Genomic DNA, 144,179 nt, shown 5'->3' with positions numbered 1-144,179 from the left:
AATAAAAACTATATACAGGGTGTAACTGCTAGTGCATATATTTTTATGTATGGAACCTTAATATGTACATAAGTCAGTGTGCTGGTTGTTTTTCTATGCATAGAACAGTCTTACAGCATAAACGTCACATAATTTACTACCTGATGTTTTCCGCAAGGTCATAAGTGCGTCACTAAGTGGGCAACCCTGTCAATATAGACTAACAAGTTTGCGACCACAGGTCTTCAGTTCAATACCTGACCTGCTGCCCAGGAGGAAATAAGTATTAATGACTTGCTCTTGCTTTACCTACTTGGAGGTGCAACTAAAGCTAAAAACATACAGCTTGTAACAGCTCCAATTATTAATCTGCAAATGACATAAACACTGCTCAGTACAATCCTCAGTCGGCAATAGAACTATCTGCAATTATACCCATTACACCCTCGTATGTTTATAATAATATAAATTTCTTTTATTGTTACAAAGACAAGTGCAGTAGGAATTTATGTAGTACAGCCTAATAAACAAAAAATATGTAGTACATATGGACTTTTCATGCGCAGTACATATATATATATAGAATTAATGCTTAAGAAACCCTTAATTTACGTCTGTCTGAACAAACCTACCCATTTATGAGCAGCGAAGTCATGCACTTTTACCAGGACAGTTACTGATACTGGTCGCTTTCATCTTGACCTTCATTGCAAGGCAATACCTAAACTTGTACCGAGCGGGGTGGCGCAGTGGTTAGACACTGGACTCGCATTCGGGAGGACGACGGTTCAATCCCGCGTCCGGCCATCCTGATTTAGGTTTTCCGTGATTTCCCTAAATCACTCCAGGCAAATGCCGGGATGGTTCCTCTGAAAGGGCACGGCCGACTTCCTTCCCAATCCTTCCCTAATCCGATGAGACCGATGACCACGCTGTCTGGTCTCCTTCCCCAAACCAACCAACCAACCAACCTAAACTTGTAAATGCTTCAGAAGCAGCTGGCAAATTTTTATCTTCATTTTCTGGACAATTAGTTAATGAGACGCTAGTGGTGTCAGCTTTACTACTGACGAGGTTTACAATTTTGCTGTCTTGCATGATTTTATGCTCTGGATTTGCATCGTCGATACTAAATCATTCTTCGTCGTGTTCTTCGTCACATTCATGGCAGTTGAGTTCGTTCAGCATATTGAGCATTTCAGACATATCATTCTGTTCGTCATTTTCAATTAGACTTTGAGAAGTTTTCGCCATACCCAAAATTTTATTCAAGACCTTAGCGGCGGGGGGAGGGGCGGGCGGGGTGTGGTGTGTGTGTGTGTGGGGGGGGGGGGGGGGGTTGGTTGCGGGCGACATGCGCGAACGAATGACAACAGTTCGGTTAAGTGGCCGTTCGGTTGACCGAAGTTTGGATAAACCACACTCTATTAGAATCCGTGCAAAATACCATGGCCGGTAGACGTGCTGTTGGCATGGTAGGCGTGGGGAGAGCGGTAATGGTGGGGGTTACGGGCAGACGTTGTAGGGGAAGTGCTTAGCACTAGAGGGGAAGTGCCATTCTAGACGGAAGCTCACGTTTCTTGCAAATATTAAGTGGAGGCCCTCCACACCCACCCACAAGTTAAGCAGATCAAAAGCTATCTCACGAATAGAACTTTCTCTGTCAAAGTAGAAACCGCCACCACACCAAAAGCCATATTCGTGCTGGAGTGCCACAGGGATCGGTCCTAGGGCCTGTTTTGTACAATCTGTACACTGCGGACACACGAGTGGCCCCCCTGGTGCACACAGCACAGTCTGCAGATGACACAGCCTTTTACACACGAAATGCAAACAATGATCTGGTCATCCGTAGGCTACAAAGGGTTTTAGATGACGCAGAAAAATGGACTTGTCGTTGGCGCATTATCATCAACTCTGAAAAGACACAGGCTATGCTGATAACCCGAAGGCTCAGAAGGCGTGGACCTCCTCAATGGTCTCCTTTCCACCTTCACCTAACCGGAACCCAACTCCCCTGGTGCAGAACTGTACCTTGGCATAACCTTGGACCCTCGTCTTATGTGGAAACCCACATAGACGAGGTCCACAGGAAGGTCTGTGCCAGAATGTCCATCCTATACCCAGTCCTCAACTCAACCAGCTCCCTTCCCTGCTCTGTGGGTGTGAATGTATATCAGACCCTGATACGGCCAGTAATGGTGTATGCATGCCCTGTCTGGGGATATGCTGCGAAGCAGCACCTGGACAAACCCCAGAGGCTGCAGAACCGCACCCTCAGGGGGGCACTACGTCAACCCCTCGGATTTCCTACTAATGATCTGCACGCTGCAGCTGAAATCCGACTCCTAAAAAAGCGTTTCCAAGATCTGGCAAGGGCCTTCTAAGAAAGTTCTTCCATGTCAGGAAGCGTCCTAATCCACTCCCTAGGTCGGTATATAATGGTAAGACAGAGATTTAGGAACCAGGTTTTAAATTGTAAGACATTTCCTGGGGCAGATGTGGATTCTGACCACAATATATTGGTTATGAACTGCAGATTAAAACTGAAGAAACTGCAAAAAGGTGGGAATTTAAGGAGATGGGACCTGGATAAACTGAAAGAACCAGATGTTATAGAGAGTTCCAGGGATAGCATAAGGGAACAATTGACAGGAATGGGGGAAAGAAATACAGTAGAAGAAGAATGGGTAGCTCTGAGGGATGAAGTAGTGAAGGCAGCAGAGGATCAAGTAGGTAAAAAGACGAGGGCTAATAGAAAACCTTGGGTAACAGAAGAAATATTGAATTTAATTGATGAAAGGAGAAAATATAAAAATGCAGTAAATGAAGCAGGCAAAAAGGAATACAAACGTCTCAAAAATGAGATCGACAGGAAGTGCAAAATGGCTAAGCAAGGATGGCTAGAGGACAAATGTAAGGATGTAGAGGCTTGTCTCACTAGGGGTAAGATAGATACTGCCTACAGGAAAATTAAAGAGACCTTTGGAGAGAAGAGAACCACTTGTATGAATATCAAGAGCTCAGATGGCAACCCAGTTCTAAGCAAAGAAGGGAAGGCAGAAAGGTGGAAGGAGTATATAGAGGGTTTATACAACGGCGATGTACTTGAGGACAATATTATGGAAATGGAAGAGGATGTAGATGAAGACGAAATGGAAGATACTGCGTGAAGAGTTTGATAGAGCACTGAAAGACCTGAGTCGAAACAAGGCCCCGGGAGTAGACAACATTCCATTTGAACTACTGATGGCCTCGGGAGAGCCAGTCATGAAAAAACTCTACCATCTGGTGAGCACGATGTATGAGACAGGCGAAATACCCTCAGACTTCAAGAAGAATATAATAATTCCAATCCCAAAGAAAGCAGGTGTTGACAGATGTGAAAATTACCGAACTATCAGTTTAATAAGTCACAGCTGCAAAATACTAACGCGAATTCTTTACAGACGAAAGGAAAAACTGGTAGAAGCCGACCTCGGGGAAGATCAGTTTGGATTCCGTAGAAATGTTGGAACACGTGAGGCAATACTGACCTTACGACTTATCTTAGAAGAAAGATTAAGGAAAGGCAAACCTACGTTTCTAGCATTTGTAGACTTAGAGAAAGCCTTTGACAATGTTAACTGGAATACTCTCTTTCAAATTCTGAAGGTGGCAGGGGTAAAATACAGGGAGCGAAAGGCTATTTACAGTTTGTACAGAAACCAGATGGCAGTTATAAGAGTCGAGGGGCATAAAAGGGAAGCAGTGGTTGGGAAAGGAGTGAGACAGGGTTGTAGCCTATCCCCGATGTTATTCAATCTGTATATTGAGCAAGCAGTAAAGGAAACAAAAGAAAAATTCGGAGTAGGTATTAAAATTCATGGAGAAGAAATAAAAACTTTGAGGTTCGCCGATGACATTGTAATTCTGTCAGAGACAGCAAAGGACTTGGAAGAGCAGTTGAACGGAATGGACAGTGTCTTGAAAGGAGGATATACGATGAACATCAACAAAAGCAAAACGAGGATAATGGAATGTAGTCAAATTAAGTCGGGTGATGCTGAGGGAATTAGATTAGGAAATGAGACACTTAAAGTAGTAAAGGAGTTTTGCTATTTAGGGAGTAAAATAACCGATGATGGTCGAAGTAGAGAGGATATAAAATGTAGACTGGCAGTGGCAAGGAAAGCGTTTCTCAAGAAGAGGAATTTGTTAACATCGAGTATAGATTTAAGTGTCAGAAAGTCGTTTCTGAAAGTATTTGTATGGAGTGTAGCCATGTATGGAAGTGAAACATGGACGATAACTAGTTTGGACAAGAAGAGAATAGAAGCTTTCGAAATGTGGTGCTACAGAAGAATGCTGAAGATAAGGTGGGTAGATCACGTAACTAATGAGGAGGTATTGAATAGGATTGGGGAGAAGAGAAGTTTGTGGCACAACTTGACTAGAAGAAGGGATCGGTTGGTAGGACATGTTTTGAGGCATCAAGGGATCACAAATTTAGCATTGGAGGGCAGTGTGGAGGGTAAAAATCGTAGAGGGAGACCAAGAGATGAATACACTAAGCAGATTCAGAAGGATGTAGGTTGCAGTAGATACTGGGAGATTAAGAAGCTTGCACAGGATAGAGTAGCATGGAGAGCTGTATCAAACCAGTCTCAGGACTGAAGACCACAACAACAACAACAACAGGTCGGTATGACATGTCCCGTGGCAAGCACAAAGGCCCAATGACTATCTTCGACGACTAAGTCGAAGAGAAAATCCCTCTATCCAATTCCTGATCCTCCTCCCTCCCCCATAATATCAACCCCAGGCAAGTACCAGACACACACAGAGCAATCATCACATCATGCAGACACCCAAAAATCACATAAATAAACACACACACAAGTACAAAGTGGAGTAAAAGCCACAAGGCTACAAACTCCCCCACACACTTCCTCAAAGAGGGGAAAGTATTAGATGAGAGTGAAAGCCACACCCACACTTGCACGGTGACAATTGTCACCTCTGCTTTGGTTGGTATGAAAAAGGAATTCCGCTGAAAACGCAGCGATTTATTTTCGCTTGGGTTGTTAACTGTTTGCAACTGTCAGAGAAGCGTCATGAGTGGTGGATTTTGAGAAAAATCTACACATTCCTCTTTTTGTCATGTTAAAATTTGCTTCTTTTGTCAAAACACTACGGAGTTTACAAAATGTCACCTCACTAACATATTGTGCAGACAGAATTGCGAGAAAATTCTGGAACAATGGTTTATTAAGTTTACTAAGTGGGGAACTGAAGAAAGATAATGCCAGTAATTTACAAAAAAGCACATCCTTGGTAAAAAATAAATTACGCTGTTCCCAAACCCATAGAATTTCTTATTTCATCAGCTGTCAAAGACCCTTAAAAACTAATTTTTTCGTTAAAAATGTCTGTAGTTCGTGGAATAACATGAGAGATACTGAAGTTTTGCAGCAACATATCAAGTAACATGCACCAAACACAAAATCATAGTGACCCATATTTTTCAATGCAAACTTTTTCGAATTTCTCGTAATGTCTGTAATAACTATGACAATTAACGAAATGATGGTCTATCATCATGAACCTGACATATAAAGCTGTAAGTAACGTAAAACCGAATTTTTTTTTACTGAATAGTTTACGTAAAATCGTTTGAGAAAGATTGCAGAGCGTGCGCCTCGATTTTGTCATCACCGATCGGCGGAAAAGTAGCAAACGTTGTCGGCCTCCCCTTCTGAACAAACGAATGAACTCGCCCAACGCATTGGACGAAAACTGGTCACTACGCATCGGCCACCGTATCCTGCGTGGACTGTACCTTCTGCAATTTGCATGAAAGTGCTGTGAGATTAAGCAGACAGTTGGATGCACTTCAATAACTTTTTTTATTTCCAACGCATTTCGAATTTCCATCACTTTCAAAGGCTACAAAACACGACATCCACACGACGCATAATCGATGGCATCACGACGGTGCAAGCAGATTCACTGATCCAGCGCCATCGCTCAATAAAATATCAGACCTCCCGAGCAGTATGGGACTGGAACCACCTACGCAGCAACTCGCCAAAACTGTATCAGAAGAAATGGAAATATGTTACATTTCACCATTGGTATGAGACATAATGCAATGACTAGGAAATGGCTTTCTAGCTACCAATGTTATGTCAGCCATATAAAATTAATCATTAGATACATTGTATCACATCATCATTCTCAATCACTGCCATGGGAAAAGTTTGGAAACCAAGTGGACTTACCCGTTCGGTGGCGGTGGATATGTGGCACACGTTGCATTTTGTTTTGTTTACAACTACAATTTTCATCGTTACGCCGTATAAAACAGTTTCATCAGTAAACATGACAATCACTTTACAATGTTTTACAAAAGGTATTTCTTTACAAAACAATGTGTGGCAGATCTTTTTAGTGGTCGGAATTAATATATTGGAAGAACGTGCTGTTTGGCGCTGGGGCCAACTGTGTATTAACAAACAATTTTTGTTGCATCTTACAGCATATAAATTACCAGCATGAGTAAAAGTTCACAAATATCATTTTTATAAGAATCAACAAAGTCTAAAAATACCATCTGAGGCATGTAGCTTTCACTTACGAGGAACAGATGACGCCCTTGCGCTGGTATTTCCACGAATGGGAGCAAATGCATCTCTATACAGGAAAATCAAACAATTTGAGAGGTGCAGTCTTGGAACCTCATACATTAATTCCATCAATAATATACGGCAACCGTCACAACCACAAGCTGTGATTGTAGCAAGACAAACGAAAAAGAAATGTTTGTTAACAGGCAGTTGGCCCCAGCGCCAATCAGAGCATTCTTCCAATATATTAACTTCGATCACTAAAAAAGATCTGTTACACATTGTTTTGTGAAGAAATATCTTTTGCAAAACACTGATAATGATTTTCATGTTTACTGACGAAACTGTTTCATACGATGTAAGATAAAATTGTGGCTGTAAACAAAACAAAATGCAGCGTGTACCACATATCTGCCGCCATCTAGCGGTTTAGTCCACTTGTTTTTCTAAACTTTCCCTGGGTAGTAGTTGCATTTGTATCGTGATTGAGAATGTTGACGCGATACATTGTATATAATGAGCAATTTTATATGAGTGACATAACACTGGTGAACTAGAAAGCCATATTCTAGTCGTTGTACTATGTCTCTTACCAATGATGAAACGTAACACATTTCCATATCTTTTGATACCAGTTTTGTGTTGTATTTTGTAGCCTTTGAAAGTGACGGAAAGTCGAAACGCGAAAGGTGTTTTTGGAAATGAAAAAAGTGTCGTTAAGACAGAAGAAAAGTTATTAAAGTTCTTGTATCTTCGTACCAGTCTAGAGCCAGTGTCTTCAAGAACTGACAGAGCATATTTTGCAGGCATGGCAAGAAATCTTTCAATATTATATTTGGAGGCTGTTTACTTCCCCGTTACAACGAATACATGAGTATAATCGTACCCTTGCAAATAACATTTCATACTGAAGTTGATAATGGACTTAAGTTCCGAAAGGAGTAAAAGTTTAATCGTTTAATATCCATCATGTGGCTGCACAAAGTTTGATAAGTATCAGACGGCGCTTAATGGGGTAACACATTCTACTTTCCATAGAGTATTTCAGAGATCTGCAAGCCATGCCTCCAGTTCTCGCTTTAACCTGTCTTTATAGCTTTGCCTTCTCGCTCTGGGTTCTCTGCCAGAAGCTTTTCCATAAGAAAGAAAACTGAAGAATGGAGACATCTTCCTTTCTGAAATAATGTAAGCTTCTTCCTACATGAAGATATTTTTTCGTAAAATAAGATTTTGTTCTTTTATAAAATAAATAATTATTTTACGCAGGAAGCGACCTACATTATTTCAGGAAGGAAGAATGCTTTATTCTTCTTTCATATAGGTCCTTCATAAGATAATTTTCTTTCTTCCTCCAAAGCGTAGCCTCATCTTGTAACAATGAAAACGCCTTCTCAGTACGTGCTGTCTCAGAGGCGTAGAATTCTCATGAATAATCGGGTATCGAATAGATCAAGTCAAGACAAACAGCCGATCTGCCTGCAGATAACCTCTTCTGGCTGCTTTTGCTCCGGAGGTGAGGAAAAATGAAATGAAGTACATGATTGCGTTCTGATTGCCTAACGAACGGCGAAAACATGAAAAGACGGTCTAAAGCATATGAATAAATTATCGTAAAGGAAAACAGGCACGCACTCTACGACTCTAGGTTACTACTGGGATAATGTTGTTGTAGTGGACTTTAGTCTGCAGACTTGTTTGATGCAGCTCCCTACGCTAATCTACCACGTGCAAGCTTCTCCATTGTTATACTACCACTGCAACCTACTTCCACGTCAATCTTCTTACTGTATTCAAGCTTTAGTCTGTCTTTACAGCTTTTATTCTCCGCACTTCCCTCCATTTCAAAATTGATGGTTCCTTTATGTCTCAGAAAATATCGTACCAATAGATTCCTTCTTTTAGTGAAGTTGTGTCGTAACTGTCTTTTTTCCTCAATTCGATTCAGTACCTTCTCATTAGTTATTCCTACCACCTAATCTTCTTGTCTGTACTGTTTATCGCCCACCTTTCACTTCCCCGATAAGGCTACACGTCAGAAAATCCCTTCAGAAAAAACTTCCTAGGACTTAAATTTGTATTCGATATTAACAAATTTATCTTCTTCAGAAACGCTTTTCCTCCTGCTGTTAGTCTGCATTTTAAATTCTTGCTACTTCTCTATGTTGGTCAAATAGCATTACCCTTCTTTTACTTCTATTAATGTTCATCTTACAACCTCTTTACAAGACGCTATCAATTCCGTTCAGTGATTCTTCTAAGTCCTTTGCTGCCTCTGACAGGATTACAGTGTCGTCAGAAAACCTCAAAATTTTTGTTTCTTCTCTCTGAACCTTAATTCTCTTTTCAAATTTCTCTTTGGTTTCCTTTACTGTTTGCTCATTGTAAATATGTGTAGAAGGTTTCCTAAGTTCAGTTAAGCAGAACATCCGTGCATTTCGCACTTACATAAGCTATCGCCAGCCGATGTGGCCGTGCGGTTAAAGGCGCTTCAGTCTGGAACCGCGTGACCGCTACGGTCGCAGGTTCGAATCCTGCCTCGGGCATGGATGTGTGTGATGTCCTTAGGTTAGTTAGGTTTAATTAGTTCTAAGTTCTAGGCGACTGATGACCTCAGAAGTTAAGTCGCATAGTGCTCAGAGCCATTTGAACCTTTTTGAACATAAGCTATCTTCCGGATTTTTCGTTGTGTGAAACTTCGTTTGCCAGACACGTCTGATTCAGAATCGTATATTCCAATATTTGACTGTCAATGTAGTTCTGAGTCACTCTTTCATTTATTGTATCAAGACTTGTGTGTGTGACGTGATATATAGCGTATTTTAGAACATTTGCGAGTGCCACACAAAATTCCCTGTATCGTGAATCGTAAACTTAATATCTGCTTTTTAAAAACTTTTCACAACAGTATCCTAATTTCCCTACTTTCATTGTGTAATTACACCAAGCAAGGAACATTCCTGAGAATTTTCTGACGCTCACGGATGTTGTGCGCAACGCATTTCGTAGTAAACTGTGAGCTACACCGGTGTATTCCGCAAATTCTGGCAGCAACGTTTTGTCAGAAAATCATTTATTCCTTATTACAGCGTACGTATTTGTGTGATTTATGCAACATTTCAAATTTTTCTGCTCATCGACCTGTCTCTTCTATGTCGGTGTGTACAGTCTTACGATCGTGGCATAAATTTAACGGTTACGAATTCAACCTCTGAGTTACAACATTCTGTCAAACGCCTATTATAGCTATCGTATCGTCATCCATTCAGTTTCCCATTTCAACAGTAGTTAATATTGTCGATATTTCTCTGATGTTAACACTTTTTAAGACATTATTAGTGAGCATAATCTTGAAAAAAAGTTCGCGAAAGATGCTACCTTCGAGAAATCTCTAATTTTTATGCGAGGTTTTTCATCCGTTATTTACACAAACTAGTTTCTTTTGCATTGTAGCTTCTATCTTAAAGAGAACTAGCAATATTTTTAGCTTACTATATACTGAAATTACAACAATATCAACGAGGGCAATTTAAAATTAGTTGCTTAGTGTCGAGATATTGCACCCGTCAGAATGGGGCCCCACCGTGAATGCTGAGTACCCGGACACCTGGCTGAAAATGACTTATAAGTTCGTGGCACCCACCATCGGTAATGCTGGAATTCAATATGGTATTGGTCCATCCTTAGCCTTGATGACAGCTTCCACTCTCGCAGGCATACGTTCAATCCGGTGCTGGAAGGTTTCTTGGGGAATGGTAGCTCATTCTTCATGGAGTGCTGCACTGAGGAAAGGTCAATGTCGGTCGGTCGGTGAGGCCTGGCACGAAGTCGGCGATCCAAAACATCGCAAAGGTGTTCTATAGGATTCACGTCAGGACTCTGTGCAGGCCAGTCCGTTACAGGGATGTTATTGTCGTGTAACCACTCCGCCACAGGCCGTGCATTATGAACAGTTGCTCGATCGTCTTGAAAAGTGCAATCGCCATCTCCGAATTGCTGTTCAACAGTGGGAAGCAAGAAGGTGCTTAAAACATCAATGTATGACTGTGCTGTGATAGTGCCACGCAAAAGAACAAGATGTCTGGCGTGAGGTCAGTCGCTTGACGGCGCGTTTCGGCGCGGGCCCGCCCGTTGCCGGCGCGCCGTTAAGGCACGGAAGCTCGCACTGGGGCGTATCGCTTTCAGTCGAGCGTTCCGCGGCAGTCCTCACTCGGGGAAGTGATGCGTCTCTTATAGCTTCTCCTTCCCAAGTGGCTCTTTCCGCCTTCCCGTGGTGCCAGACATTAAGCTCGGCATTTTGCCTTGCGACAAAAGGGAGAGCTGCGACCCAACCCGATGCGAAAGCGAAGGGTGCGTGGCACAGGGGGAGCTGTGTCGAGGGACCGAACATTTGTCCCTTCTGTTCGCAGGGCCCAGAACAACAGGTGCTCTGCATGCCGGCGACCTCGTTTGTCGGCGTGGGATCGCGGCGCGGGTCGGCAAGGGTGCTTCGCCGCGCCCCTGGGTAACCGGGGCGTGTTCTGCCAAACCCAGGAGGTGGTGACATCGCCTGGGCCAGGTTAGATGGGTCCAGACCACCTGAGTAGGAGTGGGTCCATGGCCGAGAGGTGGAAACTCGGGCAAGTAGGCGTACATCCGCCTCTCTGGAGTGCGGGGTGCACTTGCCGAGGAGCGTCGCGTGAAATCGTCGATGACGGGGCCACCGAGGGGGACCAATGCGCTGGCAACGGCGCGTTGCAGCTCGGGAGTGCCCTTGATCTAGGGGCGAGGTCGGTGGGCGAGCTGCAGCAGTTCCCCCCCCCCCCCCCCCCCCCCATGCTAGAGGAGCCGGTCCGGGGCAAGAGACGGGCTCCCACATCTTTTTATCACTCGTTACCTATGATGGCTGAAACCGAAGCGAGTGATACGAGTGCGCCTTTACGGGCTTCTATGATGTCTGCTCCCTCACCACAGGACGGGATGGGACAGGCAGACGATGAGAGCGTCGTGCAGAGACATACAAGAATAACTATGCTCTTAGAGCAAAACGTTAAAAATGCGAAAATTAGTCAAGCGGCTCTTAATACAATTAAAAATGAGCTATCGGCCTGGGCCATAGCTCATGCGAGACTGGAAGGCCGCGTTATGGAGTTACAAAAGGAAAATGAAAGGTTAAGAAAACAACCCACTAAGACTTGGGCGGCTGTGGCTGCACAGGCGCCAACTAAACAAATTTCAACAAAAGACACCATTGAAAAAGTTGTTAAACGGTCAGACACGGCAGTCTTCTTGAGGACCCTGCCTGGCCAAGATACTAGCGTAAAGAGAATACAAGAGCTGTTAACAACAACGATAGACCCAGTCAAGGACAAAATTAAAATTAAAAAGGTCAAACCCAGCAGAAATTCTGTAATTGTGGAAGTTGCCAGTGAGGAGGATAAAGAGAAACTTCTAAATAATCAAAAATTAAACGCAGTTGTAAAGTGTGAACCACCTAGAAAGAGAAACCCACTAATAATACTGTGTGATGTACCCACGGTTATGACGAATGAGGAGCTACATGAGACAATCAGATCACAAAATTTCCATGATGTGGATGAACAAGAATTCAAAAACTCTTTCAAGTTGAAATTTAAAACAGGGCCTCGTGGTACACCACGTGGCCGAGGTCTCTGCGCAATTATGGAAAAGAATAAGATCAATGGGCAGACTATATGTAGGCTTTCACGCCATTAACACCAGGGACTATATCGTGGTACCTCGTTGCCATAACTGTGGCGACCTGGACCACATTCTGAGGCACTGCACCAGGGGGTCGGCTTGCTCCAGGTGCGGTGAGAGTGGTCACAACCGCAAGGAATGTAAAACAACAGGTGTCTGCATTCCGTGTAAAAATCGTGGGAAGAAATCCTGTGGTGCCACGGGACGGAATTGCCCCACTTACCGGATGCTAGAACAACGTCTCATTTCAAGAATCGACTATGGCTGAGCAGAGCTCAGCTAACAGGATGCTTAAACACAAGTCCCCGAGTAAAAGAAGGAGGGATGCTGTGAGGGCTAATATATTTAAGGAATTTTTAAGGTCGCTTTCGGGCACCTTAAAAATTACGACAGTCGAGAAAGGAATTCAAACAGATCCCTTTATGGTGGACAGATGCATTCAAACTGATTCTCCGGACAGGAACACAGCTCCCCCTTCCCTAAACCGGGGAGAAAGGCCGAATAAAAATCTTCAACGGCAGAAGCATCCTGTAGTGGTGGCGGCCTCCCTGGCCCCTACTCACGAAACTAAACAAACTAAACAACCACTCCAAGAAAGTACAGTTACTAGCACCAGCGCAAACCCAACTGTGGCAGATACCCCAGTAATCAGGCTACCGCATGTAGATCCGATTAGGGTGTATCCCAACATTGAATTCACAATGCAACTGGCGAGATTGGAGCAGCCGGCTATCCTGACCACTGCCTTACGACATGTGGTCCGGGTAGGACATGAGGATGGAAGAAAGGTCACCTTCTCGGTAATGGAGGCTGTGGATAGAATACAATTAAAGTCAGTGAACCTTCCCACCGACTTCGGAGCCCTGCGAGACTTACTCAAGAAAGTGTTTGACAGACGTGGGGAGAAATTTGACTTAAATGACATCTACACTCAATCAGTCCTAGCTCATGGTCGAATCGCATTTGATTGGAGCAAGACTTGGTCTGACGATAGAATGCACACTTACTTCCCATAATGACAAAATTAACTGTTGGACAACTAAACACGCATAACAGCAGACTTGTGATGCAGGAGCTCCGAAGAGAGGTGGAGGAGAAGAGGCTTGACGTACTCTGCTTGCAGGAGCCGTACTCTCAAGCTGGGAAACTTTCATTTGCAGCCGCCACATGGCAAATAGCTAGTAGTGGGGAAGCCCCCAAAGCGGCAATTGTCATCACAAACCAGTCTCTACGTGTAACAACACTTGCACAATTTTCCATCAGTCACTGCAATGTCGTGGAGGTACAGGCTCCCATGGGAATTATAACCTTTATAAATATGTATTTTCAATACGGAGACAACATTGAACAACATCTGGATCACCTAACCAGAGTACCAGAGTAGCCACGGCGTTGCGGGGACGCAAACTGGTTATAACAGCCGATATAAATGCAAAATCCCCCCCTGTGGTACAGTGGCACAAGAGATGAAAATGGCGAAAAAGTGGAGGATATGATTATGGCTTTCAAACTTGTGGTTGCAAATACACCTGGCAACCCTCCCACTTATGCAGCGGGAGGGGGGCGCGGCACCAATATAGATGTAACGTTAGTTACACCAAATACTGCCAACATCATTCAGAATTGGGAAGTCAGAGAGAACGCTACAACAAGCGACCATAATCTCATAATGTTCAGCCTAGGAAATGGAGGCTGTCACTGGGCCGCAGGGTGGGAGTTGCAACTGAACTTCAAGAGAGCTGACTGGGAGAGATTAGTGAGAGAGTGCGACATTCCTCCATTGCCAGAAGTTGACGCACAACAAGACCTGGACATAGACAAGCGGGCCGTAGAACTGGTAGGCGCAGTTACCAGAGCGGTTAAGGCAGCTGTTCCAACCAGGAGGAGGGCCATGGCGGCCTCCCCGTCACCATGGTCAGCTGAACTTGAGGAAATGCGTCAGTCTGTCAGAAGGCTGAGGAGGCACTACCAGCGCAGTGTCGTCTGGTGGGAAAAGCAAAGATGGTTACTGCTATACCGGGAGGCAAAAGACAAATTTCAAAAAGAACTGAAAGAAGTCAGGATACGCAGTTGGGAAACATTTGTGCTGGACCAGCTGGCCTTGGATCCATGGGGAATACCTTACAAACTAGTAAGGGAAAAGATCCGATCCCCAATGATGCTATCAACGGTCAGGCGCGGGGATGGGATGACGGAGTCCTGGCAGGAGACTGCTGAGGTCCTTCTCCGGTCCCTGCTCCCTGATGACGATGAGGCCAGCGACACGGAGGGCCAGTCCCAGTTACGAAATCAAGATCTGGATAGAATAGCTAACAACAGGGTAGTCTACCCCTACTCTGAAGAGGAGGTGGCTGGTCACATTAAAGCACTAAAAACAGGAAAAGCCCCCGGCCCAGACGGCATTGTGGCGGAGGTGGTGCAGTTCCTGGCACCTCAACTGGTGGCACCACTAACCCAGTTGTACAATGAATGCCTAAGACAGGAAAAATTCCCGAAAATCTGGAAAGAGGCAGACGTTGTAATAATCAAAAAGGGACCCAACAAGGACCCAGCGGATGGCAAGTCCTATAGGCCGATTTGCCTATTGAACATCCTTGGGAAATTATTTGAAAAACTGCTAGCTGACAGACTGACTGCACACCGAGTGCTGTGTGGAATGAGTGGCAGGCAGTTCGGCTTCAGGCCGGGGCGATCGGCAACTGATGCGATCGCTCTGGCGGCTGAGGTCTGCGACTCTACCCCATACAAGTACGTTGTTGGCATCATGGTTGATGTTAGTGGCGCCTTTGACAACCTGTGGTGACCTTCGCTCTTCTCCTGCTTGCGGGAGAAGGAGTGTCCAGGGTCGTTATATGGTTGCCTGAGGAGCTATTGTGAAGGGCGGGAGGTCTGGCTATCATCCCCTAGCGGTAGAGTAGGAAAATCTATAATTAAGGGATGTCCCCAGGGCTCCGTCTTAGGTCCCCTGTTCTGGGACATCCATATGGAACCGCTTTTAGATAGTTTGGAACAGCGTGAAGAAGTGCTAGAGGTGATAGCCTACGCGGATGACCTCCTTCTGCTGGTCGGCGGCCGGAGCCGCGAGGACATCGAGCCTAAAATAGACAGAGCAATGACCAAATTACAACTGTGGTGCACAAATACCAAGATGACGATCTCACCGACAAAATCGACGTACTTATTACTGTAGGGACAGCTGGTGAGGAACCCTACAGTCAGAACCGGAGGCTCACCAGTTATAAGACGACAAGAGACTCGCTACCTGGGCGTCATCATCGATGAAAGGTGGAACTTTGGAAGGCACATTGAGTCCGTAACCCAAAAAGCATTACAATTATTAAACAACCTTACCTCAATAGGCCATAAACGATTTCATCTTCCACCACACCTAATCAAGTTGTACCATAACAGCATATTAACGTCAGTAGTGGGTTACGGATCGGGAGTCTGGGCACATAGGCTCACGAGGGTGGTGCCTGCCATGGTAGTGAGAAGAGTACAAAGAAACATGCTTTTAAGATCCATAGGGGCGTACAGAACATCTCCAGGAAGTGCACTTTTAATAATAATGGGGCTCTGTCCTTTAGATATAAAAATTCGAGAACAAGCAGCATGGTATTGGGTCAAGAAGGGGAACAACGCGAAAATAGAGAACATCCTGGGAACACTGGTAAGGGACAAGGGAGAAATACGTAGAAGGGGCGAGGACTTATGGCTGCAGTCTTGGGAAATAGAAGAAACTGGCAGGAGAACCTTCGGGTTCTTGCCAAATGTAAAAGAAAGGCTAGGGATGAAGTACTTCGAGCCAACGCGGGGTCTAATACATTTTCTCACCGGTCATGGGCCCTACCCGACATACTTGTGTCGGTTTGGGAAAAAGGCTACACCCGAGTGTGACTGTGGTGCTTCCTAGGGTACTCCCGACCATGTGGTTTACGAGTGCCCCCTTTTCGATGATGTAGCAATGACACAAAGACAACAGCTTCCACATAATAACACATATGACTTATTAAGACACGAAGGAACTTTTGAAACTCTAAACAAACTGGCAAACGAGGTGTCACGAAAAGTACTGACGGCATACTTGAGTGACTTTCACGATTAACGACATATACCAAATGTGTCCCATTACGGGATACTTGAGGGTCTTTCATGATTAACGACATTTACCGAATGCGTCCAATTACCCTCATCCTATACCGCCTGTGCGTGGACAGGTCGACTTTTCAGTTGCAATCCGCCACGTGCAGGACTAGGGGGATCAGGGTACACTAATGAAGACTAAAGCACCGGAACTGATGTAGGTTAGTATAGTAGTTGTAGCTTTAGATATAGATATTAAGTTAGGAACCTGCAGCGACAAACAATGTTGGCCAGCCCAGTGTCAGGGGCACGCTCATCGGGATTAGCTCGATGAGCAGGGCCTAAAGCAGTAGGTTTATATCTATGCTGACACTCCTGTAACGCTGCAGGCAGTTAGGAATTAACAAGTAGGAAGATACTAACAATTAGCAAGTAGAATAGAATAATAGCTGTAGTCTGCCTATTATCCTGTAGTATCCTGTCTGTAGCTTACAATAATTAACATAGTACCATATAATAATAAATAGAAATAGATGCTGAATATCTAATATTGTAGAATAGTTATGACCCACTAATCCCTAAGGTGGTGGGTTCCTTTGTATAAATATTGATGTTGAATAAAGAATTAAAAAAAAAGAACAAGATGTGCAAAAACACGACCATATCATAACACCACCGCCTCCGAATTTTACTGTTGGCACTACTCACGCTGGCAGATGACGTTCACCAGGCATTCGCCATACCCACGCCCTTCCATCGGATCGCCACATTGTGTACCGTGATTCGTCACTCCATACTACGTTTTTCCACTGTTCAGTCATCGAATGTTTACGCTCTTTACACCAAGTGAGGCGTCGTTTGGCATTTACCGGCGTGATGTGTGGCTTAAGAGCAGCCACCCGCCCATGAAATCCAAGTTCTTACCTCCCGCCTAATTGTCATAGTACTTGCAGCGGATCCTGACGCAGTTTGGAACTCCTGTGTGATGGTCTAGATAGATGTCTGCCTATTACACATTACGACCCTCTTCAACTGCTGGCGGTCTCTGTCAGTGAACAGACGAGGCCGGCCTGTACGCTTTTGTGCTGTACGTGTCCCTTCACATGTCCACTTAACTATCACATCGGGAACAGTGGACCAAGTGCTGTTTAGTAGTGTGGAAATCTCGCGTACAGACGTATGACACAATTAACACCCAATCATCTGACCACGTTCGAAGTCCGTGAGTTCTGCGAAGCGCCCCATTCTGCTCTCTCACGATGTCTATTGACTACTGAGATCGCTGATATGGAGTACCTGGCAGTAGGTGGCAGCACAATGCACCAGATATGAAAAAGGTATGTTTTTGGTGTGTCCAGATACTTTTGATCGCATAGTGTGCTTCGAAACGGTATGTTGGGCAAACTGCCGAGAGGTACCAAAGGTACGCCACGTACTATAATTTCCAACTGATACTGTCTTCTCTGCAGAATCTACCACCGCTCCTCAACTTGACTGGGAGTGGGGTCTCAGTCGTAGGCCTCGAGGCACTCTAGAGGTGAGGCATGGACCAGGGAGAATGCAGAGTATTATACCCATCCCCCTAAGCAACAAGTTCGACGTGTTGTCTGCAGCTGAAAGTGAAACAAACTGTATCAAATGGAAGCAACCACAGGAGGATAGGAGTTTCATCGTTGGCAGTTCTAATGTATGACGAATGATGGTATCTCTTTCCGGAAATGACAGTAAGGGATAGGAAGGAGCACCCTGTACACTCTATTGTGTAATTGCCTGGAGACTATTCCTGCAGCCATTGAGTGAACAAGGTGAAATCGTCTCCAGATTGCGGAGCACGTTGGAACGGACGGTGCCTGTCGTCTGATGACTGACGTCGTATTTGGATCATTCCAGCGACTGGCAGGGAGGGTTGAGCAGACCAGCGTTGCTCACGGACGAAGCTCACAGTTTGCAGCATTGTCTCCAGAACTTATTGGGAACCTCTAGATCAAGACGAGTAGGAGGCTTAAATCAGAGATTTCGAAAATTCTGTGACAAGCTATGCTGTGACTTTCTGGACTTGCGCCGTAGTGATGCGTCTCACTAAATGAACAAGGCGCACCGCACGTCAGAGATTGCTATCCAGGTGGCTGACGGTGCGTTGGGTGCACACAAGGGCTTTTTAAGTGACACTCTGTACATTCCAGATCATGATAGCTATAGGGGACCTCAAAGTATTAAGGTCAGACTGAAAGAAATGGCCGCTCCAGGAATGAAATTATTAAAATCCTGAAGCATTAACAAAAATCGCCAACTGTTTATAGCAGTCCTAAAGAGTAGTGGAGCTCATGTAATACCAGGTACAGAAAAATGTCTGCAACCCAAAATAGACAGCAGCGATATTTTTGGGTTCAATTTAAATGTGTATCGGAAGGATAGGTTAATGGGAAATGAAGGTGGTGCATTTGTTGCAGTGGATAAGAAAGCAAAATCAATCGAGGAAGATTTTAAAGATGCGTGTGCGAGTGTTCCGGCAAAAACTCAGTGTCAATGGTGCAAATAAATTAGTAACTGTAATTGTAACATGCGACCATCGGACTCACCCCTAGGTGTAACCGAAAACTTTGGGGAAACCTCAGTTCGCTAGAAGGAATATTTCCATATCATACTATCATCGTTACAGGAGTCCTTAATCAACAGTCTTCTGGGAAAATTATAGTTTTGTAAAAGACGGGAGTGAAAAGACATCGCCGGCCGGGGTGGCCGAGAGGTTCTAGGCGCTACAGTCAGGAACCGCGCTACCGCTAAGGTAGCAGGTTTGAATCCTGCCTCGGGCATGTATGTGTGTGATGTCCTTAGGTTAGTTAGGTTTAAGTAGTTCTAAGTTCTAGGGGACTGATGACATTAGAAGTTAAGTCCCATAGTGCTCAGAGCCATTTGAACCATTTTTTGAAAAGACATCTGCGAAACGTTACTAAACGCCTTATCTGAAAACTACTTCGGACAGGTAGTTTGAGAGCCCACTCGTTATAGTAATATATTACACCTAATGGCAGCACAGAGCTGACCTTCGAAGACATCCATATTGAAACCGGTATAAGTGATCATTGAGCAGTTGTGGCAACAATGGTTAATAAAATACAAACGGCAGCACAACAAGGACGAATATTTATATAGTTGGCAATTTGTAAAAAGTGGCACTCCTGTCACATGTCGAAGAGGAACTCAAAACATGTACCTACGGGTAGAACATGTATTAGACCTTTGGCTCAAGTTGAAAAGAATATTTGACCACACACTGTATAGATATTTACCTAGTAGAAAAGTTCACTAAGGGAGTGACCTTCCGTGCTATACAGTCACTGTAAAGAAGCTGCTAAAGAAACAGGCTTCTGCATAATAGGTATAAAAGAGAACATAGGTCCGTGGAAGGAGAGATGCTGAATTAACCGCGATTGGTTGCAAAGAGGGCAACGAGTGAAGCCCTCAATGACTACTGTAGAAAAATCTTATGTAAAGATCTCTCACAAAACCCACAGGAATTCTGGTCATATACGCCGACGGAAAAAAGTCGCAAAACCGAGGAGTTGTGCGACATATACGAAAGTTGGTACGCGTGTTTCTACATGAGAAAGGTTATTTGTATTCAAATTTGCGCCAGTAGAATAAGAGTGGCACTAGTTGCACCACTATGAGGAGGCAAGTCAGGCTTGCTTTAAATACATGCTCTAACGGTCGTAAATATTAGTTACCTTTGAGACTGGAGCGGTGAGTTGATGCCCTTGTTGTTGTTGTTGTGGTCTTCAGCCCTGAGACTGGTTTGATGCAGCTCTCCATGCTACTCTATCCTGTGCAAGCTGCTTCATCTCCCAGTACCTACTGCAACCTACATCCTTCTGAATCTGTTTAGTGTATTCATCTCTTGGTCTCCCTCTACGATTTTTACCCTCCACGCTGCCCTCCAATACTAAATTGGTGATTCCTCGATGTCTCAGAACATGTCCTACCAACCAATCCCTTCTTCTAGTCAAGTTGTGCCACAAGCTGCTCTTCTCCCCAATTCTATTCAATACCTCCTCATTAGTTATGTGATCAACCCATCTAATCTTCAGCATTCTTCTGTAGCACCACATTTCGAAAGCTTCTATTCTCTTCTTGTCTAAGCTATTTATCGTCCACGTTTCACTTCCATACATGGCTATACTCCATACAAATACTTTCAGAAACGACTTCCTGACACTTAAATCAATACTCGATGTTAACAAATTGCTCTTCTTAAGAAACGCTTTCCTTGCCATTGCCAGTCTACATTTGATATCCTCTTTACTTCGACCATCATCAGTTATTTTGCTCCCCAAATAGCAAAACTCCTTTACTACTTTAAGTGTGTCATTTCCTTATCCAATTCCCTCAGCATCACCCGACTTAATTCGACTACATTCCATTATCCTCGTTTTGCTTTTGTTGATGTTCATCTTATACCCTCCTTTCAAGACACTGTCCATTCCATTCAACTGCTCTTCCAAGTCCTTTGCTGTCTCTGACAGAATTACAATGTCATCGGCGAACATCAAAGTTTTTATTTCTTCTCCATGGATTTTAATACCTACTCCGAACTTTTCTTTTGTTTCCTTTATTGCTTGCTCAATATACAGATTGAATAACATCGGGGATAGGCTACAACCCTGTCTCACTTCCTTCCCAACCACTGCTTCCCTTTCATACCCCTCGACTCTTATAACTGCCATCTGCTTCCTGTACAAATTGTAAATAGCCTTTCGCTCTCTGTATTTTATCCCTGCCACCTTCAGAATTTGAAAGAGAGTATTCCAATCAACATTGTCAAAAGCTTTCTCTAACAAGGGAATGGTCAGACTTGTCATGTCGAAACCTGTGTTGCTTTTTTTACCACTGTGAGTTAACATTGCAAGAAGTCTGTATGCAGAATTTTAGCTGCTGACATGACCTGGAAGTCTGTAAACAATTTTATGAAGTAAGACATTATTGTCGCATGGTTTCCACGCTTATAACTGCCTCTTGTACAACCCTGACCTCTCTCGCTACGTTATACCAACGCCATCTAGGGACAAGGTGGCGTTAGCTACGCGCCGCTCTCTTGCCACAGCGGTGAGAGAGCTGATTCCCCCAGTGAAAGCGATCGTATGATAGTTAAACATTCGTTGACAAATATGGCTGATATGTTATCTACGACATTCTTTCCAAATAGCTATGAAATAGACACAAATAAATATACGGTTTAGAACACGTCCAAATTTTATGTCTTGTAATTACTGCAAAAATGCGAAACATTGATACATTGTTCAAAACATAGGTTTTTTGTGCACCAAGAACATACAAGTAAAGACGACATATGACAGCCCTGCGAATCACAGACGTTGTTAGATGTCCGTAGACAAAACTGGGCTGGTGTTAGGAATGAATCAGGCCTAATATCAGCATATTTCGAGGAGTGCCACGCATATTTAATCAAATTCTGAAATCGTGGGGAGGAAAATTGCTAATGTACTACTGATTGCAGCTTGAGAATATTGTCACGGCGATAGACAGGAAATTGCAGTGATCAGCACACAATAATTTTCTCTGTTAGTTTTCTGTAAAATGCCTTCCACTGGCGGAAAAATTCTCTGTCTACAGGTTGAATTACGTTGGTCGTGCCGGGTGGAATCTGAAGCATCTCTACTTCTTTGTCAGGGTGGGCTCGAAATACAGCTTTTAATGAATCAGACCTTTTATGACCTGACCACGAATCTAGGAGAAGAGATTTGTTCCCGCAGAACGGAAAAAAATCATGACGCATGAAAAGTGTAACGTTTTCATTTCCATTTTTCCAGACTTCGATGCGTCTACCACAAGATTGTTTGTGTAGAACATTGTTCTTTTGACACGTGGTCCAAAACGTCCAGTTGGTTCTTGAAGACACACATAAATTTTAGGCAGCAATGAACCATCCAGACTAATTATGGTCATTATAGTGTATGAATGGGTGAGTGCAGTCGTGGACTGTGCAATCGCCTTAATATGTTTTTCCCGTTTGAATGACAGTGTTCTTTTCGCATGCATTTCTTTTTGAAAACCTGACTGATCTGCATTGTACACGTATGATTCACTAAAACTAGCGATCTTATTTTTTGTATTCGTAAGAAAAGCTTATATCATTTCGATTTGTGTCACTTCATTTTCCGACCTGTTTCTCGATACAAATTTTGTTATTTTTCTTGCCACAATTTTATGTGATCTTTTGAAGCGACTAATCCAACTTTGAGAAGCTGTAAATTCTTTAGCGCCTATCGCGTTGGCAATCTCTAACGCCCAGTCACTCAAAGTTGTATTGCTCACACCAAATTACTGTTGTCTGGCATCGGTAAATAACTCAAAAAGTCGCGCAGTTATCTCCGTCGCAATTTCCAGTCGACTATTACGTCGTCGAGCGACTTGCTTTTTCCATCTATACAATTCACGTTCAGAACGGACAAAGCGATACTTATTTTGAACAGTACTGACACGTAGGCGTTTCTTACCACTTTCGTTCAACCAATACGTCACCGCTTTTTCTTTGTCTGATAAGGTAATTGTAGTTGCTGGTGTTACTTTCGGAGATAATTGATGATGGTACGCGGCACTATCACTCGAAGAGTCTTCACGAGTGCTACTTTCGTCGGTGTCTTCGCCGTCTGTATAGTCACAATTTGCAATATCGAGTGTTCCAGTTGTATCTAGCCACATGTCTACGCCCTTTACATGCTCGTCTAGAAGTTTAACAACCATGTCGCACAACACATAGTCTTCACGCGTGTTTTCTGTTGATTGCTTCATTTGGCGTCTGTGGTATATCTCTATGGCAAGCAGCAAAACATTTACAGGGTTCGCCATCACTTGTGAGGGGAGATTGAATGTTCACCGTAAAGTGGCTTGCGGAGTATAGATGAACATGTACAGAACATCTTTCATATCTCTAACCAGTTTCAGGACGGTATGTTTCGAAATACGTACCAGAAATTAAAAGGACGTGCATACCACAGAAAAGAATATTCGTTCCCCCTTTCCACCAAAACCTTGCAGCGATATTCCTCTTTAGTGAACGCCGCGGTAAGACGGCCGCTCTTCCCGACCATGCGCACAACGCTCGCGACTCGCCATTTCCAGGGGTGGCCAGCCGTCACTGCAAGCGCCAAGCAGGAAACACAGCCATGTTCGTGATTTTTTTTTTTTTAGGGACTTCCAGTTCATGTCAGCAGCTACAATTTTGCAAACGGACCTTTTGCACAGTTAAATAACAGTGCTAAAAAAATCAATACATGTTTCGGCATGACAAGTCTGACCATTCCCTTGTAAGTCTACAAATGCTAGAAACGTAGGGTTGCCTTTCCTTAATCTTTCTTCTAAGATAAGTCGTAGGGTCAGTATTGCCTCACGTGTTCCAACATTTCTACGGAATCCATACTGATCTTCCCCGAGGTCGGCTTCTATCAGTTTTTCCATTCGTCTGTAAAGAATTCGCGTTAGTATTTTGCAGCTGTGACTTATTAAACTGATAGTTCGGTAATTTTCACATCTGTCAACACCTGCTTTCTTTGGGATTGGTATTATTATAAAAATGCCCTTAACGCGACAAAAACGCCATTATCAAGTCCTCACTGAGTTCGAACGATGTCGTTTAATGGGACTACGTGGGGCTACATGTTCCTTCTGCGACATTTCAGAAAGACTTGGCAGGAATGTAGCCACGATACACGACTGCTGGCAGCGGAGGACACGAGAATCTACGGTCGCAAGAACACTGGGTTACGGACGACCACGTGGCAACCACAACGCCGCACGACCTGGCGCAGGCGCGTGTCGCGTCCCAGTCGCGTCGCGTCGCAATTTGCGCGGTCCCATTTGAACCTGTGAAGTTATAAAAACGCGCGCTGCGCTGCGGCGCGCCACACGCACTATTCGCGTCTCAAATTTACGCCTAGCCTAGGGACGACCTTCGTGTTCGACGTGGAACTCTGGCGCATATATTGCATCTGCAGCAGCAATATGAGCAGCAGTTGGCACCGTAGTGACACAACGAACCGTTAAAAATCGATTACTTCAAGTGCAGCTCCCAACCAGATGCCCTACAGCGTGCATTCCATTGACAGCAAGCAAACCACCACCATTGGCGACATAGTGGTGTCGAGCGAGAGCTCTTGGATGGCAGGATAGAGGTCTACTGTGTTTTCTGATGAAAGCTGGTTCTGCCTAGGTGACCGTGTATTGGTTAGAAGGAGGCCAATTGAGGGCTTCCAGCTAACCTGTCTAAGTGCTAGACACACTGGACCTACACCTGGAGTTGTGGTCTGGAATGCCACTACAGCAGGAGCACTCTCGTGCTTAACCCACGGACCCCGACTGCAAATTTGTACATCAGTCTGATGATGCGATCTGTTGTGCTGCCATTCATGAACAGCATTCCAGGGAGTGTTTTCCAACTGGGTGACGCTCGTCATACTGCTGTTGTAACCCAGCATACTCTACAGGGAGTCGACATATTTCCTTAGCGTGCTCGATCATCTGATTTGTCTCCAATGGAGCACATATGGAACATCATCGGACTACAACTCCAGCGTTATCCATAACCAGCATTAACAGTCCTTTTATTGACCGACCAAGTGCAACAGGCATGGAATTTCATCCCACAAACTGCCATAGGGCATCTGTGCAACACAATGCATGCGCGTTTGTAGGCTTGCATTCAACATTTGGCGGTTACACCGGTCCTTAATCTATCAGCATTTCACATTTGCAATGACTTATCTCGCGCTTACATTAACCTGAGATCTTGTAATGTTACTTACTTGCTTATGTTCCCCAGACAAACGTATTTGCGAAATTTCGTTGCTCTAGATTAATTATTTTTGGGTGTTGGATTTTTTTACCGTCAGTTATAAAAGCTGTCAGTGGCACTAAAGGTATTGTCCATACACTCATGGACGACACAGGAACTGAAAGTGAGGTTAGCAAAGCAAAAGCAAAAATACTCAATTTCGTTTTTAAATGTTCTTTTACTAAGGACGATACAGATGAACCTGAAGCATTCTCCGCTACTTCCTCTCGTACTTTACGTTAATTTGATCTGGGATATTTTAACGCCAACCGCAACAACGTACCATAAACCAACTGCCTCTTTCAGGGAGCAGGAGTGTAATCGGAGGGGGTGGGGGGGGAGGGAAGGGGGCCTGGCTCTATCGAGTAATAGATTCACCAGTTGGCTCTGCGTCTTCGAAGTCCAACCGCACATGCTCGATCTGTTAAACATACCTGTTTCTGGCACGTTGTGTTCGACCATATGATTTGGTAACGAACTGTCCTACTATAACAACGCTCGGACGGACAGTTTTGTACGCGGGTAAACGAATAACAGACAAATCTGGTAAAATCTTTATGCGAGTATCCTCCAGTTTTTAGATGTACATTAGTTACATCAGTTGCACAAAGTTACAAATGATTTTATTAATATTCACGAAGCTCCCTTGTGCACCGACACTGCCGATGCTCAAGAAAAAGTTACTCGCGCACGAACTTTCGCTACTATGCTGGCACAAACCTGCTACGCTTTCCGGGATATGACCGTTGCTACTGCTACGCGGGACTTCAAACCACAATGTCAGGATGGTTACAAAGACACTGGAAATTAATAACCCGATATTCTCCAAGAGAGAAAAAGTGTAAACTAACCTCACTGTCGCAAGCAAGTGGTCATCAGCGATGAGAAAACCTTCAGCAGCGATGGTAAAATCACAACACTGATATGAAAGCACTGAAATCGTCAAAGCATCTACTTACTGAAATGAGTTGGAGTGATGGCATCTCGCCTGGCATAAGCTTTGTGTATTATCTATTATCATCTGAGTATGCTGTCACGAATCAACATATTCTTTGTCAACACCAAATAAATTCACTGCCTACACACCTCTACTCGATCAAACATTGTCAAATTAATATGAGGAAAAACAAAGTTTATTAGGCCAGAACTGTGGAGATGACACTCCCGCATGTCCGAGCTCTTCCAAGACCAACTGTGTTCTCCTCTAACAACGGAATGTTGCCACGATTGCTATCTGACCTGGAAGTCAGTAATGTCACCCTATCCAATTTAAGAATTATTATAGCTTATAATATTATGATAACTTACATCGATTACTCCACTGGAGACACTCTCAGGACAATACCTGATAGAATTTCTCCTACCTCCTCACTATGACAATGCATAAGTTGATCACGAACTGTTTTTCCTCTTCCCTTCTGCTCTCCCTGAGGCTTCCACCATGTCGTACCAAATGGGAGTCTGTTTCTGCCAACTGCAAAGTATTCTTGGTTAGACCACGATTTGTATCACTCCGCTAGCCTTCAAAACTCCACGACACCATACTCTGAGATCCTGTAGCGTTCACTTTCGTTTTTGTGGCCATCTCCCCCCTATTCCACGACAATGATGGTCCGCGTCCGTTCCTAGCTTGCGTGAATTCGGATCATTAACCTAAATTAAAATATCTCCTGATTCTTCGCTTGAAACATGATGTAGTTATCACCAAACTCTCTTTGATAAAATTTTACATACATGTACATATGATTTCACCTGATTATTTCTCTGCTTCATTATTTTAATGTACTTATTACCGAGGAGTGCAGTGAGTGTCTGGAGGAATAGCGTAACACTGCAACGTCTCATTCTGCTCCAATTTACTCTCCGACCACTTAAAAGATGAGCGATATAGATATTAGTGTCAATGGCATGGAGAAACAGCAAAAGTTAAACAAGGCCAAGGGTCGAATGGGATTACTGTCAGACTCTATAAACAGAATTTCGAACTGAGCTAGATCACATAATACACTGTAGATCCCATGGAAATGAAACAAAATAAAGTAAAATAACTGTTCCCAGTGATGGAAAAAAGCACAGTCTATATATGTCTACAACAAAGGTAACAGAAGTGACCCACAAAGCTAAAGTTCAATCTCATTGACGTATATCTGTTGTAGAATCCAGGAAAATATTTCGAGCTCGGATATAATGAGTTATATCTCTAACTGATTCATCTCCACCTTTCTAATCAGCATGGATTCCGAAAACACTGATCCTGCGAAACCCAGCTTACCCTTTTCTCAAACGACCTCATAAAAGCCATGAATCGAGGAAATCAGGTAGACATAGCGTATCTTGATTTATGGAAGCATTTTGCTCAGTACCACCCGAGCATATACACACATCAAAAAAAGTTTTGCATCACCCCAGCTCCCAGAACTCCTGAAGATAGACGTTGACCGTGGATATTGTATCACAGATACAGTCCCTTTGACTGTTCAGAGATGTCACTAAACCCACCCAAAGATGTAAACAACCATGCATGAGTAGCGCCTATTAGACGGATGGGGTCCGACAGCCGATCAGTGCCAGTCATTCCACCAGGAAAGAGGTACACGTCTCGTGCTGTCTGTAGTTCAACAACGCCTATACGGTCAATACCGCGGTTCGATCGCGTTCGCATTGTTACTTTGTGCCAGGAAAGGCTCTCAACGAGTGAAATATCCAGGAGTCTCGGAGTGAACCAAAGCAATGTTGTTCGGACACGGAGGAGTTACAGAGAGACAGCAACTGTCGATGACATGCCTCGCTCAGGCCGCCCAAGGGCTACTAACGTAGTGGATGACCGCTACCTACGGATTATGGCTCGGAGGAATCCTGACAGCAACGCCATCATGTTCAGTAATGCTTTTCATTCAACCACAGGACGTCGTGTTACGACTCAAACTGTGAGCAATAGGCTGCATGGTGCGCAACTTCACTTCCGACGTCCATGGCGAGGTCCATCTTTGCAACTACGACACCATGCAGCGCGATACAGATGGGCCCAAGAACATGCCGAATGGACCGCTCAGGATTGGCATAACGTTCTCTTCACCGGTGAATGTCACGTATGCCTTCAACCAGACAATCGTCGGAGACGTGTCTGGAAGCAACCCGGTCAGGCTGAACGCCTTAGACACACTGTCCAGCAAGGTGGAGGCTGACTCTGACCACTATTGGACACATATCCATGCCGGAGGCAGGATTCGAACCTGCCGCCGTAGCGGTCGCGCGGTTCCAGACTGAAATGCTTAGAACTGCTCGGCCACATCGGCCGGCCAAGGTGGAGGTTCCCTGCTTTTTTCGGGTGGCATTATGTGGGGCCGACGTACGCCGCTGATGGTCGTGGAGGGCGCCGTAACGGCTGTACGATACGTGAATGCCATCATCAGAACGATAGTGCAACCATATCGGCAGCATATTGGCGAGGCATTCGTCTTCATGGACGACAATTCGCGCCCCCATCGTGCACATCTTGTGAATGACTTCCTTCAGCATGACATAGCTTGACTAGAGTGGCCAGCATGATCTCCGTACATGAACCCTATCGAACATGCCTGGGATAGATTGAAAAGGGCTGTTTATGGACAACGTGACCCACCGAGCACTCTGGGGGATCTACACCGTATCGCTATTGAGGAGTGGGGCAACTTGGACCAACAGTGCGTTGATGAACTTGTTGATAGTATGCCACGACGAATACAGTCATGCATAAATGCAAGAGGACGTGCTACTGGGTATTATACACTCCTGCAAATGGAAAAAAGAACACATTGACACCGGTGTGTCAGACCCACCATACTTGCTCCGGACACTGCGAGAGGGCTGTACAAGCAATGATCACACGCACGGCACAGCGGACACACCAGGAACCGCGGTGTTGGCCGTCGAATGGCGCTAGCTGCGCAGCATTTGTGCACCGCCGCCGTCAGTGTCAGCCAGTTTGCCGTGGCATACGGAGCTCCATCGCAGTCTTTAACACTGGTAGCATGCCGCGACAGCGTGGACGTGAACCGTATGTGCAGTTGACGGACTTTGAGCGAGGGCGTATAGTGGGCATGCGGGGGGCCGGGTGGACGTACCTCCGAATTGCTCAACACGTGGGGCGTGAGGTCTCCACAGTACATCGATGTTGTCGCCAGTGGTCGGCGGAAGGTGCACGTGCCCGTCGACCTGGGACCGGACCGCAGCGACGCACGGATGCACGCCAAGACCGTAGGATCCTACGCAGTGCCGTAGGGGACCGCACCGCCACTTCCCAGCAAATTAGGGACACTGTTGCTCCTGGGGTATCGGCGAGGACCATTCGCAACCGTCTCCATGAAGCTGGGCTACGGTCCCGCACACCGTTAGGCCGTCTTCCGCTCACGCCCCAACATCGTGCAGCCCGCCTCCAGTGGTGTCGCGACAGGCGTGAATGGAGGGACGAATGGAGACGTGTCGTCTTCAGCGATGAGAGTCGCTTCTGCCTTGGTGCCAATGATGGTCGTATGTGTGTTTGGCGCCGTGCAGGTGAGCGCCACAATCAGGACTGCATACGACCGAGGTACACAGGGCCAACACCCGGCATCATGGTGTGGGGAGCGATCTCCTACACTGGCCGTACACCACTGGTGATCGTCGAGGGGACACTGAATAGTGCACGGTACATCCAAACCGTCATCGAACCCATCGTCCTACCATTCCTAGACCGGCAAGGGAACTTGCTGTTCCAACAGGACAATGCACGTCCGCATGTATCCCGTGCCACCCAACGTGCTCTAGAAGGTGTAAGTCAACTACCCTGGCCAGCAAGATCTCCGGATCTGTCCCCCATTGAGCATGTTTGGGACTGGATGAAGCGTCGTCTCACGCGGTCTGCACGTCCAGCACGAACGCTGGTCCAACTGAGGCGCCAGGTGGAAATGGCATGGCAAGCCGTTTCACAGGACTACATCCAGCATCTCTACGATCGTCTCCACGGGAGAATAGCAGCCTGCATTGCTGCGAAAGGTGGATATACACTGTACTAGTGCCGACATTGTGCATGCTCTGTTGCCTGTGTATATGTGCCTGTGGTTCTGTCAGTGTGATCATGTGATGTATCTGACCCCATGAATGTGTCAATAAAGTTTCCCCTTCCTGGGACAATGAATTCACGGTGTTCTTATTTCAATTTCCAGGAGTGTAGATACCAGTGTGTACAGCAATCTGTACCACCACCTCTGAAGGTCTCGCTGTATGGTGGTACAACATGCAATGTGTGGTTTTCATGAGCAATAAAAAGGGCGGAAATGATGTTTATGTTGATCTCTATTCCAGTTTTCTGTACAGGTTCCGGAAATCTGGGAACCGAGGTGATACAAAAATTTTATTATGAGTGTATTAACAAAAGGAAGATTGTACAGCCTGTAATGGTTATAAGTGCAGATTTTTTTATTGGTGACTGAGTATATTTTACTGAACAACATTACATCAGTATTTACTTCATTTGCCGACTCATGATTGTAGCTATTAGTAGTAAGCGAAACCGTTAGCCTACACTGACTGGCATAGTCTGTTTAGTGATGCAGTTACGACACAGCAAAAAACAACAGACACTAAATTATGTGACTTGTTTTTGGGAAGACAGCTCGACGCAGAGAAAAAACAACCAAAACACTAATGTGTTTACATATTAAGGTATTATATACAAAAATATCTGCACTCACACCCCTTACACCATGTGTGGGGTGTCAGATAAAATTTTATTACTGTGTCGAGGATTTAGTGGTAGGCAAGACGCAGCATATTGTCTTGAATGGAGAGTCATCAACAGAAGTAGAAGTAACCTCAGGTGTTCTCCACGCAAGTGTGTTGGAACCACTGTTGTTCACGTTTTATATTAATGACCTGGCACACAATATTAATAGCAAACTTTGAATTTTCGCACATGGTACAGTTATCTACGAAGTACTGCTCTCTGAAGAAAGCTTCGCAAATATTCAGTCAGGTCTTGATATCATTTAAAAGAGAAGCAAAGGTTGGTATCTTGTTTTATATTATTACTCACTTTTCAGATTGAAAAAAATAGTATCCTAAGACTAGAAAGTAAGTGATTCACAATTAGAATATCAGCTCAGAAGAAAACTTGAGCGTAACAATTTGTAGGGATGTGAAATGGAACTGTCATGTAGCCCAATCATAGGTAAGGCACGATACTGGGAAAATACAGTCACTCTACAAAGGCGACTGATTACATATCACTTGTACGTCCCATCTTAGAATATAGCTCATGTTTGTGGGAATCATACCACATAGGGCTAACAGGGGATACTGAACATGTACAAAGAAGGGTGACCAATGATCACAGGTTTGTCTGGCTCACAGGAAAGCTTCATGGAAATGTGCAAAAATCTGAACTGGACAACTCTTGAAGAAAGAGGCAAATTATTCCACGTAAGCTTGCCTAAAAATTTCAAGAATTGGTATTAAGTGAAGAATTTAAAGATATTTTCAGGGCAAAGACTGATTACAGCGCGCAAAGAGGCATTAAAGCATTTATTCTTTCCACGCTCCAAGACCATGGAACAAAATTTAGACTCAACTTACATTTACCAAGAAAGAATAAACATAAGATCCAAAATAGCAATTTCTACCAAGGAGTAAGACGGTATAACAAATTTCCTTAGGAGAGCAAGAAATTATAATTACGAACTTATTTAAAAATTCATTTAAAAAGTGCCTCTTGTGTGATACATTCTATAAGTTGAAGCATTACTTAGATAACACAGAGTATGGGTTTTTATAAAAAAAATGTAAGACAATTAAATAATAATAACGACAATAAAACATCCAGCATTCCGCAGAACAGTTTCAAATTATATTTTGATTCCTTTTTTTTTCTTTTCTGGAACAGCTTACTCCAAACTCTATGCAATGTGTAATACTAAGATCTCTTTCTGAGCTCAACACCTCACTGTTTATAGAAGGATGCTGGCTCAGTTTTTCTCGCTAACAAATGGGAAGGTTGGTCCACAAAATGGTCCTGATTTCAGCTGATGTGTGTGTAGAGTTATTAAACATTTCATGTATAGTGTGTGCAGCGACTGGGAGTGAGAAATGAATAAACAGTGTATCGCAGCCTTTTAAATAATTAAATAATTTATTTATGAAACTTTAATGTATTCTACGGATAAACCAAATGAGGCAGCACTGTTCTAGGCGGAACGGTCTTTTATTCGGGAGGGTGGAGGCTCCAGTCTTCATCCAGCAAATGGCGGGATGATTCCTACTATAAGGCCACGGCCGACTATCTGTCCAATCCTCGTCATACTAGGCCTGTACTTACTCAAACTTATGTACAAGTGATTACTGTATTTGTTTTTTGCTCATTAACTGTAATACCAAGACATGTCAAATATTCTTTTAAAAGAGATCTACAAATGAATTAGATACTACTACTATTACTACAAGAATGGAACTAGAAGTAGCACCACCAAGCTAAGTACTCTCTGCCTTTTACTCCACAGTGGTTTACAGAGTGTAGATGTAGATGTAGACTGAATAACATGAGGGATAGGATACAACCTTGTCTCACTGCTTTCTCAGCTAGTCCTACCCTTTCACTGATATAACTGCAATCTGATATCTGTACAAGTTTTCAATAGCAATTGGCACGCTGTGTTTTACTCCTGCTACCTCCAGTATTTCAGATAGTATCTAAGGCTTTCTTTAACTATACAACTGCTATAAACTTAGGTTTGTTTTCCTTTAGCCCATCTTCTACGATTCGTAAGATCAGTATTGCTTCAAGTGTTCCTACTTTTTTTCTGGAACCCATACCGATCTTCTCTGAGGTCGGCCTGCCAGTTTTTCCATTCTCCCGTAAAAATTCACGTTACTATTTTGCAAACAGGACATATTAAATTGATGGATCAGTTATATTCGCAACTGTCAGCAACCGTCTTCTTTGGAATGGAAATTATTACATTCTTCTTGAAATGTGAGGGTATTTCGCCTGTCTCGTAGGTCTATATCTTCCACACCTGGCTAATGGCACTCCCAAGGATCTTAACTATTTTGGGACAATGTCGTCTACTCCAGGGGACTTGTTCCAACTGAGGTCTTCCAGTGTTCTGTCAAATTACTCTCGCAGTATCGTACCTCGCTTCTCGTCTACTTCCTCATCCCTCTCTATAACATTGCCTTCAAGTTCATTTCGCTTGTATACGCCTTCTATATATTCCTTTCACAGTCCAGCTTCCTCTTCTTTGCTTCGTAATGGCTTATCATCTGAGCTCTTGATATACATAAAGTTGCTTCTCTCTTCTCCTAAAGTTTTTTAGTTTTTCCATAGGCGACATCCATCTTTTCCCTAGTCATACTTGCTTTTACATTCTTGCATTTATTCTGTAACCTATCCTACTGGAAATCTGCACTTTCTGTCAATCTCATTTGTTAGACCTCTATATTCTCTTTCAACTGTTTCACATTTATATTTTCTCCTTTCGTGAATTGTATTCATTACCTCCTGTGTTATCCAAAGATTTCTACTTGTCCTTGTCTTTTTCCCTAGTTGATCCTCTGGTGCCTTTACTATTTCATTTCTCAAGCGCATTTATTTTTCTTATGTTGTGTTCCTTATCTCTGTTTGAGTCAATCTTTACCTAATGTTCCCTCTGAAACTCTTCCCTTCCGTTTCTTTCTGTCTACCCAGGTCCCATCTCCTTGATTTCCCATCTTTCTGCAGTTTTAATCTGGAGTTCATAACCAATCAATTATGGCCACAGTCCACATATGCCCCTGGGAAAGTTTTGCAGTTTAAAGGCTAATACAGAAACCTTTATCTTTCCTTTATATAATCTACCTGAACACTTCCATTGTCTCTTGGCCTCATACATACAACATTCTTTCGATATTCTTAAACCGAGTGTTAGCAATGATTAAATTGTGCGTCGTGCAAGATTTCATCAAGTGGCTTACCCTTTTCTTCCTTTCATCCAGTCCATGGTTCAAATGGCTCTGAGCACTATGGAACTTAACTTCTGAGGTCATCAGTGCCCTAGAACTTAGAACTACTGAAACCTAACTAACCTAAGGACATCACACACATCCATGCCCGAGGCAGGATTCGAACCTGCGACCGTAGCGGTCACGCAGTTCCAGACTGAAGCGCCTAGAACCGCTCGGCCACCCTGGCCGGCTCCAGTCCATGTTTTGCTGCTACAATGCCATCTCATTCTTTTCCCAAATTCCATTCTCCTGTCACAACTGAATTTTCGTCTGCCTCAGTATCTGAATAATTTATTTTGTCGTAAGTTTTTTTCAGTCTCTTCATCATTTGTGGAGTTGGTAGGCATATAAACTTGTCTGTAGTGGTGGATCAAGTCATCGGCATACAGTTTGGTTACTGTAATGACTGTTCATAGCAGCTAACCCAAGTTCCTATTTCCTTATCCATTATTAGACCCACTCCTGCATTACTCCTGTTTGATTTTGTTTTCATAACACTGACCAGAGGCCCTGTTCTTTCTGCCACCACACTTCACTAATTCTCACTGTATCTAACTTCAAAATGTCCATTTCCGTTTTTAAATTCCCTAACCTACCTATTCCCACTGAAATATCTAATATTCCACACTCCAACTCATAGAATGCTAGTTAAGTTTCTTCTGTTGACAACATCCTCCTGAGTAGTTCCCGCCTGGAGAGCCACACGTGGATCTATTTTTCTTCCGACGTATTTTACCTGTATGTGAGTCGACGTAAACTTACTCCTGTCGGTTGCACTGGGCTGAGCGCAGCTGCTTCGCGCGCCTGCCTCAGCCGATAACGTGACTCGATATTGTACACGTTTCTGTGTCAACGCCACATTGTTGCCACAGCTCTGTAGATAGCCACTGTTTTCACCTCAGCCGTTAGCTCTTTTTAGTTGAAAGCTGGCTACAACGCTGTTAGCTGCCAGGGAACTTATTATGCCGTTTGACGATAAGAGGTTTCCGTCGCCATTAAGCCATACAATGGCATGCCCTGGGGAAAGATAACAACCGTGGTTTCCCTTACTTTCAAGGTTCTTAAGCCAAGTGTTAGCAGTAATTAAGATGCGCTCTGTGCAAGGTTTTACCAAGTGGTTTCACGTTCCATTTCTTTCATCCAGTGCCACGTTGTCTAATGTAATCAGGCCAAATCAGCCAATCTGCAACTACTGAAAAAGCCGCTGCTCCTCTCCAGAAACCATAGGAAGTCTGACTTCTCCACAGATATGCCTTCGTTGTGGTCGCATCACGGAACGGCTGTCTGTATTGATTAAGGCCATCCCATCTAGGCAAGGTCCGTGACTCATGAGGGGGGGGGGGGGGGGGGGGACCAGGATATTACTAAGTGACTATCCGTTTGGAAATGTTTCTCAGAATTTAGTGATCGTATAAAAAAATAAAAATAAAAAAAAACTTGCCCATAAGACACCAGTATACGAAATTGTGTTTCGCAGATGGATGATTTCCACTTGATTATATAAGCGAAAGTTTTGTGATGATGATGAAGCCCCATACTCCGAGGAGCGTAGGGAACGATGCGTGAGACCCGCACCGCCGACTAGGCAAGGTCGTAGAGGAGGTGGTTAGCCATTGCCTTCCTCTGACCGTAATGGGGATGAATGATGATAATGTAGACAACACAACAACACCCAGTCATCTCGAGGCAGGTAAAATTCCTGAGCCCGCCGGGAATCGAACCCGGAACCCTGTGCGCGGGAAGCGCGGACGCTACCGCAAGTTTTATGAAGCTACATAAATGAACAGAACAGTGAGATTTAAGTTACCAGCTACAGGCCGATCCACACGCTACAATTTCTCTGCGCAGATATCTGTGTAAATGTCACTGCATAATTACACATCTCGAGTGATCCCACGACGCTGTTGCTGTCTATTGCCGACCCGTCATTTGTTAGTCAAACGAGAGAACTTTCAGTGTCAAGCGGCAACACTCTCGCAAATTCTATTTTATACTAGCAAACAGTTTAGCACACCGATTCAATGCACTGGTGCAGTAACCAAAAGTGACGTTTACATAATTTCGAGTGAAATACAAAAAACTCACCAGAAATTGGAAAATTTTATTAACTGTATCTGTCTTTTTCCAACCATTATGATGAGGCCAGCAACACACCGTAACAATTTGTTACATAACCAAACAAAGATTAATTATGATGTTTATTGAATTAAAGTGGATTTATCTCGCTCTTCCTCCAACCAGGTTTTTTTGTTGAATGTGTTGAAAAAAAAAAAAAAAAGACGGAGAATACCCTAATAAGATTCTTACGTCGGGAAGGTTAGTAGGAAGTTCGTTGTGCTTCTCCTTCACATGAACTTTATGTAGCAACCGTAGCAGTTCTCCACAGACCACCTCATCACAAAATTTCACGTCTGAGGTTGGCACATACTTGTTGGCAAGCTTCATGACATCTTAATAGTTCTCAGACTTAACTGGCAGAGTCAACCTTATAAAGTTTTTCCTCAGGAAAAATCTGTATGATTGAAACTTTCTTAATGACGAAATAAAGATAGTCAAGCTCTGACAGTGGTTCATTACAGTAAATGACATGCTTATGTGCAGTGGCGTACTCCAAGAACACGTGATTTGAAAACACTGTTGATGTTAGACCGAAAGATTTTTTTTCTGGAATAAGAAGTTGATAAATAGATCTTCCGTAACATCAACCACTGTGAACTTCTTAGATGTATTTTACAAGTTCAGAGTATGACTACTGTTGGGTGCAATGATAAACCAAGCCCTGGACATGTCTGGTTCTCTCCCCGAACACTCAGCGTCCATAAGTCTATAACCTATATTATTCCGAATTGGTCCCAAGGATAGGTCTCATTCTTGCACCACATGACAGAGCTATTTTCGAACGGTGCAATGGTAATAAAACCTCATTTTCGGCCAAAAGTGGACGTACCGGTATCTGGTTAATGCAAAAACGGCTACTGTTCATACTGAAGGAAGTTTCTTCAGCGGTGAGTGTTCAAAACTGCAGATGCATTTTCAGAGGCGCAAAGAACCGGCTAAATGATGAGGCAGTTGTCGCACACAACTTTATTTCGAAAGTTATATAGTGATCCTGAAGACTGGAGATGGGTTGGGTTGGGTTGATTTTGGGGGGAGGAGACCAAACTGCAAGGTCATCGGTCTCATAGGATTAGGGAAGGATGGAGGAAGGAGGTCGGCCGTGCCTTTTTAAAGGAACCATCCCGGCATTTGCTTGAGGCGATTTAGGGAAATCACGGAAAATCTAAATTAGGACGGCCGGACGCGGGATTGCACCGTCATCCTCCCGAATGCGAGGAAGAGTGGAGAATTTATTTTTGAATCGAGATATAAACAAACAGTTATTTACCTGAGGTCGTAACTATTCGCTCTATGCGACGAAAAAATTGTATGAGGAAAACTAACTCACCTCAAGAGAGAGTGACAGTGGCGTTACGATTTCTGGCGACAGGAAGAAATTGTAAAGGTTTGGAGTTTTCGATTGAATTGTCCAAGTAAGCACTGAGGGAAATTACACCGAACACTTGCAAAGCTATATACACTGTTCTGATGAAGTATTTCGTGAGGGCAATTAAAGTACTTCAAATCGCATAGTTAACGGTAAACAGTCTGCATTGAATTTATTTTTTATTACCTATTATCTGTCTGCCGGTAGGCCAGCTAGTCTCGTTTCCTTTAGCAAAGAATCATAAGCAACTGCCTTCTTATTCCGATCGCGGTATTTCATATTCTTTAATTTTTCGTACAAACATTTGTGAGTCCTATACATCTCAATTGATCATGCAACGAGCTCTCTAGGACACTGATGCACATAGCCCATTTTAGAATTCGGTGTGCACGCAAAGACCAGAAACACTAAACTGAGCAAACAGATGATTCAGTCATCTTTCGTGCGTCACTTTTGGGGCAATCTCTTGTTCACAGAAAGATTTGTCTGCGCGGATGCGATCTGCACCCATAGAAGAGAGGAACTTAGCTCAGACTTAAGACTCTAGTTTCGAGGTTTGTGTCCGTCTAATATTCGCTTAGCTTTGTGGTCTGCAATTCTATGACGGGTGTGCGCAGATGTTGTACCCAGACAAATCGTAGCGTGTGGACAAGCCTTGCATTCGAGTGTAATTTCAAGCGCAGAAGTTTTAGGATGAAGCTGTTCACAGCTGACAAGGTCATCCTTCTCACTGTTCCGATGTTGGCAACACTGAAGGCGGCAGGTTGGTGGGGGAAGACGTTTAAATATTAACTGCTTTGAAGCCCTCAGTCACGTGCGTCTGCGTTTGCATCGGTGCAGTGCCACTATCGGAGTAGCGGTTGCATTTGCCGGGCGGATGGATAAATACATAGGACGTGTTGCTGTGGTCACAGGTGCTAGTGCGGGAATAGGAGCAGCCATAACACAGACTCTGCTTCGGCATGGGCTGACTGTTGTAGGACTCGCTAGGAGGGTTGACAGGGTCAAGGTAAGCCGCTTGTGTTTAGAGTGAGCAGTTAACTCTCGTCCAGTTTTTCTGCGTTTCTTTCGGCTGCTAGACCTCCCCCCCCCCCCCCCCCCCTCTCTCTCTCTCTCTCTCTCTCTCTCTCTCTCTCTCTCTCTCTCTCTCTCTCTCTCTCTGTGTGTGTGTGTGTGTGTGTGTGTGTGTGTGTGTGTGTGTGTGTGTGTGTGTAATTAAGACGCAATATTTTTTTTGCGGTACTTCTATTATTAATTCGAGATAACGTCAAAATTTTTACGTTCATTAAGTAATAGAATAGGAAAATTCTATGGCACTGTTGCCGTACTTAGCAAATTCATAACGAGAATATGCTTCAATCGGATGTTTTGTGGGTCTTCTCAGATTCTTTCATCATTCGTCCATGCAATGCCACCATGACGGAGATCCTAAGGGATGTGGATCAAGAACAATGAAACGCTAGCCAATACAAATATGTTTGATTCCTTTTTCAAAAAGGAAGCTTGAGAATTGTACGAGCAGCTTGATGCTTGATGGAATTTAGATTATGCGTGCTTGTGCAAGCGTTAAATCGCGTGCATGATTGAGCGTGTGCACCAACAGTAGGGAGGTTTGTGCAAGCATGAGTCAGCACTTGGACGTAATTTATGTTTGGTCCTGTTAATTTACATTCTGTACAAAAGTTGCACTGTACCTTAGGACAAATCGAAGAATGCAACATCACATGGAGGGAAAGAGAAGCAAAAACAATTTCTGTAGGGTCTCTCTTGCGAATAGTTATATGGGAATAATATTTTGATTTCCTGAACAACTCTTTACTACACCTATCACTAACCTCAATTGTTTTTGTAACACAAGCGAACAGGCTGCCACAGCCATTGCATCGGCGTGTGGGCTCGAAAATTTCTGGTAAACCGTCTGAGTCTCTTGCAGGAAGTTGTGAGTGGGCAGGAGGGGCGAGGAATTTGTGTATGCATGCGGAAGACCATTGTGCACGCATGCGTAAGCTACCGTGAAGTGTTTCGGCCACAGCCACCATCAGAGTGTGTAAGATCAAGAGTATAACAAATGAGAAGTAGTATTTCTACAAGTATTGCGGTAATACTTATGTAGGATAAAACGAAAGTATTTAAATTCTCTATATTCTACCGGTATATGTAAGTCAGTTCTCATAATTAAGAAATTAAAATAACGAGATAGACAATTATGTTCACTAGTTACAATGCTGCGGACTCTAATAATGATTTTGTCATTTATATACAATATAATTCTATGTGACAGATCCAGCCACTGCAGACTACTTCTGCGAAGTCACATTATGACTAGTGCTACTCACACTGCGAACTATTTATGGAATACCGAAAAAATAGATTGTCAGATTGCAAACACTTTGCTACAACAGTGATCCCCACCTCACTCCACGGAACTTTTTCTCATCAACTGTGCCAGGAGACAGTCTTAAGACACAGGATTCTCATTTGAGAGAGCTGTTCAGATCACTGTTCGACCATTCAGATTTAGGTTTGCCGCTGATTTTCAAAATCGGGTAAGATGAATGCTGGCACGGTTCCTTTCAAATGACAAGGCCGACTTCCTACCCTTACCCTCCCCAAGAGTTTGTGCTCCGTTTCTTATGATCTCGTCGTTGACAGGATGTTACACCCTAATCTCCTTTCCATCAGTGTAACTATATTGGGTGAAAGAAAGCCCTGTTAGCTGTGTTGTCAGCTGTCTCTATATTGGAAAAGTTAAAACCCAGCTAACATAGACATTATTCTTAACCAAAATTTACAACCCTGACTCCAAATATTATGATGTGCTCTGTGGGGTATCAAATTTCTCTTTAGAGGGGGGGGGGGGGGGGGGAAATCAAGCAAACCCATTTACTGATTTCGTCTTTCAGCATAACCGTTAAGAATACATACATACCGATAGTGAGGGAATGTGTGTTAGGTACCCAACGCTATGTTGTTTAACAGAGAGAAACATTGAAAACGATTTCGCTGCTTCAGTTTTTGAAGAGACATCACTTAATCTATGAAGACACTGGTCCTACTTTGTTTTGAGGCCATTTACGAAAAGGAGTTCATATTTACTGTAGACTGCAATAGCAATTCGCCAGAGAGAAACCCTTTGTTATTAGTATTGTTTTACAAACACTGTGCATCACATCTTAATGAAAAAAGAAAAACATAATTAGTTTGAATAAGAAGGCATTTAGTTTGTTTTTATTTAGACTAAAATTTTTAGATACAATTTACAAATTTAGTTTCCCTTTCGACAGTTTGGGATGCAAATTCTTTCATGACATCCATAAGATTAATTTTTCCAGCTCTATCTTGATGAACATGGAGGAGTAAATGGGTATCAACTGAGTCATTGTTGATCTCAGGCAAGGCGCTGCATGACCTCTGAGTATGTTGACGATATTGGAACTGTAAAAATCAGAATGATGAGGCGAATAACTTCCTGAAAGAGTTCTTTAACCCTACCAGGTTCAGCAATAAGTTTTCTTCCAATAGAGGGTACATTAAGTGGTCGTATATAAGTTATAATGGTTCACTGTATTTCGAGCTGTGCATAAGCCTGTCCAGGTTAAAGTCTGTTGTATGTACTCCAAGCAATTCTTCCAATCGTCGTGTAGATGAAGTATGTGTTTGGGAGGACATAAATATCTGTTAAAGTGGGGATAGTCGCTTTAGATCCTGTTGGCTGAGCCTTCGATCAGTCTCATTGAGAAGGAGATCAAGAATTTCAAACAAATATTTCCTAAATTTTCGTTCTTAAGACAATTCTTTGGGAACAGGCAGTGTTTCTGTGTGTTGCATTTTCTCTGGTATTTTTCTTGGCTGTGAGATATTTGGGTCTTTCATATTTAGTTTTTTAGAATAATCTTTGGATTTCGCTAACAGCATATGAAATGCTTCCGTAGTCCTAAGATTTGCAAGAGCTACTTTTAGAACCTCTACAGAATGTTTCACTCCAGCTGCATTAAAATTTGGATTCTATAGGGAATTGGCCAGTTCCTCACACAGTCCAAACACTTCAGCTGCTAGTGTTATATAAGAAATAGTTTCAAACTTTTCGAGTCGCTTCGCAGAGCCCCGCAGGACTGGCCTTTCGTCTCTATCTGAGCTCGGTACATTCAACATTTCGGTCACACTTTTCTGGACCCGCTCATAGTTTTCCCTGAAACGTATCAAATATTTTACTCTTGCAGCCCATCGGTTAGGACACATTGGAATCATTTTGGGTTTGGATTCGTCTCATGGTAGCACATCATCTGCATACACGTTTCTCCTTTTTGCGGATTCCAGAATTATATTTGAGACATCATTCACAGTTACCAGTATATCGCACAATGGATAAGTTTCTTGAAACTTCCTTTAGTGCCAGATCCACACAATTACTGCTACAGTGGATGTAACAACTCTTTGGCTGGTCTTGAAGAATGATTTCAACACCTTTTTACCGCCCAGACATATCAGCTGCACCATCGAAATAGTGGGTGGCTAGAAACTGAATTTCTAGTGTCAGTCTTCGAAGCATGTCTTCAATGGCAGTTGCCAGCGTTTGCGTCTGTGAGTCCGACGGTTTATATAAACATAGAAAAAGTTCTTTTATTTCGAGCGTCTCAGGGTCAACATAACGCACACAGTGGACTGCTCCTGGCCAGCCATGTCCGTTGTTGAATCTGCCGTAATTCCGTGAAATTGGGATTTTTTTATTTGCTGCGCAATTTCACGCTGGATCATGTGAGCCATTTCCAATACTTCGTTTCGTATCACTGGCGCCAACAAAGTGTCACGGTATTTCTGCCATATCTTTAGTTCTGGCACATCATTCTTCCTCTCATCGAGAAGTGTCATGAGTTTTCCAGAAACCGTTTCATGACCTCTCAGTGCGTTTCCTGTTCGACCCAGGAACCTAGTGAACTGATAATTACTAGTAATGCGGTTCTAGCTTTCTCCTGATCGGCCAGCAGATGTCACGCGACTTGGGCAACCACAGGTGCGCTATTTTCACGTTGGTGAAGAATTGCAAGAAACTCTCGACGAAAGAGACTCTTCTCGTGTATCTTGATCTTTTCTGTAGTTTTTTCCAGTTACAGAAACTGTTTTTTTAAAAAGAAAATCGGTCTGTTTCTGTGGTGTTCTATTGTTTATTAAGCGGATGAACCGAATGGAGTTACAGCAGAAAACACTGCCACTCTTTTCTTCGTAATGTAGCCACGGATAAGCCACAAACCATTCCGATTTACAAGATCTTCCATTCCTTCGTGGAAAATTATGCTTCTCAGCTAGATGAAATTTTGCTTCAAAAACAGGTGTACTTTAAGTAGAGGCCATTGTATTTTCCTGTGAGAATGGGGTGCTGCATGTTTTGACAGTCCTATGCCACAACTTTTATGTCCATCGCCTCTAACTGAAATCGGTAAGGGTAAAAACGTTAAACGTGACGTATCTCCCACATATCACACTAACATAAAAATAGCTTTCAACAAGCAAAGTACTGTATGTTAATGGTGAGCACATAGTATAATAGCACAAGCATTGGAAGAGACACTCATAGCTGACCATAGAATATTTAGCAGTATCAGTATTGTAAATGTTTTAGTCTAGTATTACTACAATCAGATTGAGAGTGGCCACTGTCATGGGTAACGCTAATACAAACTATCTGAGATTTTTTAGTGCTACTACCGCCTCCAGAAAAATTCTTGATGTATTTTTGTGACATTGTGCAGTATGACACCTAAAATAACAAAATAGTAATAATCGTATACAAATGTCATGACCCATGGATCGATGTGCACATAAAAAGGAACGAGAAGTTAGATACTGAAATTTAAAAATGAAATGACGCTGCAACTCACTAATTGTATGTGTCTCAACTAAAAGGAATCACTGTAAACATTATTGAACATCTATGTAGTGAATTACAAAAGAGTGTGCAAATCAGAAAAATTTATGCTATGGTCGTCGGTCCCTAAGCTTACACACTACTTAATCTAACTTACTCTAACTTATACGCTGAAATGAAATGTCGTGTGACGAGGGCCTCCCGTCGGGTAGACCGTTCGCCTGGTGCAAGTCTTTCGATTTGACGCCACTTCGGCGACTTGCGCGTCGATGGGGATGAAATGATGATGATTAGGACAACACAACACCCAGTCCCTGAGCGGAGAAAATCTCCGACCCAGCCGGGAATGGAACCCGGGCCCTTTGGATTGACAGTCTGTCGCGCTAACCACTCAGCCACCAGGGGCGGACACTTATACGCTAAGGACGACACACATAGCCATGCCCGAGGGAGGACTCTAACCTCCGACGGGGGAGCCGCGCGCATGCAAATCACACCCTAAAGCAATACTGCACTGTAAATGGAAGAACTTTAACATCAGACGTACTAACTTCCACAATTCGTACCAAATCGATTGCGACTGATCTTTCATCAGAAGGAAACTCACGTGGTAAGTACAACATTTTCAGCTGTAAAGATAATGTATACTACCATGTTTGTTCAGTGATGAACTGCCGTGTAAAGCACTGTGGTTTTGTATTTATTTGACTTTCAACTTTCACTTGTTAAATGTCCGCCCCCGGTAGCTGAGTGGTGCCAGCACGGTAGTTATGCGTGTTCGGTCAGAGGGTTATCTGCCTGTAATAAAAAAACTAATAAAAAACTGAGTCAACGGCTCAACACTGAAAGTGAACGGGCGTCATGGGACATCCGCACCGAACAAATTGAGAAAAAAAGTGGTCAGCGCGACAGAATGTTAATCCTAAGGGCGTGGGTTCGATTCCCGGCTGGGTCGGAGATTTTCTCCGCTCAGGGACTGGTTGTTGTGTTCTAATCATCATTTCATCCCCATCGACGCGCAAGTCGCCGAAGTGGCGTCAAATCGAAACACACCCGGCGAACGGTCTGCCCGGCGGGAGGCCCTAGTCACACGCTTGTTAAATCAGTGTAAGTAAATTGAACAATTGCTGAAGATATTGTTTCAGTATCTGGAATTATGTGTACTGACTTGTCACGCTGCACTCTGCATGGTATGCAGAAACTTACCAAGTGCGGCATATCACCAACTCATACAAACCTGAAAGATGCAGCTTTTCCACCACGACAGAAAATTAGTTCGGTACGTTAGCCTCAGTTAATACGCTGCAATACTTGATTTAAAGTGCACAAAACGTGAAATAGCCGGTAGGGTCATTCTTCACTGCAAATTCCTCAACTTACGTTCAATGAGTTATGTTAATTCATTTATAAACATCGTAAAAATTATGACTAATAACGAAAAGGTAGCCACTTCACTGCCACACACGAATGTTCGTCAGTAATACATCAATTTTTTTTATGGAATCACGTGAGAAACGTTGCATAGCGAAAAGAAAAACCCCACGCAAATCCAAAAACGGTGTTTTCTTAATTTCTGGGTGCAAACAGTAAAACGTTTTCCGAACAAACTACTTTCAGAAAAGGATTAGCTTTCCCTCGTTTATATAAAACAATGATCCATGTGACTGAACCTTCGGATTCCGCTTCGGGTCTTTTGTGTTCCACGACGAGAAAGTTTTCCCACAAACAGTCCGCAACAGTAATACAGCGTCTATGAGCTAGGGATAACGATTTGCGATAATAAGTCTGGATAATAAATCGGTGCTTATTAGACTTCGGGATAAAATTATCTGTAATGCCATAACAATCTGAGGGCTGTTTTTAGCATGGAAGACATCATCTAAGCAATAACTCCATGACTGAGTGCATTGCTTAACAACCACTGCAGGGTCTTCTATGAGAAATGTGGCCCCTAAACAAAGCAGCGTGTGTCAAGTCATAAATGTATTATGTATTCCTATGATACATAAGTGGGGGATATTTGTAACTAGTGAAATTAATTAAAATTTTGGTACTGAAGTGACCATAGGGGTGCGTGTCCATGAGCTATGAACTTCATAAGAACTTGCTATATAGCAATGTTTCGGAACATAAGTCTCACTTTTCTGATCCTGCAACAGCAGTGGACTTTCTGTTGCCATGGAGTAAAAGGATGATAGTCCACTGTCATGATGCCTAATTTCAGGCCATGCTGCAATGGGTTATGGACAGATTTTCTTGCAATACTGCATCCAGCTCAAACGCATGCGTCCAAATACTAGTTTTCTTGCCATGTACAAGAACTACTCAATCTTAGTTCTCGATATGATGTTAAATGTACTGTTTGCGCCTTTCTGTACGACTTTAACTTGTATTGTTACATACTGATTATCGACATCTTTGTTGATTGAACGTCTACTTGCCTTGTTGTAGAGGTAGTGAATGCTTATTCGCCTTGAATCCTTGGGGCTGGCCTGTTTGCCACTGATACAGATAGTCAAGTGAGTTTTGAGTTTTCCAGTGTAGATCCAGACACTGTTTTCTTGCTTTTGCATTGAGATTTGGTGCCCCCTGTTAACTCAAACATTTCCACTGTATCGAAAATAACTAACATCTTCTTGCAAATACTTTCGGGTATGCCATAGCTCTCCCCTCCCCTTCCCATAAGTGTCATTGAGAACTGTGGGAATATAATTACATTTACCGTTTGGGCATTGTTGGCTGATGTTGCCATTTTCGTTGGGACCACACATGGCTTCTTCTGCGTGACCGCCAGACTAAATTGATCAAAAAAAGTTTTGGACCACCTGCACATCTGCGAACGTAAGTGGACTTAGATTCAAGGGGAACCGAACAGTAAGTACTGAGGGTGGTGGCAATACTTGTTTTGAACAGTATATACGAGGTGCGAAAGTAATGAGACTGATTTTCTTTGCAAGATGTGACAACCCTACAGGCTTGCGTAGGCACAATCTTTGACCTTGGTCTATAAGCTGCTTCTAGTCCAAGTGGCACATTGATGCAACTGCTCAGTTATGAGTTGTGCTGTAATAAGTTAACACGTGTTTATGTCTCTCCTCACGGAAATGGATCCGCATAATATTTCCTAATGGCAACATGATTTATTCGCTGGCTCTGCCTGTTGATCAAATAAAACTCCAAGTGAATTTGGGGATGAGGAAGGGGTGTGTGTGTGTGTGTGTGTGTGTGTGTGTGTGTGTGTGTGTGTGTGTGTGTATGTGTATGGGGGGGGGGGGGCGACAGAAACCGTATCTCGCCCTCCCCCCTCCCCAGAGTCTGAATTGGGCGGCGGCGACCATTCTCCGGTTGATACGCTGTTGTATGTGCCATTTTATTAGGTTTTTGGAATAACTACAGCTTTGAAATTTTCTACATGTCTGCTGGCGACCTGTCAGGATTTTTGAATATTCCAAAACCTAGAGAGGAGCACACAGTTTGTAAGTAGGTTATTTTTGCTTGTAGTGTTGTGGCTGTGAATTACAGATGATTTATTCATGTTTATTGTTGACAACAAATGCAATGTGGAATAAATTTACTGGCATGTAGTATAGCAAAGTAAAGGTCTTCCAGGAATCATACCTAACACGATTGTCAACTTTTATATAATATGATTATGTAAAATTCGTTTGACATTATCTGCATTTCCATACATGAATTTTGTATAGGTCAGTAGGCTACTCGATGAATGAATCTATGCGAAGATTGCTATCAACACTCCTCTCAGCAGTTTGATTTGATAATATAAACACAAGCAGAATAAACAAGTATGTTTTATGAGGATGTGTGTGTGTGTGTGTGTGTGTGTGTGTGTGTGTGTGTGTGTGTGTGTGTGTGTGTTCCCAATCAGGAATATCTGGCGTTCATTTATTATGTCAGCTCTAAGCTACCAGATAGCAGCTCATTTGAGAATCGGACTTCAGTAATCATTCTCACTTATCCTATTTTATAAATTTCAGAAATCCTAATAATCTATTATGTACTGGTAGAAATGCCCAAGCCTTTAGTATTTAATTCAATAAACTTTTTTGTGCCTGAGCAGTTAGGTTAGATTGCAGCTCTCACAGGTCCTGGGCTTGAACCATGGCCTCACCAGGGGATTCGCATCGAAAAACTGAAATTGAGCGCCTCGGCCTCATCAGTAGCTTTTATTTGCAGAAATTAATATAGTTTTTGAAGTCTGTGTACGTAACAGGACATGTTGTTGTCAGGGCACCCATTGATGTGGCGTGCCAAGTGATTCACCAAGTGGCGTGGCAGGTACATGGCAGTGGTCTAGCATGCATCTGACTTGATGTGAATAAAAGCGATCTGGCAGGTGTTGCGGTTTTAGTCAGCTTAATGTCAGTCAACAAAGCTGAGGGTTGGATGATTCAATCAGTAGAGCATTACCCTTGAGAAGTAATCTTCTAAGCTCCACTTCCGGTCTGGCACACAGTTTTAATGTCAAGATTGCACACTTCTCTGGAGTGTGACTGATTGTTTTTTCCATGAGAATTAATCTGGTAAGCATGCGGGAGAGCTTCTGTGAAGTTAGGAAAGAAGAGAAGTATTGGCAGAAGTAAAGCTGGCAGGACGTGCTGAGGTTTGTGCACGGATTACTGTACGCACCTTATGTTCCCCTATGGTATAGTGCGCGCAAAATGCCGTGGCCTCTGCTTTCGTTAGCATCTAAAAAGAATTCCGCCGAAAATGCTGAGATTTTCCCCTGCCCTATTAACCATTTGTAACTTTGAGAGAAGCGTCGTGAGTGGCGAATTTTGAGTAAGACCTAAACATTTGTCTGGTTGCAATGTCAAAATTTGCTTGTTCTGCCAAAACACAGCGGATTTTATGTTGTCTCACCTCTCTAACATGTCGTTAGATTAGATTAGTTTTTCGTTCCATAGATCCGTGTTCAGGAGATCTTCGTGGATGTGGAAAATGTCTTTTTTTTTCTTAGCTGAAATAACAATACTAGTAGTATGAGTATATACAATACATCATTTGTTTCTATTAAAAAATTCGTCAATGGAGTAGAAGTTGGCCACTAGTAAGTCTTTCAGGCTCCTTTTAAACTGATCTTTATTTGTAACTAAATTTTTTGTTTGCTGGCAAATTATTGAAGATGAGTGTTCCTGAGTAGTGGACCCCATTTTGAACTAAAATAAGTGCTTTTAAGTCCTTGTGCAGATTATTTTTGTTCCTGGTATTGCATGCATGAACTGAGCTGTTTGTTGGAAAGAGATATATTATTTAGGACAAATTTCATTAAGGAGTAAATATACTGAGAGGCAGAAGTTAGTATACCCAGTTATTTGAAGAGGTTTTTGAAGGAAGTCTGTGAATTTACTCCACAAATAATACGTATTACACGCTTTTGGACTCTGAAAATATTTGTTTGACTTGAAGAGTTTCCCCAAAATATTATAACATATGACATTATGGAATGAAAGTAGGCAAAGTATGCAACCTTTTTCATTTTTATGTCGCCTATGTCTGCTAACAAATTGCAAATACAGATGTTAAGGCGTTTCTGCAGTTCTATGGTGTGCTCCTCCCAACTGACTTCATTATCAAGTTGTAATCCCAGGAATTTAAGACTGTCAACCTCTTTTATCTGCTCTCCTTTATACTTTATGCGTATGCTGGGTGAAAACCTTTTACAGGTTCTGAATTGCATATAGTGACTCTTTTCGAAGTTTAATGTCAGTGAGTTGGTTTTAAACCATTTATTAATATCCATTAAAATATCATTAGCAGATCTTTATAGAACTACACTAGACATACTATTTATTGCAACACTTGTGTCATCTGCAAACAAAACGAACTCTGCTTCTGGCAGTGTAACTGATGAGAAATCATTAATGTACACAAGAAAAAACAATGGCCCTTAGATGGATCCTTGTGGGGCACCACATGTAAGTTCTTCCCATTATGATGATGACTGATGACTTAATTCACTAGTCCCTTGCACTGACACATCTTGTTTCCTGTTAGCGAGGTCTGAATTGAACGATTTTGCAGCACTGCCCGTGAAACCATAGAATTCTAATTTATTTAAAAAGATGTTGTGGTTGACACAATCAAATGCCTTTGACAAATCACAGAAAATACCTGCTGCTCGTAATTTGTTATTTAATAAATTAAGTACATTTTAACTGTAGGTGTAAATAGCCTTCTCGATATCAGAACCTTTCAGAAATCCAAACTGTGTTCTTGATAATATGTTATTTGTGGTCAGATGGTTGACAAGCTGCCTGTACATTACTTTTTCTAAAATTTTTGAGAATGCTGGCAAAAGTGAAATCGGTCTGTGTAGACACAATTGCGAGAAAATTCTGAAGCAGTGCTTTATTAAGTTTATTACGTGAGGAACTGAGAGAAAGTAAAGTCAGTAGCTTATGAAAAAGTACATCCTCGGTACAAAAAACGTATAATGTATTCCCGTATGTTGTTCCAGAACCCATAGCATTTCTCGTTTCACCAGCTATCGATAGCCCTTAAAAATTACATTCTTTCACCGAAAAGGTCTGTAGCTACTGGAATAATGGAGCTTTGCATAATAACGATATAGTGGAATACCCTATTTGCGTGCTATCGATTGCCAAAATATCATTTCGATATCTGAAACCGTTTATGAAATATGAGGAATATTACGGATATTTCACTCTGGCTTTATTGCTGGCGCGGTGCGATCGCAAATGAGTGTGCTACATCCAATCAGTTTTCTCGAGATTGGTGACAGATGTCATGTCTAAAGAAAAATTCCATAAGTTACCTAAATTTCATACACAACAGTATATCATGTAATATGCACCAAACGCAAAATTCTAGCGACCTCTATTTTTCGTTGCACACTTTTCCGAATTTAGCGAAGTGTCTTGCACGCAAATATCACACTAACGTTGACCATTAACAAAATGATAGTCGCATCATCATGAACCTGACATACAGCTATAAGTAAAGCAAAATTGAAATTCTTTTACTGAATAGTTTCTGTGAAATCGTTTGAGAAAGATTGCAGGGTGCGCGCTGCGCATCTCCATTCTTCCATCGCTGACCAGCCGAAAGTTGGAAAACACTCGGCCTCCCATACCGAACAAACGAATGAACTCGCCCTGCTCAGTGGACGAAAACTGGTCACTGGGCATCGGTCACTGTGTCCTGCATTCGCTGTACCCTAGGCTGAGGCTGACGTGGTCAGTAGAGCATTATACTGAATATGCAAGTGTGTCCATGTGGAGAGCTTGTGCCCTGCACAATAGACTATCGAGTGAGGTGGCACAGTGCTTAGCACACAACACTCGCATTCAGGAGGACGATAGTTCAAACACGAGTCCCCCCCCTGCGGGTTCGGGGGTTAGAATAGGCCCGCGGTATTCCTGCCTGTCGTAAGAGGCGACTAAAAGGAGTCTCAAATGTTTCGGCCTTATGTGATGGTCCCCTCTCGGGTTTGACCTCCATCTTTCTAAATTATTCCGAAGAGCGAGCCAATTGGGGAAGGGCGCCTTACGTGGTGCACTGTATCCGTCGTGCATTGAGACCTTTAGCCGGCTTTTTCGTCGTTGCAGTGGTGTCCCGCTCGTTTTCCATCTCTTGGGCGAGGATACGTCCCTGGGTGCGATTCCCACGCTGCACTCTGCAGTGTTTCTTTTAACTGCGACGACGACCTTGGACAGTTTTGCACCTAAGATCCAGCACGGTAGCCAGTCCGTTGTGGTGGGGCCGCCATGTACCTTCTTGGTTGTAGCCCCCTGACAACACAGGGATCGCTCTACTGATGCCTGCGCCGTTAACTCCCCACGTATGCCAAGGAGTAGATGCCCGTCTCCCTGGGGCATCAGGACTCCCGGCAATGGACATCCTGCCAGGTGGCTATTGCTGCGGCTGGGTGGCGCCTGTGGGGAGGGCCCTTGGTCGGAGTAGGTGGCATCAGGGCGGATGACCCGCAATGAAGCGTGGTACATCATCTCTCGCTGGCGGCCAGCCGCCAGCAGTCTCTAAGCGTTCTCGGGCTCAATTTAATGCTGAAAAGTACAATCCGAAAACGTTCCCCTCTCTGGCCACGCCGTGGGAGGAGCGTAAGTCTCAGGATGGAGGTAAGTTATTCGCCCCGATTCTTAGTTTGTACGAGAGCTGATGGGGAGTCTTTTCTCTCCACAAAGCCTCAGTTCTTCGTCGAGCATTTAGAGGACAAGTTTGGGGAGGTGGAGGGCTTGTCAAAAATGCGCTCTGGATCGGTCCTGATCCAAACGGCATCCTCTGCCCAGTCACGACGGTTGCTTGCTTGTGACAAGTTGGGGATGTTGCTGTTACGATCACGCCGCATAAGAGTTTAAATATGGTTCAGGGAGTTATTTACCATAAGGACCTTCTTTTGCAGTCTGACGACGAGCTGCGCGCCAACTTAGAGCGCAGGGGTGTACATTTCGTCCGGCGCGTTCATCGGGGTCCGAAGGAAAATCAAATAGCTACCGGTGCCTTCATCTTGGCCTTCGAGGGTGATACGTTACCGGAAAAGGTCAAGGTGATGGTCTACCGATGTGACGTCAGGCCCTATATCCCTCCCCTGATGCGGTGCTTCAAGTGCTGGAAGTTCGGCCATATGTCTTCCCGCTGCGCTTCCAGCCTCACATGTCGAGATTGCGGACGCCCGTCTCATCCCGATACTCCATGTGCCCCGCCTCCCATCTGTGTCAACTGCGGGGAGCACCATTCACCTTGCTCGCCTGACTGCAATGTCTTTCAGAAAGAGCGCAAAATCATGGAATATAAGACCCTGGACCGGCTGACCTATACTGAGGCCAAAAGGAAATATGACAGACTCCATCCTGTGAGAATGACATCTTCTTATGCAGCTGCTACGACAACTGTGCTAGCCCCATCAGTTTTGAGACTTCCAGCCAGCTCGATAAGCAGTAAGACTCCTCCTGCCCCCTTGCCCGTGGGGGGCTCTACCCAACCGGTTGCTCCTGCACCACCTACCTCAGGAGCAACCTCCTCCAACCTGTCGGGGACGTCCGTCCCCACTTCTCAGCCGGAGAAGCGTCTAACTACTTCGGCTACTCTCGCCCGTAAGAGTTCCCTTGGGACCCTCCCTTCCCAGGGTTCCACCAGCGGGAAGGATGACGGCCGCCAGTGGCATAAGTCCTCACCAGCGGCCAGGCGTAGGGCTTCACGATCCTCCTCTGTCCCGGAGACTGAATCGGTGAAGCCTTCCCAGCCGGTGCAACCCAAGGTTCAGCGAGAGAAGTCCAAGAGAAAGACCTCTAAGGCCAAAGAACTTGCGGTGGCACCAACCCCACCGCACCTTTCGCGCTCTGCGTCTGAGGCTGAAGTCGAGATTCTAGCGTCCGCTGAGGACCTTGATCTCGCTGGTCCCTCAGACGCCACGGATGCCTCTCGTACGGGTACTGAATCGGTGGCAGTGATTGAACAAGCGGCGTAAATTGCCTTCCCAGTCCTTTCACGCCTTTCTCAGCCATGGACAATATCATCCTCCAGTGGAACTGCGGCGGTTTTTTCCACCATCTAGCTGAGCTCCAACAACTTATCAGCCTTCACCCTTTCTTCTGCATTGCTCTTCAGGAAACTTGGTTTCCAGCAATGCGAACCCCCGCCCTCCGTGGCTATCGGGGTTATTATAAGAACCGGGCAGCATATGAAAGGGTGTCGGGTGGCGTCTGCCTCTATGTCCTTCACACTCTGCACAGCGAGTCTGTCCCTCTCTAAACACCTTTAGAGGCTGTCGCTGTTCGGGTGTGGATGCCACAGGCTGTTACCGTCTGCAGCATGTCCACCGGATGGTGATGTCTCGCAGCATGTCCTGGCTGCGCTGATAGCCCAATTGCCGCCGCCTTTCTTGCTATTGGGCGACTTCAACGCCCATAACCCTCTGTGGGGTAGGACAGTGGCAACAGGTCGAGGCGCCATCGTTGAGCATTTATTGTCGCAGCTCGATCTCTCGATTTTAAATGATGGTGCCTTCACACACTTCAGTGTGGCGCATGGCACATACTCCGCCATTGACCTTTCTATCTGTAGCCCTAGCCTCTTACCGTCTGTCCAATGGAGTGTGCATGACGACCTGTGTGGTAGTGACCACTTTCCGATCTTTCTGTCACTACCACAGCGTCACTCTTCTGGGCGCCCTAGCAGATGGGCTATGAATAAGGCTGACTGGGACTTGTTCTCCTCCACTGCCGCTCTTGAGTCTCTCTCTAATGACGACATTGATGCGGTGGTTGAATCGGTCACCACCGGCATCGTTACTGCCGCCGAATCTGCCATTCCCCGATCTTCTGGGTCCCCTCGGCGGAAGGCTGTGCCTTGGTGGTCGCCTGAGATCGCTGAAGCGATTAAAGATCGCCGGCGGGCGCTCCAGCGTCACAAGCGACATCCCTCCTTAGACCACCTTATCGCCTTCAAACGGCTGCGTGCGCGGGCCCGCCTCCTTATCCGCCAAGGCAAGGAGGAGTGCTGGGAGCGGTATGTGTCCACCATTGGCCTGCATGTCACTCCTTCGCAGGTCTGGGCCAAGATTCGACGCGTCTACGGCTATCGGGCCCCTGCCAGCTTCCCTGCGCTCTCACTGAATGGAGCAGTCTGTACTGACTCCGACGTCATTGCCAATCGCTTAGCAGAGCATTTTGCTCCATTAAAGAGCGGATGGAACGTCGGAGCCTTTCGTTTCGCACCAACCACCCAGAATCTTACAATGCTCCATTCAGTGAGTGGGAATTTCGCAGTGCCCTAGCTGCTTGCCCTGATACCGCTCATGGGCCAGATGGCATCCACTGTCAGATGCTGAAACACCTTTCAGTGGACTGCCAGCGGCGCCTTCTCGATCTTTACAACCGTCTTTGGGTCGAGGGGGTGTTTCCGTCGCAATGGCGGGAAGGCCTTGTCATCCCCTTTTTGAAACCTGGAAAGACCCCTCTGGAGGTGGACAGCTACCGCCCCATTAGCCTCACAAACGTTCTTTGTAAGCTTCTCGAACGGATGGTGAGCCGGCACTTGAATTGGGTACTGGAGTCTCGGGGCCTTCTGGCTCCGTCTCAGGGTGGGTTCCGGAAAGGCCGCTCCGCCGCCGACAATCTGGTGAGCCTGGAGTCGGCCATCCGTACTGCCTTTGCCCGCTGTCAGCACCTGATCGCTGTCTTTTTCGACATGCGGAAGGCGTACGATACGACATGGCGTCATCAAATCCTTTCTACGCTTCATGGATGGGGTCTTCGGGGCCCTCTGCCGCTCTTTATCCGCAATTTCCTGTCGTATCATACCTTCCGCGTGCAAGTCTCAGCCTCCTATAGTTCCACCCACGTCCAGGAGAACGGTGTGCCACAGGGTTCTGTTTTAAGTGTCTGCCTGTTTTTAATAGCCATTAACGGGCTCGCTGCGGCCGTGGGAACCTCTGTCTCTGCTTCCCTGTATGCTGACGACTTCTGCCTTTATTACAGCTCTACTGGCATTGTAACTGTTGAACGTCAGCTACAGGGCGCTATCCGTAAGGCGCAGTCTTGGGCTGTAGCGCATGGGTTTCAGTTTTCGGCAGCCAAGACCCGTGTTATGCATTTCTGCTGGCGCCGAACAGTCCATCCTGAGCCGCGGCTTTATCTTGCCGACGAACTCCTTGCTGTGGTGGAGACCCACAGGTTTTTGGGGGTGGTTTTCGATGTCCGGTTGACTTGGCTGCCTCATATCCGGCAGCTTAAACAGGCGTGTTGGCGGCATCTCAACGCTCTGAGATGTTTGAGCCACACCCGCTGGGGCGCCGACCGCTCTACCCTGTTGTGGCTCTACCAGGCGTTAATCCAGTCCCGTCTGGATTATGGGAGCCTGGCTTATGGCTCAGCATCCCCATCTGCGTTACGGGTGCTGGACCCAATTCTCCACAGCGGGATACGCCTTGCCACTGGTGCTTTCCGCACCAGCCCTGTGGACAGCGTACTAGTGGAGGCAGGTGTACCTCCACTGCGGTTCCGGCGCCGACGTTTGCTGGCCGCTTATGCTGCCCATGTTCTAAGCTTGCCCGGGCATCCAAATTATCGTGTCCTTTTCCCGCAGTCAGTCGTCCATCTACCAGACTGTCGGCCCCGGTCGGGTTGTCCGATCGCCGTACGTGTCAAGGAGCTTCTCTGCAGGCTTGGGTTTTCCCTGTTCCACCTCCTTTCCGGGCGCCTCTGCGTACACCCCCGTGGTGTGTTCCTCGCCCTTGCCTTCGGCTCGACTTGGCACATGGCTCGAAGGACTCGGTCCCTCCAGAGGCCTTCCGCCGCCGCTTTTATTCCATCCTGGCCACGTATCAGGGCTCTGGAACTGTTTACACCGACGGTTCGATGGTTGCTGGTCGTGTCGGGTATGCGCTAACTCTAGGGGGCCATTCCGAACAACGGTCCTTGGCGGCTGGTTGCAGCGTTTACACTGCTGAGCTAGTCGCCATCTTTCGAGCCCTAGAGTATATCCGCTCCTGCTCAGGTGAGTCCTTCGTTATCTGTAGCGATTCCCTGAGCGGTTTACGAGCTCTCGACCAGTGTTTTCCTCGTTCTCGTCTGGTGATGGCTATCTATGAGTCCCTGCATACTCTTGCGCGTTGCGGCCGCTCTGTGGTCTTTGTGTGGACCCCCGGTCATGTCGGTATCCCGGGCAATGAACATGTTGACCGCCTGGCGAAAGAGGCCTCGAGTAAACCATCTCTGGATGTTGGCCCCCCAGAGGCTGATTTGCGGGCAGTCCTCCGCCGAAAAGTTTTTGCGCTTTGGGACGCTGAATGGCGCGATCGGATTACACCCAATAAACTCCGTGCCATTAAGGAGACGACGACTGTGTGGCGGTCCTCCATGCGAGCCAACCGCAGGGACTCAGTTGTCCTTTGTCGGCTCCGCATTGGCCACTCCTGGCTAACACACAGTTATTTACTGCGCCGGGAGGACCCTCCTGTATGTCGCTGCGGGGCAGCTTTGACGGTGGCCCACATTTTGTTGGCCTGCCCCCTTTTAGCTGTGGTCAGGCAGACATTTGCGCTGCCTGATACGCTCCCTGCCGTTTTATCTGATGACCCTGTTATGGCTGCCTTAGTTTTACGTTTTATTAGGGCAGGGAGTTTTTATTCTTTAATCTGAGTGTTTGTTTTATTTTATTGTTTTGTGTTGATTCTGGCCTTTTGCCTATGATTTTAAACTGATCTTTTAATGTGTTTCTAAGTGGTTGGCTTTTCCTTTTTTATTTCTATGGTCGGCCAACCACTGTCACACTCTGTGTGGTTTTAGTTCGTTTTGTCTTGTCTTTGTCTCAGTTTCTCTTGTTCTGTATCGTCTGTGATCTATTCTGTTCCTCGTTTTTATTCTCTGTGGGTGTTCTTTGTATGTAGCAGTCTGGTCCCTTTCATCCCCCAAACCAACCAACCAAACACGAGTCCAGCCATCCCTATTGCGGTTTTCCGTGATTTCCCTAAATAATTTCAGGGAAATGCTGACATTGTTCCTGTGAAAATACACCGCAGATTCCATTCCCCATCCTTCCCAAATCTGTACTTGTGCTCCATTTCTGATGACCTCATTGTCGATGGGAAATTGCATTAATCTCGTCCTCCTCCTCCTCCTCCTCCTCCACAACCTCCAAAATAGACTGTTCGGCGATAGTGTTATGGCCATGTAATTTTTAGATGAGTGTGGTGAAGATAGCGATACTGCAATTTTGCTTTGAGCAGTAAGCAAATAACCAGAGCCACTTCCTCACCCCTCCTCAAACCCAGAACCTCCCACAGAAGAACCACAAAGGTGCCCCATTTGTGACAGGATACTTTCCGGGACTGGATCAGACTCTGAATGTGGCTCTCCAGCAGGGATAAGACTTCCTCAAATCCTGCCCTGAAATGAGATCGATCCTTCATGAAATCCTCCCCACTCCACCAAGAGTGTCTTTCCGCCGTCCACCTAACCTTCGTAACCTCTTAGTTCATCCCTATGAAATCCCCAAACCACCTTCCCTACCCTCTGGCTCCTACCCTTGTAACCGCCCCCGGTGTAAAACCTGTCCCATGCACCCTCCCAACACCACCTACTCCAGTCCTGTAACCTGGAAGGTGTACACGATCAAAGGCAGAGCCACGTGTGACAGCATCCACGTGATTTACCAACTGACCTGCCTACACTGTGACGCATTCTATGTGGGAATGACCAGCAACAAACTGTCCATTCGCATGAATGGACACAGGCAGACAGTGTTTGTTGGTAATGAGGATCACCCTGTGGCTAAACATGCCATGGTGCACGGCCAGCACATCTTGGCACAGTGTTACGCCGTCCGGGTTATCTGGATACTTCCCACTAACACCAACCTATCCGAACTCCGGAGATGGGAACTTGCCCTTCAATATATCCTCTCTTCCCGTTATCCACCAGGCCTCAATCTCTGCTAATTTAAAGTTGCCGCCACTCATACCTCACCTGTCATTCAACAACATCTTTGCCTCTGCACTTCCGCCTCGACTAACATCTCTGCCCAAACTCTTTGCCTTTGAATGTGTGTGTGTGTGTGTGTGTGTGTACCCGTCCTTTTTTCCCCCTAAGGTAAGTCTTTCCGCTCCCGGGATTGGAATGACTCCTTACCCTCTCCCTTAAAACCCACATCCTTTCGTCTTTCCCTCTTTCCTGACGAAGCAGCTGCTGGTTGCGAAAGCTAGAATTTTGTGTGTATGTTTGTGTGTCTATCGACCTGCCAGCACTTTCTTTTGGTAAGTCACATCATCTTTGTTTTTAGTTTAATTTGATTGGAAGAAATAAACACTGAGATAAGTAATGTAAGGGTTGGGTTGATGTACACAGCATATCATAGTCTCCATTGCTATAATTATTTCTCTTATGCTCCAGTGATAATTATGTTATCAAAGAACATATCTGTGGCAATGTTTGAAGCTATTTTTGTGCAGTAATACCCTACACCCTGTCTGGGAATATTGACTGTTCTGTCGATAATTAAAGCAAAAGTAGTGAAGTATACTATCAACAAAGTAAGGAATAAATACACACACCACAAAAAGTTTTGCATCACCTTAGTTCTGAGAGTTCTGAAACCTGTACAGAAAATTGGAATAGAGATCAACATAAACATCATTTCCACCGTTTTTATTGCTCATGAAAACAACACATTGAATGTTGTTCCATCATATAGCGAAACCTTCAGAGGTGGTGGTCCAGATTGCTGTACACAGCAGTACCTCTAATACCCAGTAGCACGTGCTCTTGCATTGATGCATGGCTGTATTCGTCGTGGCATACTATCCCCAAGTTCATCAAGGCACTGTTGGTCCAGTGTCCCATTCCTCATTGGCGATTCAGCGTAGATCCCTCAGAGTGGTTGGTGGGTCACATCGTCCATAAACAGCACTTTTCAATCTATCCCAGGCATGTTCAATAGAGTTCATGTCTGGAGAACATTCTAGCCACTCCAGTTGAATGTTGTCATTATCCTGAAGGAAGCACATCTGCAAGATGTGCATGATGGGGGTGCAAATTGTCATCCATGAAGACGAATGGCTTGCCAACATGCTGCCGATAATGATTGCGCTATCAGTTGGAGGATGGCATTCACGTATCGTACAGCCATTACAGTGCATTCCATGACCACCAGCAGTGTAAGTTGGCCCCACATAATGCCATCCCAAACCAGTAGGAACCTCTATTTTGCTGGACTGTGTCTAAGGCATTCAGCCTGACTGTGTTGCCTCCAAACATGTCTCCGACAATTGTCTGGTTGAAGGCATATGCAACACTCATCGGTGAAGAGAATATGATGCCAACCCTGAGCAGTACTTTTGGCATGTTGTTGGACCCATTTGTACTGCGCTGCATGGTGTCGTAGTTGCAAAGGAGGACCTCACCTTGGACATCTGGAGTGAAGTTGCACATCATTCAGTCTATTGCGCACGGTTTGAGTCATAACACGACATCCTGTGGCTGCTTGAAAAGCATTATTGAACATGGTGGTGTTGCTGTCAGGGTTCCTCTGAGCTATGACCGAGTGGTCATCCACAGCAGTAGGAGCCCTTGGGCAGCCTGAGTGAGGCATGTCATCGACAGTTCCTGTCTCTCTGTATCTCCTCCACATCTGAACAACATTGCTTTAGTTCACTCTGAGACACCTGGACATTTCCCCTGTTGAGACCCCTTCCTTGCACAAAGTAACAGTGTGGGCATGATTGAACCATGGTATTGACTGTCTAGGCACAGTTGAACTACATTTAACACGAGCCGTTTACCTCCTTCCAGGCGGGATGTCTGGAACTGATTGACTGACGGACCCCCTCTAATAGGCACTGCTCATGCATGATTGTTTACGTCTCTGGGTGGTTTTAGTGACATCTCTATACAGTCAAAGGGACTGTCTGTGACACAATATCCACAGTCAACGTCTGTCTTCAGGAGTTCTGGGAACCAGGGTGATGCGAAACTTGTTTTGATGTGTGTCGGTTGCTACCCACTGTAAAGATAGCATGTTGAGTTGCAGACAGGTGCAATGAAATAACACTTACACACTAGCTTTCAGCGAAAGCCTTAATCAGCAAAGGAAACACACACACATTCTTAACTCATCATATTTACAGTGAGTAGCAATCTATCTTTTCCTTACATTGTTGATGTTCCAGCATGAAGTCTCCATTTTTTTGCAGTATACAAGCAGATATTGAAGTATAAAATTAGATAATTTTGACCAGAGGTGCTATTAAGGAGACAACTATTGCCTGAAGGGTCCCAGAGCTTAGTGATAGGTTCTGTTCTGGAACCTGCACCAGTAAGGCAGCTGCTCTTTACCTTTATTGGTGTTGTTGGGAGATTAGCAGTCACTGCAACTCCTAACTGTCTCACCTGGAGATTACAAGCACCTGCCTGTTGAAACATTGTGCAGTTTCTACGGCAGCTTCTGATACTACACATGAGGACCTTCCAAAAAGATTACCATGTTGGGTTAAGTCCAAAAGAGTAGGAGGCAACTACTTTCAACACTACGTAACCCCTACAATTTCTATGTCATCATGAGGTTAGCAGTACATAAATTTTAACTCTAAAAGTATTAGGCTATATATGAGAAAGTGAGCTTTTGGGCCATAATGTCTTTCAACATGTTAATTAATATCAGACCACAGTAGAAAAATAGATTTTCTGCAGCAAGATAAATAAAATCCACTATGGCATACCTGAGTGAGTGAGCCCTACTGTGTTAAAAATTTATAAGAAAAGTATGCAGATGATGAAATCATTCCATATCGACAGATGTGTACCGTATTTACTCGAATCTAACCCGCACCTGAAAAATGACTCGAAATAAAGGAAAAAAAAATCCCTAATCTAAGCGGCACCTGAAATTTGAGACTCGAAATTCAAGAGGAGAGAGAAGTTTTAGGCCGCACCTCCAAATCGAATCAAAGTTGCTCCATTGTAATATGAGACACAATTTAGGTTGAATGAATGACGATACAGCTGTAGTAGTTTGGTTAGAGTCGTAAGCTTAGCAGTTAAGCTTTACCAGGTAGCCATTGCTGTGTGTCAGGCACTCCGTCCGTATTTATATGGGTACCCTTCCTTTTTCACGTGATTAGTCTGGTTTGAATCTATTGCTTATTTTGCTTCGATCTGATAAGTGCCGTATTCTTTGTTATAGGTGTTTACGTCACTCTAAGATGAAAATGCATTACTGTACTGTGTCATGCATTGTTTGTCGCATTCTGATAGTGCGTGTTTACGGTCTGTCGCCGCTCGCAGCATGGCTTGCTTGCTTTTGTGCGCGCTACTGCCACTAACAATAAAAAAAAGAGAGGAATCGTCTAATTAGCGAAACAGTGGCAAGGGACTACTATTTGTTGTTACTTACACTGCTGCTTTCTTTGATAATGATCAACAAGAACCAAATAATAGACAGTGTATGATAGAACATGTATTGAATGAGAGTTAGGCGAAAGTTTTTCTCCGTTTGAAAATCTTTGCGGCCGCTTCTTTAGTACATCAAATTCTGCACAGAAATTAGTCATCTTAGATTTGAAAATCTAATCAGCTGCCGTGCTTCACTTGTGACTGTCTCACTTAATACAAATATAAACATGACACGATATGTATATTCTTCCACGTTTGCTGTTGCCTCACACTAGTTTCGTAGTTTATTAGGCAGGCAGGATTTAAATGAGATAGCAGCAAACACGAAAGAAAACATGGCAAAATGTTTATATTCGTATTCTTCTTATGGTGAAGAGAATACTGCATGTGACTAACAATTCATACAAGTTCCTATTAGCAACCATCTCTTGTCACAGGTAGGAAAAATTTCAGAATGTAGAGTTGGCCATATTGACAAACATCCCAAACAGTCTTGCCAGTCGGATTTTTGTAGTACATTGAAATTCTGCTACATTCGAAGATGAACAGTACGGAGTTTGTATTTACTTCATTGGATAATGTATGAAAATGCAGTGGTCGAAACTCGGGGCGGAGAAAAAAGCTCGTCTTCCACCTTTTTTTTTTAAATTTATTTACTGACGCATAGGTTTTGGCGCCAGTATTTATCTTTGTGCCTACAAACCATGCCTGTGTAGCGCTACATATATTCGACGGCAGTTCGTTGTGGCGACACCTACCAACATTTTTCACAATTTCTGCTTGCTTTGCACTCGATTCTAAGCCACAGGCGGTTTTTTGGATTACAAAAACCGGAAAAAAGTGCAGCTTAAATTCGAGTAAATATGGTACATGCTGGAAGAAATGCATATTCTCACAAAGGCACATTAAGTCACATTTTTTCTTTGTTCTACAGGCAGTATGAGTAGATTAGATTCCAGGACTGCCTTTTAAATACGTCTGCAAAAATTTATCAGTTGACTTGATGTTTCAAGGTCACAATGTGCTTCATATGTGGGAATGGGCTGAATCAAGGGGATGACAAATCTGTTGAAATTCAGACTTTACCTGCAGCTAAGGGCTAAAGCACCAGTACCACCCAGATTTTATGGCTTCCCTAAGGTGCACAAGGAAGGGGTTCATCTGCGTCCAATAGTCAGCAGTATTGACGCAGCCACCTACCTCACTGCTCAACACCTTAAGGAGATGCTCTCACCATATGTGGGGAAGTGTGCCCATCACATTCGCAACTCAAGAGGATTTATAGAACATTTCAAGCAGCTATAGATCTCCGACTCTGACATTATGGTCAGTTTCGACGTGGTCTCCCTGTTCACCTGCGTACCCTTGAACGATTCACTTGAGCTTGTTGGAGAAAAGTTTGATGGTGCATTCCTGGACCTATTCAGACACATACTGACTTCAATGTACTTCCTGTATGGGGGTCAGTACTATGAGCAAACGGAAGGGGTGGCAATGGGCAGCCTGCTCTCTGCAGTGATGGCCAATCTCTTTATGGAATGATTTGAAGAAGACACACTTACATCAGCCCCAGATCAACTGAAATGCTTCTTTAGATACATGGATGACACCTTTGTCATATGGCCCTACAGGAGAGAAAAGCTCGATGTTTTCTTGGACCGCCTAAACTCAAGCCACCCTAACATTAAATTCACCATGGAACTGGAGAAGCAAGGAGTACTCCCTTTCCTGGATGTACTAGTTAGGAGGAAGGAAGATGGTACCTTCAGTCACGGTGTGTACAACAAACCCACTCACATCGACTTGTACCTGCAAGCCAGCAGTTGCCACCACCTGGCATAGAAAAATGGTGGACTCGGAACACTGGTTCACCAAATGATTTGGCGATGGAGATAGAACATCTACAATCTGTGTGCTACAAAAATGGGTACCCATTTCAAGATCTTCAAAAGGTGCTGCATCCTGTTTCCCCACAAGAGGCTCCTGAGAAGGTACAAGAAGAAATGGGGGGAAAGGTTGCACATTTGCCATATGTGGGGATGATACCTGCCAAAATCAGCAGAATTCTCCACAAACATAACATTAAGAGTGTTCCATCAACCTCTACTAGGGAGTGTGAAGGATGACCTGCATCAACAGAAACCTGGCGTTTACCATGTACCATGTGAATATGGTATGGCATACATCGGCCAGATGACCAGGACCGTTGACAACAGGTGTGAAGAGCACCAAAGGCACACAAGATTGAGACAGGCAACCAAGTCAACGATTGCTGAGCATTGTTTAGAACTCATTCTATGAAGTACAATGCCAAGATTTTAACACAAACATTGAGATACTGGGACAGTGTCATCAAAGAATCTATTGAGATTAAGGTTGCAGAGAATCTCATTAACTGGGACACCAGTTTCCAACTGAGCTTGGCTTGGAATGCAGCACTCGATCTTCTGAAGATGCAATGCAGGCAACATCCAAACCCCAAGGGAGACAACTATAAGGATGGAATTAGAGATAACAGCCCAGTACGTGTAACAAAAGGACATACGTGAAATGGCACCTCAGACAACTGACTCAGTATCTGAGGATGCTCTTTAGAGTCTTGAGTGAGAGTTTAAACACAGTTGGCCTGAGAATAGCATTGCAGCCACTCTTGAGGGCAAGAACTTTGGGCAGAATGCCTAACACAACACAGCACGGTAACAGGACGTCCTAATTCACAGCTTTGACGCCATTCACAACTTAATTCGGCTATAGCTATTCACAACTTAATTCTGCTATACTGACAATGGATATTAACCATGAAGTAGATGCACAGTGTTTGGAATAGCCACGGATAGAAGAAAACGCTACAGCTGTTGCTATTGGTCAGTGCAAACCACGGACAGAGCACCAGATGCGGCGTGGACTGCAGAGGGAATGCCTAGCACAATGTAGGGATAAATACTGGACTTGTTCCACACAGGAATCAGTGTCAGACAGCACCTGAAGAAGACTGCAAGTCGCGCAGTTCAAATGTCATGCAGGAAAGATGCAAATAACTGGCAGAAACCTGAATAATCAAGATGATGATGCCTCGCTGGGAAAGCTTGAAGAATTACAGAGTAATTAATGTTCTGTCCCAGCAAGTTCTAGATGTAATCTAGGGCCTTAATTTTTTTTTGTGCAGATGGGCCACTGGGTTCCAACTAGAGCTGATAATGCAGGTTCATTTTTTGTGTGATGTGGGAAGCACATCACATTCATTGTAACAAATCAGTTCTCTGAATGAGCAGCATTCTTTTTGAAATAGTGCATAGCTGAGAAATTAGTTTCCGAGATTATTTTTACTCGGTATTCAAAAAATGCACTGCTACCCTCACACAATGATTCAGAATAATTGATTCTTCTTGTAAAAGTATGCAAATGGTCTTGTGGTAGGGTAGTGGCAACAGTATAAGGTAGTTTTGTCTGCAGTGTTTGCCCACAAAATATCTGTAGCATATCCTCAATATATTAAAGTTGCAGTTCATAGCTCAAAAGAAAAATATTAACCTAAATAAATTCAAGTACTCAGTTTCTCAATTGCTGAAACTGAAGACAATTTAACTATTCATTCTCTGTAAAAGTTCCAGATATATTTCGTGATAAATAAGAAACACAACTGCTTTAAAAGGCCTAATAAACAGAACTATATAATAACTTAATGTTATTGTTCAAGATATAACGAGTAAGAATTAATATAAACACAATCTCTATTCAAAGTTAAGAAAATTTTATCTTTTCACTAAATTGATATTCCCAGTGTGAGTGGATACAGTTGTAGTTTGGACCATTGTGATGCAGTTGTGTAAGTTTTCACAATGTTTATCCATCTCCAAAAATTTGGATGTTCATCTAAATATATATATATACTCTATTGACATTGCGTATCAAAAGATAGTCCTTTCTGTACTACAATTAAATATCCGACAGCATACTTGCAATGTAAATGCAAAGTTTATAAACTTTGACTGACCAAGCCTCTGATTTTTATTCTTATTTTTCATTTATTTTTTTAGGCACTGGAAATGAAGGATGCTCCAGGCAAGCTGCATGCTGTACATTGTGATGTGAGGAATGAAGAGCAAATTGTCAATGCATTCAAATGGATATATGAAAATGTTGGAGGTGTTGATATCCTGATTAATAACGCTGGTGTAGCAGGTCATTCAGACATTACTGGTAATATTGTTCATCAGTGCATAAACTTACATCTACACATAGGTCTAACAAAATTTGATCTACGGGTTTTAAGCATTTTTAAATTTGCATTCTGTTGATGTGGGGAGAAAGTGTGTAAAGGTATTAATCTTGGCTGTAATAACTGTGAGTGTCTTAAATGTTAGCTAGCTTCATATTAAGATAGTAATTATGAAACACATAGTTCAGTATACTTTTACTGGCCACATCTTAGGTAAGCTAACTTCATTTGTGGTTTGTGACACACATTTTAATGTATTGGAGGTGCTACAGATATTTCTGAAAGAAACTGTTGCCTTGGTTGGTAATGACAAATGCAACCTTTTGCTCTTCAGCTGTTCTTTGAAGGCATAGACTTTCTTTAACTGTCTAGCACTAATTGTTACATATGCAAGTGCGCCATTCATTCATTCATCATGTTCCATAGATCTTATAAACAAGAATATTCAATGTTGTGGACCAAGTTAAGGCATACATTAAAATAAGATAGACATGGTAGAAACTTAACCTGTATATTATATTAGCAATAAACTCTCACTATGCTGCTTAATGCTATTCACACTTATGCCTGTCAGGAGCTCACCAATCTTTGGGGAGTTTGTTACTGGCTAAGATGGTCTCCCAGCACTTGCAGCATCTCTTCCCTGTATGTGCTGCATGTTTATCCTCGTGCTATTATTTTTGTACTCCATGTCTTGTGTGTTTTTGGGAATGCATTCCGAAATTTAGGTAGCCTAGTATTGGAAAAGTCCATCTGCATATTTTCTTTCTTCATTCTCCATCTCCTGCCCTTCCTCTGCTTTGGCATTTGAGATCTCTTTTTTTTTTTTTCTTCCTCCCTGTGCCCTCCTGAAGACTGGCTCATGCGTTTCATTTGTAGCAGGTGACTGGCCCCTCTGTCTGGAGTTCAGTAGGTGTGACAGTCTGGACAGTCACCTAAGGTGGGTGGGGGGATTCTTTCACAATGAGTTAATCACCATCTCAGTCTGTCTGCTAAACGTAAACAGAATAAGGCTAAAGGTTAAGACTCTCCTAGCTGCATATCCTTCCCTTGTAGTATCAAATACTGAAGGTCAGTCCTTTGGTATGGTTAACCCATTTATTATTCAGAAAGTTGTTGATGCAGTTGCAGGCCCTGTGAAACCCTGCTTTCACTTACAAAATGGGACTTTACTTCTGGAGACCAATTGTGATTTTCAAGCCCAACAACTAACTGGTTACAACTTCACGCCTCCCCAGCTATTCTGTTTATGTCGATGTTCATCATACACTGAATTCTTCACATGGTGTTCTTTACACTTGGCTGTGTGATAGTCTGACTGAGGGAGAAATCGAAAATTATCTCTCTGATCAAGGTGTCACTGTGGTCTGTTGGGCAATGAAAAAGGTTGATCCAAACTTAGTGCCTACACACACTATTTCTCTCATATTTGATCAAGTAGTTCATCCATTGAAGTTTAAAGGAGACTATGAAGTCATCACAGTCTGACCATACATTCGAAACTCAATGCACTACTACCAGTGTCAATGTTGTTACCACATTCACATGTCCTGGCAAAACATGGCCAGATGTGTTACTTGTGGTAGACATGCTCACAAGGGCAATTGCCCACTTCCTCCTCCCCACTGTATCAATTGCAATGGTGAGCATGCTGCCTTGTTCCAGTGTCCCATGTCTCTTGATCAGTGGGCCATCCAGGAGACCTGGGACAAGGGACCTACCCTGTCACTCACAAGATGTTTGCTATTCGAATGCCCTGTTTTTTACCATCTGGTACTTACAGTTCCATTCTTGCTATGCCTCACTCCATGAAGGACATGGTCAGGCAGACTTGTGACCTCTGATTTAGTACTGCAGTTGTGAATTAATCCAGTATCATGGTAGCATCCCTGCCTCCTCCTACTGCTGCACAACAAGCTACCAAATCTTTGCCCTCAACTGTGAAATCACCTGCTACACAACCAGCAGGCTGAAAGGAACAAAAGGAATACTGCCATTAAGACTTTTTACATCCCTCCAGCCAACAAATGTCAGATTCTTCTTTTGCCAACTTAAAGGCTCTAATAAATCAAACAAAGGCAAATGATCTTCTCCTTCCTGACTCTGAGATCCTTGTCAACAGTGTCACCACATGATATCCTCATCCAGCTGAACTCTTTCACTGGTGCGCACTGCCTACCATTTTCCTGCCCTGGAATCTACAGGCCAACCCAGGGAGAATAATGACATCTCTGTAGATGTAGTGAAACTGGATTCTCCAGCCTTTGCAACCTGTAGCAGTGAGTCTTTGAAAGCTGGTACTTGGCAGCCTCTGAGGTGACTGTCCTTCATTTGTTTCTTCCTCCCCATTCCACATTATGACTCTTCTCCAATGGGATGTTCGTGGAATTAGATCCAACAAGGAGGCATTATGACTGCTCTTGGAATTTCAGTGCCTTGTTTTTTTTTCTGCCTTGAAGAAATAAAAATTGTGTCCTCATGACTGTGTTGACCTCTCACGGATTTCCTTCCAATCTGCTTTGACCTTCCCAGCGCCCCCCCCCCCCCCCCCCCCACCTCCTTAGAGGACAGCATTCCATCTCATGGATAAGTCGGGCTGCTCACCCGGGATGATATCCATAGCCAAATCATCTCATTGAATCCACAGCTGAAAGCTGTTACATTCTGCATTGTTCTTCCTTGTTTAACTTTTTCTCTTTGTAGCGTCTACATCCCTCCATCATTTGTTGTCAACAGGACTTACTTATTCCAGCTTATTGGTTAGATCCAACACCCCTTTCTGCTACTTGGAGACTTTAACGCCTACCATCCCCTTTGGGACTCCTCCAGAACCTGTCAGAGAGGTTCCCTCAATCAGTTCAACCTCATCTGCCTTAACCCTGGAGCACCCATGTTCCTATCAGACCTCACCCACACCTACTTCCATTCCCTCTCGTTCTGCCCTGTCCAGCTTGCTCATGATCTCGAGTGGTCTGTTCTCTCTGACACATACTCCAGCAGCCGTTTCCCATGTGCTATCAGTTTGCTACCTCCTAACCCACCTGCATGTAAACTCAATTGGCAGATTTCTAAGACTGACTGGAGGCTTTCTCTTCCTTGGTGACCTTTGACAAACAATGTTTCCCCAGTTGTAATGACCAGGTAGAGTACCTTACCACTGCAGAATGTTCCTTACCTCACACTTTTTATTTATCAGTCTGTGTCCCAGGGGACTGGGACATGGAGCAATAAGAACTGGACTGAGGCCCACTACAAAACGATTCATGCACAGAGACGTGCTCTCCCCATTTTTAACCACCATCCTGTGGTGATGAACTGCGTTCATTATAAACAGTTGCATGTGCAGGTTGTCACATTCTTCAGATAGCAAAAAAGCTTGGTGGATTTCATTTACTAGTTCTTTTAACAGGTTCACTCCCTCTTCCATCTTTTGGGGCAACCTCCATCACCTCTCTGGGACGAGGGTCCATGGAATGATATCTGACCTGACCGTAACAGATGATGTCACTGTGGAGGTTATTGCTATCTCCAACACCTTGGGTCACTATTTTTTCGGGATTTCAAGCTCCACCCATTATCACCCCACCTTCCTCCCTCAGAAACGAGTAGAGTAGGCTCGAATGACATCCTTCTTCTCTCAGAATCATGTGCCACCTCCACTGTGAGGGAGCTTGTCCACACTCACTTCATCCCAATCTTCCACCTTGGGCCAGACAGTGTTCGCATTCAGATGTTGCAGCACCTTTCTCTTGTGGGCAAGCACTTTCTTCTTCATATGTACAATCACATTTGAGAAGCTGGCACATTTCCTAGATGTTGCCATGAAGCCACTGTCCCTTCTAGCTACTGCTTGGTTTCTCTCACCAGCTGTGTTTGTAGGGTGATGGAACATATGATACATAGCCAGCTGGCATGGTGTCTAGAGTCTTGCACTCTACTAATCACTGCGCAGTGTGGATTTCAAGTGCACCATTTGGCAGTTGACCCTCTCATCAGTTTGTCAACCCGTATTATTAATGATTTTCTGCAGAAATACGGCTGGGATTTTTGATTAGGAGAAAGCCTATGACACTGCTGGAGGACTGATACCCTCTGTACTCTACACATATGGGGCTTCTGAGGCCACCTGTCACATTTCCTTCAGGAATTTTAAAAGGCAGAATTTTCAAGATACGTGTGGGTTCAGCTTTGTTGGACTTTTTTTCAGGAGAATGGGCATGCCTCAACGATATGACCTGAGTGTTGTCCTCTTTGCTTAAGACATTAACCCTATTACGGACTGATTCTTGCCAGTCATCTCCAGCTCCCTTTTTGTTGACGACTTTGTGATTTATTGCATTTCCCCATGGACTTGTCGCCTTGAGCAGCATCTTAAGTGATGTCTCAATCATCTTTACTTGTGGAGCATAAACAATACCTTTTGCTTTCCTACTTGCAAAACTGTTTGTATGAATTTCTGGTGGTGCAATAGCATTCTTCCATCATCTTTACATCTTGGGCTTGTTGCTCTTCTGTTCACTGAAACAACAAAATTCTTGGGGCTCACACTTGATAGGAAATTTTCTTGGTTGTCCCACATGTCTTACTTGGCAACATGCTGTGCCTGGTCCCTCAGTGTCCGTGTCCTAATCAGTACCTCATGGAGAGAGGACAGGACAGGACCACCCTCCTCCATTTGTACTGATCCCTTGTCTGTTCGAAATTAGACTACCAGTGTTTTGTTTATTCCTGTGCATGTCTGTCCATATTGTGCCACCTTAACACAATCCACCATCGTGGAATACATTTGGTGACTGGCACCTTCTACAATAGCAGAGTTGAGAGTATCTGTGCAGATGATGCTGAACTAGCACTATCATACTGGCGTGCTGTCCTCCCCAATGGATATGCATGCCGCTTGTCTGCCATGTCCGGCCACCCATCCTATGTCATCTTTTTCAGTGACTCCTTTTACTGCTAGTATGAGGTGCACCCTTCTCCTGTTACTTCCCGGAGTTCGCTTTCAGCTACTGCTCCATCAGCTGAACTTCATGCTACCTGCCACATTCCCAATTGGTTCTGCTTTTGCTTCATGAGAAGGCCTGTGTTCATCTTGAACTTCATTTGCTTCCAAAGGTCACCACTCTAGATCAGATCTATCACTATAAATTTCTTGACCTTCGCACACACATTAATAATACCTTTGTGTACACTGATGGCTCTAAGGCTGACCATAGTGTTGGGTATGCCTTCATCATGGGTACCGGATATTTTCAGTATTGGCTTCCAGAAAACTGCTCAATTTTTACAAAGGAGCTCTCTTCCCTCTATCAGACCACCCAGTGTATCCGGTAACACAGGCTTTTTAATTGTCATATACTCGGATTCTCTCAGTGCATTGCAGAGCATCAATGGGGTGTACAGAGTCCATACCTGAGTGCAATGGGTCCAAGAGAGCTTCCACTTGCTTGCCGTTGAGGGAGCCATCATGATGTTCATGTGGGTTTCTGGTCATGTCAATCTGAAAGGAAATGGGGCTGCTGATACTGCTGCCAAGGCTGCAGTCCTGCTATCTCGGCTTACTAGCTCTTCCATTCCTTCAGATCTCTGTGTTGCCATCTGTTGGCAGATGGTATCACTTTGGCATCATCACTGGTCTGCTCTTCAAAGGAACAAGCTACAGGAAATTGAACCTCTCCCAATGGCTTGGCCGACCTCTTGGCCCTCTGATCATGAGATCATATAAACTAGGTTACATATTGGGCACAGTCATTTTAGCCATGACTGTGGTGATCCCTCAATACTTTGTGCTCATCGTCATCAACCTTTGATAGGGTGCCATGTCCTGACCCAATACCCTTTTTGTAATGGTTTGTGTTGCATTGTATGTTTGCCATCTGAGCTGTTGGCCATTTTAGTGAAGACACATGGCTTTCAGGTGCATTTTACTTTTTATACATTGTAGCAATACAGCAAAGGAGATTCAATGTTTGATTCAGGAATTCTGCTATCTTTGTGGCATATTTTGTGGACCTTTCTCTAAGGAAAGTACTTGCTTTTAGCTTTTTCTTTCTTTCCTTCCATTTATTGGGCCAAACATAGTCGCTTTTAACTTACCTTACCTCTTGATCTTCTAAGGTTGTTTTCACACCATAAAACAATACAAAAACACTTACGCCATTTAAATTTAATCAAGTAGCTTAGTACAATAGCTGATAGTTTGAAAAAAGATGCTGCCTCCTCAGTTTTACTAAATAGTTGCTTTTTATATGCTAGTAGTAGCTTAGTACTTATTTTATTAGGTTTACCAGGGCTTTTCTAAAAAAATACTATTTTTGACATTTCTGTAAATACTGAGCCCCTATACAGTACCTTATTACTTGTGAAATGTCTTTATAACACACTTTGCTACTTGTCCTGTGGCTAGTGGAACCTTTCAGTCCATGAATCTAGTTATTCAGATAATATTAGAGTGGCTAATGAGGTACTTTTTAATTTTTTCAGGGATTCTCAGTTTCTTGCTGTGTTAGACAGAAACTTATTAAACATCTCACCACCAGGGTAGATAACTCCGTTCTGAACCCTGGACGAAGAGACACACTACATGAAAGTTATGTTTGTTTTGTATTGTGACTGTGTATATCATAGTTCAGTTGAAACAGATTATCAGGAGCCAAAACCATTGAGGTGTACATGTATTGGGAAGTGAATGTAACAATTCAAAGATTCTTAAAATGGCATGTGCAAGATCTATGGTCATTTACTTTGCACTTAGGTGCACTGCCTCAGAAAATAATTACATGAAACAGGGAGTGAAAATACACAAACAAAGCCAACACTCCAGTCTTTAGGTCAACACAGTGAGGGGTGTTTCTAAGGGAATAAATACACAAAACTGAGCTTCTTGATTAGTTTGTCTATGTGATGACTCAATTTTCTATTATTCAGCTTGCCCCCAACGAATTTTACACATAGTGTGTCATTCAGCATATGATCATTAATGTCTGCTTCTGGTGCTAAAAGGTCATTACTTTATATGAACTTTCGCCAGGGTTGAGTTTGGAACCTTCATTAGTATGTTTGAGTTATTAGAAAATATTAGTTTTCAAACCACCCTTTAAAGCCACTGGAAGGTCATATATCTAGGTTAGAATTAGTGAGCCCAGTACCAAGTCTTGAGGCACTCCATGTCTTATGTTCCTCTTTTCTGAGAGGTTATTTTCTTGCCCAAAACAGTCTCTTACTGAGATCCTCTGCTTTTGTTATGGAGATATGATTGCATCCACACAATTGGGATACTATAATGCCATAACAATTCAGTTTCCTGAGTAGAATTTTGTGATCCATGCAAAGGCTTTGGCATTGTCACAGAATAACCAACAGGATAATTTTTCTTGTTTTCTGCTAGTACTTTGAGAGATCTTGAATTGCTTTCTGTGTAGAGGGTCCTTTAAGAAAGCCAAATTGAGAGGCAGTTAGTACATTCTGCTTCGTTAAATAAGTCGGTATCCTATCATATCGCACTTTGTCAAACACTTCTAAAAAGACTGGAAGGAATCTGTAGTGAGTGGTGATTTGTCAGTCTCATAGATATCACTATGGAATATTGAACTGTTTCAGGAAATATGCACGAAGTCACTGACTGAATACAAAGATAGCCTGAGAATAATCCTGTGAAATAAGCACAAGATATTGATATCCTGCTAGAAATGCTACCATAGCCAGCAGAATTTAGTGACCTAATGACTTCTGTAATCTCCTTAGAAATTGTAATTCGGCAACTAGTGCATGTCAGTGATGCATACAATGTCTGCACATGTAAATCTAAACCATCTGCATTTGGTTCCTTATTTCTGGGTGCAGTGTTCTTAGCCACTAGGAGGAATGAATTGGGTTTCCAGTGATTTGAAAATATGTCCATTTCTGCCAGAGCTATTTTCTGGTGGCTCTCAATTTCATTTGGATGACTAAGTTTCTTTTTTCCCTTGTTTATTAATGATCCAAATAATTTGTGCTTCATTCTTTTGTTTGCTTTTATTGTTGTCAGTGGATATACATCTCTTATGTGTCATGTTTTAGAGAATGCACTGAATATATTTTCTTTAATATCCTTGGCTTTGTCCAAGCTGCAGTACGCACTGTACTAGTACCTATAGCTGTTCATTACTGTATCTATTCTGCAACTCTTCCAGATGAATTTACTTTAAAAAAAGCCTGATGAACATATTTGAAATCGCTGGGATAGGGTAGATAATGTTTTGATCAGACTGGAGGATTCTGACAGTCAAATGTACAAGTAGTTTCTTACTAGAAGCATTCATATACAAACCATTGCAGGTGTGATGTGAGTGAAGGCAATGTATCACTAACACTCATTTGCGAATATCCCTTTCCCTGAGAGTAGGTTAATTTAGAGTAAGACATTTTATTTTTAAGTAACATGCATAAACAGCTGATAAGCAAAACAGGCTTGAAACACTTTCCAGTTTGTTAAATTAAACATAAAATAATTGTGAGTGGTAGCAGAAAAATGCAAATACTTATTTCCACATAGTTATGAACTAGTTGTAACAATCCCTCTTATGACTGCTACCTATAAGTAACCCTTTTGGTCTTCTTAAAACTTTACTTCCTACACTCACTTGCACTTTATACCCTATGCTAAAAAGAGAGAGAGAGAGAGAGAGAGAGAGAGAGAGAGAGAGAGAGAGAGAGAAGGGTGTTGCCTGGGTAGAGTTGAACTTGTCTATATGTGACACTAAATGTTTACAGATCTAATTCATCATGAGAGCAGAGTTTCTGTGAATTTCCATTGCTGTTTTTTTTCTGAATAGCCTTAGACCATACAGTTTCATCCCCCTTGAAACTGAGTTGTGGGTGGCAAAGGAGTAGTGTACAATTTGGTACCATGCATCTACACAACCAGTAGTAATTGTAAAGTATACAATGTGACATTGTGGAATGGAGGTAAAATAAATGTCAGGTTCTGGTTGTGTCACTAATGGCTGACAATGATGATATCAATGGTTTAGTTTAAATCTTACAGTAATTTTGGGGTATGGTTCTTGAAACAGATTTTGTTATGAAATTGTACTTCCAAGTATTTAACAAGGTAAAAATGTCTTCATGATTTATTTACATAGTGAGTGGCAGAATTGTAAAAGTTCTGATCTGAATACATTGAGTGTTTGAGCTTTAAAGGCAATTAATTAGCTGAAATCCACTTATTGTCAGTGTCAGCTTTCATTGACAGGCTGCGGTTCATTGAAGGAACTTCATTTTACTCTGAAAGAAATGGCATGCAAACAAATTATTGGACTGATGTTTGAGTATTGCCTGTACAGCCAGGACCCTGGCAATATGGGTTGGATGGATGGATAATTATTTGCTCACAAATGTGGCTGTTGCCAAAGTGACGTTTTTGCATCCAATAATTGCATTATATACTTAGTATTACACAATAACTTACTATAAAATTAAATTTACCCTTATCCTATTAACCATAATCTTCTGTGTCTAGCCACTGTTATACGTCACCCACATATGTTTGGTTAATACCTCCAAGTCTACCTCTTTCAGTTTGTTAATCATTTCAATGACAAGACTTGTCCAATTACGTACAAGGCTGCCATCCATTTCACTCCATATGATTTCAAACATATGTTTGCTAGGGACCCCATACCCCTGAAACATATTCCAACTGGGGCCTTACAGGAGACACATAGACTTTCTCCTTTGTACCCTTGCTTGCAGCCTTCAGAACTCTTTTAACATGTGCAGGTACTTACCTACATGTCTTGTTTACTGACTTACCTACCGTATTTACTCAAATCTAAGCCGCACTCGAATCTAAGCCGCACCTGAAATATGAGACTCGAAATAAGGGAAAAAAAAATTCCCAAATCTAAGCCGCACCTGAAATTTGAGACTCGAAATTCAAGGGGGGAGAAAAGTTTTAGGCCGCAATTCCAAATCTAAACAAAGTTGGTCCATTGTAATGAGACTCAATTTAGGTCGAATGAATGACGATACAGCTACAGTAGTTTGATTTGAGTCGAAAGCTTAGCAGTTAAGCTTTACCAGGTAGCCATTGCTATGTGTCAGGCGCTCCGTCCGTATTTATACGGATACCCTTCCTTTTTCACGTGCTTATCTGGTTTGAATCGATTGCTTATTTTGCTTTGATCTGATAAGTGCTGTTTTCAATGTTATAGGTGTTTACGTCAGTCACTCTAAGCTGTAAATGCATTGCTATACTGTCATGCATTGTTTGTCGCATTCTGATAGTGCGTGTTTACGGCCTGTCGCTGCTCGCGGCATGGCTTGCTTCTGTGCGCGCTACCGCCGCCTACAATTAAAAAAAGAGAGGAATCGTCACATTAGCGAAACAATGGCAAGAGACTGCTATTTGTTGTTACTTACACTGCTGCTTTCTTTGATAATGATCAACAAGAACCAAATAATAGACTGCGTATGATATAACATGTTCTGAACGAGAGTTTGTCGAAAATTTTTCTCCGTTTGAAAATCTTTGCGGCCGCTTCTTTAGTACATCAAATTCTGCACAGAAATTAGTCGTCTTAGATTTAAAAATCTAGTCAGTTGCCGTGCTTCATTTCTGACTGTATCACTATTAGGCATAAGAGTAATACGAATATAAACATGACACAATACGTATATTCTTCCGCGTTTGCTGTTGTCTCACTCTAGTTTCATAGTTTATTTGGCAGACAGGATTTAAATGAGATAGAAGCAAACACGAAAGAATACATGGCAAAATGTTTATATTCGTATTATTCTTGTGGTGAAGAGAATACTGCATGTGATTCACATTTCATCAGGTTCCTATTAGCAACCATCTCTTCTCACAGGTAGGAAAAAATTCAGAACGTAGAGTTGGCCATATTGACAAAAATCCCAGTATTACCAGTCGGACTTTCGTAGTACATTGAAATTCGAAGATGAACAATACGGAATTTGTATTTACTTCATTGGATAATGTATGAAAATGCAGTGGTCGAAACTCGGGCGGAGAAAAATGCTCGTCTTCCAATTTTTTTTTTAATTTTATTTACTGAATCAGAGGTTTTGGCACCAGTATTTATCTTTGTGCCTACAAAGGATGCCTGTGTAAGCGCTACATACATTCGAAGGCAGAAGTTAGTTGTGGCGGCACCTATCAACATTTTTCAGAACTTCCGCTTGCTTTGCACTCGATTCTAAGCCGCAGGTGGTTTTTTTGGATTACAAAAACCGGAAAAAAAGTGCAGCTTGGATTCAAGTAAATACGGTATATATAGTCCCCAGTGTAGTTTTGCAGCACCCAGTGTAACCCCCCAGTATCAACATTGTCATGCTATGACATTGTCAGTTCCTAGCTTGTACTCATGTCTTACAGCACTCCTGCTATTTGAGAATGAGGCCAGTAGCCTCTCCTCTGCATTTGCTAACATTCCATTTCTCTGGGTCCAGTTTCTAATGACTTCTAAGTCCTTCTCATTCTTCTAAGTTGCTTCCTTCCTTGTGCACTGTCATATTTTTAATCCCAAATTCACCCCCTCCCAGTGTCATTGACATAAACCAGAAACAGCAATGGCCCTAATTTAGTGCCTTGCTGTTATCTTCTGTTTCCTGTATTGTACATGTGCTGTCACCCAACACACTATTTCATGAAGACCCAGCCCTTAGTTTTGTTAGCAGTACCATATGGTTCTGAGGGGTGGCTGTTGGCAAATAACTTTAGGAAATGGGAAGTTTTCTACTGTTCACTAACACACAGCCTAAGAATGGCCAGTTTTTTCTTTCATGCAGTTAGTACCATTTCATGCTTATACTGCAATACCAAAAGTTATTATTTTACACATGTGTAACAAGGACTTGTAGATCATTTGAATAGGTACCACTTGCTGATACATCAGGTCTGTTTGCCTGCAATATTTTAATTGATATACTAGTACGCTTTCAGAAAAATGAGGTACAACAAAATCTGGTAAAATATGCCTATAGAATCTTGAAAATTCCCATCAAAAGGAAGCTCTTAAACATTCAAAAAGCAGCATCATACATATTCATTATGTGAAATTCAAATTTTGCTCCTGTCTGACTCTACTAGTTCAGCAGTAAATATAATAATAGTTTACTGCTGCCAAATAGCCATACAAATTCAAAGTATAAAGATAATTATTATTATTTACATTTTATGGCCTTCATTGGACCACTCTAGACAACTTTATACAAAGAATTTTTCAGTTTCCTGTCAGCCCAGAACTTCATTCTCTTGGATATCACCCTTCTTTCTTCATTGGAAATCACCCTTCCTATTGTCTGCTTGTTGATTCTCATTTGCAGTCTGGTTTGTTTGTCTGTGAGTTTCCTGATGTTGTCAGTTTTGTTTCTTAGGTCTTACAATGTAATTTGTAGCTCATCCATAACTTCCTTGATTTCTGTAATCCACTTAATGCTGCACTTACTATTCCACAATTTTTCTATTCTCCTGATGATACTGTTTTCTGGTGTTCTGATTAGATGTCCAAAAAATGAAATGCATTTCTTCCTGATTGTATTCATCACCAGTTATACTTCCTTGTAGACTGTTTCATTTGTAACTAGTCTCCAGTGTCCATCTTTCTGGCATGATTTGTTGACGCACATTCTGATGATTCTTCTCTCTATTTAGTATTTTGTCTGTTTGTGCAGTGTTAGTTGTTTTGAAGATGGTTTCACTTGCGTATGTTATTTCTGGTTGAGTAGCTGTTTTTTAGTGTTTTAATTTTGTTGCTATTGACAGGCTCTTTTTGTTGAAGGTGTTCTTGGTGATATATTGTGCTCTGGTCAATTAGTTTATTATGTTATGCAATGTTGGTTTTTTGTTGAGATTATTTGTTATGATTTCTCTGATATTTAAATTTATCTACACTTTAGATTTCTTGGTTTCCTATGGTAATTTTGAGTGGTGGGTCAGTTAACAAGATGACTGTTTTTTCAAAGGATATTCCAAGACCAATTTTCTGTGCTATTTCATGTAGTGAGATAATTTGTTGTTTGGTTTCCTGAATACTGTTGGACGAGAGAGCAAGGTCATCAGCAAATCCTAGACAATTTAAACTTATGTTGTCTTCAAGTCTTCCAATCTGGATGTTCTTTGGGTTAGTCTTGTACCATTCCGTCTATGTGTTCTAAAGCACAGTTGAACAGCAGGGGTGCCAAGCAGTCTCCTTGTCTTAAAACTGTTTATATGATGAATGGCTCAGAGAGTTCCCCCTGAACTTGACTTTTGATACAGTGTTGGTTAAGGTGAGTTCTATCAATTTGATTAATTTTGTATGGAGCCCAAAATTTCTTAAGATTTTTAACATTGAAGGTATATGGACACAGTCATATGCTTTTTTAAAGTCCACCAAATTTATTACAAGAAGTTTATTTCATTTCTTGTTATATGCTACAGCTAATTTTTAAGTGATTATCTGATCTGTACAGCTTCTCAAAGGTCTGAAGCCTCCTTGGTATTTACCTAATTCTTCCTCTAGTTGCTCTTTGATCCTCTTGTATAGGATTCTGGAGAAAATCTTGTATGTGCACTCTGAGAGATACCTCTGTAATTATCTGGCTTGCTTTTATTTCCTTTTTTTGTGCAGTAGGTGGATTATGGCTGTGGTCCAGTGTTTGGGAAAAATTTTGTTATCCAGATTTTTGTTAGGGCTATGTGTAAGGATGTTCGAACTGTACCACTGGCATATTTCCATATTTCTGCAAAAACTTGGTCTGCCTTATAATTTTTCATCGCTCTGAGTGCTGTTTCCACCCCTTGGATTGTTGGAGGATTTGTGAGAGCAGGTGGAGTCTTGATGGATGTGTCTGTATTAATTGCTAAAAGTTCCTGGGGTTCTTCCCAATTCAAAAGTTTGCTAAATGCTTTTGCCATGATTTTGGCATTTTCCTTGTCATTATGTGCCATTTTTCCATCTTCCCTTTTCAGCATTAATGTGGGTGGGGCAAATTTTTATAATTGTCTTCCAAACATTTTGTAAAAGTATCTGGAACTGGTTTTGTGGTAATTTTCTTCTATTGAGTTGATTAGATCTTTCTGTGATTGTCTCTTGGTTTGCCTGATAATTTGTGTGAACTTTTTCTGATATTTTTTAGGTTGGTTGCATTTTCTTCTGTTTTTGTGTGTTTGAAATTTTAACCATGCGTGATGTCTTTCTTCATGAATTTTGTCACATTCTGAGTTCCACCAGACATGTCTTTTATATGGGTTCAGTGGGGCTTTAGGTACAAAGCTCTATATGGTAATGTTTGCGTATTTGATGACATGGTTTACACTCACATGTTGTGTTTGTTTCATGATATGATGTGTTGTTGCAAATAAGGTAGTGGAAACCATGGACTGTCATTTTGGTAATCACTTGTCTCATTTTGAATTTTTCCTTTGTCCACATTCAATCAATCATGGTGCCTGTGGTGTAAAATGTCTTCCCTTTTTTCCTTCAATGTTTTAAGTAGATTTTTCAAAGCATTGCTGTTGGTTAGCATCAGGTTTGTCCATAGGTCTTCAGCAAGGAAGGGCTGCTGCACCAGGAGGTATAAAAGTATGGATTGTGTTGTTTTGGACACTTCTATTGCTTTCTTTATATAGGCCACATTCACTGTTTGTAGTGTCGTTAGGTTTTTCACTGTAAGATATGGTCCGATAATTTCTATGCCTTATGTCATTATTGGGAAGATTTTGGCTCTGAATAATGCCATTGCTGTTTCTAAGCTAAGGGATCTTATGTATTGTATTTCATGGATTGCCATTACTGCTTGCATTGCTTTCTCTGTTAAATGTTTTGTGAAATAGTTTTGTCAGCACATTTATTCTGAAGCCGTGTTTGACACACCAGTCTTCCATATCGTATATCACTTCTTGTAACTTTGCAATGTCCTTTGTATGCATATTATGATATCATCTGCATATGCATGAGAGATTAACCCCCCCCCCCCCCCCTCCTTCTGCTGCAATGCTAAATAACATGGGACTCAGTGGGTCCCCCTGTAGTACTGTTTGATTGGAGTATTGACTCTGACAGGGAGAGTTTGTCGAGATCCTTATTTTGTTCTATCACAGTATTGCACTTATGATTCATGTCCATACATTGTTTTCTCCTAGTGTTTCCTCTAGTTTTTTGGTCATTAATTTTCTGTTTATAAAGTCAAAGGCTTTTGTAAAGTCTATAAATACCACATGAAACATTTGTCTTCAAGGGCTTCCCAAAGGCTATTTAGTAGGAATTCTATGGCAGTAAGAGTTGATCTTCCCTTCCTGAGTCCCATTTGGTTTTTGGGGAGGTGTTTGTAGATTATTTTATTTATTCTTTCTTGAAAGTAAGTTTTGTAGGGCCATGCCTCTGTATTTGCTAAGGTCCTTGGGGTCTCCTTTCCCTTTATGTAGCACTTTTAGAATTGACTGTCTCCACTGTTCTGGAATGGAGACTGTTTCTGTGCTTTTATTGTAGAATTTTGTCCACATTAGCATTAGTATTTGGGCAGTGTCTTTTAAATATTCACTATGAAGTCTGTCAGGGCCTGCAGTGTTTTTGTTCTTGGTGCTGTTAATGGCATCTTTTATCTCTTCTGAGGCCAATGGGGCCCATTCCATGGCTGTCTGTGGCATTGTCCCCTTTGCCCTCTGGTCTCCATCATAGTCCTTTCTTGTTTAGTATGTTGTCAAAGTGCATCTCCCGTATTTTCATAGTGATGCAATGTATTTCAGTTCGTTTTTTGGGCATAGTGCAATATATGGGTCTTTTGAGGCTCCTTCACTCGTTTCTTTCCTTTTCCTGACCAGAATGTTCTCTTCTTTTCTTTCACAGTTTTCTTATAGATATTGTTATTATTATTGTTGTTGTTGTTGTCGTTGAAGAGTATAGGGTTCTCTGCACAGTGTTTTATTTGAGGTAGACTTTCCAGTACATCTTTTCTTAGGCTGTAACACTCTGTGTTAAACCATTTTTTCTTTTTTTTTTTTACCTCGGATTGGCGGCTTGTCTTAAGAGTTCTCCTATCACTTCTGTTGCTTCCTCTAGCTGCAAATAGTCTGTTAGAATTTTGATTTGTTTCATGTCAGTGGATTTTGCTTCCACTTTCCCGACCTCTGTTGTTCTCAAGTGCTTCTTCCTATATTTCTTGTGCTGTTCGCCATGCTCCTTAGATGTTTATTTCCAGAGGGACATGTTTCCGAAGAGTGTGTGGTCTGCAGTCTAGAGAGGTGATAATTACCCCTAGTTGGTCCCTTTATGAAGTCTATTGTACTTTGACATTGTGGAAAATATATTTAGGTATGCTGGGATTGTTTAATAGGATAAAGTCTTCTTCCTGCAACTTCTCCACTATTACTTTTGCTTTGTTGTTTTGTATATTCATTCTGCAGTTTAACTCTCCAGCAATATTTAATGGTTTACTCTGTTTACTCTGAGCTGGCCTATTTCATCTATTATATCAATGTTTACTCTGAGCTGGCCTATTTCATCTATTATATCAATGTTTACTCTGAGCTGGCCTATTTCATCTATTATATCAATGTTTACTCTGAGCTGGCCTATTTCATCTATTATATCAATGTTTACTCTGAGCTGGCCTATTTCATCTATTATATCAATGGCTAATATTATTGTAATGTGTTTTGTTTCTGTCAGGAGTGTATGTTTGTTTGATAGTTGCAGTTATTGGCGTTAATTCCATTTTTATGAGGACAGTTACTCATCCACTGGGTCTTCCTCTGTCACCTTGTTTCACATGGAGATGAGTGCAGTAAAATTCTGGGTGCTGGCAGGTTTTGATTAAAAATGTTTGTTAGGACAGCTATGTCATATCCATACAGAAAGTCTCCTGGAGCTGTGTTCAGTGCTATTTTTGGACCTTCTATATTCCACAGCAGGCTCTTCAAGGTTCCTACTGCTCCTACCTCTTTACATTTTTTGGGCGGCATTCTTGCGTCTTATGGAAGAGACACCCCTCTGTTTTCTCAAAGGGGGGAACAAGTGTCTGACAGTGATTCCTGCTGGCCAGAATTCAGCTATATTCACAAACTCTAAGTTGTGAAAGGGGATGCTTACTTTAAAGGAATGTGTTATTGTTGTTTGCCAGTTCTTCACATTTCACATTTTCTTTGGTCCCTTTCTTATTAAGGAATTGCTTTATTGATTCTGATGTTGTCTCATGTTTGAGCTACCCTACATTGAGCCAGGCTGTCTTATCTACAGCTTGTAGATTTGTGTCTCTTGATCCAGCACCAGTCAGTGTCTCAAGTTGCTCAGTTGGTCATCTCTTTCCTCTATGGCTAACTTCAGTCCAGTGTTCTTCATTTGCATTCACTTCCATTTCTTGGTATTGTGTCAAGTCTCATGTTGTAGGCATTTCATCTTTTTTCATGTGAAACACATTTTCAGTTTCCCTCATCATGGTGTTGGGTAGTAAATGTGCTCAGCAGAAAAGTGGAAAATTCAAATACTCCTCATACCACCTGGTAATTTATGCAAGCAGCACACAGACTTCGACAAAATCTGAGAGGTATTAATTCATACATTACTGCATACAGTTATAAAAGTTCGGTCATAAGTCACTTCCGTAAACAGCTACAAAGCATAAGCGTTGGTCTCTCAACAATTGTATTTAACAAAAGCTGCCATCTGAGGCACGTGTTCATAACTTTTGTGATGATAGGTTGGGCTAAACATGCAGACACCTTGACATACACTGACTGAACCAACTGCTAGGCATCAGCTGATTCCGCTACTCAAATGATGTGAATATTGTTCATATGTGAAGGCACCCAAGAAAGTGCTCAACTTTTTTACAGCAGTTCTTTTGCTGGAGACTAAGAAAAGCCTTTTGTTTCATACAAAACTTTAAATAACCCTCACAGTAGGGAATCTTTGTTCTCAAATTTTCCGTTAGTAGAAGAAATTTTTTGAGTACTATGAAGTTAACTTGAATTCTATAATCTTGTAGACATAAAAGGTAAAGATTTTTGAAAGGAACTGTTGTAGTCCTCTGAAAGTGCTAATTCAAAATTCTAGCTACCATAAATGATTATAATTATGAACATGAAAATTGGCACAGCACTGTATGATGTAATAAATAGTGCTGTTATTTCCAACCTATTAGATAATCCAAAAGGGCTAATAATCTGCAATGTTTTATTGGTTTTATATCACAAGTCCACACTTTAATGACAGGGAAAGTATTGAAAATCATTAAATAAGTTTGTAAGTATGTTGTTTCCTTAATTAAATACACATGTATTAAAATTTTAGGTGTGTAGTTCTTGTATTTTGGTGGACATCAGAATTCTGGAAAAACTCTATTTTGTTGTAGACAAACTGAAAATTGTATGGGCTTCAAACTTAGGATCCTTTACTTTTGTATATATCTGATAATTTACACTACTTTTTGATGTATGTTGAGGAATGGTAATTTTAATGACAAGGCATTGTGCAGTAATTAACTGCCACTCCTGCTAAGTTCACATGCAGGCTTCAGCAACTGGGAGAAGGAAGAGGTATCTGTTCTTTTTCAGCACATACAATAAATCATCATACTGCTAGCACATTGCAAGCACACTTGTTTCCTCACAGTTCTCCCTATCAAAAGATTTAGAGAAATGTCACTATGCAGTCAAGTTCTCATCTCCTGTCAATCCCTTCAGATGTATCTAGTTGAAAAACCAGTTAGATGTGACTTGCAAGGAAACCCTGCTCTGAACCCAAGCTGGCCCCTACACCACCACCCTACTTCATGTAAAAATGTCTTTCATATATTTATCAATGATCCCTTCAGATATCTTACCTAATACATGTAAAACTGTGGTCAGCAGTTTTTGCTATTGCCTCTTAATCCTTCTCCCTTGCACACTGATATTACTGCTGCTGCTTTCCATTCATGTGGTAGCACACAATTACTTATACAGAGGTTTAAAAGGAATCTTTACAAAATCTCAATGCCCCCACCATGATTTTTAGAATTTTCACTTATTCTGTCAACCCTTGAAACTTTAATCGCTTGTATTGCTTTCACAGCAATATAAATGTCTCTGATATTAAAGTTGAACTGTTTCACAACTTCCCTCTTTTTTTGACCTTCATATCCCTGCCCTCCACCCCAACTGTCAGCGTTATTCTACTGTACTGTATGTTTACTTTCTTTGCATCCCTTCATATTGCTGTCATCTGCTTGAATGATTGGAATTGTCCTTCATGTTCCTTTATGGTATTGCGTGTACCCAAACATACTCCTCCATATCTCTTGATAACCCTTCCTCCTTACAATCAGTTATTCTAGGAAGCATCTTTTTCTTCTTGCTTCTCTCTTAACATTATTTAACTATATAATTTGGGTTACAACCCATGGTATTAGAGGCTCTAACCCCACCGATACACAGTAATCCAGGTGTGTGATCTCTCCTCTTGGTCCTTTCATGCCCAACCAGGATGCTCTTAATGTGATAATTCACTGGAACTACAGTGGATATTACTATCTCCTACCAGAACTGCAATAAATGTCATCATGTTATGTGTTCTTTGTACCTTTCTAAGAAATGTATTTTACTGATAATTACTCTCCAAGCATTTGTGGTTATTATGCATATTGTTGGAATTCTATTGGCCCTGAGAGAGTATCAGGAGGGCTCTGTATGTTGGTTCACACAGGTTTCATCAGTGAGTGGATTTCCCTCACTACCATGTGAGAAGCAATAGCAGTGCTAGTGCGAGCGTCCCCCAGCCAATCATCAATAACAGTGGGCACTTATGTACCTTGAGCTGGCCACATTAGTCTGAGCCCCCTCTCCCCATTGTGTCCTGTGTAGGGATATCAATGCAAAATATCAGCACACACCACCATCCCTCTTGGGGGAGGGGGGGGGGGGGTGGAAGGGAGACAGTACAACATCAATCAAGTAGGGGGCATACTGATTGAAATACTTCTTACTATCTTGGTCTGTCTCACTTCCCTCTGATCATGTCACTTCATCACCTCATGACAATCCAGTTGCCATATTGGGCTCTCGTAAGTGCCAACTAGCACTGGTATAACTCTGTCATCTGTTGTTAAATTGCATCTGCGATATTGCTGGAAATGTCTCTACGACACAATCATCTGCACTGCTGGAACCGCTATCCTTCTCCCTGTGGGCCTTCTACACTGTTGGGTGTACCATGGAGGACTAAAGACATGCAACAGTTATTCAGATCTGTTGAAGAGTGCTACAACATCCCAACTGAAACCCTTCAAAGACTGCACTCATCACTTCGAAGCTGCTCTCTGCAAAAGCTTTTTACTTAATAAAACACAATAAGAGAGGATGCTATGAGTGCTACATTCTCTCCTTGGGAACATGTGCCTCTTCTGCCCAAATATGGGCCAAGCTCTGCAGTCTACTGGGAAAATCTCCTCTTTTGTGGTGATTTTGCTACAGATGCATGGACTTTTGGTGAACATCTCATGACTCACTATGTAACAATGTGTGTGTCCTCTTCACATGGCTACTTTCTGAATGAACAAAAGAAAAGCTGAAGACATCCCCCTATCTTTAATCTCTCTTAATCCTGAATTGTATTGGTCTCTTGATACTTTGTCTGCATTATAAATTTGGTCTGCTGTGAAATTCTCTTCCATGGAAGGAATCGTCTGGCACAACATTTGAAATAAGCCACTCTCTTTTCACAGTAAATTCATAAATCCTGTGATGTTGTTTGAATCTGGTTATCCATCCAGATGAGGAATTAAATTCTCTTTCTAACCCTAGAGCTTCAAGAAAAAGTTTAGTTTTTGTTGACACACATTGTGCCTAAAACAATGACACCTTCTACTCTACTCATTTTTGGTAAACCATTGCATAAGAGCAGAAGGTAATTCATCAAATGTACATATCTTAATGCTTTTTGATGCAGATAGAACTAGAATCGCATTTCCTGACAAAATCTTGTATTTCCCGCTTACTCTTTTTAATGACCCAAACAGTTTGCGTTCCAGTACCATAATTAGCACTTAGTTTCACAGCAGTTTCCTCCTTCTCAAATCTTTCATTTAATTCCAGGTCTTGTTTTAATGTCAAGACATTTCTTTCATTTCTGTCATCTGTTTTTACAAATGTTTGCTGCCCGGGATTAGCTAAACGGTCTATGGCGCTGCAGTCATGGACTGTGTGGCTGGTCCTGACGGAGGTTTGAGTCCTCCTCCGTGCATGGTTGTGTGTGTTTGCTCTTAGGGTAATTTAGGTTAAGTAGTGTGTAAGCTTAGGGACTGATGACCTTAGCAGTTAAGTCCCATAAGATTTCACATACATCTGAACATTTTTATAACTGTCTTTTAACCTGCAAACTTGGATCATTGACACTTACACGCAGATTAGCAGGAGAATACTGAGTTAGTTTTTTGATTTATGTGGAACAGGCTGGCCAGTAAAAATGGAAATGGTGCTCTTATCACATGACAGTTGTTTAAAAAAATAGACATGGCATTTATTGTCACCTGGCAGAATGTTTATTGTTATTTGCTAGAGAAAAATATTTTTTTCTTTTTAGGCTCATGAATAATCCACAAACCAGATAATCCACTTTGTGCATATGTGATTTAACTTCCTTTAAAGATGCCCAGAAGTTTCAGTGTGAAAGGTAATTTGCATTTCATGTTTACATGATTAAAAATGAATTTCCAAATTTCTGAATACTGAAGCTCTTAATAAAATCTGTCTTCACCCACTTATATAACCTCACCAGTGGAATATATACATATTACAGACTTCAGAAACACACAAAAATTACTACCACAGTGGAATGTTTGTTCCTTGGCCCATTATCTCTTAGTAACCTGTGACAAATTCATTAGTAACCTGCAACAAATTCATGAGTGAGTACCTTGTTTCATTACAAGAGCACATAAATACTAAAACATAAGTTTATATTTTAGTGATACAAAAATCTAAAGTTACCTCTAAAGTAAGGTGAGTCATCTTTTACAATACTGTTTATTTTCAGAGGCACCAACAGAGGAGTGGAGGAAAATTCTAGAAGTTAATGTTCTTGGACTCAGCATCTGCACAAGAGAGGCTGTACAAGGCATGTTACAGAGAGGAGTTAATGATGGTTTTATTATCCATATTAGCAGGTAAAGATGTGTCCTTTTATAGCCCCAAACTTATTTATAAATGAAATTTCATGTTGCAATAGCAATACATGCACACAAGATAATATATTATGGCCATAAATCTACCCTGTAAAAACTTTAGTCATTAAAGTCAGACATCCATGATTCCTTAATCTTATATTTTTGTTTATTGTACTCCGGAAGCTTGCTTACTGAGTAAATTTGGTGTTAAAAACAATGGTGTGATAAGAACTTAGGAAAATTGCAGGACAAATGGCTGGTATACAATGACATAATCACAGCAGAGGGTGATAAAGAAGCTGGATCACTTGTGACAGGATGAGATTTATTTTTTATTTATTTTTAGTGGGCATGTGGGATTATTGTGGCTTAAGTTATTGTAATCATTGTTCTTGCTTCAGAACTGTAAACAACATAATAATGAACCCACTGTTTTGTCATTCAGTTAGACATAGTAATGTATGCAGGATACAGTAGGAGAGCAATCCATAAATTTGATCTTGCACCAGAAAGTCATGTCCCCTATGTTTGTAGAACTTCAGTTGAAACAAAGTACATACACTGACAATTTTTATTTTGGCTGGAGCCACAGTCATGGTTACTGAAAAATGCTGCCAACAGTTGACTGTAATAATTTTTATTTTATTTTTATACAATCCAGATTTTATCCTTAGGCTGTTTTAAAGTACAAAATCTGGAATAAACAATAGAAGCATAAATCACAAAAGCAAGAAATGGGCAAACATGAAAACTAGTGTACAAATACCATGATCCTTGACCTTTTTTATGTCAAGACTTCAGATGCATATGAGATAAAAAGCCCTTGTCAAAAAAGCATATCTGGACTTTAGGCCAGGCCTGCCAATAGTAAAAGTGAGAACATCTCTAAAATCCCTAAATATGTGACAGCCTTTCATTCCTGGACCCTGTAGCACAGCTATTATGTGAACCGATAACCAGTAAACAGGTATGTGCCACAATATTGTGTCTGAACAACTGACATGGATACAGTTGATACAACCTTCCAAATATCATCTGAGGCAAATCACACTCTGCACAATGCAATGTGTGGTGTGTTAGGAAACAATGTAGATGAACTGTTTATTTTGCATGATAATTCCATTATTTTTGCATGCATTGGGAGTTTGCAGTACATGACATGGAGTTCCATTGTTAAAGTTCACATGTAAACATCCTGAAGCGTCTTATAGTAATCTATGTATAACAAACATAGAATTTCTACCTTGTAATACAGTTCATTATGTAAAATATGGTGCACTATATAGGTAAGTAGTAATGTATTGTTAAAAGTTGCAACAGCAGTATGAAAATACTCCCAAAAGTCCCTCACACCATCACAACAACCAAGGAAACCATGATGCAGTGGTGATGAAATGGTGGGGAGGGGGAAGGAAGATGGAGCAGCTGTGGAGATAACAGAATATGAGACATTATTCAAAGTGGATAGGAGTGGCAGTGGTGTGGGTGGCAAGGGAGGTGTAATTGAGGGGTAGAATTCATAAATATGCTAACTAATGAGGCTTGGGAAGAAGTACTATCCCTAACAAATATAAATGATGCATTAACTCATTTGCTTCCATTTTCATGGGATATTTTGAAATGTGTTTTCCAAAAAAGCTGTCAAAAATCAGCTCACATGGCAATACAAAGCAAAGTTCTTGGATCACAGCTGGCATCAAAACTTCTTGTGGAAATCTAGAGAGACTAATTTCTAAAATGAAAACATCCACAGACCCACAATTCATAGAATATGTTAGGAATTAAAAGAGGGTATATAGAAAAGTAATTGCTAAAGCAAAATTCATGAGTAATGATAGTTTTATAAGACAGTCTGAAAACAAATCAAAAGCCATATGGGGTATTGTGAAGACTGAAATGGGGAAGACTTCTGAAAACCAGGACATTAGCCTCAAAAATTTAAAAAATGTCAATATTAATAAATATGATTTGCCAAATTATATTAACAATTATTTCATAAATGCAACAACTTCATAAAGCTTAAAATTTACAAACGAAGAAAAACCTGAATATCCAAAAACAGATTGTAGGATGAGGATAGAGCCAACAAATGAGGATGAAGTGTTGAGTGATACAAATCTTGAAACCCAAAATGTCGGCTGGCATAGATGAGGTGCCTGTGTCAATCATAACAAGGACAGCACCACAAATTAAAAGCCCTTTGCACACGTAGCAAATTTATCATTCAGTGAAGGAGCCTTTTCCAGAAAGGCTGAAAATTTCAAAAGTGAAGCCACTATTTAAAAACGGCAACAAGTATAAGGTAGAAAACCATCACGCAATATCTCTCCTCCCAGCATTTTCAAAAATATTAGAAAAACTGATGAAGCACCAAATCAACAAATATCTAAATGACCATAATTTACTAAACAGAAATCAGTATGGCTTCGAAGCATGTAAAAATACCGAAACAGCAGTAATGTGCTACACTGAACAAATAATCAAAAATATAGAAAAAGATTATAGTGTAGTAAGAGTAAATTTAGACCTCTCCAGAGCTTCTGTGAACCAGGACATTCTTTTAGAAAAATTGGAAGTGTTGGGTATACATGGGATAGGAAAAAAATGGTTTGAATCATACCTAAAAAACAGAACAGGTTGTAGGACTGGCATCAACTTACTCCAACCACCAAATAAATTCAGTATCAGAGGCAAAAATGTAGAAATAAGAGTACCACAAGGCAGCATCCTAGGGTCCATATTGTTTCTTTTCTATATAAATGATTTTCACACCTCAGATGATGCAGCCAAAGCAATAATATTTGCAGATGATACTAGTGTGATAAGTGCACCAAAGCAATTCCTACCAACAACTGCTGACAAAGTACTAAATTACATCCACTCTTGGCTCAATGCAAACAGGTTGACATTGAATGTAAATAAAACAAATTATATGCAGTTTGGGAAAAGATGCCAAAACGTAAATCTCGATGTGGTGTGGGGTGACAAAGCCTTAGACAGAGTGACATCCACAAAATTGCTGGGGATGAAAACTTAAATTTTAATGACCACGTAATAAAACTTGCACAGAAACTTAATTCAGCCTGTTTTGCCCTCAGAATTATTGCAAGTTTGTACTTCAGAGGGTGCCAGAATGGCATATTTTGGCTATTTTCGATCTCTTGCCACATACGGAATAATATTTTGGGGGTCTACAACAGGGCATCTAAAACAAATTTTTTGTTGCAGAAGAGGGCCATCTGAATAATAACTCACTGTCACCCACAGACACACTGCACACACACACACACATTCAAAAAGCTTAGAATAATTACTATACCATCATATACATATACAAATGTGTATTGTATGTCAGGACCCACGTTGCAGATTTTCAGACAAATGCCGACTTTCATAACTACAATACCCATAATAGCGCAGCACTCCATACTCAGCAAACAAAAAGAATGAATACACAAAGGCATGTGAGCCATATCAGTGAAAACTGTACAACGCACTGCCAGTAAACATCAGGCAGTTAGAAGATAACAAATTTAAAACAAAATTTAAAAAATTTCTAGTAGAACAATGTTTTTATTCTGTAAATACTATGTAGGTCAATAAATTTCTTCTGATGATATTTATAAAGGCAAAATGGAAAATACTCTATCTGTACATAATCATTAATTACCTAATCATTCATTACATTTACATACTGAAAGGACAGCTGTTGTGTGATGTAAATATATACTTAAGCAGTGTTGTGTATATAAGGACTTGCCGTTTAGGGAGGACAAAACTAAAGCCTTACGAAAAACAGACTATGCATTTAAAATAACAAGCAAGGATGTATATAGGCTATATTAATTTCATTGTATTATTAACTTCATTGTATTATTTTGTTTTGTACTTTTTATGTGTATGTTGTTTGTGTCCCATTTCTTTAAAATGGCTTAAATGTACCCTTGACAACATCCATACAATATTTATTGTCAACGGATGGATAAATAAAAATAAAAATAGTCTGAAGAAGTGGATGTCCAAAGGGTAGTGAATGAGGAAGCAGAATTCATGAGGTTATTGGACTCATATCCATACTATCTGACAAATATGAATAAAACGTCTGTAGAGTTGTTATAAAACTTAATGTTATAAATGTTATGAAACTTAATGAAGCATCAATAAAATGTGTCCCCCTGCCTATGACATTCACTGCAAAGCTGCTTGAGTATCTGTGGTTAACATGTAGACAAAAATTTGCATGTTTAAACAAATGATATAGGACAGGGTGAGGGAGGGGGAGGGAAGCAATATAATCAGTGCTACTAAGAATAACTGCCTTCCAATATTTGTATTAGCATTGGTCATATTGCCCCTCCCCTCTCCCCCCCCCCTTTTCGTATCATTCAATTACACTTATTTTCCTCAACCACTTCACAGTGGCTTATTTCCCAACATGTTCAATAGTTGCAGATGTAGATATGGTTGCATGTAATTCTAATGATTACTTAAATTACACTCACCAATAGTTTTACAGACATCAGATGACCCCATTTATTTCTAATGGTTACTCGAAGTAGCTTGGAAAATATAAATATGTTTTCAAATATTTGGTGAATGTTTAATTACCCCTCCTGTCCCCCACCCACCTCTCTCATCATCATTTGCTTCCTAAAATTAAACACCTCCTTTTCCCACTATACAGCTTCTGCTATCCCCTTCCATTTTTTACTGCATCATTTCGTTTCTGTAAATTTCTATTAATCCTCATCCTCCCCACCTCTGCAAAATAACACTTTTTAAAAATATCCTTTAACCGCTAAACATAAAATCCTGAGTATACTCGGTTCTTTCTTTCTTTCTTTTTTTTTTTTTCTTTTTTCTTTTTTTTTTTTTTTTTTTTTTAATTCTGATGAAATAATGAAATGCCAAGTATACTCGGGCTTATTTCCGACTGGCGCACGCTTTAAAAGGCCAAATTTACTCATTCTGTCTCTTGTTTTGGCAGTTCCTTGATATTTTCGGTAGATGTCACTGTGGTGTGTTACTCTGAAGTGTGTATGTCTGGCAAGAGATGTCTCTGAATCAGGCAGTTGTACTAGCGGTCACTCTACAATCTGTTCTTGGAGTTTGCCTGTTATTTCCTCATGTTTTATGAAAATGGAGAGTGAAGATGAGTTTGATATTGAATGTAGTGGATCTGAGAGTTCTGAAGATAGCTATGAAGAGTTCAGCAGAAGGAAGACATGAATCAGTTTCTTCTGAGTGTGACATTGCGAACATCAGTGTGGTACAAGATAGATCCATCTAAGCCACTGCCACCTGCTCCACCAAGTTTTCCTTTTACAGGTAAACCTCAAATTAATTGTGAACCCTGTATTGAAGATGTCTTGCATTATTTTAGACAGTTCATTGATGATGGGTACATGCAAATTTTTGTTACCGAGACCAACAAATATGCAACACAAAGAAACATCCCAGCATGGAAGCCAACAACAATTGAGGAGATGTACATATTTGTTGCTGTAATATTGTTACAAAGCATTGTGAAAAAACCTACATATCAGATGTACTGGAGAAAAAGAGCTATATTAGCCACACAAATTTTTAGAGGTTCTACCTTTCAAGAGGTTTGTCAATTTGAAGAAACAACTTACATTTATTGGACAATGCAACCTATAACACAGAAAGCCATCCACAACCCAAACTGAATAAAGTATGGCATATTGTGAGCTACCTGTCTGATAAATTTAGAAACAGCTGTGTTCCAGAAAGATATCACCATAGATGAAAGCCTGCTGTTATATAAAGGGCGACTGGGATGGATCCAGTATTTGCCGCTCAAGAGAGCTAGGTTTGGCATGAAAATATTCATGTTGTGTGAGTCACAGACTGGATATGATTTGTCCCTAATTATTTATGTTGGCAAGGGCACTACATTTGAGGAAGAATAAAAGGATCTGCCAATGTCGTCACAAATTGTAATGACACTAATGCAACCCTTGCTAAATATGGGATACTGCTTGACTCTAGATAATTATTATAGTTCTCCCCAGCTTGCTGACCTTCTGCTAACAAAAAGAACAGATATGTATGGCACCGTGTGTCCTACAAGAAAAGAAATGCCGCCTTCTTTCCGGACCAAGAAACTGAAGAAAGGAGAGGTTACAGCATTCTAGCGAGGTAAACTGACTGCACTGAAATGGAAAGATAGGAGAGACGTCTGCATGCTGTCCACTATCCACAATGCAGAAATACAAACACAGAAAGTAAGAAACAAATATATTGCCAAACCAGTGACTGTATTTGCTTATGACACCATGGGGAGTGGGGATAAAGTTGATCAGCACATTGCAAACAATACATTGCCACACAAGAGGAGTAAAAAGTATAACAAGAAGATATTTTTTCATATTTTGGAATTAGCAGAATGGACTGCCTTTGTCCTATATAAAAAACATGGAGGTAAGCTCACTGCCCTTGACTTTAGCGTGGCTGTCGCTGAACAGCTCACTGCCAAACATCAGGGGGAGGAATGTTCACCCAAAGCAGTGGGCTGTCCATCAGCAAAATCAACCCCAACAGGACTTGTTGGATGTCATTTTCCACCTAAGATTCCTCTGACCAAGCAGAAGCAGAATCCACCTAGAACGTGTAGAATGTGCAGTAGTGTGCGTGATGCCAGAGGGAAGAAGGCACGGATGGAATCAAGATACATGTGTAAAGACTGTGGTGTAGCTTTGTGTATTGATCCTTGCTTCAGGGTATTTCACACAGCCACAAACATATAAACAATGGCTCTAAATTTTAATGGTTAGTGTTGCTGTTCACTTTTAGTGCTTCGATGCACAGAATTACTGTAATTTTAAGAAGAAAAAGAAAAGGTTTAGCCTATCAAGAGTATACTCTTGATTTTAAACCAGGGGCTATTTAGAGATGAGTGTCCATTGTTAACCACCTAAAAATAATTTCTATGTTACTGTCGTATTGTGCTTGACTGAATATTTCATTTTGGCAATTAAATAATTAGTTGAAGAACCATCATAATGTAAATAATACATATGTTAAGAGGTTAAACGTAAAAATAATTTAAAATTATTGTAAAACAATTGTGTGTGTGTGTGTGTGTGTGTGTGTGTGTGTGTGTGTGATGTGTGTGTGTGTGTGTCTCTCTCTGTGTGTGTGTGTGTGTGTGTGTGTGTGTGTGTGTGTGTGTCTCTCTCTGTGTGTGTGTGTGTGTGTGTGTCTCTCTGTGTGTGTGTGTGTGTGTGTGTGTCTCTCTCTCTCTGTGTGTGTGTGTGTGTGTGTGTGTGTGTGTGTCTCTCTCTGTGTGTGTGTGTGTGTCTCTCTCTGTGTGTGTGTGTGTGTGTGTGTCTCTGTGTGTGTGTGTGTGTCTCTGTGTGTGTGTGTGTGTCTCTGTGTGTGTGTGTGTGTGTGTGTGTGTGTGTGTGTGTGTGTGTGTGTGTGTGTGTGTCTCTCTGTGTGTGTGTCTCTCTGTGTGTGTGTGTGTGTGTGTGTGTGTGTGTGTGTGTGTGTGTGTGTGTGTGTGTGTGTGTGTGTGTCTCTGTGTGTGTGTGTCTGTGTGTGTGTGTGTGTGTGTGTGTGTGTGTGTGTGTCTCTGTGTGTGTGTGTGTGTGTGTCTCTGTGTGTGTGTGTGTGTGTGTGTGTGTGTGTGTGTGTGTGTGTGTGTGTGTGTGTGTGTCTCTGTGTCTCTGTGTGTGTGTGTGTGTGTGTGTGTGTGTGTGTGTGTCTCTGTGTGTGTGTGTGTGTGTGTGTGTGTGTGTGTGTCTCTGTGTGTGTGTGTGTGTGTGTGTGTGTGTCTCTCATTTTTTTTTTTTTATTTTTTATTTTTTTTTTTTTTTTCCCCCTCTAAGGTAAGTCTTTCTGCTCCCAGGATTGGAATGACTCCTTTCGTCTTTCCCTCTCCTTCCCTCTTTCCTGATGAAGCAACCGTTCGTTGCAAAAGCTTGAATTTTGTGTGTGTTTGTGTCTCTATCAACATGCCAACGCTTTCATTTGGTAAGTTAAATCATCTTTGTTTTTAGATAAATTTTCCCACCTGGGATGTTTCCCTCTATTATATTCATATCATTAATTTAAAATTATTGTACGCAATTAAGCTCTGTTTTTGTACACACCATGTAACAGCCATAGAAATTAATCCTTACGTTTTCCACTACACAGCATATTTTATGTGTTACCAGTTTAAAGTATATCCTTTAGTTTCAGCCAGTGAACTTTCTATATTTGTTTTTAGAATAACAACTACTGTTTTACACTAATCTTTCTTTATTTTTATTTTTACATGTGAATAAATATAAGCATCACAGATGCAGATGTAGTAGTTTTATACAAAATGTTAAATTACTTACCTTTATTCTTAGTAGCATTAGTTATCTTCGTGCCCACCCCCCAACCTGCCACCCCAAAATATTCTTTTATGTCTGAAGCTTACATCAGTGGCTTTTACCTAATATATTTTACATTTTATATGTGTTTTATTACCTGATACGTTAAATAGGTGCAGAAGTAGACATGGGTGCATATACTTCTAATGGTTTAAATGTATTTGTCTTCAAAGTGTGACTGTTCTCCAATCCTTTCACAAACTCTTGATTATCCTGTGTATTTATAGCAGTTATTTAAACGTGTCTGGAATAAACATAAGTGTGTTTCAAATATTTTGTAAATGTTCAATAACTGATTACACCTGCATCCTTCCTGTCCCCAATTCCCCAACTCTTCAGACTATCTACCTCTTCCCACCTACACCTTTCTCATTCAAATCCTCCCCTCCACCATTCACCAATCACTTCCTCTCCTAAAGGTCTATTCAAAAATGTATTCAGTGTACCATTCATTGAAACACAACATTATTAATTATATAACACAACATTGACGTTGACACTCCCAGCGCTTAATGCAGGTGATTGGGGTAATGGAACACATCCAGGTGCTGACGTTGAGAGGGCAAATGTAAACATAAGTAGAATGCACACCCGTCATTCCGTCAACCATCAGCAATTGAAGAGTTGTGAGAGTAGAATGTACACCAATGAAGAGAAGGTAGAAATGCTACTCATCTATGGGGAATGTAAGTTAGCAGAACAGTAATTGCAATACCGTTTTCTTAGGTACGGGTACATTTAGAACAGTGGTTTAGTCCTTTTAAATACTGTTGTGTAGAGTATGTGTACAGTAAATGCTGTCCTTCCTACAAACTGCATCGACATAATGTTTCTTTTATTGTTGTTGTTGGTTAGCGAAATGCTACACAGGCAGCGGAACTGTACAGAGTGATATCCAGACAAGAACCCACCTTCCCAATGGATGTTTTCTCATCTTGTTGCGGTGCTTCAGGAAACGGGAAATTTCAACCCAAGACAACGCAATTGTCATAGCACTCGCACAGACGAAGCTGCCGAAGTTACCATTCTCACTTCTGTTGCTATGAATCCACATGTGAGCACATGACAGCTTGAACACAAGATTAGCATTCCTAAAACCAGTGTACTTCGTATTCTTACATGTCACCGGTTCCATCCTTACCATGTACACCTACATCAAGAATTGCATGGAAATTATTTCCAGAATCGTGTACAGTTCTGTCAGTGGGCACAGCAGCAAATCCTCACCAACTTCTTCTCCAATGTTCTATTTGCCGATGAATGTTCCTTCTCAAACAAAGGACAGGTAAATACAAGGAACATGCATTATTGGTCCAGCGACAACCCCCAATGGCTTAGACAGCATCAATTGAGAGTTAACATGTGGTGTGGGATGCTTGTTACTACAATTATTGGCCCTTATTTCATCAATGGTAGTCTAAATGGCACAGCATATGCCAACTTCCTCAGATGAATTCTTCCTCCTCTTCTGGATGAAGTGCCACTAAGATCCAGAATGCTTATATGGTATCAACAGGATGGATATCCAGCACATAAAATCTTGCATGCATGTTGTGTTCTGAACTAAAGGTATATTGCCAGATGGATTGGTCAAGGAGGAACAGTTACTTGGCCTGCTAGGTCTCCTGATTTAAATCCTCTGGACTTCAACTCCAGAGGACATGCAGGATTGTATTGTGTGTGCTTGGCAGGCAATACTGGAAACAGTAAATAATTCTTTCAGTCAATGAGTGCACCAGTGTATCGGTGTCTAGGGTCACCACTTTGAGCACCTTTGAATGGTCTACTCCTGGGCAATGGTCCAGGAGAGTAAAATTCAATTTTGGTTATGTTTTTACTTGGTTTTCATTTGTTTTCTGACAACTCCAGCAAGTGGACGGGTTTTTAATACTGGGCACAGTCAATGTGTTACGTAATTAATAATGTTGTGTTTCAGTGAATGGTACACTGTGATACATTTTTGAATAGGTCTGTAAGAGTGGAAATGAATTACCGAATAAAAAAATGCAGGGTGCCATTTAAAGAAGTCATGCCACTATTCATATCTTTGTCTTTGCTGTAGCTTTGTTTTTTACAGTCATGCTGATTGATGTCCCCCGATGGCCGAAGAACTACTGATTGAAACATTTTGTCATTTGCATCTGGACAAACAGTTATTTAGGGTGGCCAAGCTAAATGGGACACCCTGTATATACAGAGTGTCCAAAAAAGGATTTCCTGATTTCAAAATTAAATATCTCGAAAACAAAGATTGATAGAGGAATGCAGTAAACGGTATGTTTATTGTGAAAGCTGTAAGAAGTTTATACAGCAGTTTGAAATAATAGTTACAAAAGCTGCTAACAGATGGCGCTGTACGCTGTACAGCTCATATCAGCATACATAAGTGAAATAATCGTATGAAAACAATCACATAACAATGTTTTCAAAATGTTCACAATTGGCACAACAGAGGTGGCGCAAATGAAGAATGAAATTCACCATCACATTTTGTAGTGTCTCAACTGAAATGGATTCACATGCCACAGAGATCGCCGATTCAAGCTCGTCCAGGGTGGCGGGATGCTTCGGGTAGACCATGTCTTTCACTGTGCCCCACAAAAAAGTCACGGAGTCAAATCTGGCGAATATGGAGGCCAATCCATGCCTGCACCAGTAAATTTGGGAAATTCCAAAGCAATGACTAGATTCCCGAAGTATTCCTCAAGAAAGCGAAACACTTGCTCTGTCCGATGTGGTCGGGCTCCATCTTGCATAAACATTCAGTACTTGGTCGATCCTCTAAAGCTTGCTGTGTGGCGACATTGTTCCAAAATTGCAATGTAACGTGCACCAGTGACTGTTTCTCAAATGAAAAAAGGGCCAATAATGCCTCTGCTGCATTCTGCAGCCCACAAAGTAACTTTAGGAGAATACAGGGGTTTTGCTTCACACCAATATGGCTTTCTGGAACCCCAAAATCTCCAATTCTGCTTATTCACGTATCCATTCAGGTGGAAGTGTGCTTCATCTGTAAACCAGGTGCAGCCAACATCAAATCCTTCACTATCAATCATTGTGAGCATCTGATTAGCAAAGGCAACCCTTTGTTGCACAGTTCGTACAGGTATGGCCTGGTGCATTTGAAGTTTGAATAGAAACATGTGTAGGCTCTTTCTCAGTATTTTCTGCATGATAGAATGCTTCAAACCAGTCTGATGCAGTTCTACGGATGGATGACATTGGATTTTGCTGAATAATTCCAGAAACTGTGGCAATATTTTCAGGCATAACTGCGGTTTGCTTGTGGCCAACATGCCCCACTAGATAATCAGTTACGCTGCCTGTTCATTGAAATTTTGTGAAGAGCGTACAAATGGTTTTTGCATCGGGTCCTTTTTGAACATTAAATTGTGCTTGAAAACTTCGCCTTGTTGCCGTAGGACTCTCTTCTAACCTGTGGTATTCTAGCACCAGAAAAACGCATTGTTCAATGGAGTACATGGTTTTAATCTCTTCCTTCAGTACGCTAACCTCCTTTCACATTTCAATAGTGGAACTGATCGCTCAGGGCTTCGGAGCCCTGTGTGGGCTCTAATCTCTCTGATTTTATCCTCATGGTCTCTTCGCAAGATATACGTAGGAGGGAGCAATATACTGCTTGACTCTTCGGTGAAGGTATGTTCTCAAAACTTTGACAAAAGCCCGTACCGAGCTACTGAGCGTCTCTCCTGCAGAGTCTTCCACTGGAGTTTTTCTATCATCTCCGTAACGCTTTCGTGATTACTAAATGATCCTGTAACGAAGCGCGTTGCTCTCCGTTGGATCTTCCTTATATCTTCTATCAACCCTATCTGATACGGATCCCACACTGCTGAGCAGTATTCAAGCAGTGGGCGAACAAGTGTACTGTAACCTTTTTCCTTTGTTTTCGGATTGCATTTCCTTAAGATTCTTCCAATGAATCTGTCTGGCATCTGCTTTACCGACGATCAACATTATATGATCATTCAATTTTAAATCACTCCTAATGCGTACTCCCAGATAATTTATGGTATTAACTGCTTCCAGTTGCTGACCTGCTATTTTGTAGCTAAATGATAAAGGATCTATCTTTCTGTGTATTCGCAGCACATTACACTTGTCTACATTGAGATTCAATTGCCATTCCCTGCAACATGCGTCAATTCGCTGCAGATCCTCCTGCATTTCAGTACAATTTTCCATTGTTACAACCTCTCGATACACCACAGCATCATCTGCAAAAAGCCTCAGTGAACTTCCGATGTCATCCACCAGGTCATTTATGTACATTGTGAATAGCAATGGTCCTATGACACTCCCCTGCGGCACACCTGAAATCACTGTTACCTCGGAAGACTTCTCTCCATTGAGAATGACATGCTGCATTCTGTTATCTAGGAACTCCTCAATCCAATCACACAATTGGTGTGATAGTCCATATTCTCTTACTTTGTTCATTAAACGACTGTGGGAACTGTATCGAACGCCTTGCGGAAGTCAAGAAACACGGCATCTACCTGTGAACCCGTGTCTATGGCCCTCTGAGTCTCGTGGACGAATAGCGCGAGCTGGGTTTCACATGACCGTCTTTTTCGAAACCCATGCTGATTCCTACAGAGTAGATTTCTAGTCTCCAGAAAAGTCATTATACTGGAACACAATACGTGTTCCAAAATTCTACAACTGATCAACGTTAGAGATATAGGTCTATAGTTCTGCACATCTGTTCGACGTCCCTTCTTGAATACGGGGATGACCTGTGCCCTTTTCCAATCCTTTGGAATGCTATGCTCTTCTAGAGACCTACGGTACACCGCTGCAAGAAGGGGGGGCAAGTTCCTTCGCATACTCTGTGTAAAATTGAACTGGTATCCCATCAGGTCCAGAGGCCTTTCCTCTTTTGAGCGATTTTAATTGTTTCTCTATCCCTCTGTTGTCTATTTCGATATCTACCATTTTGTCACCTGTGCGACAATCTAGAGAAGGAACTACAGTGCAGTCTTCCTCTGTGAAACAACTTTGGAAAAAGACATTTAGTATTTCGGCCTTTAGTCTGTCATCCTCTGTTTCAGTACCATTTTGGTCACAGAGTGTCTGTGCCTTTTGTTTTGATCCACCTACCGCTTTGACATAAGACCGAAATTTCTTAGGATTTTCTGCCAAGTAACTACATAGAAATTTACTTTCGAATTCATTGAATGCCTCTCGCATAGCCCTCCTCACACTACATTTCACTTTGCGTAATTTTTGTTTGTCTGCAAGGCTTTGGCTATGTTTATGTTTGCTGTGAAGTTCCCTTTGCTTCCGCAGCAGTTTTCTAACTCGGTTGTTGTACCATGGTGGCTCTTTTCCATCTCTTATGATCTTGCTTGGCACATACTCATCTAACGCATAATGTACGATGGTTATGAACTTTGTCCACTGATCCTCAACACTATCTGTACTTGAGACAAAACTTTTGTGTTGAGCCAACAGGTACTCTGAAACCTGCTTTTTGTCACTTTTTCTAAACAGAAAAATCTTCCTACCCTTTTTAATATTTCTATTTACGGCTGAAATCATCGATGCCGTAACCGCTTTATGATCGCTGATTCCCTGTTCTGCATTAACTTTTTCAAATAGTTCGGGTCTGTTTGTCATCAGAAGGTCTAATATGTTATCGCCATGAGTCGGTTCTCTGTTTAACTGCTCAAGGTAGTTTTGAGATAAAGCACTTAAAAAAATTTCACTGGATTCTTTGTCCCTGCCACCCGTTATGAACGTCTGAGTCTCCCAGTCTATATCCGGCAAATTAAAATCTCCACCCAGAACTATAACATGGTGGGGAAATCTACTCGAAATATTTTCCAAATTAGCCTTCAGGTGCTCAGCCACAGCTGCTGAGCCAGGGGGCCTATAGAGACATCCAACTACCATGTCTGAGCCTGCTTTAACCGTGACCTTCGCCCAAATCATTTCACATTTTGGATCTCCGTCAATTTCCTTCGATACTATTGCACTTCTTATCGCTATAAACACGCCTCCCTCTTCACTGTCCAGCCTGTCTCTGTGGTATACATTCCAATCTGAGTTTAGAATTTCATTACTGTTTACATCTGGTTTCAGCCAACTTTCTGTCCCTAGTACTATATGGGTGTTGTGACCGTTTATTAATGAGAGCAGTTCTGGGACCTTTCTATAGACGCTCCTGCAGTTTACTATTAGCACATTAATATTGTTATTCCCTGTTGCATTTTGCCTACTCCTACCTTGCCACGTCAGGAGGTGTCTTGTCAGGCCTAGGGAGGGGATTCTCTAACCTAAAAAACCCCCATGTGCACTCCACACGTACTCGGCTACCCTTGTAGCCGCTTCCGGCGTGTAGTGCACGCCTGACCTATTCAGGGGGACCCTACATTTCTGCACCCGATAGCGGAGGTTGAGAAATTTGCACCCCATATCTCCGCAGAATCGTCTGAGCCTCTGGTTTAAGCCTTCCACTCGGCTTCAAACCAGAGGACCGCGATCGGTTCTCATACTGTTTACTGCATTCCTCTATCGATCTTTGTTTTCGAGATATTTAATTTTGAAATCAGGGAGTCCTTTTCTGGACACCCTGTATATGCTCTGAAATTATAGATACAACCTCCATAAAAATTATCTAGTATTATTCCATCCTACAGCTAGTCTCATATGTTACCATTTTAAAGAATAACATACTGATTTAACCACTGAACATCTAGGTATTGTTTTGAGTAACTGGAGAGATATTGTTTTACACTTCAGAAATTACTTTATGTTGTACATTTATTTTCATACAGAATTTTAACATTTTCATAATGGGCATGCGAACCATGGTGTATGTGTTAAGCACATACTCAAGCAGTTTTAAATGCATGTTATAGATAGGGTTACACATTCTATTAATACTTCACTAAGTTTCATAACATGGACTTCACAGAAGTTTTATTTATATTTGTCAGATAGTACGTATCTGAGTCCAGTAACCTTATTAATTTTGCCACCCCCCCCACCCCACTTTTGGGCACTCACTTCTTTAAACTACCCCTCCTATCAATTTCCCCCTCCCCTGCCATCCACATCACACTGCCCCTATTGACTTTGAATAATGTCTCACATTCTGTTGGCTCCTCGGCTGCACCCATATTCCTTCCCACTCCCCACCATTTTGTCACCTTTGCATTGTGGTTTCCTTGGCTGATTGTGCTGGTGTGAGGGAATTTGGGGAGCATTTTCATACTGCTGTTGTAGTTCGTAACAATATGTATCAATATGTCTGCTTGTGTCTGTATATGTGCAGGTGTGTGTGTGTGTGTGTGTGTGTGTGTGTGTGTGTGTGTGTGTGTGTGTGTGTGTGTGTCTTACCCTCTCCCTTAAAACCCACACCCTTTCGTCTATCCCTCTCCTTCCCTCTTTCCTCATGAAGCAACTGTGGGTTGCGAAAGGTCGATATTTGTGTGTGTTTTTTTTATTTTTTATTGTGTCTGTCTACCAGTGCTTTCCCGTTCAGTAAGTCACAGCATTTTTTTATATATTTTTCCCATGTGAAATGTTTCTTTCTATTATATTCATATTACTACTCACCTACATAGTGTGCCCTATTTTACATAAAGAACTTATTACAAGGAAAAAATTCTATGTTGCAAATATGTTACGATAAGACACTTCACAATGTTTACATGTGAACTTTAATAGTGGATGGATCTTGTGGCACTTAATATGTTCCCTGGTGCTGGTGTGCTTCACTATACTTGACACCAGGTGTAATGCCACCTTCACTTTGGCTAGTTGAATGTGAGGTATGTTAGCAATGGTCATCTATAATAATAGTTATGATCTGGACCTGCTAGTCAGTTCCAACTTGACTTCTTGCTGTGCTCAGTAACTTTTTTCCAAAGTGCGAGTGCAACAATTGAAATTCACAAGCTTCTAGTCTGGACCTTCTCCCAAATTCACCCAGTCTCTTTCATGTCTTTACTATTATTGACATAATTGGAAAGGTCTGCTTGTGTATCCTGTGGTGGCCCTTCCACACTTCCTTCAGCTCATGGCAGCATGGAATAGTGCACTCCTTCAGCAAAAGCAAATGCTTGCTCACTGCTCTGGCTGGACACCCAGGTTTCACATTCTCACTTGAGTCTCTACAAAGAGGCACATCTTGTCAGTGTACCACTTTTCCAACATCCATCTAAGCTAATAGTATTTTCTTTCTATGTTTTGTTCATGTGGCTATCCTTCATAGTTTGAAGAACATAATGGTGTGCCATGGCCTTTCCCATGGAAATGTTATGGGACATCACACTCTCACCAATTGCAAATGGAGGATATTGCATTAACAATCCTTATACTTCTTTACATCACTCAATCATACATTTTAGTCTTACATACATTTTCTCTAATCCTTAATAATACTCTGCATTTGTTTTAAGTGTATTGTTGTTGTTGTTGTTGTTGTTGTTGTTGTTTTCACTCCTGAGACTGGTTTGATGCAGCTCTCCATGCTACTCTATCCTGTGCAAGCTTCATCTCTGTTCCTACTACAACCTACATCCTTCTGAATCTGCTTAGTGTATTCATCTCTTGGTCAGCCTCTATGATTTTTACCCTCCACACTACCCTCAATACTAAATTGGTGGTCCCTTGATGCCTCAGAACATGTCCTACCAACCGATCCCTTCTTCTATTCAAGTTGTGCCACAAACTCCTCTTCTCCCCAATTCTGTTAAATACCTCCTCATTAGTTATGTGATCTACCCATCTAATCTTCAGCATTCTTCTGTAGCACCACGTTTCGAAAGCTTCTATTCTCTTCTTGTTCAAACTAATTATCGTCCATATTTCACTTCCATACATGGCAAGTATCTCCTTAACATTCTCAAATTTATTTAAATTGAAAATTCATCATACCCACTTTTTTCTTTTTAATTACAATCTGTTGATCAATGGGAACTCTGGGTCCCAAAACCAATAAGATTCAAAATGGTATTTATACTTCTCACATAAGAATACTGTGTTTGGATAAACATCACATTGTAACTCAAATAAGGCAGATTCAGAAATGTTCCAGAAATGCAGGACCAAACGTCAGAACACAGTACAGCCAGCATAGTGAATCTCAGAAAAAGGTGTCATAATTTCCTTACTACTGTTACATCATACTTTATTCAGTCTGAAGGAAAACTTATTTCAAATCAAATTTTTTTCCACCACTAAGCATTCTCCACTCCGCACTTGAAACTGTTTAAATTCTTGAAAATTACCTCCTTCTGCTATCATTCACTTATCACACTCTGCCCTCACTATAACGGTTGACATATGCAGCATTTGTCATGCTCCCTGGTGTTGCTATGCTTCACTGTACTGGACACCAGATGGAACGCTGCTTTCTCTTAGCTGGATGAATGTATAATATGTTAACACTGAATTAACAGATGATGATGATGATGATGATGATGATGATGATGATGATGATGATGATGATGATGATGATGATGCGCTCACTGTTCAGGCTGCACATTCAGGTAGTGCCTTATCTCACTCGACTCTGCACAAAAGACACCTCTCATCATTGTACTATTTTTATAATGCTTTCATGCAGCAGTCCTTCATGCTTTGAAGAGTGTAACCATGTGCCATGGCCTTTCCGGTGGAAATGTTATGGGACACCACAACTTCCATGTCATATAATGTAAATGATGTTACTTACCAATGTAAGCAAAATGAACAGTTCAGCTACCTTGTCCCCTGACACACCACAGATTGCATTGTGCGGACTGTGATGTGTCTCTGGTGATCTTTGGAAGACTGTTTTATCTGTGTCCATGTCAGTTGTTGCAATATTATGGAAAGGAAAGTTGACACTCACCATATAACAGAGGTGCTGAGCCACAACCAAAAGATAGTTCTTAATAAAGCTTTCGGCCTTCACCAAAAATAGACCCCCCCCCCCCCCCCACACACACTCACACATGTGTGAGTTGTGTTTGCATTAGTGTGTGTGTATGTGTCTGTCACCTATTTTTGATGAAGGCCTTATGGGCCGAAGCTTTATTTGGAACAGTCTTTTTGTTGTGCCTATCTGCAACTCAGCATCTCCATTATATGGTGAGCAGCAACTTTCCTTTTCATAATATTGTTACATTCCATCCTGGATTTTCCATGTCAGCTGTTGTTCAGACACAATAGTGTGGTGACTACTCTTGTTTATTGGTTAGCAGTTTCATATAACACCTGTGCTATACAGTCAAGAAATGGAAGTCTGTAATATATTTAGGCACTTTAGAAATGTTCTCACTGGCCTCCGTGACTAGATACACTTTTCCGACAAGGACTTGTATTTCATACCAGTCTGATGTCTTTTGACATATAAATAAGTTCATGTTTGTGCTGTTTCTTGCTCTAGTGATTTATGCTTCAATTGTTTATTCCAGCTTTTGCATCAGAAAATGGCCTAAAGCTGAAATCTGGATAATATAAGAATAAAATAAGTTACTGCAGTCATATGGTGGCAGCAGTATTTAAAAAAATTACCAGAAAGAATATGGTTAAATATACAATTCTGTGACTCCCTAGTCTGCAAGAATTTGATACCCAGTAAAATCAACTCCAAGGCTCTGAAAATTTTATTGAAATCTGGACCCTTCATTAAATGGATTAAATTAAGTGTGAAATAATTAATACATGACTACCATGATTTTTTAATACATTACCAATTTCTTAAGTTGCTGTCATCCCTGTTTTTCTTTTTTTCAGTATTTCTGGCATTTATCCCCCAAGAACCTCAAATTTTAGCATGTATGGTGCAAGTAAACATGCAGTTCAGGTACTGACAGAGGGCTTATTAAAGGATTTAGCTGAAAGAAACTCAGGAATCAGAGTTACGGTACAGTATTCAGTTCCAAAGTTTTATTTTGTAGTTAAATGGTCAACCATTATAGAAATACACTGAATATCAAATTTTGGACACTGAAAAATCACACACAGTATAAAACATAATGTTTAAATGTTAAAATTTTACGTAGCATAGTACACAAAACATGACTGTAAAAAGTTCTGTGCTCATCATTCTCACAGCAGCTGCATATAAATTACAATAGTTCAAAAGAAAAATGCCATCTGCATGCTACACCTTAGTGAATTGTTTTAAATTTATAGCCTGTTTGTGCAAGTTGCCGGGTATGTTAAAAGTTGTGATAAGGTGGAAAATTGAGAAATTGAAAATTTTTGTGTAGAGCAACATACAGAAGCATGTGCCTCTGAGATTAAGCTAAATAATGCTAATTTTTATAATTGTAACTGTGTCTAGATCCCAATTGGGAAATTTTCAACTCAATTACTTGGATTCCTTGCTATGGTGCTCTGTCAGGCAGAGGGAAGCAAATTATTATTTGTGGTAATTTCAGTGTAGATTTCTTGAGAGCTTCTGTTAGGGTCAATGACCTTGAAGTATTACTCTATTCATTCAATTTGATATTTATTAATGATTTTCCTACCCAGACAGTACAGGAAAGTAGCATACTGATAAGTAATTTACCTTGGTCTATGAAAATATTTAGTCAAATAAACATTCATCCACTTACGAAAGGTCTTTCTGATCATGATGCACAGCTAGTTACAGTACATGACATAGCTCCAAACAGTAATGCAAAATAGTTCTACCAAATGGTATGATCAGTTAATGATTTAATGATTGTGTATTTTAGGAAAAGCTTGCAGCAGATTTTTTATTTATTCATTTATTTTGATCCAACATCAACTGATAACAAAGTTAATTTTGTTCCAGTCCTCTGGATAAGTCAGAGCCTTACTTGCCAGAGTTACATATTATTGCCTGGCATTATTATCTACACAACTTTTTCTAAATTTAGTCGGGAGAACAATGTTACATATATGGACTATACATAAAAACAGTTTATTACTGCAGATGTAGATTAAGGATGAGATGTGTACCAGGAACCTGATGTTAATTTAAAATATGACTTATTTCATCATACGTTTGTGAGTATTCCAGTAACTGCTAAATGGAAAAGTGCATAACAACAGGAAAGAGTAATGACCCAGAAATAGTCAAATATTATAAAAACTACTGAACTGTGTTAAGGAATGTTACTAAAAATTTAGAAGCACCTATATTCTGTCTGAGATTAGCAACTCTGATAATAAAATTAAAACAATTTGAAATATTGTTTAAACAGGGCAACCTAGAGCACAGGAAGAATGTATGACAATCAGCTCAATGAAAAGTTTATTAACAAAATGTCAGAGCTTGAAAATACTTTAAATAATCATTTTTAAATGTTGTGGAGAAAGCTATATATGTAAGAGGGAATATCTATGCAATTTGATAAAATTGAAGTTCTTCATCTCCTCTTGAAGTTCAGAAAATAGTAAACTCACTCAAATGTAAAGGCTCATGTGGATCTGATGGAATCTTCAACAAAGTATTAAAAGCTTGTTTCCAAGAGATAAGTAGGATTCTCACACACATATGTAACAGCTCACTGGAACAGGGCATTTTCCCCAATAGACTGAAGTGTGCCATTGATAAACCATTGCATAAAAAGGAGGATAGGTCTGATATCAAAAACTGCTGCCCAGTCTCACTTTTGACAAAGTTGTCCAAAATTCTTGAAAATGTAATATATTCAAAAGTAGTTTCACATATTTGCAAAAAAAGTACTAACAAAATGCCGGTTTGTTTTGAGAAGGGCTTTTCTTGCAGAAAATGCTATATATGCCTTCCATGATAAAATATTAAATGCTCTGAATAACTCGTCACCAATTCAGATGTTCTGTGATCTTTCAAAGGCTGTTGATTGTGGAAATCGTGGAATTGTGTAATGTGACAGTTTTAGTAAAGTGTAGAAATGTAAGTGGACTTGGAACAAAAGATCTACATATCAGTCTGGTAATCACAATGACTGTATGTGGCACATAGTGATACTGTAAAAGACAGCTGTCACTTGGCAAGGCAAAGTGGAATTATGGCATGAAGTCAGGCCTCCATTTATTTATTTATTTATATCCCATAAATCCAATACTGCAAGGCATTCGCATGGATGTAGGATGTGTCAGAATTATTACAAATAATACAAAAGGAATACCTCTTGCAAGAGGATATCTGGTATAAGACAACATACACATTAATAGGTATAGAAAAAATTGCATTAAAAAATATGGTAGATCTTAATAGCTAAATGGAAGACAAAGTAATGTTAACAGTGATGGTGAATATCGTAATGCACAATAGCACATCAAATTACATCTACATCTACATCTACATGATGACTCTGCAAATCACATTTAAGTGCTTGGCAGAGGGTTCATCGAACCACAATCATACTATCTCCCTACCTTTCCACTCCCGAACAGCGCGCGGGAAAAACTAACACCTAAACCTTTCTGTTCGAGCTCAGATTTCTCTTATTTTATTTTGATGATCATTCCTACCTATGTAGGTTGGGCTCAACAAAATATTTTCGCATTCAGAAGAGAAAGTTGGTGACTGAAATTTCGTAAATAGATCTCGCCGCGAAAAAAAACTTTTTTCTTTAATGACTTCCATCCCAACTCGCGTATCATATCTGCCACACTTTCTCCCCTATTACGTGATGATACAAAACGAGCTGCACTTTTTTTGCACCCTTTCGATGTCCTCCGTCAATCCCACCTGGTAAGGATCCCACACCGCACAGCAATATTCCAACAGAGCACGAAAGAGTGTAGTGTAAGCTGTCTCTTTAGTGGACTTGGTGCATCTTCTAAGTGTCCTACCAATGAAACACAACCTTTGGCTCACCTTCCCCACAATATTATCTATGTGGTCTTTCCAACTGAAGTTGTTCGTAATTTTAACACCCAGGTACTTAATTGAATTGACAGCCTTGAGAATTGTATTATTTATCGAGTAATCGAATTCCAACGGATTTCTTTTGGAACTCGTGTGGATCACCTCACACTTTTCATTGTTTAGCGTCAACTGCCACCTGCCACACCATACAGCAATCTTTTCTAAATTGCTTTGCAACTGATACTGGTCTTCGGATGACCTTACTAGACGGTAAATTACAGCATCATCTGCGAACAACCTAAGAGAACTGCTCAGATTGTCACCCAGGTCAATTATATAGATCAGGAACAGCAGAGGTCCCAGGACACTTCCCTGGGGAACACCTGATATCACTTCAGTTTTGCTCGATGATTTGCCATCTGTTACTACGAACTGCGACCTTCCTGACAGGAAATCATGAATCCAGTCGCAAAACTGAGACGATACCCCATAGGCCCGCAGTTTGATCAGAAGCCGCTTGTGAGGAACGGTGTCGAAAGCTTTCCATAAATCTAGAAATACGGAATCAACTTGAGATCCCCTGTCAATAGCGGCTATTACTTCATGCGAATAAAGAGCTAGCTGTGTTGCACAAGAACGATGTTTTCTGAAACTATGCTGATTACGTATCAATAGATCGTTCCCTTCGAGGTGATTCATAATGTTCGAATACAGTAGTACATGCTCCAAAACCCTACTGCAAACCGACGTCAATGATATAGGTCTGTAGTTCGATGGATTACTCCTACTACCCTTCTTAAACACTGGTGCAACCTGTGCAATTTTCCAATCTGCAGGTACAGATCTATCTGTGAGCGAGTGATTGTATATGATTGCTAAGTAGGGAGCTATTGTATCAGTGTAATCTGAAAGGAATCTAATCGGTATACAATCTGGACCTGAAGACTTTCCCGTATCAAGTGATTAGAGTTGCTTCGCAACCCCTAAGGTATCTACTTCTAAGAAACTCATGCTAGCAGCTGTTTGTGTTATTCCATTCATCTTCCCTGGTGAAGGAATTTCAGAAAACTGCGTTCAATAACTCCGCCTTAGCGGCACTGTCGTCGGTAACAGTACCATCGGCACTGCGCAGTGAAGGTATTGACTGCGTCTTGCTGCTTGTGTACTTTACATACGACCAGAATTTCTTCAGATTTTCTACCAAATTTCGAGACAATGTTTCATTGTGGGACCTATTAAAGCCATCTTGCATTGAAGTTTGTGCCAAATTTCGCACGTCTGTAAATTTTAGCCAATCTTTGCATGCTTTTTCCGTGTCCTCTGCAACAGCATTCGGACCGGTTTTGTGTACCATGGGGGATCAGTTCCATCTTTTACCAATTTATGAGGTATGAATCTCTCAATTGCTGTTGCTACTATATATTTGAATTTGAGCCACATCTCGTCTACATTCGCATAGTCAGTTCGGAAGGAATGGAGATTCTCTTAGGAAGGCTTCTAGTGACACTTTATCCGCTTTTTTAGATAAAATTATTTTGCGTTTGTTTCTGGTGGGTTTGGAAGAAATGGTATTGAGCCTAGCTATAACGACTTTGTGATCACTAATCCCTGTATCAGTCATGATGCTCTCTATTAACTCTGGATTGTTTGTGGCTAAGAGGTCAAGTGTGTTTTCGCAACCATTCAAAATTCACGTGGGTTCGTGGACTAACTGCTCGAAATAATTTTCGGAGAAAGCATTTAGGACAACCTCAGAAGATGTTTTCTGCCTACCACCGGTTTTGAACAAGTATTTTTGCCAACATATCGAGGGAAGGTTGAAGTCCCCACCAACTATAACCGTTTGAGTGGGGTATTTAAGAGACTCAAATTTTCTCTGAACTGTTCAGCAACTAAATCATCAGAGTCTGGGGGTCGGTAGAAGGAGCCAATTATTAACTTATTTCAGCTGTTAAGTATAACCTCCACCCATAGCAATTCGCATGGAGTATCTACTTCGACTTCACTACAAGATAAACCACTATTGACAGACAAAAACACTCCACCACCAATTCTGCCTAATCTATCTTTCCTGAAAACCGCCAGACTTTGTAAAAATTTCCACAGAACTTATTTCAGGCTTTAGCCAGCTTTCTGTACCTATAACGATTTCAGCTTCTGTGCTTTTTAGTAGCGCTAGAAGCTCAGGGACTTCCCCAGCACAACTACAACAATTTAAAACTACAATTCAGACTGTTCCTTGATCCAAGCACGTCCTGTATTTGCCATGCACCCTTTGAGATTGCAGCCCACCCTGTACTTTCCCGAGGCCTTCTAACCTAAAAAACCCCCCAGTACATGCCACACAGCCTCTGCTACCTGTGTAGCTGCCAGCTGAGTGTAGTGAACTCTTGACCTATTCAGCAGAACTCGAAACCCCACCACTCTATGGCACAAGTCAAGGAATCTGCAGCCAACACGGTCGCAAAACAGTCTAAGCCTCTGATTCAGACCCTCCACCTGGCTCTGCACCGAAGGTCCGCAGTCGGTTCTGTCGATGATGCTGCAGATGGTGAGCTCTGCCTTCATCTCGTAAGCAAGACCTGCAGCCTCCACCAAATCAGATAGCCGCTGGAATCCAGAGAGAATTTCCTCAGATCCAAAGCGACACATGTCATTAGTGCAAACATGTGCCACCACCTGCTGCTGGCTGCACCCTGTGCTCTTCATGGCATCCAGAAGGACCCTTTCCACATCAGAAATGACTCCACCCGGAATGCACACGGAGTGCACACTGGATTTCTTCGCCTCCTTAGCCGCCATATCCCTAAGAGGCCCCATTACACGCCTGACATTGGAGCTCCCAACTACCAATAAGCCCACTCTCTGCGATTGCCCGGACCTCGAAGGCTGAGAATCATCCTCTGAAACAGGGCATGCAGCTGCATCTAGCTCAGCCAGAGACAGCACCTGAAACCTGTTTGTCAGACGCACCGGGGAGGCTTTCTGACCATCCTCCGGGGACGTCTTTCGCTGCCTGCCACACCTTGGAACGACCTCCCAATCAACCACAGGAGAAGGCTCAGCCCCACTGTGGGCAGCAACTGGGGCAACCACAGTGGCAGACCGATCTGGGGACAGACAGGCCGAGGTTGACAGCCCCGTGATACCCAAGTCCGGCTTCCCACAGTAGTGCCCATTGGCAACAGCCTCAAGCTGCACGACCGATGTCAGTGCCGCCTGCAGCTGTGAGCGAAGGGATGCCAACTCAGCCCTCATCCGAACACAGCAATCGCTGTTGAACAACAGTTACTGAAACACAATTCGGTGCCTAGATAACGCAAGAGAAACACACTAAAAATGTATGAACTAAGGTGTACAAGTGCCTAACAACTGCACTACAATCTGCCTGAATTTACGATTACAGTAACTAAAACTCGAAATTACACCTCCTATACGAAACTATGTAACAAATAAGTGAGCTAGAAGTAAAAGTCTTGCTGCTGGCAGCTGCTTATCCAACGGCGTTCAAAACAAAAACAGAAGACAAACAACTATGGGAATTTACACTATTCAGGTAAATTAGTAAATGAAAAAAATCTATTACAGTTAACTCTACTGAAATATTCTTCTGTGTGGAGAGCTGGGCCCATAAGACAGCTTCATAAAACAATCTGTACATAGTTGGGCTTTCAGAGGCCCCATCTCAGGCAGGCCGTGGTTTTCAACATGTTCTATCCTATTCATTAGTGAAAAGCAACTCTAATGTATTGCAACCCCCATAGATTAGTCTGGGTAACCAAATGAAAATTAAGTGTTCATTTGATGACCTAACCATCCGTCAGAGGCAAATCTAGCAAACTGTGTGTGTGTGTGTGTGTGTGTGTGTGTGTGTGTGTGTGTGTGTGTGTGTGTGTGTGTGTGTGTGACCCCTCAGCATATCTGACCCCTCAGCCATTCGCACCCCCCCTCCTCACATAATCCTCAAATAACTTGTCAGAGATTAGCTGAGATTATACACTGCTGGAAATGGGAAAAAGAACACATTGACACCAGTGTGTCAGACCCACCATTGTTGCTCCGGACACTGCGAGAGGGCTGTACAAGCAATGATCACACACACGGCACAGCGGACACACCAGGAACCGCGGTGTTGGCCGTCAAATGGCGCTAGCTGCGCAGCATTTGTGCACCGCCGCCGTCAGTGTCAGCCAGTTTGCCGTGGCATACGGAGCTCCATCGCAGTCTTTAACACTGGTAGCATGCCGCGACAGCGTGGACATGAACCGTATGTGCAGTTGACGGACTTTGAGCGAGGGCGTATAGTGGGCATGCGGGAGGCCGGGTGGACGTACCGCCGAATTGCTCAACACGTGGGGCGTGAGGTCTCCACAGTACATCGATGTTGTCGCCAGTGGTCGGCGGAAGGTGCACGTGCCTGTCGACCTGGGACCGGACTGCAGCGACACACGGATGCACGCCAAGACCGTAGGATCCTACGCAGTGCCGTAGGGGACCGCACCGCCACTTCCCAGCAAATTAGGGACACTGTTGCTCCTGGGGTATCGGCGAGGACCATTCGCAACCGTCTCCATGAAGCTGGGCTACGGTCCCGCACACCGTTAGGCCGTCTTCTGCTCACGCCCCAACATCGTGCAGCCCGCCTCCTGTGGTGTCGCGACAGGCGTGAATCGAGGGACGAATGGAGACGTGTCGTCTTCAGCGATGAGAGTCGCTTCTGCCTTGGTGCCAATGATGGTCGTATGCATGTTTGGTGTCGTGCAGGTGAGCGCCACAATCAGGACTGCAGACGACCGAGGCACACAAGGCCAACACCCAGCATCATGGTGTGGGGAGCGATCTCCTACACTGGCCGTACACCACTGGTGATCATCGAGGGGGACACTGAATAGTGCACGGTACATCCAAACCGTCATCGAACCCATCGTTCTACCATTCCTAGACCGGCAAGGGAACTTGCTGTTCCAAAAGGACAATGCACGTCCGCATGTATCCCGTGCCACCCAACGTGCTCTAGAAGGTGTAAGTCAACTACCCTGGCCAGCAAGATCTCCGGATCTGTCCCCCATTGAGCATGTTTGGGACTGGATGAAGCGTCGTCTCACGCGGTCTGCACGTCAAGCACGAACGCTGGTCCAACTGAGGCGCCAGGTGGAAATGGCATGGCAAGCCGTTCCACAGGACTACATCCAGCATCTCTACGATCGTCTCCATGGGAGAATAGCAGCCTGCATTGCTGCGAAAGGTGGATATACACTGTACTAGTGCCGACATTGTGCATGCTCTGTTGCCTGTGTCTATGTGCCTGTGGTTCTGTCAGTGTGATCATGTGATGTATCTGACCCCAGGAATGTGTCAATAAAGTTTCCCCTTCCTGGGACAATGAATTCACGGTGTTCTTATTTCAATTTCCAGGAGTGTATTTATTTCAATGACATTAAAGACCTTTATTAAAATGCAATGCTTGTAGAGTAATGTTTATCTGCTCAGTGTTTCAAAGTAAGTCTGTGAGTGTGACTGAATGGGTGATGTGGATGTTAGTTTTCCTGTCATCTGTTAAGAAATTTTAAATAACAGTTTTACTGAATACTTCTCATTCAACTCTTTCATTGCAGTCAATATGCCCTGGGTTAGTAAAAACAGAGATCATGGATAACATGAAACATGTAGATAAAGAAAAGGTCTACTCACAGCTACCACATCTGCAACCAGAACATGTTGCTAATGCTGTTGTGTTTGTTTTATCACAGCCCCCAATTGTCCAGGTGGGTTCTCTCGTGTACATACATACATGTTTTTTAATTTAAAAATCTATAGAGAAATGCATAGTTCACAGTAGTCTTACTAAAATTCCTTACTTCCCAGGTGCCTCTACTTGTAATACAACCTGTTGGACAGAGGAGTATTACTGAAGTGAAGTAAACAGCTGATCAACATCAAAAAACTGCAGATATTAGGAACCAGCTAGTGGTGAACTTATGATGTAATATTTAGCATAAAAGTTCTGATGTCAACAAAGTTAAGTGTTAAGATAATAACAAATGCAAAGAATTAGAAAGATATTTTGAAAAGCTGTAGTTCTAATTGGTTGTTACATTCATTTCCCTTGATGCTAACAAATCTTCCACATACTGAAGGTAATAACAATGCATGTTCTTTGTGTATTTAGTCAATTGTTCATGTATTTGCAAAGTATGTGTTGCATAAGAACATGGTTCCCATCCATCCCAAATTTTTTTGGGACAGCCCCAATGTTTAATAAAATATCTGTGTGTCCTCAAAGCCCCATCAGGGACAGTGAAATGACAAATATCATCTTATTTGATGTTTTATTTCTATGCTAATCACCTGTGGTATCACAATGCTTAGTTTTCTTGTAGTTTTGGAATATTATCATCACACTTCATTCACATGAAAAAACTGAACTCTACAGTTATCAAATTTGATATTGAAAGGTAGTGGTTGTCTACTAGATGCTGTTTACAAATTTGCTCTAAAAATGAAAACAAAAATGATGAATATTACACACTGAATTACATATTTTTGCACGTGTAAACCAGTGACGTAGCGTATATTACCCCTGAAAGCACAGCACGTAGAAAGTAATGAAAGGATATTACTTTGGACTATTGGAGGTGCTGTTGATACACACTAAAAGATGACACTGATGAACCTAAGTGCTGCTTGAAATGAATACCATTGTCCTTGTGGAAGTTTCACCACAGCACTAATTTATAGGAGACTCAAAATAACAATCAACCTTTACAGAGATGAGATATGGTGACAGTGATTAGTCGAGCCTCATACATGCATGGATCAACAGTGCAATTAAAAATGGTTTGTTAGTGGGGAAGTTTTTACCAATCTAAGTAATAGTTGTTTGGAACAAACACAATAGGTAAAGTGGATTGCACCCTGAAAGTTTAAATGTGGTAATTATGTAGTGAACGTAACTTCACAAATTAAAATGTTTTACATGAAATTTTACAAAATATTTGGCTGCTAAATAAGTCCACAAGTGATAAGAAAATTTACACTTTAATCCACACTTAGTAAAAAAAAAGTACTGTGGGGTAACAGTGGATTTTTAGTGGCCTAAATTGGTGCATTATAACTAAAAATGACAAAAATATATACATTTTATTTCTTCTGTTCACTTTCGATTTTATATAGACACACAGAGTGAGTGATGTTAGATATAGCACCTGAGGGACATGTGTGTTTTTGTTTGGTTAATGTTTTTAGCACTGTTATCAACTGAGATATTAAAGTAAGTACAATTTTTTTAATAGAACCATACATTTTTATAACAGCATTTGATAGCTCTTGAAGACAATTACATTTACATAGCATTTGTTGATGTTGAAACCTGCCAGGGAAAAAAGCAGGAAATGTCCTAAAATTGGAGAGCATGGTAATCGGAATTGGCGTTAGTGATGCAAACACCACCAAGCGGCGCTCGCATGCTATGCTGTGTCAGAATGTCAAAACATTTGCCTGCTTATGTGTCTGGACTGGAGGCCACTCATTTCTGCTTCAACATCCATTGTGTGCTGACATGTACACCAATGAAGAAAAGTTTCGTATTCTACTTTTATGTGGTGAATGTTAAAGGAATGCCGTACAAACAGTACAGTACAGTACAGTAAGGGACTATCTATTTGGATCTCCAGTGTCCAGCTTGCCAGGCAATGGCACACATTATTATGACACTAGTGTGGACAGGCTGCTTGAACATCAAAAGAGGACAAGAAAGAAGACTGCAACTGCCAGAGAACACAAAGGAGCTGTTCTAGCTACAGCACTGATGATGATTCCACACAGTGGTATGAGAATTGACCAACGAATGTGGAATCGGACAGACTAGTGTCATTTGCATCCTGCATCAATAGAATTTCCATCCCTATCAGCTGCCACTACATCAGGCACTCAATGATCGTGATTTTGAATGTTGTACAGAATTTTGTTGATTTGTCCTTAAACAGCTGAGAGATGAGCCGGCGTTTTTGAAACATGTGTTCTTCACCGATGAAGCAATGTTTAGTAACACCACTAATGTGAATTTGCGTAACATGCACTACTGGGCAGCCAAAAATCCACATTGGCCTCATCAGCTGCATCCTAAATGGCCTTGGAGCATAAAGGTATGGTGTGACATCATAGAAAACTACATTGTGGGACCTTATTTCATCTCAGGAGTTCTAAATGGACGTTTGTACACACATTTTTGATAAATATTCTACTGGTTCTTCTAGAAGAGATATCGCTGGATATTCGACAGTGTATGTAGTTACAACATGATGGCTTTACAACTTACTTGCTGTACGTTGCAACACAAATACTGAATGAGAAAGTTGCTGGATGTTGAATAGGGCAAAATTCTGTTGTTAAAATACCTGCGAGGCCCCACAATTTGACTGCTCTTGATTTCTCTCATGGGGAAGCACTCAAAGATACAATCTATGATGAAGCCCTAATTACTCCAGATGATACGTCGTTGAATCGCTATTGCATGCTCTACCATATTATCCACTGTAATTACATCTGTTGATCATTGTTTTGAATCGTGATTGCAAATGTGCCTTTCAGTCTATGGTCAACAGTTTGAACACATGTGTAAAGGATAAAATGAATTTTTTGGAAGATGAAATTTGTTACCAAATCATTGTTAGTAAATTGTTCATTTCACTCACATATGTACAAAACTGCAGTGTCAAATAAGTCTACAGCATATATTGCACATAGCTGGTAACACTATCATTATGTGCTTACATTCAGCATGAAACGATGATTTATTAAACAGTTATTTATTTTGCAGCACACAGGTGGTCACCATTTTATTTTTAATAAAATATTTATTTCAATGAATGTATCTCATATGATATAATGTAGAGCAGTGTAGGTATAAACAATTATTTGACAGCATGTATTTTACCTTTAAGAAGCACACAGCAACATACAGGAAAAGATAGATCTTCCTTCTAACAGTTAGATATTTAATACAGTAGTTGCTTTTTGTAGCATATAAGACATCTTTATTTTTGAAGAATGAACAGTTGATTTATCTGTTTCAGATCACATAAATGTGGGAGGATACTCAAATGTGAAACAGTTTTCCTAAGCCCTTTGTGATATGCCAGTCTAACCTATCTCATATTTGTAAGATGATGAGACTTACCAAACAAAAGCGCTGGCAGGTCAATAGACACACAAACAAACACAAACATACACACAAAATTCTAGCTTTCGCAACCAACTGTTGCCTCGCCAGGAAAGAGGGAAGGAGAAGGAAAGACAAAAGGAAAACCCATATCCTTTTGTCTTTCCTTCTCCTTCCCTCTTTCCTGACGAGGCAACCGTTGGTTGCGAAAGCTAGAATTTTGTGTGTATGTTTGTGTTTGTTTGTGTGTCTATTGACCTGCCAGCGCTTTTGTTTGGTAAGTCTAATCATCTTTCTTTCTTTCTTTTTAAATATATTCTTTTTAAATATATTTTCCCACGTGGAATGTTTCCCTCTATTATATTCCTATCTCATATTTCCATATATAATATTCATTAGTGAACCTGCATCTAGGTCATAAGTAGGTTCAAGGGGAAATGAAGCTTTTGTTCTCATAATGTAGACCTACTTTACAGTATACAAGTATGCAGCTTGGTCCAAGACACCTACTTGGCAGTGTTCACACTGCAAATGTCATTTCTGGCTATCATGCTCTCACACCCTAGAACATTTCTCAAATTTTTTCACAACAGGCTTCAACACCAACATTAACAAATGCTCTATCACTGTAATTGTCTTCTCAAGAGTTATTGAATGCAGTTATAAAAAGTATATGGTTGTATTAACAAACTATACTTACTTCAACATCTCAGGTGATAAAAGTGCTGAAAACATTAACCAAACAAAAACATATGTGCTCCTTGATGTTCTAACATTTGCCAAAAACCTCATTTCAATATGTGTAACCATTCACGAAATGTGTGTGTGTGTGTGTGTGTGTGTGTGTGTGTGTGTGTGTGTGTGTGTGTGTGTGTGTGTGTGTCAGGGGGAGAGGATGGGGGGAAGAGGGGTAGCATAGATGCAGGCAAAAACGTTTTTTCCCTAGCCCCTAAAATATAGGCTGCCTTGCATAACAGGAATGTGTTGTGGGAACAGTATCGGCCTACCAAACTGACCTGCTTTGTATGGCAGCCGACATGTCAGGTGTCAGAAGCGGTTTTCGGCTTCTTGACTTGATGGTTGCCCCGCATGATGGGCCCCTGAGGGAATAGTGTCGGCCTGCTGTACTGAACAGTATTGCAGGCACTATATGTGCCAATGAGCATGGCTGAGGACAGGTTGAAATGGATAGAGGAGGGATGGACACAGCGAGAGGACGACGAAATGGACAAACAGGGTGGAGGAGGAAGGAGAGATGGATGAGGCAGGTGGAAGATGAAGAGGAGTGGTGAACAGTCTGAAAAGGAATAGGGGTTGGAGAGTTTGGGGGGAGGAGCATATGGTCAGAGGTGGGGTATGAAAGCAGGAGATGAAGGGAGAGAGAGGATGGGGAGCAGGAGATAAAGGTGCATGGAGGGGGTAGACGTCGAGAGGAAGGAGGGGGTCTGCTCAGTGTTTGCTGAGCACATACATGGGTGAATCCACAGGAAAAAGCTGGTTTGTATAATATATTATATATCTCAGGATAGAACAGTCACTGTTACTGCTAACTTTGAGTTGCTGAACAATTGTGAGGCTTGCAAACTAGACAGAACAAACAAAAAGTAAGTAAATCTGAAACTCCCTTGATACTTGTTGTTTAGGTGTCCCCCTTCTGCGACCTCTAACATTTCTTAAGTGGATGCCTTCTGTTAAATTTTTCTTCAGTAGACACTAAAATAGGAAATTTTTTTTCTTCGAAGCCCGTAATCAGTGTATAATATCTGTTTGTAATGTTTATAAACAAAAGAACTAGCAATGACAATGAATTGGTTAATATTAAACATTGCTCAGTTTTACCCCGCCTGCAATGTAGCTTTCATCTGTACATGGATATGCTTTTTAGGGAAGGTGAAGTGTTAATATATCAAATTAATGGAACTGTGATGGCACATGATGGTATAAAGTTAAACATCATAATGTCATTATTGCCTGAATCATAGCTTATTTTTGCAGTATAAAATTCCATTTGAGTGTAATGCAAAACCATACTTAGCACATTCCTTAGCACTTAGTGCCAGGGCAATAACCAAACTATGGCAACAGTCAGCCACTGAAGCAGTTTTGTGCTCACCAAAATAGCTAATTGTTGAACAGGACTTACTTCCACTCTTCATTAACTTTCAGAATTGTATCACATGTTATCTGCATTCCGAAACACCTAAAACTGAAAATATATATCTACTGAAAATGTATATTTAAAATTACCTGTGAACAGAGCATTAATTCTGTTCTCTGCAGTAGTTCTTTCCAAAACCATGTTTCTTCAGAATACGATAATTTGTCTTTGGATATTTTCTTCATTCCTTTGTATTTCAGTAATGAATCAAACATAGCTCCTGACTTTTGTTACCATAGAATGACTTTTGGTAATTTCTTCACCTGTGTTGCAGTGATTCTTAGGATATTCACAGCTCCTGACCATACCCTCCCCTCCTTTCACTTTTTCTCATACTTTCTATTTCTTTACGAAGGTGTGGTTATCATAGATTTTGCTTAACCTACTGCTTGAAGAATATGGGAATGTTATAAGCATATAATTAATCCTGGGTTTTAAAATTTTGTCTGTTGTTACCATTGTATCATATATGTAAGGACAGGAAAATTCCATTCACACACTATGACAAATTATTTGGAAAGTGCAGTTACTAATGACACAATGCTAAAACAGTGGTATTTTGACTTTGCGTATCTCCCATGTTCTTCTGTAAGAATGAAATGAATCTCAGGACAGCAGTGAACTGAATTTATTTTATGCTTTTAACCATGTGACAATCATTGGTTTTAATGATACATCATTGAATGTATTAAATTTGTTTGGTACCTGAATTAGAGATTGCTAACAATATTATATGAGAGAAAAGAAGCTTAGCTACAGTATGTCTGCAACCTAATCTATTGTTTGAAAATAACTCAAACACCTAAAATATTTTATTTAGAATCAAACATGGTTAGTCAAATGTTGCAAATAGACCACACAGACTCTCAGATTATGATCAAATGAGAAGAGTGAAGGTAAGTCAACAAGTAATGAAACTTAAGCAGAATAGAAAACACCATTAAATATTTTCCATCACATGTGGCATCAGAGAAAGGCAATGTCAGCCAAGCATATTTCTTAGTGAGAATATTTTGATGGTGATGGTAGTGTTATGATGTATTGGTGTTTGTATGACTGATTCATTCATGTTTTTAGCCACACTATCATAAATGATTGGTGAATTTACTTTTCCAACATAATAAGAATACTGAAGAAGAATGAAAGAAATAAAAGTGAGAATAAAGTGTGAAAACAAGCTATCAGAAGAGAATGCCAAAACTGGAGAAATAGTTCTGTAAAAAGACCCAATTGGAAAAAGTTTTGTTTTATGAAGCACAAAGTGTGCTTATGTCTTCTTGGAATCATCTTTTAAGTTGAAAAATTTAGTCACTTACCTTTATTGTAACATGTGGTCCATCTGTCTCTACTGGTGTTCTTTTCTTTTTCTTCGACATCCTATTCTCCTTTAATTACTGAAAATAGGTTCATGTTAATAGCAATAAATGGTATCTGGGAACTTGAGTAACACTTCTATTCTTTCTGTTAGCTGTCATCCTCAAAATATTTTCTCTTTTTCCTCTGCTCTTCCAAATTAAAAGTGACTGAACCCTCTGTGTGACACACTGCATTGATACCTGAAGTGCTGCTGTCTTAATCCTCTCATGTGTCCATCATTCCATATGTTAGTTTCTTCATAAAATGTTGTTTCTGTTACTATTACTGCTCACAAGTCATTTTGTGCCTGAATTTGTAAGGTATAATGCCTTCTGTCCTACATAAAGATAGTTTATGGAACTCTATAATTAGATGATGATATACGTCTCATACTTTGATTTTAATTGGCAGGTCTATACAAATTGCATCTCCTGCTTATCCCTTTCTAAAGTTAGAAGTATCCCGAAACTCACACGTTAAGCTGTCTGCACAGTAACTGACACACAATTACTTAATTATTTCTTTTCCTGACTGTTTCCAGCTAACTCATATAGTTAGTTGTAGATAGGATGTAACGGCTACTAAGCTCAAAATTATTGCTGAGCATGAACAAATGTAAAAAAAAAAGAGAAAAAAAGAAAACTAAATGCAGTGTGGAAAGTTGTGATTAGGCAAGTGTGAAGGGTCACTCCAGGAACTATTTTGTGGTCTGAACATGACCATATATAGTGCCTGAAACAGTTGCTTTGTCATGGTAACAGTGCTACAGATACCTGGTGCATTAAAAATTGCCAGGCATTACAATGAGGTAATGTGCTCTTTAATTTAACCATGCTAAGTTTCATAGAACTATAACTAATTCCACTGCTATATTATAGGACAGGGAGCTAGTGACTAGAGGGAAATTGTAGAAGGCACCCCCATCCCTCCCACTCCACCTTTTGTGCATGGTTTTGCCACCTCAGTCATTAGAAATCTGAGTCCTCTGCACTGAAGGATGACAGAATTGGCAAACAATGCTGTCCAGTGCTTCCATGAACAAAGCATTACAAGGTGCTCACTTGAAAACAATACGAAGACAAATCAGCAGGTAGCATAACGCAATAAAGATTGTATTCAAAAAAACAGTTTGATATGGCTGCAAAATGTACATAAAGAAAATTCTCCATTTTTAGACTAACCGTATTAATGTATTCTCTTGTGTACAACATACATTACAGCAAAATAAACTATGCTAATCTGTCAAATTATAATGCTATTTAATTTCCGATTGTATGAACGTATAAACATTTCTTAGCTTTCCTTGTCCAGTTTTAATGATGGTCCAAAGCAGTAAACAAAGGATCATTTGCTCTCCACAGGTACTATTGGAAGACGTACCAGTACAAAAAGACTGAGTTTGTCTAATTTCTCCTTAAAACATATGATATACATCTCTTCAACATTCATCATAATCATTAATCTTCTTACTATCACAAAAATCATCAAAATCTCCTTTTCCTGCTATTCAACAGTGCTTGTACTCCCAATTACATTCAAATAATTTTCAATTAAGACAGTGTTCACATCTTGCTTACCTGGTTCCTTCATCAGCTTTTCAATTACTAAATCATCATACAAATCAGTTAACCGCTCATCTTCTAACAAGAGGCAAGTTTTGACCCAACATAAAATCCTACTAAGTTAATTACTTCTTCACTAACATATGTGTATTCATTCATCTTACCTGCATCCTTCAGTTTGACTGATAGACATTCTCCTTCTCGAACAGGCAGGTTAGTACACATCTTTAAAATAATTACCTCACATGAATATTTGTGCTCTGCATTGTTGCTATCATTGATCCATTTATTATACAATTCACTTTGTGTACCAAGAATGGAAGCAAGCTAGTTTTTTATTTCCTGAACAGTTGCCTTCTCATGTTGTTGTGTCCATACCAGCTTCTATTTCAGTTGTCAAAGCCTCTATTCCAATTTCTGTAGTCTCCCCTTGGATGAAAATTACTACACATACTATTACTACTACTATGATGATATAATGATTATGTTGATGTTTTGTTCTTCCGTAAGTGAAAATTGATTCTGTTGTAATCATTATACCCTCCCCCCCCCCCCCCCCCCACCCCGTTTTTGACACTTAGCATTTCCACAGTTTTGATCACTTTCCCTTTGTACATAACTGTGATTGTTGTCGTGGTGTCATCGAATCTTGATATAATTCTATTTAGTTTGTCTGCACATTTTAAAAATTGATCTACAGTTTCATTTGGCCCATACACTAAGCCCAATTGTATTTGAGCTGGTAACCTCCTTTTAGAAGCATCTGTGTCTTGTCAAATGGTTTAAGAGTGTAAATTTTTAATTTCGTTGTTGCAAAATTGTTTCATGCTGCTGTGTCCCTGTAATGTGGTCCTTCAAAAAATTCACTTTTTATTCTGGCCTGCTCAGTTTCTGGGCAAAACTCATTTAAGACCTTTTTCAGATTTTGAATTAGATATGTCCACAGAAAAATTTTTACTAGCCCATGACAGTGCTTAATCTTTTCAATTTTTTTAACAAATTTCATTTTCATGCCGTCACTCATATTAGCTACAAAATTGTGTTCACATTATTGTAAAAAGTCAACTGGATAGGAACAAACATCATCTGAAAAGTTTTTTGCCGGGAAGTTGCACCACCTAGTACCAATGTTATTAGCAAGGTTCTAATTACTTCATCATTACTAAGGTCATCAAATTTCTTAGTATATAAAAAATACTACTTTCTTAGTTTGACACATTACTTCTACTGACCATTTCATTTGCATCCACTTTTTAATTGACAACTCTTACCTACTCTTAAAAATTGCTTTCTAATCTGCCAGTTCTGTATTAACATTTGTTCCAGTATCAGAAATCTTTAAATTTTAATTCTTGTCAACAGTTTGAATTTCTGTCTGAATATTTTTGAAAGGAATTTTGTTCTGTTTTCTATCATTGCTGATTTCATCTTTGACCTGATTTGATTTCACAGTGATTAGTTTCTACCTTTCATATTCTTGATTCTACTGCAAAGACTTTAATTATTAATAATATTTACAATCATATATACTACACCCATGAAATATTTTCTTACTTCTTCTTCCAAATTTTTTAGATGTCATGTCATAGCTTTTTAATTCACTTCATTTTTAGTCTGGATTCATCAATTGACTCTTTGATAACGTTATTTGATTGTTGTCATAATTGACTCAGTGCAAATATATTTCTTTAAATTTCTGAATGTCCCAGTTCTACTGGCTCAAATTATTCCTTTTTCTTTCTATTTCGATTGAATATTGTGAAGTCGAAATACTATAAAAATGTAAGGCAAAAGCTAAATTCTATAGGAGTACTCTACACTCTGAAAAGAGGAGGAACACACAATGCTTAAGCAAATTAATAGATGATGCCTTCCTTACATGTCATTTTATGATGACATGTAGACATGAAAAATTTTTCTGCTGTTGTATTTGTGTTTCAGTATCAAAATTTTTCTTTTTTCCTTGTCACACAATTAGTATCTTTATTTTCTTCTTTGATGTGTATTATATACTTGTATCATAAGCTATTCCATGCATTGTTTCTGTGAAAAGAAATAAATAATAATTACAACAACAGGACATACACAATCAGTTTTTACGGTTTATGATGGTTCTATTAAAAAAGGTCTTGCTGGGGTGTGACCAGTGTAATTCACCCCATAAAAAAGGAGAGCTAAACTTGAGAAAAATTTGCTGTTGTGTCATTCTTCCGAAACTTAATTATTCGGATATCAGTTGAGTCACAGTGACCATAACAGGGATCAAGTATAAAAATGAGAACTGACTCGAGTAGTGATGATGATTTACAGTTTCTACTATGAATGGTCTATTGTGATTACTTTTGTTACCTGGTGTGCTGGTAATTGGTGACCAAATTGTTGGTGAGTGGATACGTTTGATTTTTGGTCCATGTTTGTGTTAAACGTGGTGCAACAAATATTCTTGCATTACATGGAATAGTCTAGATCAGACTTTGTGTAGAAAATTTAGTTTCCAAAGGTTAGACTTTTCTGAGGTGTGCAAATCAGCTTGGTTAACAAGTAAACTGACCTATCAGAAAACTGATATCTTTCAAACTTTATTTACACTGAAAAATGGAAAATTCGTTATCAATAGTGAGAAGCTTTTCCAACAGTGCTTTTAAAATGAAACATATCAAAGATATACATTAGTTACTATTTGCAACATGCACAGGTGCTCATACGTTACACTGCTGCAAGCTGGAAGGCTAATGGTGAAGTGGTTACAAAAGATAGGAGGCAAATAGTGCCTCTGATATTTATAAAAGAATGTTGAAATTCACATCAGCGATTGCTGTATTGCTGTTGGAATGTAATAGCAATATCTGAGCCTGACATTGAAATATTTGACTTAGTCACCTGCCTCCAACTGACTTGGTTTGGTCATAAGTGAAGACCAACATTATACAAAAATTCTGGGAAAACCAGAAAAACATTAGATAAGAATAGTAAAATTTAGTTTTTATATGTCCATCCTTTTGGCAGGATGTCTCTGGGGCGAAGGCTGTTTACTATTGTCACAAAATAACACCTACAGCCGTCCATAAGGCTACAGGTGTTTTATTTTGTCACAATAGTAAAATTACATTTTTCAGTATGAACAGTGGTACATGTGAGCACAATCTTCATTGCCATCCTAAACCAGCAACCTGCCTCCAGGAAACCTATTATATCTGTGAGGAGGTTTAAAGTATCATCAGCCCTTACTGTCTTCTGTAATATAAAAAGAATTCATTAAATTATACCAATATGCGAGGGTTGTAACTTAAATAGTGGCAACTATTGACACACAACCAATACAAAAGAGTTACATGTTTGCATCTGTTACTGTCCTTCAAAGTAGTCACCAGCATTGTGTAGAACCCGTTGCCAGCAGTGTGGAAGGCGTAGAATACTGTTAGCAGAGCCTCTTCTGTTGATGGTGTGAATGGAGTGGTCTATTGCCTGTCAAATCTCTGGAACAGTTCTGAAGCAAATGCCATTAAGTGGTTCCTTCATTTTCGGAATGAAAGCAATGTCACAAAGACTTAAGTCCAGGGAGTATGGTGGATGGTACAGTACTTCCCAGTCCCATTGACCGAACGGAGCAGCCACAGCTTGTGCTGTATGTGCCCACGCATTTTGGTGCAAAATGGTGGCTGGGTTGTGCAGAAAATGTCGCCGCTTCTTTTGCAAAGCTGGTGGCAGGTCATGCTCCAAAAAACGAAGAGTAATACTGTGCATTGACGGTCTGCTGTGGAGAAACCTAATGCATTAGGATAACCCCATTAGTCGTATGCGACAATCACCATAATTTTAGACCGCTCCATTCGCACCATCAACAGAACAAGCTACACATTCCACATCACTGGCAACAGGTACTACACAATGCTGGTGAATACTCTGAAGGACAGTAACAGGTGCAAACGTGTAACTCTATTGTATTGGTTGTAAATAAATAGTTGCTACTGTTTAAGTTCCAACCCTTGTAAGAGGAGTAGATAGTATTTAACATCCTGTCAACAACAAGGTCATTAGAGATGGAGCACATACTCAGGTTAGGGAAGTAAGGGGAAGGAAATCAGCCCTTTCACAGAAACCATCCAAGCATTTGTCTGAAGCAATTTAGGGAAATCACGGGAAACCTAAATCAGGATAGACACACACACACTTATTTAAATACAAACTTGCAGTGTCATAATCCAGCAAGTGTGTCTGCAGCCCTCATCACCATATCCAGGTCGATCACAGAAATGCTTCGTGGTTGACAGAGTAATACTGAAAGAATTAAAGCTGTTCACCAAATCCTATATTCATGGACACTTGCAAAAACTGAAGGGTACTGTGAAGTCCAAACACACCTGAGGAAAGTTGATGGCCGACATCATTCTGTTGCAGGATAGTGGCTGCCCACATGGTGCCAAGATTGTTTCAACTATGCTACTGGGAAGTCCTTATACATTGTCCGTACAATCCCAGTGCCTCTCCCCATGTGATTTCCATATTTTTGCAGTCATGAAGAAATATGGGTGCACTCGTGGTTCTGTACATGGGAGATCTTGCCCACTTGTCGCTTACAGGGTGCCTAAAGGATGCTGCGTTCTCGGAATGCTATACAACAATTCAAACAAATAACATTAGTAGTTTTATTTCTAGAAAGCAAATTGACAATACTTAACTTCAATTACAGCAAATGTTGCTAGTGAGATGTGACATGAAAACAGTAAAGTTCTTGCTATAGATGAAGTCCAAGTAAGCACTTGATATGGATCACGACAATCCGATAGCGTAGCACTGTCTGTTGAAGACTGGGCTGATCTGAGGCTAGTAGGAGCGGTGCTTACATTCACTTCTTCTAGGTGTTGCTCTTGGCGCGACATGGTCCAATTCCGTGCACCATTGACCGTTTCCTCACCGCCTATTCTGATCTTGCGTTCTGCATCTTCGTTCCGGCGCTTGTGGTTATACCAGAACAGTACGCAACCGCAGATGTGTTGTTATGAAGGCTCTGGGCATCTGGTCTCACTGTGGGATAAAAGTATTAACAGTTATGGTGACTGTTTGAAATAAATAGTTTATCTACTATTCTACATCTGTCTCATTTTCATTTGATTTCCTTATACATTGAAGAACCAAAGAAACTGGTACACTACCTAATATCATGTAGGGCCACTGTGAACACATAGAAGTGCTGCAGCATGATGTGGCTTGGACTCAATGTTTGAAGTAGTGCTGTGGGGTACTGACGCCATGAATCCTGCAGGCCTGTCCATAAATCCTAAGAGTACGGAAGGTGGAGATCTCTTCTGAACAGCACGTTGCAAAGGCTCAATGATATGATATGCTACCTAGGTGGCCAGCGGAAGTGTTTAAACTCAGAAGAGTGTTCTGGAGCCAGTCTGTAGCAATTGTGGACGCATGAGCTTTCGCATTGTCATCCTGGAATTGCCTAAGGCCATCGGAATGCACCGTGGACATGAATGGATGCAGGTGATGACAGGATGTTTACATACATGTCACCTGTCAGTCGTATCTAGACGTGTCAGGGGTCCAGTATCACTCTAACTGCAAACGCCCCTTACCATTACAGAGCCTCCACCAGCTTGAACAGCTGACATACATGGTCCATGGTTTCATGAGGATGTCTCCATACCCGTACACGTCCATCCGCTCAATAAAATTTGAAACGAGACTCATTTCACCAGGCAACATGGTTCTAGTCATCAACAGTCCAATGTTGGTGTTGACGGGCCCAGGCGAGGGGTAAAGCTTTGTGTCGTGCCATCATGAAGTGTATATGAGTAGGCCTTCGGCTCTGAAAGCCCATATCAATGATGTTTTGTTGAATCATGTCTGCCGTGTGCTCTGAGTATAAATGTACGCCCCTATCTACAAAAAAAATTGAAGGTTGGTGTAAATGTTCTTACATATCTGTGTCTGCCCCCACCCCCCTGTGAACCATGCTGACACTTGCTGATGGCCCAGCATTGAAATCTGCAGTGATTTGCAGAAGGGTTGGGCTTCTGTCACTGTGAACAAATCTCTTTAGTCATCGTTTGTCCGTTCTTGCAAGATCTTTTTGCGGCCGCAGCAAAGTCGGAGATTTGATGTTTTACCGCATTCCTGATATTCGTGATACACTCGTGAAATGGTCATACGGGAAAATCACCACTTTGTTGCTACCCCGTACATGCTGTGTACCATCGCCCTTGCGCCGACTATAAAAACCACATTCAAACTCGGTTCAATCTTCATCACCTGCCATTGTAGCAGCAGTAACCGTTCTAACAACTGTGCCAGACACTCCTTGTCTTACATAGCCTTTGCTGACTGCAACACCATGTTCTGCCTGTTTACATATCTCTACATTTGAATACATATGCCTATACCAGTTTCTCTGGCGCTTCAGTGTAGTTGTCCTACATGTACGCCTGCAGTAAGCTCATAGATGAAGTCTGTGCACATGATCCGATGACCCACGAGGGCTCAAAATAATGCATTGTTGCAGTGTGGGCAACAATACTGGAGGAGCCTCTTCAGTCTTTCCAGAAGTCATAGTCATAGTCCTAGCTACTGCTTTGCCATAGACGATGGGCGCTAAGAAGACAAAAATGGAAGTATTTACGATGATATCCTTCCATTTGCTGTTGTTGATGTAATTTTACACTGTATGTGCACGACTCGAAATTAAGCTTGTATTAATTTTTTGTTAATGTGTAGTTATTGGTAAAAATATTCGTGCCTGAATTTGCTATTTTAGAAACGCATCCAGTTTCTGATATTCATCTGTCTTACAGAGACGTAGTGACAACAATATCGGAGCTATCTGCATTAGCATAGTAAAATGGTGGATCACCACTTAAATTAAGAGACAGTGGCAAGTTGTGCAGCACTCTCTGTGGTGCCATGCAGTACTACTAGCCGCTGTTTAAGGAAGTCATTCTGCAGTTAATTTGGAAGTTAGAGTTCTTATAAGGTTTTGTAAGTTACATTGTTGCTGAGTTTCTTTTTGGAATCATGTCTGCCCTGTGCTCTGAGTATAAATGTACGCCCCTATCTAGAAAAAAGATTAAAGGTTGGTGTAAATGTTCTTACATAACTGTGTATGCCCCCCCCCCTCCCTCTATGAACCATGGACCTTGCCATTGGTGGGGAGGCTTGCATGCCTCAGCGATACAGATAACTGTACCATAGGTGTAACTACAATGGATGGGTATCTGTTGAGAGGCCAGACAAATGTATTGTTCCTGAAGAGGGGCAGCAGCCTTTTCAGTAGTTGCAAGGGCAACAGTATGGGTGATTGACTGATCTGGCCTTGTAACATTAACCAATACGGCCTTACTGTGCTTGTACCGCGTGTGGCTGAAAGCAAGGGAAAAGTACAGCCATAATGTTTCCTGAGGGCACGCAGCTTTACTGTATGGTTAAATGATGGCGGCATCCTCTTGGGTAAAACATTCCGGAGGTAAAATAGTCCCCCATTCGGATCTCCAGAGGAGATCTCAGGAGGACGTCATTATCAGGATAAAGAAAAATGGCGTTCTATGGATCGGAGTTTGGAATGTCAGATCCCGTAATCGGACAGGTAGATTAGAAAATTTAAAAAGAGGAAAGGTTTGGTTAAAGTTAAATATAGTTGGTATTAGTGATGTTCGGTGGCAGGAGGAACAATACTTCTGATCAGGTGAATACAGGGATATAAATACAAAATCAAATAGGGATAATGCAGGAGTAGGTTGAATAATGAATAAAAAATATAAGCGCGGATAAGCTACTATGAACAGCATAGTGAACGCATTATTGTAGCCAAGATAGTCACGAAGCCCACACCTACCACAGTAATAAAAATTATATATGCCAACTAGCACTACATATGAAGAAACGTATGATGCGATAAAAGAAATTATTCAGATAGTTAAGGGAGATGAAAATTTAATAGTTATGGGGTACTGGAATTTGATAGTAGGGAACGGAAGACAAGGAAAAGTAGTAGGTGGACTGTGGGTAAGGAATGAAAGAGGAAGCCACCTGGTAGACTTTTACGCAGAGCGTAAATTAATCATAGCTAACACTTGGTTTAAGAATCATGGAAGAAGGCTGTATACGTGGAAGAGGTCTGGAGACACTGGAAGATTTCAGATAGCTATTAAGACAGAGATTTAGGAACCAGGTTTTAAATTGTAAGACATTTCCAGGGGTTGATGCGAACTCCGACCACAATTTATTGGATTTGAACTGTAGATTAAAACTGAAGGAACTGCAAAAAGGTAGGAATTTAAAGAGATGGGATCTGGATAAACTGAAAGAACCAGAGGTTGTAGAGTTTCAGTGAGAGACCATTAGGGAACGATTGACAAATACAGGGGAAAGAAATACAGTATTAGAAGAATGGATAGCTTTGAGAGATGAAATAGTGAAGCCAGCAGAGGATCAAGTAGGTAAAAAGACAAAGGCTAGTAGAAATCCTTGGGTAACAGAAGAACATTGAATTTAATTGATGAAAAGAGAAAATATAAAAATGCAGTAAATGAAGCAGGTGAAAAGGAATACAAACTTCTCAAAAATGAAATCGACAGCAAGTGCAAAATGGCTAAGCAATACTGCCTACAGGAAAAATGAGACCCTTTGGAGAAAAGGGAACCACCTGCATGAGTATCAAGAGCTCAGATGGAAAACCAGCCCTAAGCAAAGAAGGGAAAGCATAAAGGTGGAAGGTGTATATAGGCCTAGAGGGGCTATACAAGGGCGATGTACTTGAGAGCAATATTATGGAAATAGAAAAGGATGTAGATGAAGATGAAATGGGAGATATGATACTGCGTGAAGAATTTGACAGAGCACTGAAAGACCTAAGTCAAAAAAGGCCCCGGGAGTAGTCAACATTCCATTAGAACTACTGATAGCGTGGGGAGAGCCAGCCATGACAAAACTCTGCCATCTGGTCAGCAAGATGTAGGAGACAGGCGAAATAAACCTCAGACTTCAAGAAGAATGTACTAATTCCAATACCAAAGAAAGCATGTGTCGACAGGTGTGAAAATTATCGAACTAACAGTTTAACAAGTCACGGTTGCAAAATACTAACACGAATTATTTACAGACGAATGAAAAAACTGGTAGAAGCTGACCTTCGGGAAGATGAGTTTGGATTCCGTAGAAATGTTGGAACACTTCAGGCAATACTGACCCTAGGACTTGTCTCAGAAGATAGGTTAAGGAAAGGCAAACCCACGTTTCTAGCATTTGTATACTTATGGAAAGCTTTTGACAATGTTGACTGGAATACTGTTTCAAATTCTGAAGATAACAGGGGTAAAATACAGGGAGCAAAAGGCTATTTGCAATTTGTACAGAAACCAGACTGCAGTTATGAGTCGAGGTGTATGAAAGGAAAGCAGTGGTTGAGAAGGGAGTGAGACAGGATTGTAGCCTCTGCCTGATGTTATTCAATCTGTATACTGACAAGCAGTAAAGGAAACAAAAGGAAAAATTCGGAGTAAGAATTAAAATCCATGGAGAAGAAATAAATCTTTGAGGTTTGCCGATGACATTGTAATTCTGTCAGAGACAGCAAACGACCTGGAAGAGCAGTTGAACGGAATGGACAGTGTCTTCAAAGGAGGATATAAGATGGACATCAACGAAAGCAAAACGAAAATAATGGAATGTAGTCGAATTAAATCGGGTCATGCTGAGGGAATTGGATTAGGAAATGAGACACATAGTAGTAGATGAATTTTGCTATTTGGGGAGCAAAATAATTGATGATGGTCGAAGTAGAGAGGATATAAAATGTAGGCTTGCAATGGCAAGGAAAGCATTTCCGAAGAAGAGAAATTTAACATCGGGTACAGATTTAGACGTCAGGAATACTTTTCTGAAAGTATTTGTGTGGAGTGTAGCCATATATGGAAGTGAAACATGGACGATAAATAGTTTAGACAGGAAGAGAATATAAGCTTTCGAAATGTGCTGCTACAGAAGAGTGCTGAAGGTTAGGTGGGTAGATCACGTAACTAATGAGGTGGTACTGGATAGAAGTGGGGAGAAGAGGAATTTGTGGCACTACCCGGCTAAAAGAAGGGTTCGGTTGGTAGAATACGTTCTTAGGCATCAAGAGATCATCAATTTAGTATTGGAAGGAGGCGTGGAGTGTAAAAATCGTAGAGGAAGACCAAGAGATGAATGCACTAAGCAGATTCAGAAGGATGTAAGTTCAGTAATTATTCGGAGATGAAGAGGCTTGCTCAGAATAGGGTAGCATGGAGAGCTACATCAAACCAGTCTCTGCACTGAAGACCACAACAACAACAACAACAACAACAACAACAACAGTGTCTGTAACTATGCCGTTTTTTGTGTACAGCGATGTATTTGTTTCATACAAGTTATTCTAAGCACATGATATTCCGAGAATTTTGTGACCAGGAAGCTGAGAAAGGCCTACATCATACCTGGTAATAGTCCTGAAACGTCAAGAGCATATGACGTTTAACTTTTCTTGGTGACCGAAAACTTAGTTGCTGATTTGAACGTGTGGTCGATTACGTCTGTATGTAATGATTCAGTTTTTGACAGTTGCAATAGGCATTACTCCAGTACCTGTTTTCGCTGCTTTCTGGAAACTAAATGGAGCATCTACATCCAAACTCCGCAAGCCACCTGACGGTGTGTGGCGGAGGATACCTTGAGTACCTCTATCAGTTCTCCTTTCTATGTTTTCACATTAGAAGGTATAGGCTACAGACGGAAGGTCTGTAAATCTCTGTGCGCTAGTAGTTATTTGTTTGAAATTATAGTTTCGAATCATAAGAACCCTTTATTTGCAAAGTATAAATTACTCTGAGACTGACTATCCATATGCTTTTCGAAAGTTTGGATCTACCACAGGTAGTTACATATTTTAGATTATAACTTCGGATAATTGCTTAGAAAAGGTATAATGTGATAATGTGCAAACTGTAAATTGATCTGATACTGTATCTTAAAATCGAAATGCGAAAAGATAGTCATGGGGCTTGAGTGAGACATTGGGCGCTCACCCCTCCCAACCCCCATAGAAATCTTGGTTGTGATGACTGATGTGTGGCAAAGCCTAATGTTTACGTTCGCCCATTATTTAACTGCACTTTCCCATGTTTAACGCACTTTTCGTCATAAAAACTTCAACTGCTGGCTGAGTTCAGAAAACGTATATTAGATAATGGGCAAGTCTCCAAGTGTTTTGATGCAATTATGTACGTGTATCAAACTATGAAAAATAATAGGGAGTGTCTACTACGTAACATTGCAAAATTTGGCTCTATAAGTAGGCCCTAAACTATCTGTGAGCAGAGCAGTCTAATTCAGGAGAAAGACACGGAATGTACTGGCTATTATTTTAAGAAACTTACGATCAACCAAAAGCTTCATTGCGTATTCGACTGCCTGCGTGGCCTAGATCATAATATACCAGATGTGTGGAGAAGTGTTTCTCTGTTCAGTGCAACACAGTTTTTACTTGGAATGTGAAATGATTGACACATACAGTCAAAATTAACATAATTTTTCTGCAGAACATTCGTCTCTGAAATGATTGTTATTCTTCAAAAGTTTTCTATTGAAAAGTGGTACCAAATCACACAAAGATGGATCCTAAACTTAATATTACAGACCGTATGTTGTACTTGTAAATGCTCTGTTAGTGATCATCTGTGGTTACAGTATTTAAAGGAAAACTACTGACATTGTCAAGAGACGGTATTCATAAAGCGTTAGCGCTCTGCACTCAAGGGTAATGTTGTTAGTAAAGGCTGACAGTTGTAATTTCGTAATTTCCTTAAACACTGTTTGATACCACGCCTCTTTCTTTCGACTGCCGAAAACATGTCGGAGGCTCATCCAGTTTGCTTCACTGTGGTTGCGATGTTGCCTCTCCATTTCTATCGCTTTGATTAACATAACTCGTGACCCTTAAATGCCATGTCCTTTGCCTTCTGGATAACGCGACTATCCACTTTGTCTAGCCTATTCTTCTTCTTCTTGCGTTTCGGTCTCTGTAGGACCACGGGTAGCCCTTTCGTGGACTGCATTTTCCCCCTCTTCTCCCAGAACCTCTTCATTCTTTCTCCTCTTCTCTCCAGCTCTTCTTCCGAGATCTTCAGTGTCCTTTTCTCCTGTCGGTTCCACTGGTGACACTCTAATCTTTTCTTGTATTCTTCTTTGTCGTTGATCTCCGGTATAATGGTCGCTGTGTATTTGTTCCTCCAATTTTCCTTTCCTTCGACTTTGATCCCCAATTCCAACCAGTCCTTCCGAAGTTCAACAACCCATTTGGTTCCTGTCTTTCCCCTTGTCCTCCCTGTTGTTTCTCACACTCTTCGTCATTCTGTCCATACTCATCCTAACTACATGTCCAGCAAACCTTGCCCTTTTGAGTCTGATTTCCCCAGATATTGTTCTCATGTTCTGGTACAACTCTTCCCTAGGTCTTCGCATCCACCTCTCTCCAGCTCTTTTGGGACCTAGTATTTATCTCGGTATTTTTCTCTCTTCTCTCTCTAGTTGTTCTGTCCCATTTCTTCCTAGTGTCATCGTCTCAGCAGCATATAATACTGCATTCCTCACTGTTGCCTTGTAGTGGCTTATCTTTGCCTCTGTGGATATATTCTTTTTATTGTATATCTCTCTCGTCATACAGAAGTCTGACATCATCTTCTTTATCCTCTCTGTCATTCCCTCCTTGCTCCTGTTCCTTCTCCCAGGTTTCTGGCTACCTTACTTAAGCTGTCGAGTTGTCTTTGCGTCTTCTTCCATCTCCCTTACTATTCCAATGTCGTCTGCAAAGGCTAGGCAGTCCAATTGAGCCCTGTTGTCCTTTTTGTCCCCCACATTGGTCTTTGGTATTTCCATTAGCTCGTTTATTGCTCTCCATTTTCTTATCACTTCGTCCAGTGCTATACTGAACAACAACGGTGACAATCCATCTCCCTGTTTAACACCAGTCTTGATCTCTTATTCTTCTGACAGTGGTCCTCTGAATCTCACCCTTGCTTTTGTGTCTGTCAGAGTTTCTTTTATGAGTTCTTGCGTAGTTCCATCCAGTCTTTTGTTCTTCAGGATCCTAACAAGTCTGTCTGTCGATGGAGTCATATGCCTTTGTGAAGTCAACGAATGTTATTACTGTCTCTTTGTTTTTTAAGGACCTATGTTCTATCAGTTGTTTCAGGATAAATATCTGTTCTATACAACCTCTTCCCTTCCTGTATCTCGCTTGGTAGTCGCCAACTGTTGTTTGCATCTCTAGCCTATTGTACTTAGGATCGTAAACTTGTTTCAACTGTTATGAATTTGTAATGAGGCACTCTAAATACGTCAGTCTATAGCGCCACATCGGGGCGGACACGATACTTCCGAACTACTGAATAAAACAGCAGTCTCAATGATTTTCAGGAAGCGAGAAACCTTAATTCCCAGGTACTGAAATTTCTTCCTAACTTCGTACGAGGTTTCGGAAATGTAGCGCGGTTGAATTCATGTGTTTGAGATCTGGGATGATAGCTGTGCAAATTGCTTTTGAAAAAGAAGTTGACGCCTCTCTCGATGTCACTAATATAACAATGTCAACATATTGTTCGTAGTTTAGTAACGATTTTCTAAAAATTCGTCTGATTTAAAACAATTGGGATATCTGCAAAAGCGACGGAGGCTTAAGAGGCGTAGAGCTTTCCTGAACTGTCCCGAAAACACTTAGGTTTACTGATAATGTGAAACCAATGTATTGGTGCCAAAATACACAAATACACAATTACTGTTTGCTGTTCTGCATTTAAAGAAATTGGAGACAAAAAAATGGTTCAAATGGTTCTGAGCACTATGGGACTTAACATCTGAGGTCATCAGTCCCCTAGAACTTAGAACTACTTAAACCTAACTAATCTAAGGACATCACACACACCCATGCCCGAGGCAGGATTCGAACCTGCGACCGTAGCGGTCGCGCGGTTCGAGACTGAAGCGCCTAGAACCGCTCGGTCACAGCGGCGGGCATTTGAGACAAATTTTTCACTTACGCTGGAACACTAAAAACAGTTGAGCGTAGCTTATTGGAATATGCGACGAAAATAATAAAATTACATCTACGAATGCCGTTCAATATGTACTGCAACACATTTTTTCCCTGATCACACGTTGGTTTTATCAGGATTCTAATACACTATATTGCTCCGCACTCTTTTCGCCACAAAACCATATTTTTCAACATAATCTCCGTTCAACGTGGCGGTTTTACGTCACCTTAATTGGAGGACACGTATACACGCATGGTACCACTCTACTGGTCGACGTCGGAACCAACGTCTTACATCATCAATAAACTGACCGTCATCCACGTACTGCTTCCCACGGAGTTGTCATTCATTGGTCCAAACAGATGGAAGTCGGAAGGTGCGAGATCCGAGCCGCACGGTGGATGAGGGAAAACAGTCCAGTGATGTTTCGTGAGCTCCTCTCGGGATCGCAGACCTGTGTGAGACCTTGCATCGTCATGGAGAAATAGTAGTTCGTTTGCATTTTTGTGGCAACGAACCTGCTGAAGTCGTTTCTTCAGTTTCCTGAGTGTAGCCAATACATTTCCACGCTGATCGTTGCACCAAAGGGAGACAGTGAACACAATAACCACTTTAGAGTTCCAGAAGACCGTCGCCATGGCTTTACTGGCTGAGGCAGCGACTTGAAACTTTTTCTTCGCAGGAGAGGTGGTGTGGTACCTCTCCATGGATTGCCATTTAGTCTCTGCATCGAAGTGATGAACCTTTGTTTCATCGCCTGTGTCGAGATCGAAAAAAAAAAAAAAATTGTAATGATCAGCCTCGTATCACGCAATCAATTCTGCAGAAATGGTTCTTCGTTGCTTTTTATAGTCTTGTGTAGGGCAGCGAGGAATCCGGCGGACACATACCTTTAAGCCCTCAACTGGTGGACGAGTGTGTGAGCTCTATCTGCAAAGACGTTCAGTTGTGCTACGAGGTGTTTGATTGTGATTCGTCGATCATCTTGAATGAGAGTGTCCGCACGTTCCAACGTTGCAGGAGTCACAGCTTTTTTCGGCCGGCTGGCACGCGGGAGATCGGGCAGGTTAGCGCAACCTTGTTGTGACCATGACGGACGCATCGCCCAACGACTCACCGTGCTTTTGTTCACTGCCTGGTCTCCGTAGACTTTCTGCAAGCTCATGATTATCTACGATGCTCCGGCTTTCCTCCAAAATAAACTTAATGACAGCTCTTTGCTTGGAACGCACCGTTACAAACACCGTTTTGAAGGCTGCATAGAGCACCGACAGTATCGCAATTTTATGAAACTATAGGGGCTGAAGCTGGAATATTCCACGATGTCTCACAACAAATTCCGCAGTTTTTCAATCAAAACTGGTTGAGAAAAGTGTGTTGTATAACTTATTGATCATCCCTTGTATTAGAATAAATTAGGTGTAGCCTGTTTTGTTGCTTTTGAGTGTAGCTGTCTCCACGTTACGTGCTTCCAAATAAATTGGTAGAGCTTGATTGATAATATATGGAGACTGATTATTTTTTTTCTAGTACATTTGATGATTCTCTGTGTAATGAACACTATGTGATCAAAAGTATCTGGACACCTGGCTGAAAATGACGTACAAGTTCGTGGCGCCCTCCATCGGTGATGCTGGAATTCAATGTGGTGTTGGTCCACCCTTAGCCTAGATGACAGCTTCCACACTCGCAGGCATTCGTTCAATCAGGTGCTGGAAGGTTGCTTGGGGAATGGCAGCCCATTCTTCACGGAGTGCTGCACTGAGGAGAGGTATCGATGTCTGTAGGTGACGCCTGGCACGAAGTCGGCGTTCCAAAACATCCCAAAAGTGTTCTATAGGATTCAGGTTAGGACTCTGTGCAGGTCAGTCCATTACAGGGATGTTGTTCTCGTGTAACCACTCCGCCACAGGCCGTGCTCGATCGTGTTGAAAGATGCAATCGCCAACTCCGAATTGCTCTTTAACAGTGGGAAACAAGAAGGTGCTTAAAACATCAATGTAGGCCTGTGCTGTGATAGTGCCACGCAAAACAAGGGGTGCAAGCCCTCTCCATGCAAAACACGACCACACCAAAAAACCACAGCCTCCGAATTTTACTATTGGCACTACACACACTGTCAGATGACGTTCACCGGGCATTCCCCATACCCACATCCTGCCATCGGATCGACATATTGTGTACCGTGATTCGTCACTCAATACGTTTTTCCGATGTTGAATTGTCCAATGTTTACGCTCCTTACATCAAACTAGGCGTCGTTTGGCAATTACCGGCGGGATGGGTGGCTTATGAGCAGTCTCTCGACCATGAAATCTAAGTTTTCTCACCTCCCGCCTAACTGTCATAGTACTTACAGTGGATCCTGGTGCAGTTTGGAGTTCCTGTGTGATGATCTGGATAGATGTCTGCCTATTACACATTACGATCCTCTTCAACTGTCGGCGGTCTCTGTCAGCCAACAGGCGAGGTCGGCCTGTACGCTTTTGTGCTGTATGTGTCCCTTCACGTTTCCGCTTCAATATCACATCGGAAACAGTGGATCTAGGGATGTTTGGAAGTGTGGAAATCTCGCGTACAGACGTATGACCCAAGCGACACCCAACCATCTGACCACGTTCAAAGTCTGTGAGTTCCGCGAAGCGCCCCATTCTGCTCTCTCACGATGTGTAATGACTACTGAGGTCGCTGATATGGAGTAGGCCTACCTGGCAGTAGGTGATAGCACAAAGGTATGTTTTTGGGGATGTCTGGATACTTTTGATCACATAGTGTATCTTACTATTGACCACAGGATGGCTTTTATTTTATCTGGCGAAACATTCACAACTTTGCGACGTCGGCTGTTGTAAATAATTTTATGAGGGCGAGCTGAAAAGTAATCTCTCCCAATTTTTTATTCTGCTCTCAAAATCGGTTGACGTATTACATGTCACTCACGAATTCGGAGAGTTCGTCCACACATGGAGTTCCCTTTCCCTCAGCACGACAATGCCAGACCACACACAGGCACTGCGACATCTGCAAGAATCCAGTACCTTGGGTTGACTGTCGTCGTGATAGTCAACCTGGTCCTACCGCCCCGTAGCGGGCGTTCCAGCTTCCATGGTGAATGAATGGTGGGTAGTAGAGGTTTCGAAAATATTTTCAATAGGCTTCATAAAAAAAACTATGACATGAGGTATTTGACAAGTAACTGATATTATATGGATTAACTTGCTATTACTCCGTTTTTTTAAAATTTTATAAAGTAAAGTTCCTTCTCTACTTTGTAAATCACCATTACTATGGAACCGATGGTGGGTTAGAAAATTTTACTACTGGCAGATATATAAATGTGGGCGGCAGGTAAAAAAAGGTACATTATCCCTGCTCCGCACAGACCAGACTTGACTCCATCCGATTTTCATCTGCGTTCAAAACTTAAAGAATACATTCGATGAGTTCACATTGATAGCGATGAAGCGGTGGGAGCAGTTAGGTCGTGGCGCCGTCATCAGATTCAAATATTCTATAGTGACGATATCAACAAACTTTCCTTTCGTTGGGAGAGATGCATTCGCCATCTGCTGCCTTTGCTGAGCAATAAATGTGTAGACATGAAGAATAAAGATACAGAATGTTAATAAAGTTTATTGTATTTAAAATGCTTTAAGAGCTTTCACATAAAATGTTCAGATGCATTACTTTTCAGCGAGCCATCGTGTGGTACCTGAAGATGATAATGAGATCAGAAACATTAGTCAATTAGTCATTTTTCCAACAGCCCTTGACGATTTTGAAATACAATATGACTTTTTTCGTACAAATTGTTACTTTCTGTCGTCGATTTTAAAGTAACGAGCGACAAATAAGGTTCAAACTAAAACTGCGTTGCTTCATATGGGGTTATCACTTGCAAAATTGACCTACACTAAATTTAACATTCCTAATTGTCGACTAGATCAAGCAGATAGAAAAAAAATTGTAACTTATTTGAAGGCCACAACGATATCGCACGTACGTCGTTTTCCATCTGGGCCACATAGTTCTTTCAATATTATTCAGAACGTGCATGTCGTTACGCATGTAGTGATGACAATAACAGTCGTAATAGCAACTGCATACTTGTTTCAGTACTTTCATGTTTCACCATCAACATCGCCAGACGTTTGATATGAACTACTGCATAAAAGCTGCCTCTTAGACGTCTTAGCGCCGAACGACCTGCAGCTATACTTGTCCATATTGCTCCTGCGTGTCTTCTAATGACCTCATCCAACTTCTAATAGGTCGTCGCCTCGATCTTATCTTGCCCCTTTGTGTCCAGCCAAGTTCCTTGGGCTATCTACTTTCCTTTAGCTTTCTTGCAAGTTCCGTCCAACTCCATTTCGTTTTCATCACATTTACAATTAGGTCCCCAGTTCCAGTCTTTTTTCCGATTCATTTATTTGTCTTCCTGTAGCATATCTGCAAGCAGACCCCAACCATAGACTACGTAAATATCAGTTCAAAGGTTTTCGCTACCGCCGACTAGCATTCACTTTCACTCTCGCGACTCATCGAATTTCAGGAATTTCGTATCCACTAAGCTATGATGGCTGTCGGTTTTTTCTAGCGACTGTGTGGCTGAGTTTATCGCAGACGTCTTTAAATGCGCGTTACTTTTGTGTAGATGGCTCTGATTACTGACATTTCTAGTTGAACCGTGCGGAGTGACCACGCGGTTAGAGGCGCCATTTCACGGATTCCGCTGCCCCTCCCGTCGGAGATTTGAGTCCTCGCTCGGGCATAGGTGTGTGTGTTGTTCTACGCACATGTTAGTTTAAGTAGAGTGTAAGTCTAGAGGCCGATGACCTGAACAGTTTGGTCCCTTAGGAATTCACACACATTCGAACATTTTTTTTAGTTGGTTTGTTACTTCTTATTACATAGACTTTATTAAGTGTTCTTTATATTCCGATGAAAGTCAGGTTAGGAGTTGTAATATCTTTTTATCTTCGCCTGGGAGGACAATGATTTAAAATTTTTACTACCGTAGTTCAAGTTGCGTTACTCGGCCACTTCTTATTGTTGACTCGTCTCCTACTTCAGTCGCTGAGCCATGTAATTGACGAAACTGCCTAATAATTTACTGAAAGCCTGCCAGCCAGTTATGATGATCATGGTGTTAACAAGTGTTATGCAAAGAGTATATGGAATTTGTCTCTTAGCTGCTGTTACACGTACCTCACCGGGTGAGGAGACATAAAATTGTATCAGTTGCTAATGTAATTTGCCAGTACTTTCTACCTAATACCACATATGTTTGTAGGCTAAATTTATTAAATTGAAATGTTCAACAAGCCTTATTTTTTTAAAATGGTCTACTTATTTCTTTTATCTGCAGTATTGTAGGTCACGTCGAAATATCTTCTGTCTGATTCCAGGAACATCAGAGGAACCAGCAAATTCCAAGGAAGCTGGTTCTCATTATAGTATTGAAAATCAAAGCTGTAATTGTACGTCTCCTCCATTGTCGTCTGTTGTTTTCCCTAAATGTATTACAACATTTTGCAGCTGAAGGATTGTATATTTTAGTTCACAAAAGCGTAATTATAAAATTATAGAAAGAGCACCACCTTGACTCTCATCGCACTGAATTCACCTAAACCTCTTTTACAATTTTACACGGACGGCTGTCTTGTTTCAATCGACTACGCGTGGGAAGTTAGTCTAGTGCAGCATGCCTGACGTTCTATACCGGTACCGAGTCTTGCCTGTCACGAATGGTCATTTTCCTTTAGCGTACATGTCATCACGTAAACATCGTGCTGTGACACCTGTCTGCTGTATAGTTTGGCACCTGAGCAATGAAATTGAGGTTATGACAAAAGATAGTAACAAGAATGGAGAAACGAGCAATGATAATGAAGGTTATTAATTATCAAAGCGAAATTCATAGCGGATATTTTG

General features: G+C 41.7%; 1 protein-coding gene across 1 annotated transcript; it reads left to right on the top strand.

Annotated features, from left to right (window-relative positions):
* The first annotated feature begins 38,535 nt into the window (after positions 1-38,535).
* LOC126145057 (farnesol dehydrogenase-like) lies at positions 38,536-116,371 on the top strand. Its single transcript, XM_049915529.1, has 6 exons — positions 38,536-38,702; positions 65,479-65,641; positions 87,653-87,782; positions 106,925-107,054; positions 115,577-115,726; positions 115,827-116,371. Exons 1-6 carry the CDS (start codon positions 38,571-38,573, stop codon positions 115,881-115,883), a joined length of 762 nt encoding a protein of 253 aa, XP_049771486.1. The 5' UTR covers positions 38,536-38,570; the 3' UTR covers positions 115,884-116,371.
* Positions 116,372-144,179: the final 27,808 nt, after the last annotated feature.

The sequence above is a fragment of the Schistocerca cancellata genome, chromosome 2 (assembly GCF_023864275.1).
Source record: "Schistocerca cancellata isolate TAMUIC-IGC-003103 chromosome 2, iqSchCanc2.1, whole genome shotgun sequence".
NCBI lineage: Eukaryota > Metazoa > Arthropoda > Insecta > Orthoptera > Acrididae > Schistocerca > Schistocerca cancellata.
The sequence above is the reverse complement of the archived record's forward strand: the minus strand, read 5'-3'. Positions and strand labels throughout refer to the sequence as shown.

Excerpts from the sequence above, each read along its gene's own strand:
- LOC126145057 (XM_049915529.1), top strand. The coding sequence starts at position 38,571 with ATGGATAAATACATAGGACGTGTTGCTGTGGTCACAGGTGCTAGTGCG. Across the intron at positions 87,783-106,924 it reads TTTATTATCCATATTAGCAG|TATTTCTGGCATTTATCCCC; the intron begins GTAAAGATGTGT and ends TCTTTTTTTCAG. Across the intron at positions 107,055-115,576 it reads ACTCAGGAATCAGAGTTACG|TCAATATGCCCTGGGTTAGT; the intron begins GTACAGTATTCA and ends CTTTCATTGCAG.